General features: G+C 39.7%; 7 protein-coding genes across 10 annotated transcripts in view; 4 read left to right on the plus strand and 3 right to left on the minus strand.

Moving 5' to 3' along the window:
- The window catches only part of Clec1b (C-type lectin domain family 1 member B), an 11,530-nt gene extending 2,561 nt beyond the window's left edge, over positions 1 to 8,969 (plus strand). The window contains exons 3-8 of the mRNA XM_034512329.2: positions 860 to 1,111; positions 3,963 to 4,058; positions 5,344 to 5,469; positions 5,614 to 5,765; positions 7,415 to 7,521; positions 8,825 to 8,969. Of these exons, the coding sequence (XP_034368220.1) occupies positions 1,048 to 1,111; positions 3,963 to 4,058; positions 5,344 to 5,469; positions 5,614 to 5,765; positions 7,415 to 7,521; positions 8,825 to 8,969 (690 nt within the window). The 5' untranslated portion in view covers positions 860 to 1,047. The remainder of the gene's footprint in view (positions 1 to 859; positions 1,112 to 3,962; positions 4,059 to 5,343; positions 5,470 to 5,613; positions 5,766 to 7,414; positions 7,522 to 8,824) is intronic.
- Positions 8,970 to 13,019: 4,050 nt separating this feature from the next.
- Positions 13,020 to 26,720, plus strand: Clec9a (C-type lectin domain containing 9A). Its single transcript, XM_034512443.2, has 6 exons — positions 13,020 to 13,133; positions 14,359 to 14,439; positions 18,942 to 19,088; positions 23,211 to 23,362; positions 25,235 to 25,356; positions 26,423 to 26,720. The coding sequence occupies exons 1-6, from the start codon at positions 13,043 to 13,045 to the stop codon at positions 26,553 to 26,555; spliced, it is 726 nt and encodes a 241-aa protein (XP_034368334.1). The 5' UTR covers positions 13,020 to 13,042; the 3' UTR covers positions 26,556 to 26,720.
- A 3,703-nt stretch (positions 26,721 to 30,423) lies between these two features.
- Clec1a (C-type lectin domain family 1 member A) lies at positions 30,424 to 54,595 on the minus strand. Of its 2 annotated transcripts, none has more exons than XM_034511933.2 (6): positions 54,320 to 54,593; positions 40,604 to 40,702; positions 39,228 to 39,404; positions 36,425 to 36,576; positions 34,157 to 34,275; positions 30,424 to 33,269 (listed from the first exon to the last, which is right to left on the minus strand). In XM_034511933.2, the coding sequence occupies exons 1-6, from the start codon at positions 54,429 to 54,431 to the stop codon at positions 33,119 to 33,121; spliced, it is 810 nt and encodes a 269-aa protein (XP_034367824.1). In that variant the 5' UTR covers positions 54,432 to 54,593; the 3' UTR covers positions 30,424 to 33,118. The 2 variants fall into 2 exon arrangements, with proteins under 2 accessions (XP_034367824.1, XP_034367825.1); XM_034511934.2 differs by having other exon boundaries at positions 33,115 to 33,269; positions 34,157 to 34,223; positions 54,320 to 54,595.
- Positions 54,596 to 58,003: 3,408 nt separating this feature from the next.
- On the minus strand, positions 58,004 to 69,671 carry Clec7a (C-type lectin domain containing 7A). Of its 2 annotated transcripts, XM_034512265.2 has the most exons (6): positions 69,429 to 69,606; positions 67,432 to 67,530; positions 66,294 to 66,428; positions 64,919 to 65,070; positions 62,805 to 62,923; positions 58,004 to 60,669 (listed from the first exon to the last, which is right to left on the minus strand). In XM_034512265.2, exons 1-6 carry the CDS (start codon positions 69,529 to 69,531, stop codon positions 60,543 to 60,545), a joined length of 735 nt encoding a protein of 244 aa, XP_034368156.1. In that variant the 5' UTR covers positions 69,532 to 69,606; the 3' UTR covers positions 58,004 to 60,542. The 2 variants fall into 2 exon arrangements, with proteins under 2 accessions (XP_034368156.1, XP_034368155.1); XM_034512264.2 differs by lacking the exon at positions 66,294 to 66,428 and having other exon boundaries at positions 69,429 to 69,671.
- Positions 69,672 to 80,933: 11,262 nt separating this feature from the next.
- On the minus strand, positions 80,934 to 103,213 carry Olr1 (oxidized low density lipoprotein receptor 1). Of its 2 annotated transcripts, XM_034512353.2 has the most exons (8): positions 103,075 to 103,213; positions 98,287 to 98,388; positions 96,036 to 96,281; positions 92,696 to 92,833; positions 89,309 to 89,446; positions 84,741 to 84,877; positions 83,968 to 84,083; positions 80,934 to 83,694 (listed from the first exon to the last, which is right to left on the minus strand). In XM_034512353.2, exons 1-8 carry the CDS (start codon positions 103,157 to 103,159, stop codon positions 83,550 to 83,552), a joined length of 1,107 nt encoding a protein of 368 aa, XP_034368244.1. In that variant the 5' UTR covers positions 103,160 to 103,213; the 3' UTR covers positions 80,934 to 83,549. The 2 variants fall into 2 exon arrangements, with proteins under 2 accessions (XP_034368244.1, XP_076796767.1); XM_076940652.1 differs by lacking the exon at positions 89,309 to 89,446.
- Positions 103,214 to 110,853: 7,640 nt separating this feature from the next.
- Tmem52b (transmembrane protein 52B) lies at positions 110,854 to 116,781 on the plus strand. Its single transcript, XM_034512539.2, has 5 exons — positions 110,854 to 111,400; positions 112,480 to 112,523; positions 114,174 to 114,212; positions 114,700 to 114,866; positions 115,252 to 116,781. The coding sequence occupies exons 1-5, from the start codon at positions 111,335 to 111,337 to the stop codon at positions 115,494 to 115,496; spliced, it is 561 nt and encodes a 186-aa protein (XP_034368430.1). The 5' UTR covers positions 110,854 to 111,334; the 3' UTR covers positions 115,497 to 116,781.
- A 12,446-nt stretch (positions 116,782 to 129,227) lies between these two features.
- Positions 129,228 to 138,332, plus strand: Gabarapl1 (GABA type A receptor associated protein like 1). The gene is made up of 4 exons (XM_034511826.1): positions 129,228 to 129,609; positions 133,567 to 133,645; positions 134,602 to 134,720; positions 137,095 to 138,332. The coding sequence occupies exons 1-4, from the start codon at positions 129,520 to 129,522 to the stop codon at positions 137,158 to 137,160; spliced, it is 354 nt and encodes a 117-aa protein (XP_034367717.1). The 5' UTR covers positions 129,228 to 129,519; the 3' UTR covers positions 137,161 to 138,332.
- The last annotated feature ends 5,847 nt before the right edge of the window (positions 138,333 to 144,179 follow it).

Raw genomic sequence — 144,179 nt, forward strand, 5'->3', positions numbered from 1 at the left:
AAATGCCACATGCTAGGAGCTTTGAAGGAGGATGCTTCACCAGCCATGGAGATTAAGCAGAATTACCTGCTATAAAATTAAATAAATGCTAAGCTAATGACAAGACAGGCAGCATCCACACCAATATTCCTGCAATAACCACCTTGGCTAGTTCTATATGGCACTCTTGTAGCTGCTGTCAGTGTAAGCCAACATAATTACTTAAAGCCCATTTCTATAAAGCTAAATGATGGAGTACTTAAAAGGGAACCAGCATCCCCCCTCCTGAAAATAGTTCTGTTGCTGGGCAAAACCACACTCACACTTAAAAGCTGTCATTAAAATTTAGGTTTTTGTAGTCCAAGAAATTAATTTTAAAGTACAAATAGTATCTAAGGAAATCATATCACCACGAGTTTTGTACTTATTTGATTTTTTTTCCTTCAGTGTCTAGGACTAAGCAATATGTGGTCTGCCTCATGTGCAGCCTTCAAAACTTTTTTTTAAATAAAATGACTTATATTGGATGCAAGAATTTAAGTGAATTTTAGGTCATAAGAAGGAAAAGTGTATTCTAATATAGGATCACAAGTGTCTAATTTCACACCAGACCTAATCAAATGATATTATATTTGAAGTCACAGAACATGCTGAATACCTACTGGTATTTTTATCCATGATTTTTTTTTATAAGGAATCAGTTCCCTTAAGTGATATGTTTTGAGCTTTCCTAGGGTTAAGATGAAGCGTGAACTTTGTCGTTTGACAGGATACTCCCTCAGGACGGAACATCCCTTCACTTGGAGTTGAAGATAAGAGAGCAGGAAATGAGCCCCAAATCTACTCTTTCACCACAAGTTACTATTATTTTTGTTTTTAGGTTCAAGTCCACGTATCTCTGAACATCCATGAAAGGGCTTCCTGGAAAACAAGACAAAGCAAAACAAACCCCAAGTGTCCTGATGCACATGGCTCCACACTGGCAGCCACTGAAATTGTAAGAGTGGACACTGGGTGAGTTCTGCAGAAGTCACTGAGCTCTGAGCCCATTGAAGTTCAAGGGGAGCCATGCAGGATGAAGATGGGTATATCACCTTAAACATCAAGTCCCGGAAACAAGATCTCAGCTCAGGTAAGAAGGGTCATTAAGCAATTTGAACATTAGTGAAATAGGTGACTCCTACTCTCTGTCTCTCTCCTAGAGACAGGATGCTTAAATTTATTTGTGCTTTCTTGACTGATATTCTTTCTCTGAAGCATGAAAGTGGGGCCTACAGAAGTTGCTGCAGACATATTTAGAATACAGGCAGTAAACACAGAGAAAGGAACATTGTACTAAGGGTATTTGGTGGGACAAAGGGAAGGACAGTTTAAATATTCAAATGTCTAGCAAATGTCTTCATATTTTAAAGGAATACATTTGTTGCATGACTTACTTAGAAAAGATGAGGTTATTTTTTAATGATCTGGAGGGGAGTGTTGTATAATTTGAAGTCTTTCTTTTCTGTTTAAAATGATATAAAATCATTGAGTGTTGCTCAGTATGCAAACATCTCATAAATAAACATTTATGTAACATAAAATTGTTTTTATCCTTTTAAAAACAACATCAAATTTCTGAACACTAGAAGACACAGTTCTCCACGAGTTGCCTATGAAAGTAATTGTGGAGGAGAACAGGGATGGCAAGGGCTATATGCAGGAGGAATGACAAATGGCTTTAGAACTCATGGAATGTGGCCCTTTGTTTAGCACAGCCACAATGGGTATGACTTGGAGAGGACTCCATGTCCTGAGGACTTCATGCTGTTATGGAGTTCTGCTCTGCTTGCTGCCCTCACATCCCTCTTAATCTAAGAACTGTATAAAACCTTTAAGGAGGCTTCCAGCCTCCACTGGGCAGTATCTCTGGCACTCACAATAATAATGCTTGATCTCTATCAGGCATTGCTGTTGGAGCAGATTAACTATTCAGTCACCACGCTAGAAAAGAACTTAGAGATGTAGATTGTCAGCAATGAGCACCACTCTTAGAAGCTAGGTTACGATGTTATTGCTACTGCTTCTGATGTAAGAAACCTTAGGGAACAATTTAAAGTTTGGAAAGGTGCACTCTTATTAGTTAAGCTAGGGACCCTTTAAGGTCAGAGAACAAGAACAATGGCAGCACTGGCTGACGTGACTCTCACTGAAGCTGGATTGGTTTCTTATACCCACTTTTGCCCTCAGCTTCCTGATATGATTTTATTAAGTAGATATGTGTTCTGAGGGTTTAAAGTAGTTATGACTGATTTTTATATAAAAGTTTAGATTTATGATTCTTTTAAGATTCTTATAAGATTGCTTGTAATGATAAATAATAAAATAATTAATCTAATTTTTGTAACCGCAAATTGCTGTCTGCTAGTGAGAGAAACTGGTTGAGAAAACAACCTTGCTTGCTTACACTTTGTTAATCTATAACAAGTTGCTTAGTTACAAATGTACACGGGTTCTTGGGAATTATTTGTTTTCTTTATGTGTACTATGTAATGTTATTTCTTGTAAAGGTATAGGAAAACATACTTTTTTTCATAGTCATTCTCTAGAAGAAAACTAGAATGCAATCATGTTGTAATTTTATACTGCTTGAAAGATTTTGCTGGGATATATAAGCCATGGAAGAAAGAAGAAAGTTGTTGGAACATTGTTCCTTCCATCCATTAACTATGTGTATGTATGTATGTGTGTAAAGTTTGTGTAAGAATATGTTGGAACATTGTTTCTTCTACCCTTCAAGTATATATGTATACATGTATGTGTATGCATGTATTTGTGTAAAGTGTGTAAGAGTGTGTTGGAACTTTGTTCCATCTGTTAAATCTGTATGTATGTATGTATGTATGTATGTATGTATGTTTGTATGTATGTAAAGCTTATGTGCTTTATGTGTATTGGAGCTTGCTTCATCTACCAATTATGTTTATATATTTATGCATCTGTATACATAAATACAGATATACAGTATACAGGCTTGGGGCCTGCTTGCTGGAGCTTTGCTCCAGCCATTCTATTTGTGAATATGTATATGTCTGTCTGTCTGCATGTATGGATGTATTTGTATGTATAAAGTTTTTGAAGTCTATCTTTTGCTTCATCTACCCAGTGTGCATGTATGTGTACATGTGTGATTTTTCTTTCTTTTTGTTTTTTTCTCACTGGCCTCAATGGTTAAAAGAGTTTAGAGTATTTTGCTGTCCATAGGGAGTGCCAACCCCTTTTCTCTGTTCCCTCAGACAGAAGTCTGCTGAGTAATTTCTCTAATCACTGGCTGCCTTAGGTAGAAGTCTCTGTCAGTATCTGAACTGACCCCTATCAACAGCTTTAAGCACTGACATCCATCAGCTGCCTGCCTCAGTTTACCTATCCTATGGAAGCCAAAGCTACTAATTGACACAGGGATGCAAAAACAAAGACAAAACAAAAACCAAACCAAAACAACATCAAAAGCAAAACCAACAACAACAAAACCAAATACATGAGGCCTTGGCAACCAGTTATATTAAGAATGGACAGAGAGTAGGCCATGGAGAATGGAGATGGATGGGTGGTGTAGATTAGGCCATTCTCATTGAGGATGGTCACTAATGCAATGAAGGTAAGATCAGAATAGGTTCTTTCCTTCCACCCTGTATTCTAGGACTCAAACCCAGGTGGTTGGCCTTATGTAGTTAGTACTTTACCTGCTAAGCCATCTTATTAGCCCAAGTTTTGTTGAACTTTGAGACAGGATCTCATATAGCCTCAACTGGCACTGAATGTGCTATGTAGCCAACGCTGACTTTGAACTCTTGATCCTCCTGCTGCTGTGTCCCAAGTGTGGGTAACTTTGCTCTCTCTCCCATACCATAGTGGCTTGCAATACTTTTTTTTTTTTCTCAATCTTGAGAACCACAGGATAGCCTGACAGTCTTCTGTTTGCATTTTTTTCTGTGCTCCTGCAGCTGAACCTACCTCTTCTTGGTGGCGTGTGATGGCTTTAATTCTGCTGATCTCATCCATGGGGCTGGTTGCTGGACTCGTGGCTCTGGGGATCATGTGTAAGTACTGGCTTCTTGCCAGAGTTTTGATCTAAGAAAAGCAATAACCACGAGTTCCTGGCACATTATACTAAAGCTTCCTAACTGTCTTTGTTCCTGTTTGTCACCTACTCCGATTGTCCTGAACACTGCTGTGCATATAACCTCACCAGAGGAAAAGTCAGAAGGGAGAGACTCCCTCCTGGATTCTAATCACTTTTAATTTGTTTCTTTAGTTAACATTACTTTCAGAATGTACCGTTGGCATTTAAGATACTCACTTTTAAGTCTCACTCTGGATCTAAGCTATCTTTCTTCCTCCCTCTCTGCCTTGCTTAATCTGAGGCCTGAGCCATCTAGAACTTTCCTAATTTCAAAAATAAAGCCTGTGTCTTCCTGTGTGAAATCTTGCTTGTTCTAGTCTCTACACATAAAATCTACTTCATCCCATTTTATTGACTGACACACTGGTTATGACTATCTAATAATAATACTTTATAAGGTAATGCCATAATTTGTATTGCTAATTTGTTTGTTTTCCTGTTTTTAATATATTTAGAATCTCTTATTCCTTATATTGTTTGCATGGACATAAAAGCATTTTAAACATCATAAAATATAATGTACATTCTTTTTTCATGTTTTAGTCAAAATATTATTGTTCTTAATTTAAAATGTTTCATAAAGAACTTTCAAATAAGAAACCATGCAGTAAAATTAACCAGACTGAAAAGTCTATGTATGCCCTGAATTTCTATACAGGTGGTTCTCAGCCTTCCTAATGCTGCGACCCTTTAACACAGTTCCTTGTGTTATGGAAACCCCAAACCATAAAATTATGTTCATTGCTACTTCCTAACTGTATTTTTTCTATTGTTATGAGTGATAATGTAAATACCTGATATACAGGCTATCTGATATGCAATCCCCGTGAAAGGGTTGTTTGACCCAACGGGTCAGGACTTACAGGTTAAGAACCGCCGTTTCTATGCAGTTAGAACAGCCATCTGAATATACATTTTTTGGTGGATTAATTCAGTATTATATGTAGAACAGAGTACAAGACCCAGGGCTTCTCATCTCTATAAAGCCCGCTTAGAAACCTGTCCAGGAAATATCCAGTCAATTCACATGCTCTTTTACTCAGCCCTTTATATTTCCTTTTTCAGTGTTCATTGAGTTTTGTGTGTCTGGTGAACTCGTTAGCTACTGTCAGGTTTATAGAAATGAAAGTTCACTAAAGAATTCTGCCATCATCTTTCTGACCTTGAGATCCGGCTGTAATTTATCTCATCTCTTTATCTAGCGGTTGCACAGCCAAAGTACCCACCGGCCGAGAAGGAAAATCTCTCAGCCACTCTACAACAATTGGCCAAGAAATTCTGCCAAGAGTTGATTAGACAATCAGAAATTAAGACAAAGAACATTTTTGGTAAGTCTGGCTTAGAAACCTTATTTCTCCAAGAAATGCACATCTGTTGTGGTGACTGGATGGAGGCCCACCCAAGCAGGAACGCTGCAGGTAGGAAAAGCTTTGGCTAGGTTTTGACAGCCCCATACTCTGTCTCACCTTCAGAGCACAAGTGCAGCCCCTGTGCCACGAAGTGGAGATACCATGGAGACAGTTGCTACGGGTTCTTCAGGCGTAACCTAACATGGGAAGAGAGCAAGCAGTTTTGCACTGAGCAGAATGCAACTCTTGTGAAGACCGCCAGCCAGAGCACCCTGGTAAGGAGAGTCCCATGTCAAGCATTTGGGGACTCTAAGGAGAAAGATCGCAAAGGAAACACTGAATTGCTTTAATTTTTTTTTCGTGTGTTTCTTAATGGTTTTTACTGTGTGCTCCTATGAGAAGCTTTAGGAAGCTTGGTAACAAGAACAGAGCTTAAATATTCAATCCAGTCCTATTACAGAATATGGCTAAAGTGCCACTGGGTCAGACAGGATGAGTCTGCCTGGGATGCTTCCATCACACTTATTCCAGTTTACATGACTCTCTGCCCCTTGCTGTAAGGCTAGGATCGCAGAGAAGTTTAAAAATTAAATTAACTAAATATATTGACTCAGTCAAAATGGGGGAGTGCCCTAGCACACCAACTCCATTATAAAGATATCAACTGGAGACATGAAGCATGCCCTGCCTCTCAACACTCTAGGTTATACCACTTGAAAATCTGTAATTTAATGAAGTAACATCATTTTTAGGAGAGATTAAAGTTAAGACATAATATCTTTTTGAGAAGACATTAAAGTTAAATATCAGTTGGATTTTTCTGTCAAGTCCCACAGAGAGGCATCTTGGGCAATGTACATACACACCTGTGTGGATATGTTTTAAAGAAAAGATTAATGGACTAGTGGAAAGGTGGTGGGTGGCCCACACTTTAGGGACATAAGATTCATACAGTACTCCAATGGAGTGATATTCTGAGTGTCATATATCGATCCACAAGCTCAAACCAACTGTTGTTGCTGTTGCTTTCCAAGAGTGGATTTTTACTGCTATTCCGGGATGCATAAAGGCATAATGAACACATAACTTTCACTTCCTTTTCTAAGAGGTTGATTGTCCATTCATTTAATAGTCAATCTATGTATATCAGAATCACTCCAGGACCTGAATGTATGTACTCTATAAAACTCAAATGCCTAACTTTAAACAAACAAACAAACAAACAAACAAACAAACAGTAAACCATAACTAGGCATGAAAAAGTAAATCAGAGCAAGTTGTTGAGGTACATATTTATGTAATTATAGCTGAGGCTAGGCTCACACATTTGAGGCCAGCCTGGGATACACAGTGAGAATCTATCTAAAAGTTGAAAGCATAGAAAAATGTAAATTGGGAACAGTAGATGCATGCCATTTACTAATTCTGTTGAGAAAGACATCTATAGTTCTTTTTGTCCATCCAACTAAAACAAATTAACATTTTTATGTATAAGATAATCAATACAATCCAAAAACTTAATTTCATAATTCTTGCCATCTGTAGTTGATACATTTCCCCCACTTGAGTCATATTTGGAAGTCTCCCTGGGACTCAAATTTTCAATAGTTAGGGAATATAAACATACATTATAAATAATGTATAAATACATTAATGTATTATAATTACATTATAAATACATAAAAATGCTGGGAAGACTAGCATACTACCTGTTGAATATAATTTCTCATGTGCTCCAATACACTTTTTAATACACTCAAAACAACTCAAATTAGCAAAATCCTAGACACAAAACATAATCCACTATACCAACACAGACACATAATTCTAGTTGTTTGTAAAGGCTTTATCATGGAAACTGTGTTGTGCCATCGCACAGTGCTGTGGAGACACTTATCGGTGTATGGATTTATGCTTGCAACAGAAATACGTCGCAGACAGGATTACTTCCATCCGTTGGATTGGATTATCACGTGAGAACCCTAGGAAAGACTGGATGTGGGAAGATAGCTCAGTTCTTCACAAGAATGTGTAAGTCCCTGGAAGCTCAGCTCGCAGGCATTATTCGAAGCTTTGACTCCCAGGTCTTCCTTGTTGAACACAAGTTGTCTGAAAGTTGAGATGCCTCTACTCTACTGTGGGTTGTAGCTGTGGTGGTGTGTACTCTATTCTAACCAGAGAGTACTAATGGGCAGTGTTACTCTATCCTCCCTCTCCTCTTCTTATGTAAGTAGTGATTCATTTTTATATCTTCCCCATTCATTTCTATTACTAATCCCTCTCTCTCACTTTTTCTCTCCCTCTCTACCTCTCCCTCTCTCTCTCTATGCACATGCCCACGTGTGTGTGTGTGTGTGTGTGTGTGTGTGTGTGTGTGTGTGTGTTATATGTAACTTGATCTGATTCTTTTGTGCTTTGAGAATGAACTTATACCCTTAGGCCTCTTTCAGCACACACAGCTCTGTTCTCATTGTTTTATTTCTGCACAGTTCACACTATTTTCTGCCACTTTCCAGTCTGCTTATCTGTGATCGTCTTACCAACTTCTCCTCCCTGGAATTTGGGTTTTAAAACTAACTAGATCTCAATCATTTGCTAACGAGTTGGCATCTACAGGTGTCTGACAAGTAGATTTAGCATATTTTCCTTGTCTATCACTGTAAACAGTGGTTCGGAGAATAGAGGCAAACTCATGGACAATAACCATGGAATAGTCTAGTGTAACTCTGTTACCTGGTGCTGCTACATCTCAGCTCTGCAGTATTTAGGCGCCTTACATTTCCTTGAGATTTTCCCCGTGTTGTGCAGCTAGCTGCTGACTCTATTAGAACTTCCCATTTCCTCTCTGCTTAGTTTAAACCTACTCTTCTTTCAATACTGGCCCAAGGTGAACTGTTGATACAGATTTGCTTGCCACATCAGATTATGATGTACCTCCTCCTCTAGATACCCAGGTACTTCGCATTGACTTTCTCCTTGACTTAGACTATACTAAATTGTTACTGGGCTTTGAATGTGTCATACTGTATACTCAGAAGCAGAAAGAGTTTCTCAAAGATAAGGATGCTGTTTCTTTACTCCAAGACTCTAGTTTGGGCCTAAGTGAATTAACACTGCAAAATATCTAAGTTAAGAAAGACACCATGGGATAACAGAAATAGTTTGTATTGGAATCTCTACAATAGTTTAAATGCTATGACCCCTTAACTGAAAGGCAACCACGAAGCAATTAATTCTTTATTCTAGTTTGATCAACAAAACATGCATGTCCTTTGGTTCCTTATCTATTTGTATTTCTAAAAATCATGCAATATGCCTTTTTTTAAATTTGTAGGACTGATGTTTCTGGAAATACAAAAGAAAACATGAATTGTGCTTATCTTCATAATGGAAAAATCCATCCAGCTTCCTGTAATGAGAGACATTCTTTAATATGTGAGAGAATTGCTGGCATGACAAGAGTGGACCAACTGCTTTAGTGCAGAAGGATGGACAGGATGTCAGATAAGTGCTTGATCATGCAATAAAAGATTTGTACACAATAATTCTGCATTTATAAAGCTTCTTATTTTGTTTTTTATATCATCCTTATACCACAGGTCTGATCCTTTCTCTGTATATTAAAAAACCAGCATGTGAGTAGATCTTTTCCAGTTCTTTCTATCATCTATTCCTTAATTTTCTTAGCTTGTTGTAATCCATTGAATCTTAAAATATACACACATAAAACTAAAATTAAATTAGGGCCTAAGTGAGTTAACACTGCAAAATATCTAAGTTAAGAAAGACACCATGGGATAACAGAAATAGTTTGTATTGGAATCTCTCCAATAGTTTAAATGCTATGACCTCTTAACTGAAAGACAACCACGAAGCAATTAATTATTTATTTTAATCTATCTATCATCTATCTATCTATCTATCTATCTATCTATCTATCTATCTATATATCTTTGAGAGAGGAGCCCTATATGTCCTAAAACTCACTATGTAGACAAGGTGCTTTGTTCTGTATTCCAAATGTTGGGATTAAAGTCCTGTGCCTGGCTAATGAGACAATTTTCTCTTTTCCTTAATTTCCATCTTATCACACTTAAAATAGGATGGTTTGGGGTTGGAGAATAAACCAAAGTATGTGTATTAATATATTTATGAATATGAAAATACTGAATAGATTGAAATGTAAGACTAAATGTGAAAATATATAAGATATATTTTCTATAATTATATGAAACTACTAAAATGAAATAAAATGGAATAATATTGCCTATCTTATGTATACCTCAGCAAAAATAAACTTCCAACCTTTATGGTATCTATGCAATGACCATACGATTTAAACTTTTTTCATAATTTACATGTTTACAAGAAAACTTATGAGTACTAACGATAGCAGAAATGCCATGGAAACAGTCCCTAACTTCCTTGTTCATCATCTATGGCCAGCACCAAGCAGGTCCCTGACTCATGAGAAACTATGTGCCTTTCATCCTGAGAGAACAGCTCACTCTCTCCAGTTTACTCTGTTCACATTCAACAGTGGTCACCCTCCATTCCGCACAAGAAAACTGCATTGGAGAGACAGCTCATAAGGATGGCAAAACCATAAACTATTTCTTGACAAAGCAGAGTGTCCAGAAGGCAGAAGAAGCAGCAGAATTTTTTTATCTGGTTCTTTTCCTGACAGTTCTATGTTTGGTGTTTGCTGAATAACCCAGAAGTTATTTATAGGGCCCGTAGGAAGGCACCTCTAACAGGATAAGAGACAAAACTCATACTTTCTCCCTGAGCCATCCCCCACCGCTTCCTTTGTTTAACTAGTGAGAAAACAGTGTCATGAATACAGTTTATCTCAGCTGAGGACTTCATGGAAACTAAACATATTCAAGCACTAAGATAGATGGAAGTCAGAAGGCTGAGGAGATAGGGAAATCTGTGGTTTTCACACACTCCCTCTGACCCTGTAGTAAGAAGTCCACTCTTAAGACCTTTCAATAAACATTGATTCAGCACTCACTCCCTCTGTGGTTTAGTCTCTAACATCATTTCCTTGCCTATGCAGTGAGCCAATTACCCTATTCAGAAGAGAATTGTGATGTTCTTTGATTGTAATTATATAAAATATTGGTCAGAGCATCAGTTGTGTGATACTAAAAACGTTAGTTTTATAGCTCTGCACAGGCGTGCAAATCTTCTGCTCTTTGGTTTATTTTGGACTGTCTGTAAGGGAATAGATTTCTGAGCTACAGAAAAACAACAGAATTTATTTGGCTTTTTATTTTAAATAACAAGATATTGGCCTTGCAAGATGTGAAGTCTTGGCTCCCTTCCCCTCCCCAGTTTAAGATGGGGATTCAAGGCTGAACTTCTGGTATGAAACTGTCAATTTACACAAAACAAGTAGGGACTAGTAATTCAGAAACTATCCAAATATCAACCCTGTCTGGACATTAGTGTTTTTCAACTCTTCAGCATATTTATATATTACTACGACACACAGCTTTAGAGGGAACATATTTAATGCCCAGTTAAACATACACAGAAGGTGAGACCAACCTGTACCTACAACAATCAAACTGTACCTACAAAGTCTCTTTTCCCCTTGTACCCATGCCTGAAGCATATAGCGAAATGAAAACAATCCAGATTCTATGATCAGATCTCTCCATTTCAAACACTCAGCATGGAACTAGCTAAAGGGACTTCTCTGTGCCCTGCGTTAGAACGAACTTACCCTCCTGGTTCACAGAACTGTAGTAAGGAAGTAATACCTGTGATCCCTTCAAAATAGTTGCCAAGAATTCAATGAATAATAAACAGTAAATATTTAAGACAAACAAGAGCAGAACGCTACATGTAGCATATGGATCTTTTGTTGGGAGAAACCAATGGCTCCCTTGCAAACATTTCCCAGAGAGTGGATTGTCCTGGGAAAACGCTGGATCTATTCAAGCTTTGGTTTCAGTGCTGTTAAAATGAGAAGAGAGACTGGAAAACAAGTAGCAGCTGTTGAAGTCTGGCTCCTGAAGTTAGTTACAATATTATTTGGTGGTGTGGTTTCTTCCTCTTTCTCCCCCTGGTAGAGTTTAGCCTATGCAGAGGGTTATCCGGAGTTCAGTCACTCTGTTTTCACGACAGGAACACCACAGGAAATGTTAACAGAATGTGCTGGTCGTTTTCTATTTGTCCCCAATGACCCCACCAGTTACTCCTTGTGTCTCAGGAAGCTAAACACAAGTGAATACATTTTCTGGGCAAACTCAGCCTCTGAAACACATGGAGTACGATTAGAAGTATAATTCAGATCCCCTATGTGTCTTGGTTTGATAAAGCTTGATGTTCTGTATCCCAGCCCTTCCCTCTAGTGAGTCAGACTACCAAGTCCTAGTGAACATTCTCCTTACTGCTTTAAGCCATAGAATGACATCAGCCCTGTAGTACACATGTCATCACTGGTCCCCTTCTTCCTTTCCTATTAACCTTTTCCAAAATTGTAGCCCTATTAGTGAGTTCCCTTCCATCACCTCTTGAGTGTGCCATTTGTGATGAAGAATGATTGATCCAGTGAGACTCTAAAAAAATAAAAGAACATGCAGTTTTGCAAGTTGTATTGACTATGTATTACTGAGAAATGACCTTTGGACATAAGGACAAGTGGCCTGGAGATAGATGATGTCTAAGAGATCAAATTTCTCAGTACCAATGGTCACAGGATGTGAGGAAAATGGTCATCCATCCACTAAATAATTGATTCCTCTTCCAAGAACAAAGTTACCTCTGGATGATGCTTCCCTGGGAAAACCCAGTCTTCATGTCCAGTGTGGAAATGCAATGAATAGAGATGGCTGTGATTTCCAGCACTCCCAGATTATGGCTTTCAAGAAGCAAGTGTGGGTTCTTCACCTTCTCTGTTCTTTTTCTGTCATGGCTCTAATATTCCATAAGATGAAAGAAACTCAGGTCCCTTTTGGGAGAAAGCTCTCCACTAACTAGTATCTCTGGGAATAAACTATGAGGGAGATCTAAATGTTGCCAGTGTTGACTGATATTTTGAAGTTTACTTATATTAACAGACAGTATTACCTTAATCAACAGACTGATTGGAAATAAATTTAGGGATGAAATCTCTCCCAAGCTTTCTTGTTTGGAAATCCAAAAGCTATGTACAAGTTGGTTTGCCTAGATTTAATGGCCCTCATCTTTATTCCCTGCATCATCTTTGTGCTTCATATCTTATCTTCAAACTGAAGTTCACATGGTGCCCCTCATCTTCAGCATCTGCTACCATGTAGAAATCAGAGCAACAGTATAATTTGATCGTAGCTATTTTGAGTTCGGCAATTCTCATTTCTTCATTTATGGAGTTATGTTTCAGTTTAAGCTTCAAAAGTTCCACTTTCTGGATGATGATGCACCTCAATCCCCATTGCATTTTAACACTGTGAAAAGGTAGCCAGCTCCATTTCTTGTACCAACCTACTCCTAACCACAACCGAAGTTCTTTGTATCAGGCTCCTATATAGACTGCTTTACCTCTACAAGTACCATCAGCATGCATGAGGAAGAAATATATACTTCTCTTCAGTGGGACATTCCTACCTCAGAGACCTCTCAGAAGTGTCCGTCCCCTAGCAAATGTTCAGGTAATAAATGCAAAATGCTTAGTAGAAAAATATAATTGTTTTATGTTTGTATACTGTGAGAAAGCCAAGTGTTTCTCCTAATCTGAGATAACCTCTTTAGAGTATTCTATTGTGCCTGATATATTCATCAGCATGGAGGAGTAAGTGAAGGGCCCTGGGCTCAGGAAATGTGATATATTCTCTCAATTTGCAAAAAGTAAAAGAAATCATACTATTTAAATTATTTTAGTTTTTATGTAAAACAGTCAGCAAATTATCTGAAAAATAGTAAGAACTGTTGAAAAACTAGGAAAAAAGTCTTCATGCCGATGCAGTTATGTTTTTAGTATTTGACAATCGTTTCTACATTTTATGCTACTTTTTATTTTTACAATCTTACAAAAATATTTTCAAATAGATAAGTTTTGTGTGCTTTTATTGTTATTTCTTTAATTCATCAACTAGGTGTCATACCTAATACCTTACAACAAGTAATTAGACGGGCTTAAAAAGTGTTTTGTTATATTTTTCCTAGTAATTTCATTGATTAGTCTTTAGTCCTGACTTGTTACAAATTAACTAATTAAAGCTAACTTTCCTATATCAGATCTCTAATACAGTATTAGTTTCAGAATATCTTTTGTCGCATAAAGCACCATTTTAAGGTTCCAGGCATGACTCAGAGTCATCTCAAGTAAGACATTATTAGGCCTATCATAATATGTAAGGGCATTTTTTTTATTAGTATGAATAATGTAATAAGCCACATCACTCACTTTTCTTCCTGGAAAAGTTGTAAAATTAGCTGGAAATGTTTGTTCATTTTCTAAATTACTCATTAAAATTAAAAATACTTCAGTGAATCATGTTCAAGAGATGCTGAAAACAGGTAAGAGAGTCTTCATGTTAAGAATTCAAAGTTTTCTGGCTGATATTAGTGAGATTATTGAAAAAGACTAGATAGGTAGACAGACAGACAGATGGAATTTCTTTTTAAAATCATAATAGTGTATATTAGGATCAGAGAGTGCTGTCATTAAGTCTATTGGATTTGGTATTTTCCGAGTCAGATATATCCTATGCTATAAGGTTCATCTGAGAGAATTTAAGCAAAGATTTTCTTAGAGTTTAAAACCTTTGTATTTCTCTAGTAGGAAGGACCAATCCTTCTTCCACTCATCCTGACATCACCTCCACTTTGCAACTGCTTTCTCTAACTCATGTCATTGTCTGATTCCACATTTAGGAACATGGTGTATTGTGACAATGATTTCCTGTGTGATCTGTGTGGGCTTACTAGCAACATCCATTTTCTTGGGCATCAAGTGTAAGTATAAAAGCATATCTTCCGTGTTACCTATTAACATAAATGGGTTATAAATAGTCATTATTATTTTAAGAGTCCACATGTACAAATGGATGAATAAACAAATTAAGAACCATTTGAGTACACATAAATGCTATAAAGGCAGTTAGACTTATATTAAGAGAGAGTTCACATGTTGAGATAGAAGAATCTGGTAAAATTAATCACCTAAAAGAATGCAATTTATTTCTCTAAAACCACTGTATTATTGTAGAGATGTACTTATGTGGTGTTTCCCCATGAAAAGAGAAAGTTAACAATCCATTTATAGAGTATAAATGATTTATGATTTTTGAAAGATAATCTACAAATTATATTCATATATGTATGGACACTCTGTATGTGTGTACACAAGGATTTCAACAAGTACAAGCTAGATGTTAGACAGCACTGCTTGAGTAGTCATTTCCAAAGTGTGTGCAGATTTGTCTCTGCTCCTCATCCTCTTGTGTTTCTGGGGTTTAATGCCATATGCCAATTAAGTATTAATTTGAACATGTTATAGTAGAAAATATTTCCACAGAGATCAGTTTTCTTCATGATCTTTCAGTATATTTTTATTTTTCCAACTCATCATTTAGCTACAGTGTGTAGCATCATAAACCCAGTAATTTTGTTCGGGAGATTTAAAGTATTTGGTTACAATTTCCAAGGATCATTATTCCTAACTTGTTGAAAATTAATTACAATTTGAACACCAATAAAGGTCAAGCATTTGCTTCCTATGTAGAGTAAAACTCCAAGCAGAAGTCTCTCTCTTGTCTATTACCATATGGTGTCCTTCTGTCTATTACCATCTAATGAATTCTATGCCATGTTCTCTGTCTATTACCATCTGATGCACCCATGCCATGTTCTCTGTCTATTACCATCTGATACACCCATGCCATCCAAAGTATTATAAGCAAAGCAGATATGACTTGAAATAGAGCTCATCCAGTAAAGTTCATCAGAATATGAAAAGTATATCTCAGGTTTCTGAAAAGATTATTACATTTCAATCACTATCTGTACCAGGTTATTAATATTATAAGTAAAGAATATTAGCTTTCAACCCCTAACTCTAGGTAGTGTCCGAACCAAAGTAGAAACATCAACGACAAAAACAAAAAAAAAGGAAGAAATTATCTCTCCAAGTATATACAGAGTTCTTAGATCTAAGATTTAACAAGTTATTAATAAAAGTAAAAGCTGATGAGATACACCTACTTCAACATAAAAATGGCTGAACATACAAGACAGGAGAAGGAAGTACTTGCAAACCACATATGCAATGATATACTTGAGCCTAAAGGTGATAAAACTCTTTTAAGAACACAACAACTAACCAAACCATTCAGTTTTCAGATAGAAAAATGACATGACAACACACTTCACCAAAGATTTTAAGAAAGTGTCAAGCAAGGATGAAAACGGAGTATAATATCTTTAGCCGTTAGTAAAAACAAGCTAAAACCATAGTGAGGCACATTACATGCACCAGAGAGCTGAAAATCCAAAGGTCCACGTGTTTGATGCGTCTGTGAAGCTGAATCCCTGGTAGGACTTCAAAGTCATCCCTGGTAGGACTGTACAGTGATACAGTCCCTGGAAGAACAGGGCAGTGATTTCATTAAAACCTGACCTCTTTGTCACCCAATAATTGCACCTTCAAACACTCATCTCAGAAAAATGGAAACTTTCATTCACTAAAACCTGAACACACTTGTGGATAGCACCTCAATTTGTGAGACCTAAACAACAAAACAACAAAGGTATCCTTTGGTGAATGATTGGTTAAACAAATATGGTAATTAAAGTCAAAGAAATATTTTCAATAATAAAAAGGCAATTAGTTAATAATTTATCCATCTATCCAGGTAAATCTTCAGGAGAACATCCTAAGTGGGGAGAAAAGACCTTAAAAATGTATTATCTTATTTCTCTAATATCATCGTAATGACAAAACCACTGAACTAGAGCATGTAAGGGCTTGAGGGGAATGGACCACCTTCATAAAAGGTCAGTCTGCTGCACCTACACAGCGATGGAGAAATGCCATGCTACAGCGTTATCAATGTTGATATCCTAGTTGTGACACTGAACTTTATTTAGTTTTAAAGATGGTTCCATGTGGTGAAAGTCCGCTGAGAGCTGATGAAATCTATTATGTCTTATAGCTACATACAAAACTTCAACTGCTTCAGAATAAAATTCTAGTTAAAACATTAAGACAGGAAGCTTCTGTGGTGGATAGAGCCATTATCTCAATTGTGAAGATGCTTACTACATGAATGCAAGCATGAAGATGTATCTGGTTCTACCACTCAAATCATAGAGTTGTGTGGCAGCTATTTTTGGGTGTATGCTTTAACAACCTGCAACAGCAGTCACCTGGCCTTCCCACATGCAAGAGTTTAATATATCTACCTAGCTAAGAAATAGGTGAAGGTTTGGGTCTTTAGCTTAGTAGTAGAGCTCTTGCCTGGTGATCACAGAGTTCTGGGTTTTGTATCTAGCAATAAAAACCACCACCACCAAAAATCCAGTGAACTAGAAGATATTGTAGAAGAAATGCATATATATTTTTTAAAAGTGTAAAAAAGATGATAGCAAAATATTGACACATGAGTATAAAAGACAGTTATACAAAGAAGAGAGTGTGGGTAGAAGCTACTCGTTAAATGACAACAGAACACTGCATACACATCTGGGAAAACATTGACATAATTCCTCATAGTTACAAATGGCAATGACTCCAATTAAGTCAAAGTGTAAATGTACCACTATAGACGTGAGATTATAGTTTCACATGCAAAACTAAAATTGCCAGGAGTCTTAGCATAATGATACTCAATTATAATTTTTAAATTGATAGTACTGGCTACTACTAAACCCATACTAATATCATTACTAACAACCCCATTGTTTCTTCCATCCTAACTCCTACACCACAACATTTATCCTTTCTATTATGTAGAATATGCAACCTAAAATAAAAATGACGCTGTCCCAAGTGAGACCAGTATTTTCAGCTATCTAAATGTCCAATGAAATGTACACAGTGGCTTACAGCTTTACCAAAGTCAATCTTTGAAGCAGGTGATATGTCAACAAATATCTCTAAGCACAGTGCTGGTTGCTAACATCCCAGTAAAGCCTCGCATTAGAAGGATCCTGGAGGGAGCCAGGAATAGTAGTGACCCAGACCTGCATTCACAGCAAATGGGAGAAGGAAGCAGGAGGATCAGGAGTGTAAGTCATCCTTGGATACATGTTGAGTTTGAGGCCAGCCTGAGATACATGAGATGCTGTCCCAGGTTAATAGGGGGAAAAAGGAGAGGTGGCAGGTATCTGGATGGATAAGGCAGGCACCCTTTCCTGCTTGTTTCCATGATGACTGGGTTTCTGTTGGTTCAGGAGTCGCTGATGTTTGCACAGGATACTGGGTATTAAGAAGCCCCAGAGTCTTGCTTGGAGATTTTTTTGTTTTGCTGATCATAAAGACATAATTTTGCTGAGACTAGGCAACCTGCCTCAGCAGAAGGCATCTCTCAGGGTCTCATTAAAACAAAGGGCAAACCATCCAGCATGCTATCAATAAACAATGCTGACAAGTTAGTTACATTGTGTTCCCCAAATATTCAGACCTGCAGTTACAAGCTACACCATTAACTCGCTTGCATCAGGCCTTGTGTGAACTTCAGATGCACTACTCAGCCTGACTCTGGCACAAGGGAACAAAAGAAAGTACTAGAAAGCCAATGGAGGGTGTGGTGTTTATAAAGGCTGTAATCACACATTTCACAGACAGGAAAATACATTCAACCTGTTTATGTCTGTGAAGAGAATTTCAATCTCAAACAGAAAGAGATCTGTACATGTGGATAACCTTGAAACACTGTGTACAATGACATTATGGACGGTAACTTAGAGATACTGAATGAAATTTAAATGTCCACAAACTTTCAATCTAGCCACTCATATTAAAAAATAGCTTTCAAATGTGTAAAATGAGGTAAGACTACCTCATTTGCTTCCCTGTTATAATGAGTTAATGAGTAAGAACTTTTTTGTGTACTTACAGAAATGAAGGGTAAAATATATGTAAGTAATAAAATCAAATGTTCACTATCATGGAAAGAGGCTCCTACCTACCCTTTGCATAAGAGGCTGAACAGAAGTTTTATATTGATTGATTTTTTAAATTAAAATACCTCTGGAAAATATCTGTTGAAAGAACCTGATAAATTTACCTGCTCTTGGAGAGTGAGGCTGATTGAGTAATGGAAAGGGGTGGCCCACATGGTTTTGTTTTGTTTTTTTCAGTGTGGAATTTGTGGCACTTGATTCTTTGAATAATGTAAATTTTAAATAAAAACCCAAAGCCAGGAAAATTATGCCTTCATTTATGTTTTCTTTTATCTGTGCTGGGGGATTACTTTTATTATATATTTGATGAAGAATGCTCACCTTTCTCACAGTCTCCCAGGTGTCCTCTCTTGTCATGGAGCAGCAGGAAAGACTCATCCAGCAGGACACAGCATTGCTGAACCTCACACAGCAGCAGAGGAACCATACACTGCAGCTGAAAAACTGCCAAGCCTCACTACAAAGATCTCTCAGTTCAGGTAACCGACAGAGGACCAGTTGGTTTGCATTGCTGGTCACATACCCTAGGCTGGCCAGAACTTACCATGGTTGCTTTCTAATGTGTTACTCTCTTGCCTCAGCATCCTGGGATGACAGCCATGAGATATCATTCTCAGCTAAGAATATATGACTTCAGTAGATATCCAGATGTGTGCAGTAGCTGCTCAAAAGAAAATGTTCTGTGTAGTCTGTCCTCTATGGATTATTAAGGTTTAGAGTGGGTACCAAAACAAATCGGGAAGAGAGGCAATAATAACATGAAAAGGGAGAAGAGTTCCTTATCCAGGGACCTTGTAATAAGCCCTTGACTTCAGGGGAGCAGAATTCCAGGGTCATTAACTACTGCTATTCTCCCTTTAGCTGTAAACCTGCAACTTTCTAAAAACATGACCAGAAATCTTATTTACAGGGAAAGGATTTGTACTGAACCCCATGTGCAACCCTAGTGGATCCTGGTTTTACTTTATAAGATTATAATCCCACCTGAGGCATCTCCAGAGCCACCTGATAGTCTCACTTATCAAAATGCAAAGATTTCTTTAAAATGTTATGGGCTGTAATTCTAGAGAGCCAGCAGAATGGCATATAGGGCCAGTGCGAGGACACCTGCTTGTGGCTCCTTGAGGAGCCTGTACCCATACTTGGATATGTCTTATTTTAGGAGCTCAGCCTTGGGAAGCTGACAACCATGCTTTCAGGTGGCTCTTTTCCCAATGCCTCTTACTTCTAGCTCTCATGCTTATTAAAGTCTATTAAAGTATCTTTCACAACCTCCTGCTCTGTTTCAAATTGTCTTGAAATCCTTTCCTGTGACAAGACTAAAAATAAATTAAATAAATAAATAAATAAATAAATAAATCCCAATTTGGTCAGAGTTCAGGTCCCTAACAGATTAGCTGAGTGCTTCATGTCGCTGAGGGTTATTCCCCAGATTCTGCAATCTTCTCTCACAGACACAGATACTTCTAAAGGACCTGTTCCTTCTGATCTATCCACAGATGCTTCCACAGATCCGGGACAGCAAGGAAACAGCCAACTCTCCTAAGACTGGACCAAAATTTCCATAGCCGTTTTCCTAGGTTTCCTAGAGTCATGTCACCCCAAAGTCAGCAGGAATTAGCTAAAGATCATGACGACCCTATTACTGTTCCACCATTACCTCTTTCAAATTTCTTTTATAATTAGACCAAACTGGGAGAATGTTAGCATTTTGTCTAAGCTCTGCCCCACAATTACCCAGCAATAGCCAGGTATGCCTGAAGCACTATAAAAGGGGCTGCTTGCCCATTCAGCTCTCTCTTGCTCTCATGTCTTCCTGCTCCAGCTCTGTCCTTTTGTCCCCTTCCCCCTCTCTCCCCATTTCTTTTCCCTCTCTCTCCATGTGCTCACGCCCGGCCTCTACTCCTCTCCTCTCCCCTCCCCTCCCCTCCCCTTCCCCTCCCCTTCCTTCCCCTCCCCTCTCCCCTCCCCTTCCCTCCTCTCCCCTCCCCTTCCTTCCCCTCCCCTCCCCTTCCCTCCTCCCCTCCCTTCCCTTCTCCCCTCCCCTTCCTTCCCCTCCCCTCTCCCCTCCCCTCCCCTTCCCTCCTCCCCTCCCTTCCCTTCTCCCCTCCCCTCCCTTCCCTTCTCCCCTCCCCTCCCCTTCCCTCCTCCCCCCCTTCCCTTCTCCCCTCCCCTTCCCTCCTTCCCTCCCTTCCCTTCTCCCCTCCCCTTCCCTCCTCCCCTCCCTTCCCTTCTCCCCTCCCCTCTCCCCTCCCTTCCCCTTTTCCCTTCCCTCCCCCTCCCCTCTCCCCTCTCCCCTCCCTTCCTCTCTCCCCTCCTCTCTCCTTTTTTCTTTCTTCCTCTCCTCTTTCTTCCCCCTCCCCTCTGCCTTTCTCTGTCTCTACTACACTCTCAACTCCTGTCCTCATGTGCTGAATAAACTCTCTTATACCTGGTACCTGGTTGGTACCTCAGTGGGGAAGGGTTGCCTCAACATGGGCTCACGGAGGCACCCCTTCCCCGACAGATGTCTGCACATCCATCAAACATATTTATACAACACAACAGCTATAGCACTGAGCTCTCTCTGGCCCTTTGTCGCTGATGAGTGTGACAAAATTTGGTTGCTCTGTAGTTCAGTGTCGTGTATGTCTTCCCGGGAAATGTTGAAACAACTGACATCTCCCATATGTTCAGCTAAGCCAAACTTAAAGCAAGATCAAATGGGATGCATGTGATTCCTAGGCGGGGCTTTGGCTCTTGCTTTCAACTCTTTCTGTAGACAATTAAGCATTGAAAACTGATCTTGAAAATAAGACTATTTATCCTAACACGCACAGCTCACTTTCTTCTAACAATCTTATGATGTTAATTCAGTTTTACCTTTTATGAATAGATTTTAAACATAAATACTCAATGGTGACTTATTCAGAACATTAAATTGTCTCTAGAAGACCCCATTTGAGTTTTAAGCTGTGTGAAAAGAAAAAAAAAGTACCATTTTTTTAAAAATAAGGTTTATTTTTAAAGTACATGTATGCGTGAGAGGGTATCTGTGTGAGCATATGGACACGTGAATGCAAGTGCCACACGAGGCCAAAGACATCAGATCCCCATGTAGCTGGACTTCCAGATAGCTGTAAGCTATCCAATTTAGGCGCTAGGACCAAACTTGGATCGTTTGCAAGAGCATATGTGCGTTTAGTTTCTGAGTCATCACCATAGTCCACATAGTTCATTCTCATTGAACATTTAAGTAAAAACAACAACAAAGAAACGTTTGCAGAGTCGTGGTGTACAGTGTTCTCATACATAACAAGTAATTATAAGCATGAGTCAGGCCCTCCTCTGAGCCATCAGCACTTTGGAGCTCTGTTAATCCATCCTGTTTTCTCACCTTCCAAACACCAGTTCAGCACTAACCCTGCTTTCACAGGGCTCAGCATGCTGACTAGCACTGACTTCAAACACAGGCCGCTGAAAAGTCTTAAAGGACCCAGTATTCATCCTGAAAAAGCACTTATGAAGTGTGTGGAATGGTGCTCTTTAGTAACCACTGTTCTGAGTTTCTCTGTTTTCCTCCTTAAGACTATGCTAGAACCTCTCAGTCAAACCTGTGCTGTTTTGAATATATATTTTTTCCTGTTCCTTAAAAAAGCTACTCAGGCCTGATTCTTAGTTACCACGAAGTACTGAAATGCTGTTTTTCTGTATGCCCAGTTATCATCTGCTTGTTTTCAAGACGTTCTTTTTTGTGCATTAATTGATCTCTCCTTTATACATGAAATAGTCACTTGCTTAAGCCTCAGAATTAAAACTTCAATTCAAGGCTTACTTCTCATCCCATTCCGTGCCTCAGTGGAAGAAGAAAAATATAGAACAATTTTGACACAGAAAGAAACATTTTGGTAAAGCCATCTCCACATTGAATTTAACTGAAACTAATTATTAGAGAGCTATTTTGGGTGGAAATTATATAATCTTGTTGTGCGGATGATAAGATATTTTTCCGTTGGCAAAACGAGCTAATTCAAGCCAAATCAAAAATATAAATCAGGTTTATTGGGAAGCTGCTCTCTGGTGAGTTTACTGGACCCAAGGGCTGAGACCAGGAAAGTCAACCCTGAGAGGGAGAGAGGGGAGAAGGAGAGAAAGAATATGATCAGAGAAAAGGAAGAGGAGAAGGAAGAGGAGGAGGAGGAAGAGGATGAGAAGGAGGAAGAAGAGAAGGAGGAGGAGGAGGAAAAAGAAGAAGAAAAGAGAAGGAGAGAGATAAGAGAGACAGAGAGAGCACTGACAGAGACAGAAAGAAACATACAGAGACAGAGACCCTATAGGGGAAGGGCATCCCAACCTCTGGGCTGGAAAATTCAGGGTTGGGTTCAGGGTATGCTAGGTAGGAAATGAGGAATGCTAGGAGAATCTGAAAGCCAGGTCTGCTTTTGGTGTGTAAAATATAAAACTCAGCACCTTGTCCTGGGTCTGGAATCCAACACTCAGCCTCAGAGAAACTGGATGGATAGGTTCTGCCTCATGAGTACCATGTAGTTATTTTGACGGAGTGAGTTAGAATGCCAATTTTGTGCATTGATGACAATTAGGAAAATGTTTATATTTTGAAGGTAGTAACTGCAGACCTTGTCCACACAACTGGATTCAGAATGGAAAAAGTTGTTACTATGTCTTTGAACACTGGGAAACATGGAACAACAGTAAGAAGAATTGTGTAAAAGAGGGCGATAGTCTCCTTCAAATAGACAGCAAAGAAGAAATGGTAAAGACTGTTACATGAATTTTGAAGATAACATGTTACTCATTAAAATAAAGTACAGATTTTCATACAATAAAATTCCTTCTTTTCCTATATTTTCAGTATAAAAAAAATGTAAAGCGACAAAGTAGAGGTTCACATAATTTTTTCCCATTTAACTGGAGAAGTGAAAATGAGGGTGGTTTTCCAGAAAGTGAGGAGCACGGATTGTTTCTGCCTTAGTAAACCCAGAAGGGAGGAGGAAGTGGTTACTGAGCTGTGACATGCTTCCCATGTACATCCCAACTGTGCATGTTCTTAAATGTATCGCGTTCGATGCTACGGGAAACAAAATAACCTATAATGCACAGGGAGAAATAGAAGTATGAAAACTGAGTCCCAATTGCATGTATTGACACATGCATGTAAATCTAGTACATGGAGGGCTGAGGCAGGGGCATCTTGAATTTGGGGCCTGTGTATCAAGATCCTGTCTCAAAAACAAATGAAAGTTACAAAGATTTAAACCTGAACTAACGTCATGAAATGAATCAGCTTAATAAGAATGAACATTTGAAAAATGAAGGGTTAAGCTTACTAACCTAGCTTACCAGGATCTTGATCAAATAAACAGTACAATGCCTCTTGAAGGCATTTTACCATTAAACAGAATCTCTGAATCGGAATTCATAATTAGCTGTTTCTCACTCTAACAAAAATGGTCAGTAACTGAAGTTAGTTTTATAAGAACAATGGGAAATATTAAGAATATGCAGTAAACCAGGAAGTTTTAAACTACATTACTAGAATTATTTAAAAACTTACTCTTATACAAAAATTGGATGGCAAAATAAAACATGGTTCATCTGACAAAATGTCTTCACAGTGAGCTGTGGCTGGAGTCTCCAGAACTTCACATATTAAAGTGTCATAGAGGGGAGAATGACCCACACAGCCAGTGAATAGGCTAAGTTTTGCTTTTGATGGTGAAGGCCAATATAAAACTTACTTTGCTTTAACATACTCACTGACAGACTCGAAATCCATTAAAACTTTAATTTCAGATGCATATTTTTCCATAGTATTTAATACAGCATACTGACTATACAACAAAAGAATTATGTGTGTGTGTGTGTGTGTGTGTGTGTGTGTGTGTGTGGTATAGATGTATGGGATATGTGTGTGTGTGTGTGGTATGTATGTGTGTGTACATGTGTGGTGTGTACATGTGTGGTGTATGTGGGTGGTGTGGTGTGAGTGGTATGGTGTGTGTTTGTGTGTAGTGTGTGAGTATGTGTGTTGTTTGTGTGTGGTGTAGTGTGTGTGTGCGTGATGTGGGTGTGGATGCTGTGGTGTGTGTGTGTCGTGTGTGTGTACATGTGTGGTGTGTGGGGGGGTGGTATGTGTGTGTACATGTGTGGTGTGTATGTGTGTATGGGTGGTATTGTGTGGGTGATGGTGTGTGTGATGTATATGTGTGTGTACATGTGTGGTGTATATGTGTGTGGTGTATGTGGGTGGTGTGGTGTGAGTGGTATGGTGTGTGTTTGTGTGTAGTGTGTGAGTATGTGTGTTGTTTGTGTGTGGTGTGTATGTTTGTGTGTGCATATGTGGTGTGGATGCTGTGGTGTGTGTGTGTCGTGTGTGTGTACATGTGTGGTGTGTGGGGGGTGGTATGTGTGTGTACATGTGTGGTGTATGTGAGGGTAGTGTGTGATGTGATGTATATGTTGTATGTGTGCATGTGTGGTGTGTGTGTCCACTTTAATATCCCATCTTTCATTTCAATACTCAAGTTCTCATTAATGTCTGACTAGGTAAAATATCAGACATTATATTGTACAGGTATTTACTTTTCTTCATTTACAGTTTGTGTTTTCTTTTTTTTTAATATAGGAGTTTATTAACCACAGTATGTGGAAGCTCAAAAGAGGAGGTCAATACTGGGTGGGAGTGTTTCAAGATGGACTCAGTGGATCCTGGTTCTGGGAAGATGGCTCCTCTCCTCTCTCTAACTTGTAAGTCTATGAAGGAGACATTACAAGGAAAAACTAGGAATGTGAAGAAATTTTAAAAATTTACTTTGTATCTTATATTTCTTCCAGAAGACACAGAAGCATGATACTTTTTTACAGGCTCCTGATTGGAATTATGACTAATATACTTAAGACTTGCTTTTATTGACTCTCTCTTAGTTAGGTTTGTTTTATTGCTGTGATAAAACACTGTGACCAAAAAGCAAGTTGGGGAGGAGTGAGTTTACTTTGCTTACAAGTCCACGTTGCTGTTCATCACCAAAGGAAGTAAGGACAGGAACTCAAGCAGGGTGCAAACCTGCAGCCGGGAGCTGATACAGAGGCTCTAGAGTGGTACTGCTCACTGGTCTGCTCCTCACGACTTTCTTAGGCTGCTTTTTGATAAAGCCCAGGACTACCAGCCAAGGAATGACAACACCCACAGTGAGCTGAGCCGCCTCCTCCCCCCCATCAATTACTGAGAAACAACCTTACAGGCCTGCCTGTATTTTCTTAATTGACATTTCCTCTTCATATATGTCTTCAGTTTTTCTGTCAAGTTAACATAAAACTATCCTGAACAGCTTCTAAATCTTCTTATCAGCCCTCCTACCATATCCTTTATAAAGTTTTTTTTTTTTAAAATCATAATCCAAATGTCTAAATGGGCAATAAAATGAAAGTCCTTTGTATAACTTAATGCTGAGAGAACTTTTCTAGTCAAAAGACTGTGATAACTATCGATCGATTTCTACACCGAGTTTTCTAGATGAGAATAGAGTTTGGTGAACACAATCAAGTGTCTTAGTATTTTGAGAACAAAGTCAAGAGAAGCACATTGGCTTTCATCGACTTTTATGAAAACGTGGCTTGGTTTCCTTTAGAAGCTATTCGTTCAAATTATATCAACATATTCTTAGTAAAACTTAATAGTTGCTTTTTGAAGGAGGATAAAACCACCACAGAAGGGTACCACATTAAAGCAAATTAAGATAAATCCAACAGCATTTCTGGAGAGTTTTCCTCTCAAATCTAACCTCTAACCTGGGAAGCTACCTTACTTTTTCAGGTTGCCAAAAGAGAGACAGCTATCAGCCACCCAGATCTGTGGATACCTCAAAGATCATACTCTCATCTCAGATAACTGCAGTAGCTGGAAATATTTTATCTGTGAGAAGAAGGCATTTGGATCCTGCATCTGAAAGATACAACTCAAAGCTACCTCTGTTACACAAGTGTCTGAAAGAGGCCAAGGAGCAAATGCAGGAGGAGATTGGTGTGAGACCTATGAAGGCAAACTTGCGTTTCATTTACACTTGGCAATATTCTGTAATGCTTTGCAGATTTCAGTTGACCTTGTTCATTGTACCAAGGAGGAAATTGATTTAGAACTACAGAAGGCCTGACTCATTGAGAACAGAGGAGAGAAAATAATTTCCTGTCTGTTTGAAAGTCCAAAGTGACTACCCACACCACACAGAAATCTAGCTGTCCTTGTCGGAGTTTTTACAGTAATCGCTGGTTAGTTCTTTTAGTAAACAATTCTATCTACTATACTTACAACTGACAGAATTTTCTTTAGGCCAGCTTCCAGTAAATATATATATATATATATATATATATATATATATATATATATCATAAGATTACACACTGAGAGGAAAGAGATGGATTTCTAAACTGTAGTGTTACCACCAATCATATATCAGAGGTCCTTTGGCTCTAGATAAAAACTAGCAGAATGGGGACCTTCAGTGTTGGTAATCTTCCCCTAAGGCCCTAGGTCTAGGGGGCTGACCTCACAGCTATAGAGATTTACACTTTCTATCCCTTGGATCTAGACGACTATTGGCCCAGGATCTGAGTGCTCAGGTTGAAGACTTATAGCTTTTCATTTTAATCACAACTGGCTCCAGGTCTTGGCAGCTCTCACAATCCCTGACTTTTAGCAGCAGCAGCAGCAGCAGCAGCAGCAGCAGCCAGCAGCCAGTAGCAGCAGGCAGCTCCCACTGGTATTATAGCTCTTGGATGGCTTTAGGGTGATGGGGCATTAACTCTGCAGTGACTACTATTAGAGTCCTCTGGTCTAGAATGTGGGAATCTCCCATCAGCCCCTCTTTGCTGTTAGTGTTACAGCTCTCAGCATAGGTTTTCTGTGATCCTTGGTCCTAAAGACTTCAATTCCTTGGCACTTCTCCAGATCCCCAAGCTCATGTTTCTCTTCTCTGGTTTGCCACAGCCTTCTGTCTTTCTCAGCCTTGGTTTTCTGCCTTCTCTCTTGTTTCTCTGACTCTGCCATTCCTCAGTGTCTCTCTGTTTCTGCTGCCCATCCTCTCTGCCATGGTCCCTCTCTGGAATTCTTCAGCTGTTCTCTTGTCTCTCGGCTGCCCTCGTGACTGCTATTACCACTAGAGCTGCTTGCTTGCCTCTGCTACCATCTTGTGCTTCTGCATCTTCTCTTTCTCTTAACAGTTCAGACCACTCTTCTAACGATGCAGAGCCAAGGAGGCGAGAAAGGACCATCTAGGAAGTAAGTCTTTTATTGGTCTCAATGTTGCAGCATCAGGAGTGTCAGAGGAGGGGGTGTCCTGGATGACTCTAAAACTGAACCAAACAGCTCGTTTAATAGATAAGAAGGGGGTGTGATAAGGGTGTCTGCACTTTCACAGGAGCCGTCAAGAACTGTGTTTGTACCAATCACAGCACAGACTCTTGTTTACACAGTTACAGTTCTTTCCTAGGGCCATGGTTGAAAGTGCTCCCCCTTCTGGCCTGAGTGAGAACTGCTGAAGGATAGGCTTGGCCTTGTGCAGTTTGCCAAGTTTTCTCTTGCTTAGAGTGCTGCTTTCCAAAGGCTGTTCCAGTTGTACACGCAGAACAGGAGCCTGTCTTCAGCCATGGGGTGGTAGTATTCTTCAGTAGCTAGAGGGGCCTCAGAGTAAAGTGCCCAAACTGCTAGACTGCCATGAGGGCAGTCTGGTCAGATTGTTAGTTAAGAGGCTGTTTGGCTGATAGCTAAAATCATTCATTCACAGACAATAAAAGTGTGTTTACAATAAATACTTAATAAAACTCCAATATATTACAAGTCTAACAGCACTTAACAGTGCTTAGTAAGAATGAATATTTAACAGGGTTTAACTTCTGCCCCAAAGCTGCAGAGTCATTGAATCCCTCTGATCTGTCTCAGAAGGAACCAGGGCCTCTTCTGTCTATGGTATTGGACTGTGCTTTTCAGACTGCAGAGTTCTGCTGAGAAAGGAACTCGCAGGAGTTCATGTAGGTGAAGGAATAGTCTGGACATCAGCATGTCCCATTGTGTAGGAGGGACCTTCTTATCCTATTGCTTAGTCTGCACTGACAAGATGAACAACCCAGCACTTCTAACTCCTGAAGTTAGAAGTGCCACAACTGAAGTGCCACAACTTCCCTGCTATAAAACTGTAATATGATTCACTTCAAAATACTGTTTACGAATGTCACCCAAATGTCACATGCAAACTATAGAAAATGATATCTTAGATAGGAAAGGTAAAAATTTTTTCTACCAGAAGAAAAATTTGCAAACTATTGTTTTCATGTTTCCTATCATGCATCATCTCTAAATCATACTACAAAGCATACTCTTAATAAATATTTGCTAAATTCAATTAGACTGTATTTAATCTTTTATTCTGACGAAAAGAAGCTGAGAAGTACAATATTTCCATCATTCCCTTCACATTAAAAAGGCATAACTTAGATAAATAATAATAATGATGATGATAATAATAATACCTAATTAACCAAAGCAACAGAAATTATTTAAAGGAAACTGAGCTTCCTTTGACTTGAAGGTCATTTCTCAGTGGTGATGGTCCTGTAGCAATGAGACAATCATGTCTTTGTCTTTGTTTATTTACCTTGATGAGGTATTTAAAATGTAGAAGCAGCTCTCTCTCTCTCTCTCTCTCTCTCTCTCTCTCTCTCTCTCTCTCTCTTGATCTCTCTCTGTGTCTCTCTCTCTGGAAAAGAAATTTCTCTAGTTTTCTGCTGATCCTGGGACAGTAAGGAGCCCACAGACTGTAAGAGTTGTAGGCTGCTTGGTTTTCACAGCTGGCAGCTGGTAGCTAAATATACTAATCTGGAAAACAGAGGAACAATGGTGATTTCTAACAGTGAAGCCTGTTTGTCTCTGAACTTCTTCAAAGGCTCGTCATCTGGCTATGTTTAGAGAAAGGATGGGAAGCACGAACAATTCTTTACAAAAAAGTATGAGGAAACTGAAAGCAAACATCCCGAGGCTGATGTTATCATCCTGTATATGTACGGTGCTGTATTTACAAACCAGAGATTTGTGCAGCCTACCATATCCTGGGCAGCCATGCTGCACTTACACAGATGGAGCAGTTGGGAGAATTCTCCCTGGAGGTCGCCAATGATCCAGGATACCTGTTCTGGTGATTAGCCACAAGAGGACCAGTTTAATGCCTTAATCCTACCAATGATGAATTAGGTACTTTTAATCCATCTCAATGAGTGAACTTTTTAAAAAGAGAAAAATAATTCCTTTGTGACTGAAAACAGATAACTGGTACTGCACAATAAATGTTCCAATAAAATACTGATATAATAATATTGATAGAATAATAAGCTTGGTGTTAGACTTTAAAGATCGATTCATACAGTGGATTTTGTCTATCTTAAATCACATGGCATTTTTATTTTGTTTTATATTTTCTTGAATCTTTCAGAAGCTGTACTTGACTCCCAACACTAAGGCTGGCCCCAGGACAACCACTCAACAGTTGTACCATGTTTGTAATCTGTTTGTATTCTCCATGTAAAAGCTGCCCATTACCCTTCTCAAACTTCCTGCTGTCACCAGGCCCCTGACCTGTTTCCTGCTGATAAGTCCTGAGAGTGCTCAATATCCTCAGGAAAAGAAATAGCTCATTGTGTACCCGAGGGAGCTCATTCTATGGGAAAGGCCATGTTCTCTGTTTGACTCTTCCTGCAGTTTCTTCACAATTACCTACACAGCAGAGACTATAAACACGTCTTTGCATCCCCCTCATCCCTGGAAAGCCAGTTCATGTAGTTTCCATCTTTTATTACCAGAAAGCCCTTTCTCAAATTCATTTTATGATCACTTCTTATGTTTTTAAGTGTTTCTGGAGGCAGCGTTGGACCATACTCCCTTTTCTCATCTTCTGAACCGTTTGCCAATGATGCTATCAATATTATGAGGTTTGGATACAGAAATGGGGATTATAGATAATGCTAAAGAATAATCTCAAGGCAAGAAACTATATCAAACAAATACTATTTTTCTCCTTTTCCACCTGAAATGGAATTTTGTTGAGGTCTTGAATTATAAATGAAAATGTTCTTCACCCTTTACATAGCTAGATTCCTCCCGTAAGTGGTAGTTAGAGAGACACACGTCACCCTCCCGGAGCCCAGAATGCCAGGAGTCAAAACTTAAATGAGAGCCATGGCCCTTGTTTGAAGTAAGAACTATCATTATTGGCTTTCTCTTTCTCACTACTGTTTTCTGCTGCAATAGGTTTATATAATACTTGCTTAATGATGAACTTGATCTTTATTTCTTATTTTGAAATATTGTATTAGACAATGTAACCAAACAATAGCAACCATTATCATTTTGTTAATTATAGAAAACATTTGAGAATTCCTTTCTCCCTTTAATGAATACATATGCTGCATCTGTGTTCCACTATATTTAAAGAATCATTAAACCCTTTAGAAGATTTTCTTAATTTCCAACACATTTTTATATTCTGACCTACATCATGAGACTGACTTCACACTTCATTGTAAGTAACATCAGAGGTAAATTATAAATATTCCCACTTTTTAATAAGCTACATGGAGTAGGGTGATTGGCTCAATAAACAAACCAAAACAAGAAAGACCTAAATCTCTCAAGTTCTAAAACCACAAATACACACTTCTGTTTGCTTGACCCAGTAAACCTGCATAGAATTAAATATTGAAGAATTACCCTAGCTAACATGAAGGAAATCAAAAAGAAAACTCAACTAGCCTCACAGTAATGTTTAGATAAATGACAGTCATAAGATTAAGTCTTATGAAAATAAATACAGAATTATTTTTCATAACAAAGTGCTACTTTAATTGCAATTTCACCATGAAATATATGTTTCCCAATTTTGACTATTGAAAATTTAGAGTGTGAAACCTATTGCTGCCACTACCAATGAAACCAGTTGGCATGGCATGGCGCTATTCACAAAGACCCTGTTGTGGCTTTGAATGTCACCACCCAGAGAAACTCATGTCTAGTCAAGAGTCTGGCTGTACAGATGTCACAGCTTCTCTTTCTCCTCCCACTCCTGTTTGGAGATCATGCCTCTCCCACACCTTGGTTAGTCAACGTACCAACCTCGATGTTTTGATTTTGCCTCAGACATTTCACTTTAGGGATATTATAAAGCCATCCTCTTGAAGACAATATGCTTTGAAGACTTTCTTATACTCAAGTAATCTCATAAACAATATCTTTATAGTAGCTCCACCAGTTGTTAATGCACAAGTAGTCAAGGAGTGATTGTTTCTGTATTGTGAAAAGGATTCCCTTGCTGATCTCCTCCAAATCACAAATCCACTCTAGAACCTCAGCCATTTCACATTATTTACACTTATTATTATTATTAAACATTCAGTACCTGCAAGGCATAAACATTGTTCAAACATGACAGAAGAAGAAATCTAACTATTATCTGTGCATATAGAGACTGTTTTTAGTTTTGTTGTTATTTGTTTTTTGTTCATTTGGGGTTTTTTTTGTCATTGATTTTTTTTCTAGGCTTCAGTCTCTTTGGGAGTACAGGAACATTAATTCCAACTTAGATCAGAATCGAGATGATGTCTTTCCTAGGAGACATAATTAGGGGAAAGACACAATTGATGGAGTGGTGGTTGACATAATGAGAACTATATCAGCTGGAAAGCTGGCCACAGACACAGCACATGAAGTCACTTTTGAGAGCCTAGGAAAGGCCAGGTGTGAACTGGACACAAAAAGACTTGGCTCTGTGTAGAGCAGCAGAGGGGTGGAGACTTCTGCTAGTTTCTCCTAGACTGTCTGTTAGGATAAAGGATGCCATGTCTTTTTCTTCTGTTCTCTCTTATCACTTTGCTTTTCACATTTCTTCTTTCATTCTTGCTTTCTTTTTCTCTCTCTTGTTCTTTTGTTCCTTCTTTCTGTCACTTGAAAAGACATGCTCATGTAGCCTAGGATGGCCTCCAACTATGTAGCTGAGGCTGGCCTTGAACTTCTCATGTCTTCCTCCTTTAGTGCTGTGACTCTAAAGGCACCAATATTTGTGTGGACACCAGCACATCCAGTTTGTGGCTTTGTATCAACCCTTCTATTTTCTTATGTTTCTCACTTTTCCAAGAGTAAGGGAGACATGAGACAGAGGCTGATAAGAGACCCTGAGAAGGGAGAATGCTGAAAGTCTTCTGTAAATCAAGGAGGACAACTCTATGGCTTCCTGAGGCTAGTTGATGGTTCATGAACAAGACTCTTTGTGTCTGGAAAATGTGTGCAAGAACTAAAGCCCAGGCCTGGATGATGCTGAGCTGGAACCAGGAGAACCTCTCACATACCAGCCTCAGCAGCTGCCCCTCTGTTTCCCAAAGCTTTGGCTATCTTTCATGTTGGCCTCACTGGACAGTCCTTTTGCAAGTGTTTGAAGCTGATCTGTCGGCCTCTCCATCCAATGCTTCATGTCACCTACTGGAGCTCCTCAGGTACCACTCTTCCTGCCACCCTCTCACAGGCACACCTCCTCAGCTCTTTGCAGTCCTTAGAGTAAGCCTTTCCATTGAAGATGGTCATACAGTCCCTGTTTCTTAGGTTGGTGGGATCTATTATAATTTCAAACCTTAAGAAAAAGAAAGAAAATAATTTAATTTAATTTAATTACAGTTTATTTCTAAAATGGCATATTAGGAGACAACAACAAAAAGTATCATAATCTATGTCCCCAGTGCTTCTTTGCTGAGGAGATGGGGCCAATGAAGTGTATTTTCAGCCCCTCAGTCTCCATCTCATACTTAGAAGTAAGAGACCATTTAAAATAATAAAAAATGTTCTTAAAGCAAACAAGAACTCTGATTTTACTGCCAATGTAAAGTTATCTACATTTTCTAGGGTTTAGTTTACTTAATTAAATATACAGATAGTTAGATTACTATGTCTTGTTCTTTTGTAGACAGAAAATGGAATCTGCCTGAACAGACCTTTAAATGTAATAAACTTTCATAAAGAAATTACGTTTGTTCCTGTCATAGAATTTCATGCACAGTTGATCTGAAAGCTTCTGTAATAAGTAATTTTTAAATGTACACTTAAATGTACAGTTTGGAGAACCAAGAACTCTCTGAGGCCATAGCCTACCCCTGGATATTGACAGATTGGATGATCTTGGATGACGTCTATTACATCTGATTCTCTTAGGTTTCTATTTAATTATTAGTCCAAAAGAGATTTCTCTCTCTCTCTCCTTATTCCTTTACCTTCCAGAAAAAAATGATTTATAGATACACACTGCTGAAATCAGTGAAGAAACCATCTGCTGATTATTTGAGAATCCCTTGTGTTTCTCTCTCCCACCACTTTTTCTAATCCATTTCAGTACAAGCACCTCTGGGCACACCCCTGCAAGCACACTCTCCAGCAACAACACAGATGCTCAATAATTACTGCCAAACTGCACTGCTCATCTGTCTTCATTAAATACCTCTCCCACAGAAGCTTCTAAAGGCTTACAGCTCAAAGGAGTAAGATGTCCCATCTGTCCACAGCCAGGCTTTGCCACTGCCATTGCGGGAGAGCCCTGTCCAATAAGAGTAGAAAAACTCAGAGTAGCTCTGGGGCATGGCAAAATCCTGTGAAAGGCACACAAGAAAAACTTTAGCTTTAAGATGCTTCAACCAGGAGCACAGGAACATGTGGGATCAGCAGAACTTCTAGGAGAATAACATGGAAACCTCATGGGTGACACAGACACATACACACACACACACACACACACACAGAGAGAGAGAGAGAGAGAGAGAGAGAGAGAGAGAGAGAAGCCAGCAGACTCAAGAGGAAAAGATACCTGCCATGAAATATTTTATAAATTTGTCCAGTAAGTGTGGGACACAAAAATATAGCATACTTTGTTTTAGTAAGTGTGGGATTATAAAACAAGCATTTTATTAACCAAAATTTATACCTGACCCATAATTACTATGGTATAAGATTAAATTCAAAATTGATATAAAATATGAGAGGAACTGAATGTAGTGTGTGTGTCATTGATCTCAGAATTCAAGAAGCAGATGCAGGTGGATCTCAGGTGCAGAGTTTTCAGGTAGCCTGTTCTACTTAGCCCATTCCAAGACAGCCAAGAGTACATAGTAAGACGCTGTCTCAAAATACAGATGATGGAAAGAGAGAGAGAGAGAGAGAGAGAGAGAGAGAGACACAGAGAGACAGAGAGACAGAGAGAGAGAGACAGAGAGAGAGAGAGGAATAATAAATAGCCTGAGATATGGCTCAGTTACTAGAGCTTGCCTTACTTGTGTTGAGCTTTGTGTTTAATCACTGTATCCCAAGAGTAATTTAATTTTAATTAATTTCATATTAAGGCTTATTACCATTAGTCTTGATTAATGGATTAAAACAAAACAAAAACAAGTGGGAGAAGGATTTACAAAAAAAAGTAAAATTTTTCCAAACAATGGAAAAACCTGGAAATACAAAAATAGAGACATAAGTCTTATAAATATCAGGAAAATAAACTATGAATAAGAACACAATCATGGAATAAAGACAAAAGAAGAGGATTTAAGATGACATGAATCTCAAACTAGGCAGAAGAGAAAAATGTACATTTCCATAAACATATTTTTATTGTTTTTAATTTTTATTGTGTTTTTTTACCTACACATATAATCATATACTTGTATATGATGACTCTTTTTCTAATATGCAGCTGTAAAAAAGCATTGTATGCTTTCTTTTATATTTGACTGCTAGATTTGAGTCTTTATATATGTGTGTTTAAACTGGGGAATGTAGAAAAGGCAAGAAACTAGTAAGAGGCCATAAGAAGATTTCAAGAGAAAGGAAATAGAACGCAGGTAGTTTGAAGGCAAGAAATGAAACAGGAAGGGAGAGATGGGGTATAGCTGGGAGGGCAGGGTTGAGGGACTATGAGATAGATAACTATCACTAAAGACCTTGGAAAATTCTATGTACGATTCTACTCTTTAATCTTACTAAAATATATACATGCACATATGTATATGTGTTTAAATGGAGTTACCCTATAATGGGGCAGTGCCTCCCAGACACCATAGGTTATCAAACAAAAAGCCAGGTATCAAACAGTTTTTGACTGTAGCTTAGTGGTAGGTTACCTGACTTGCATTCAAGAGAACTTGAGTTCAAGTCCCATCACTGAAAAAAAAAAAAAAATCCCAGTGCCAGGTCTGTATCACCTCCCTTTCAGCTGTTAGTCAATGACTTCCATAGACACATGTGCCAATTTGGAGTTTTATTCTTATATTTGCCAGTCTTCTGGAAGATGAACACACACACCCACAAACACACACACACAAATACACATAAAATTCATATGTATGTATGTATGTATGTGTGCATGCATGCATGCATATATGTATGTATATTTGCAGTTTATTACAATTATTTGACTATTTTTCACTTCAAAGCTTTTTAACATTTATAACAGAAAGGCAGGCAGTAGTATCATTTCTTTTCTGAGATTGTGCCATTATTCCCTTTCCACCCCATCCCAAACAGGTAAATTAGGGCATTTTCAACCTGCCCATTGACTGAAGAGATAATAAGTATTTTGGGGAGAACACAGTTTATATTCACTTCAGGGATCACTTGTAACAGGAGGAGTAAGACTTGGCCTTTGTGGCGAGCAAGTGTGGAAATCTGAGGGTCAGAACCTTGGCTCCTTACAATGTTCTGGCCCTGATTTGGGGGTACTCCTTCACGTACGGAGGCTTGGGAACTTACCAGCTCTTCCTGCGTGCTTATCTTGAGCATGGTGGCATTGTCAGCCAGGCAGAAATATTCACAGCTCTGCCAGCTTTTACTTTCTTTATAGAACTGATAACATTTGTCCCCATGCCATTTCCATTTTTCTGGGCAAGGACTGCATCTATGCCCTTGGAAGAAAAAAAAAATAAACACACTTTTCTTAATTATCTCTGCATGGATTTGATGTTATTATCATTATCCATATTCATATAATTCATATTGATGAATTATCTCTGCATGGATGTTTCTTTTGGAAACAACAGTATTTGATATTCCAAGAAGTAACTTATATCTCTTAGGTATTTGAGTGAGCACCTATACTACCTAATCCACACCGGGAATGACCTATCACTGAAGTAAAACATTCAGTGAAAATTAAAACAGATAGTACTTACATACAGTGTTGGATCCGGTGGTGATGAATGACTGAAACTTCCTTGCCTACGCTATACAGAATGTGAACAGAATATCCCTTTGTGAGGTGGCTCATATGACTATGCTATGATTTGGATATGAAATTCTTCCCATGGGTTCATAAGCATTGGGGACATAATTTTGAGCTGGTGAGCTTTGGGGACATGATTGGATCCAGATGGCTTTGATATCATTGATGGACTGATTCCTTGATTGATTCTGAATATGATGGCTTTAGTGGGAGGTGATGAAAATAGCAGCTAAGGGAGAAGTCAGTCACTGGGGCATGTTCTTAGAGCTGCATCGTACATCGAACTTTTTGCATATACCCTTTCCTCTGCTTCAAGGATGGCATGATAGATGCTGGCCCACAGTGACCTTCACTGCTGTCATGGGGTGATATGTCTGAAGCTGGAAGCTAAATGAGTCTTTTCCCCTTTTCAAGTTGTTTGCCAGGTGTTCTCAGGTGTAGGTCCCTGGTACCCATGATATATAAGTATGTGTGTATTGGGAGATGGTGGGCACTTCCAAGCCAACCAAGTAAGTGCAAAGAGTTGAGAGTGACATGGAATACATAGGGAGTTTTTACATGGATGAGTGGTAGTATCATGAGTATCCTGGTATGGGGTTCTGGACATTGGGCTCTGAAAATCAAACGTGCATCTAAACATGAGAGTGGGGTGTGTGTGTGTGTGTGTGTGTGTGTGTGTGTGTGTGTGTGGCATTTAATTATATCCATGTTTGGATCACTATTTTATTCTGGAGGGAATAGAGATTTGAACACTGTTTACTCTAGACCACATACCGAGCCATAAACCATGCTTTCTATTAACCTTGTTTTATTGGATATTTTATTTATTTTCATTCCCAGTGATATCCCCTTTCCCGGTTTCCTCTCCGGAGACCCCTATTCCCCTCCCCCTGCTTCTATGAGGGTGCTCTCCTAACCACCCACCCAGTGATAGAAGGTGTGTCATGAAAACATACTGATTTCAGATATTTTGCTTCTGACATATAGAGCTAGTGAAACATTGGCCATAGAGTTCCCAAGCTGAACATGGCTGATTCTCGTGAGCTCCTCCTATAAACTCTCTGTCTGTGTAGGAAGCTTCATGTGACAATAGCGACAACATGGTCAATGCAGCAAAAAATGTTCAGCAAGGCAACACTCTAGGGCAGATCAATTAGGTTTATGATGCAGGAAAACTACATCATCTAAAAATATGTGGTGATTTTTTTATTAATTTTTTCAGGTAGATTATGGGCATATAGAATATTAGTTTAATTTGTGACCCAGACTTTCTTTCTTGCATATTGAACTCCTGACAGATTAGATCATTTATTCCTAGTTCCTAATTTTTACATATCACTTTATATTTAAATTGCATAGAGCTTACTTGCATAGTTTTTTTATGTGTCTTTTTTGTTTGTTTGTTTGTTTTTGAGCTACCTAGATGAGAAAACTAGGTTATCTCTTTGATGATTTAGAATCCCACGAAGAAAAAAGTTGTCCACCGGGTTGTCAGAGAAACAAGAAAAGAGAGAATTAGGGTAAGTGAGATCACTAGTCATGTGGAAAACAATGATTTAGAGAAGTGTGCCTTGAGACACTGTTTACTTAGAAAATCACTCACTCATCTGCTAATGGGGAAGTGGTGTGGGGAGGGATGATGATGAAACTGTGGTACTTTTGAGTTTCCAAAAGAAAAACCAGTAAGGACTAAGAACTGAAGGTTGTTTCCTATGCTTGCCTGGTAGAGGGGGCTGACGTGAAGTGAATGTAGTGTGTTATGATGCAACTTTCAAAAGGGGAATAGCGAGATGGAGGTGGGTTGAGGGGACACTGAAGTGAGTTTACAGTTATCACAGTGATAGTTTTGGTTTGCCTGTTATTGTCATTTTCATTACTCTTGGTCCTTTGTAAGATTCATAGTTTTGAGAAGTTTTTAAAAAACCTGTAATTTATTGCAAGCTCTCTAAATTTTGAAATAATCCCTTCATGAGTCCAGAAGTTTGAAAATTGTAGTTATAACCTCCCCAGCACTTTCCCTGTATTGGATTAGCATGTGCCAATGTAATTGAGGCATATCCCTGTGTTTAATTGCTGATATGCTGTTTTGGTTACTCTAAATAGATTACTATGTTTTAAATGCTCACATTTGAAGAATCCCTTCCTGTACCATGACATAGATGCATATAAGTAATTGTAACCCAATGTCTGGTCATGAATATGCAGCTCAAACTGTGTATTGAGATGGTAGGAAAAGGACTCCTAAGAAAAATACATGATTCTAGCTACCCATATGGGAAATTCAAGTTTAGTTGGAGCAATTTCTAGAGGCCAGAGTGACAGGGATGTGCTTACCTCCACTTTTGTTGTAAAGTTCACGACACAGTTTTACAGCTACCTGCTGCAGAGTTTCAGTGAGTTTTCTGTTCTGGGTTTGGAGAGACTGTAGTTGTCGTGACATGTTCCCCAGCTTTTCATCTTTTTCAATGATGCTGTCTTGCTGGGTGTTGGAGAGCTGGTAGAACTGAAAAACTAATTCATGTGACCAAGTCAGATTGGACAGCTCATTATGTCTGTTTCTATTTTCCACACACGGGAGAGACAATAAAGCATATAGTTTATCAGCTTAGTATGGAGAGCTCACATTGCCACATCCAATGGCATAGTTAATTGTGTCCTTCAGGCAAATCTGTATGTCATTCTCTGTTGGAAAATGTGAAGCCATAAGTTAACTTTCTTCCAAAGTTAAGAACCGAATCCCACTCTGTTTTTCTGTCCAACAAATAGTTTATGTACCTAAAACCACTATATACCACAAAGCTACCCATCTATTGAGTATTGAAAAGATGACAGATACTATTGTTTATCCCATTATTAAAATCTTCTGATCTCATTTTTATATATTTGTGGACTTGCAGTTAGGCTCCATGAGGACAAGTCACTGCTTTGATGTCACTCAACTAAAAACATTTCAACACAGGCTTGAACTTCAGTTTGCTAAATCTCAAGAAATGTGTCATAAGTCATGGGAGTTATTTTACATTCCTAAGAAAAAAGGTGCTTACAAGATAGTGCTGTACCAAGATTATGTAAATTTGGGGGTAGAGAGAGCTAACAGGATTTAATTTTAACTTTTAAGTTGAAGTTCATAGATTTAACTTTTCCTTTAGCTGAATCAACTTGCAACCCTGATCTGCTTTGCTGTGTGGTTTTTACCTGGAGTCACCTTTAGCAGTTCAGGAAGGGGCTGTATGATTTTAGCCTAATCAAGCCAATTTACCAGAGTCCATCAAGAAATTTACCTTCACAGCTTTGAAATGTAAAGGTACTACACATGCAATATTCCTTGTTTGATTTTCACACTTTTTAGCCCCCAAAATAACTATTATTTGCCAACCTTTTTAACAGTGGTGATCTAGCACTTCTATGCTCCTTGCGTAGAAGGTGGATGTGTGTACAAACCACATTTCCCTGCACTGTTGGTGCTCTCTAAAGTGCTGATTTACACACTGACATGTAAACAGATACAATACTTCTCTCAAACATGTTTTCTTCTAAATGGAAAATGCTTTCTATGTTTCAATACATCAACCCCTAGTCAATTAAACAATTGCCTTTAGAAAGATGATGAGGTTCCAGAATTAAGGTTTTAAGAAACTCATAGCAAGAGTTTCTTGTCCTGCACAAACTAAGAAACCAGAAACCTTCCCCGGGATAGAGGTCAGACTTACACACAAGGCCCAGGGCAGCCAGGCCGACGAGCAGCACCAAACACAAGGTCAGCAGGGTCAGGGCCACTGGGCGCCAAACTGAAGAGGGTGTCCCATTCTCTGCAGGGAACAAAAAGAAAGTATGGGTGGCCTTTTCTTTCTCTTGGATTAAAGTCAGTTGCCATCAGGTATGGAGATTGGAGGACCTTCTGGATGCAAAATAAAGGCAGTCAGGGCTTTGCCCTCTGTCCTCAGAGTCTTGACCACAAAAGCCATTTAAACCTCAATTTTGTCCATCTAGTTCACTCACAATCCCTGACATTTCTGTCCTCTCCGAAAGACCTACATTATGCTTTATGATGACATTTAAATGGTTGTTTTAGAACCATATGCTTGTCAAGATTGTGACTGTTGAGGCCAACTGTGGTTGTACACACCTTTAGTCCCAGCACTCAGGAGGCAGTGGCAGGAAGTTCTCTTATAGGTTGATGGTCAGACTGGTCTACATAGAAAGTTCCAGGCCAGTCACGGTTGCATTGTGAGACCCTGTCTCACGTAAACACACAAAAAGCCACAAAACACCAACAAAAACACCAACAAAAATGTTGACTGTGAAAAATTGTTACATAAGCCTTATATAAAGCTAGGCATGAAGTGAGTATAATCCCAGCAGAATGGGTAAAGGTATGGATCAGAAGTTCAAGGTCATCTTTAACTGCATTAGAGAGTTAGAGACCAACCAGTGTTGACACAAACAAACAAACAAAGCAAAACCCCAAGAATCTCAAATCTTACCAAACAACAACTTTATACATCATCAGTTCATTTGTTCTTAATTTTGTACAATATGCCCTGCCCCCAGTGCTTCACCTATGTGACTTTAGGAAAACAAATGATATGTTTATCATCAGAAATGATGGTTTTACTGCTTTTTGGAATCTTCTGAATGAAAGTCATAATTTGTAAGAGTGTTACATATTCATTTTCTAGATTTATATCTTCTCCAAACTAAAATATAAAGGAACATGTCTGTCAGGTTTCTCAGAGATGGGTGTAAAAATATCAAGCTTCACACCAGTCAAACAATAAATTAAAACATAGAAAGAAACACAATAGGCAGTATCTTCTTCTTGACTTTGTCCCCATGGTTTGACCTGTCACATTGGAGTAGCAGCTGTGTCACAAGGAGACCTATCTCCTAGTGAGATCATCTATTTGGGTTATGACCAAAGGCAACTGACAGAGTTGAATTCTTCTTGGTGCAGATAATATTGACAGTTTGTGGTAGAACACAAGCAGAGTAGAACCTGTATATTTTATTCTCTCTATATTCCATTTAATTGAGAAAGCAAGTCAGGATCTAAAACAAAAAGAACAAACATATACAAATTCACTTCCAACTCACTGGAAACCCACAAGGGTTTTAGGAAATTAGGCAAGCCATTTTTACTCTCCCCTCTGGTTTCCAAGTCCAACCATTAATCCTATCCCCAGGTCAGTAGCAGACCACCAACTGTACCCTCTCCTTCCTTGGTCCCTACATATTGGCTTTCATGCACTGATAGTGGAAGACTTCAATACCTTACTCTCACCAACAGACAGGTCATCCAGACAAAACTAAATAGAGAAAGGCTGGTACTAAATGATGACATAAGCAAAATGGATCTCACAGATACTCACTGAGGATTTCACCCAAACACAAAAGAATATAGCTTCTTTTCAGTAGCTCATGTAACTTTCTCCAGAATTGACCACATATTAGGGCCCAAAGCAAGTCTCAATAGAGACAAAAAAAATTGAAATAACACTCTGCATCCTATCTGAACACCATGGATTCAATCTAGATATCAACAACAACAGAAACAACAGGAAGCTTACAAACTCATGGAAACTGAACAGCTACTACTGAATAAAAAAGTGTATCAAGACAAATTAAAAACATTTTAGAATTGAATGAAAATATAACATATGCAAACTTATGGAAAATAATGAGTGTGGTTCTAAGAGGCAAGGTGTGTTATAGGTGCCCACATAAAAAATTTGGAAAGATCTTATATCAGTAAGTTAATAACATACTTGAAAGCTCTAGAATAAAAAGAAGGAATAACATCCAAAAGGAGTAGGACAAGAAATTAAACACAGGATGAAATCAATAAAATAGAAATTCTCTTTATAAAGCTGTGGGGTAGTGGGCTGTGAGAGGTAGCTGGGTACCTGGTCAAGTACAGGCCTTGAACCCCAGATACCCTAAAGGGACGGTTGGAGTTTGGCCTTGCTCCTGGACCCTGGTTTCTTTCCCTTAGCTTCAGACATACACAGCCCCCCCCAAAGAAAGCTTTGTGGCCTTCAGTCACATAGCACAGGTAGAGGGTGTGACTACAGGCTGCAGAGCCTCAAGACATCTCCATATTAATGAGATACCTAAAGGCCAGAAGGTGTAGCCAATTAAGCATTCCTTTCTAGACCCTCGTCCTTGCAAAAGGTATTTAACCTCAGGCCCGCCCTGAGAGCAGGGGGGTACAGCTTCATCCACTTTCTACCATGACAATAAACCTTTTAAAACCATGGACGTCCTCTTGTCTTTGTGGCCTGCCATGGAGAACCATAGAGGGGGCCTTCAACTACCAAGCCACAGTCTAATCTCTCGCCAAGGACCTCTCTGCATTCCATCCACAGAGCCCACCAACTCAAGCAAGCTAGCCAAGCCAACCATGATGCAGCCAAGCAAGTCACCTCAACCAAGAGTCTCATCTACCCTGCAGGGCATCGCTGGAGTCTCTCTTCCTTGCCCCTTTTAGCTATGGGTCGATCTGGCCCATATGAATTCCATCTGAGTCTTTCTGCAGTCTCCAGCAGTTCCTGGAAGCCCAAAGGCTGAGACCAGCTGGTCTCTGGCCAGCTGCTTTGGCCCAGAGACCCCCAACCCAAGAGCTTTACCCCCAGAAGACCTCCGACTGAGATCTCCCCATGTCCGGGTAGAGTAAACTTAGTCAAATTCCAGCGTTTCTGCCCCACCCCACCCCGAGCCACCTGGGGTGGCAGATACATGGGAACCACAACTCAGCCCAATAGGACCCATGCCCATGCTTGAGCACCACAGCCCCACATAAAGCCATAGTTACTCTGATATATAAACCACATACAGACACAACAAAGAAAGAGAATTACAGACCAATTACCCTAATGAACATAGCTACAAAAGTTATCAGTAAAATGCTTGCAAACCAAATCCAAGAACACATTAATAAGATCATTCACCATGATCAAGTAGGCTCCATCCCAGAGTTACAGGGATAGTGCAATATACATAAATAGATAAATGCAATCCACCATATGAAATACAAAACCCACATGATCTCATTAGATGTAGAAAGGCCTTTGGTGAAATTCAACACCCTTTTATCATAAAAGTCCTGGAAAGACTATAGAAGGCATAAAAGAAATATACCTCAAACTAATAGAGGCAATTTATAGAAAGTCCAGAGGCAATATCAACCAAAATGGAGATAAAAATCCAAAGCATTTCCACTAAAACAAGAATCAAGACAGTTGTAAACTCTATTTCTATACTAAACAGTACTTAAAGATTTAACTACAGCAATAAGACAACTGAAAGAGATCAACAGAACACAAATAGGAAGGGAAGAAGCCAATGCATCTTTATTTGCAGATATGTTAGTATATGTAAGTGAACCTAAAAATTCCACCAGCTGGGCCGGGCGATGGTGGCACACGCCTATAATCCAAGCACTTGAGAGGCAGAGGCAGGCAGATTTCTGAGTTCGAGGCCAGCCTGGTCTACAGAGTGAGTTCCAGGACAGCCAGAGCTACATAGAGAAACCCTGTCTCAAAAAACCAAAAAAAAAAAAAAAAAAAAAAAAAAAAAAAAAAAAAAAAACAAACAAACAAATCCACCAGCAAACTCCTACAACTGATAAACACGTTTATTAGTGTAGCAGGTTATAAAATTCATACATAAATCTAGAAGCTTTCATATACACAAAAGCAAAACAGACTGAAAAGGAAATCAGGGAAACAGTACCTTTCACAGAAGCCTCAAGAAACATAAAATAAATCATGATAACTCTAACAAGGAAAACAAAAGACTTGGTTAGTAAACATTTTAAGAGATTGAAGAAAAATGAATGAGACATCAGAAGATAGAAAAATCTCCAATGACCAGTAGGATTATTATAGTAAAAATAACAATTTTAGCAAAAGCAGTCTATAGATTCAGTGTAATCCCCAACACGATTCTTCACAGAATTTGAAAGGACAATTTTCAGCTTCGTATGAAAACACAAAAAGCCCAGGAGAGCCCTCAAACTGTAGTACCTAGCTATATGAGTAAAAATAATATGATATCAGCATAAAACAAACACATTTATCAGTGGAACCTAGTCAAAGACACAGACTTAAATTGACACACCCATGAACACCTGATTTTTGATGAAGAAGCCAGAAATACACAATGAAAAAAAAAAAAAAAGACAGCAGTGATAGTCAAATTGGACAGTGGCTTGTAGAAGAATCCAAATAGATCCACACTTATCACTCTGCACAAAAATCAACCTCACTCCAAGTGGATCAAAGACCTCAACATAAAGCAGATACACTCAGTCTGACAGAAGAGAAAGTAGGGAATAATCTTGAGCTCACTGGCACAAGAAAAGACTCCTGAATGAACATCTTTAGCACAATTAGGAAGATGAACAATTAATAACTGGGACCTCATGAAACTGGAAGGAATCTGCATGGCACAGGACACTATCATTTTACTTACTACACACCCAATAGAGGGGTAATATTCAAATATATAAAGAACTCAAATGTGGGGAGCCGATAGAAGGTGGCTATCATCCTTGCAGCCATCTTGAGCCATATACCCTGACAAGAGACTTGATTACATTAGCCTGCAACAGCTGAGCACACTCTGATAACATCTTGCTTTAGATACCCAGGATTCTCCCTTGGGTGTGTGAGACTTAAAGGTGTGTGACTTAAGGGTGTGACTTAGAGATCAGATTTAGAGACAAGACCTGAGGGCATAATTAAAGGCGTGACTTAGAGGTGTGGCTTAGAAGTGAGACATAAAAGGGGAGAGGCAGACAGGAGACTTCAGAACAATTTGGAGTAACAGAATCAGACACTTCAGAGAGTACCACTTGGAGTAGGAATTAGGCATTGAGGAACAAGACACTTGGACTAGAGAACTTGGAAGAAGGATTATTAGGTATTAGGCACTTGGAAGAAGAAACTTGGAACTTGGAGGCACTAGGGACTAGGAACTAGGGACTAGGAACTCAAGACTTGGGATTTAGACTAAGAAGAGAGACTGGAGAATAAACAGGATTGAATCACACTCTGTCTGGTCTCCATTCCTCGAGTCCGTCCTCACTCTCTCTCTTGCTGAACCCTGACCGGTAGACTGGAGCAGCTTGGGGCAGAGCAAGCTCTAACAATTTAGTTCCCAAGGCTTTTGGCAGTGCGGGTTCAAACACAGACAGAACGGTCCGAGACATTTTGGCCACCAAACGTGGGCTAGAGCGGCTCTCAACATTTTTGACACCCAACGTGGGGCAGCTCGGGCCGCAACACTCAAAACCCAGTCTTTGAGAAAACAAATAATTCAATTGAAAAATGGGGTGCAGAGCTAAATGTGCACCAATGGCTGAGAAACACTCAAAGAAATATTCAACATATTTAGCTATTAGGGAAATGCAAATTAAAACTACCTTGAGATTTCTTTGTATACTAGTTGGAATGCCCAAGATTAATAAAATAAATCATAGTTCATGCTGGCAAGGATGTGGGGTAAAGGCAACACTCACCCATTGCTGGTGGGAGGGCAAACATGAACAACCTTTATAAACTCAGTATGGCATTCCTCAGGAAGTTGGGAATAGATCTACCTCAAAATCTAGCTACACTACTCTTTAATATATATATATATATATATATATATATATATATATATATATATATATATATATTATTTCATCTCATCACAGAGACACTTGCTCAACCATGTTCATTGCTGCTTCATCCACAATATTCCAAAATTGAAAACAATCTAGATAACTGTCAATGGGTAAATGGATAAAGAAAATGTGGTACATTTTCACAATGGAATATCAATTGACTTTTAAAAAGGAATAATATTTGCAAATAAATAGATGTAACTAAAAACTTACCCTAATTTGGTAACCCAGATCTAGAAAGAAAAATATAGTATGTATTTAACTGCAGGTAGATGTTAGCTGTTAAGTCTTAGATAAACAAGCTACAATCTATCTAACCACAGAAGTTAAGTATAGACTAAGGGACTGGGTGGGAGAAATGGATTTCCCTAGGAAGAGGAAATAGAAAAAATAGTTATTGATGGACAAGTCTGGGGGATTGGTACAGAAGGATCAAATGGGAATAGAATGAGAAGAGGGATAGGAGAAGATAATACAGGAAGAGACAACTAAAACTGAGGCCGATTGACAGGTCATATGGAAACCTAATACAATAGAAACTTCCTAAAAAAGACATATATGAAATCACCAAATAATGGAGGAGATGGAGCCCCAACTGGACATCTCTTGTCGTCAAACAAAACTTCCACTACTAGGGATGGGTTTCATCTAATAGAGTTATCTGCCCTGTCAGTACTCCAAATAACCCAGGCTATTGCCAACACTATTGGTTGCTTTCCACAAACAGATGGTAAAATCCTATGACTGAAGACAATGCCCATACCACTCATTGAACATAGAGAATCTGGGCTGTTGCCTATTTAAAGACTTCATCATTACTGATTAGTATTGACAGAACTGAAATGTATTCTGCACTCTACCAAAGAAGAAAGATAATAGTCCAGCTACAAACCCTTTGACCTGCAATGATGACTTTCATGCAAGATTCACTAATGCAACAATGGCATGAAGTTGTGGTAGTAACTACCCAATATCTAATTAGAGTTAAGGCCCGCTTTGTGAGATTGACCCCATCCCCAACAATGCTCAGATGGTTCAGAACCTGAGATTAGATTGGCCAGAAATCTACAGGAAAACTAAATACTACTGTTCTGATAAATAACCATAGCAATAAAATGACTCCTAATGATGCTCTGTTATACTCATAGATGTGTGCCTTGCTCCACCATTATCAGAGACATTTTCTCCTGTAACAGATGGGAACAGAGACCCACAGCCAATGTGCAGAGTGAAACCTTAGAATTCTCAGTCATAAATGGGATGCCTCCATCAAATCCCCTGGAGGTCAGGGACTCTTCCAGAAGAGGAACCAGACAGAGTATAAGAGCCAGAGGGGATGGAGACCAACAAGAAAATATGGACTTCTAAACCCAGCTGGATCAATGCAAGCATGATCTCACAGACTGTAGCAGTAGGTCTGCATCAGTTGGAATTCCAGCCCTGAGATAGGAAGTCACTATCCCTAACCTGGAAGTTGCCTTCAACTGACAGCCGCTTGCAAATGAAAAATGAGTTTTCCCCAATGGAATCCCACTGGGGTAACAAACCACTCTTAAGATCATGCCCAACAGTAGATAACCAACACAAAAACAAACTCAGTATCAACTTTGGGGTTCCTTTGTCTCATAATGTTTAGTCAGGGCATTAATTTTATTTATTTTAATTTTACTGTTATTATTATTTAGCTTGCAAGTCCTTTGCACATAGATTACAGCTTTTAGTTCTGTGTTTTTGTGTCTCTTGTGTTACATATGATTCCTGTGCTTTTTGTCTGATTGTCTTTCTTATGTGTGTTTTGTCCTATTCCAATTTGTTTGATTTTAGTTTTTCTTATTTTATTTTATCATTATTATTTAGATTCCTGCTTGTTTCTGATGATAGACAGAGATAATGTAGATTTGGATGGGACAGAAGGGACAAAGGATGTTAGAAGAGCTGGGGGATGGGGAAATTGTTATCAGAAATATTGTATGAGAAAAATCTACTTTTAATAAAATCAAAATAGAAAAAAAACCACTCTCTTCCTGAGAGATTCTCTTTATTATATATTCTAGGCACAATGATGTGAGCTACTGCCACAGTGAAGCAGGAACGTTAGCACGGACATAAGAGATATGATACCTATCCTCCTGAACTTACACGGAGTAAAGAAAATATGCCAAAATTCAGAGAGGAGACATGTGAGTGTGTTTTATATTTTAAAATGCAAGTCACGCTTCTTATCAATCATCTCAATAGACAGCTCACATTCTATTTAGAAAAAATTTCAAAGTGCGTTTCATCAATGATATCAATTTCATTGTGACCCCACCTGATTTAATGACTTCCAGTAGCTTTATTTGAGAGGAAAGTCCCAGAACATACTCTTTGTTAGCCAGACCCTACCCTCTCTTTTCTTGTTTTCTCAAATATGCTCCTGTTGCTCTAATGCTGTCCTCACGGAACCTTTCAGTTATGCCCTTACAGCCCTCCAAGTTAATTCTCCCTTAGTTCTCAGTGTTCTCTGCTTCTGCAACCAAGCTCCCATGATAGAATGGCATTGAACCTTTCCACCTGGATGTTATTTTCCCCTCTGGATGCTTTTCTTCTTGCTGTGAGTCTAAAGTCTTTTAATTCTGCCCTAAATGTTCCAGACCATGCTGAACTATCTCCCTAGGGACCACCTCCACCTTAAAAAGATTTTTTTTTTTCATAAAAATAAGCTGTCTAGGAGGTACTTACTTTTGGCTTGACTTTTTTGTAGTTTTTGAGTTTTAAAAGAGAATCCCTATGCTATCTCCTGGGGCATGTATAAAAGGGGGTGTAGATAGGCCAAAGAATGATATAAACATCTTCAGGAATTCTGAGATATATATAGAAGAGAACACCATCTTCCTGTGTCCTCTAAATATTGCCATGCTATAAAATGTTAGAGTGCCAGAGTCAAGTTTTGAATACAAACCCTTTTGTTGTTGCAGGAAACTTGGCAGATAAAGAGTATTGTCATACTTGATTAGTTATTCTTCATCAGTCAGCAGAGGAAAAGTCTATACTCCCCCAAACCGAGAGTACATCAGAAATAAAACAGACATCATTAAATAAGGGCTATGAAGATAGCCCTGGAAGGTATGGGGTCTTAGAAGCCTGAACAGAAACAGAGTTTAGCTTAAGCAATTTGTGCAAGGCCACGCTGGATACTTGTGGCAGAGCCAGGATGCATTCATCGTGCATAGCCCTGCACTTTGTGCATTTCATTTCTTCCTATGAAGACTTCCCATCTTCAGCTGTATAGGTCCCTGTGACTCTTCATGACAGGTTCTGTTGTGATTCTCAAAGCCAATTTATAGTGATCTAAATCCCAACCCAAGTCACCATCTTATTTCCCTGCTCTAAGCTCTTCTTTGGCTTAATTTGCCTCATGATACATTCTATCTCTGATATTGTGCAGCAGGCTAATTCTTCTTTTCTGATGTCCTCTCCACACTGTCATCCACAGAGTGAAAGAGTCAGCCAGTGCTCAATCTTGCTTTTCCGGCAAATCCTGGCTGAGCCTTGAAGACCTGCAACAATTGACACCTTCTCTTGGGATGTACAAAGCTAACTGTTGATTTAGATTTTTCTGTGCTTGCTAATGCCTCAAAAAAAAATTGTGCCTCCTCAGTGCCCATGATGGTGTTTATTATTTAGTGGGTATGTCTGAAAGATTTATGAGATCATGGGAATGTGACTTGTGCCTTATTGCTGCAATGACAGATGTGTAGAAATAAAACTAAAAAGCAGGGAGAAAAATGCAATAATATCTCACTATTAGGTGTAGGACATAGCAGAAATTGAATTGAGTTTTAAATATGTTTTTCAAATTATTACTAATGACAGTATTTTTTTTTTTTTTGTATCCTTTTGGTAGGATAACGTTTTCACTGCAGCAGGAATCTTGTTCCTTCTGTGACATCATTGCCCAAACCTTGATGTTGTTTGGGTGAGCTGGCCATCCTGGGCTTCTTTTTAATTTACAGTATGGTTACTCTCTCCCATCTTAAAAATAAAGAATTAAATTTAAAAAATGCCCTCACCCAATCTTGTAGCACCTCAGCAACAACACGTCATATTTTCTACAAAGAAGATGAAGAAATGAGATGATAAAAGTCATAAATAGTTTCACTTCATCATCAGCGCTCTTTTGAGACGGTGCTGTAGCTTCACCTGGGGTGCTGGTACACAGCGTTGACCCTGACTCTTGGGAGACTGAGATCGGAAGAATTCTGAGCTGAGGAGCATTCTGAGCTTTGCGAGGAGTTTCAGCCATAAAACATGATGATTATGATGACAAATGAAGTTCTATTTTTCTCGTTATTGTTGAAATAATGAGCTGTGTTTAGTCTCCTCTTAAATGTTCTGCAGTGTGTTATTTTTAACATTCCACTCTTGCCTTGCATTGTGTCTCCCACTATTTTGAGTTTACTCTGCCAGTGTTCCAGATGCTTCTTTCTATTTGAGTCCTACTTCTGTTCTCTCTGCTGCTCCTTTCCAGCAGCCTCTGATTGGATCTTCATGTCCTCCAGGCTGTGGCTGATATCCCCTGCATTGTCTCCTTGTCAGTCAATTTTGTTTTGTACGTTTCTAGTTTTATATATCCTCCCTCAGTGATCTTATTCATTCATGTAAGTTTTAATTTCTATTCATACTATTTAAATGATTTATTCATTTATTTTGTATTCATATATGATTACTACATATGTATCCAGCCCAAAATTCTTACCTTACTATGTCTATATTTAGCCCAAAATTCTAACCTTGAACTCAGATTCTTCAAATACATGTGCCTTTAGACAGCTCCAAATGCATCTCACCTTCCAGACCCTTGGACTCATGCTGAATTTGTCACCCTATGAGTCTTCCTGTGGTTTCTACTGTAGGTCATGACCTTCTACATACCACCTGATAGCAGTACCTACAGCATGTCTGAGTACTCAGTCAATCTTGGACCCATAGCCTATCTCCTCACTAATAACCTGAAGCAATCCTTGAAGCTCCTTCCCCTCAATATCTATCACTCTCTCCTCGTCCTTCTTACTCTTCCTCAGTTGAGGAAGTACCTGAACTAGAGATAAAACCGGACGTTGACTCACCCAGGTCTGTGGATTCTCCTTCAGTCCATCATTATTATAGCCTAGAGATACTTCTGGCACATATCATTTGTCTCCCTGTATCTTTCTCCTCTTCATTAGTCTCATTTAGAACAGATCTAAAACACTTTAGGAAGCCTAAAAGACCCTCCTTAGCTCTCCAGATCTTCTCCTCAAACATAGTTGCCCCTCAGCTCTGTTCCTCAGCCATACTTACTGCAAAGAGTTCTCTAAAAACACAGAGCTCCTTACAATCCCCTAAAAAATCCTAAAATCCCCTAGAAAATCCTAAAATCAACTCAGTGCCATGGGCATTCTCTCCAGATCTTTTGGGGTTTCCTTTATCCTCCTAGACACAGATGGCCAGGCTTTCATATGCTTGTATGTGCTCTGAGATGGTATGTTATTATATGTAAAGCCGAGTTAAGGGAACCTGTTTCCCTCATAGCTCATAGCAGATGGTATGCCATGTTTGACGCTGTATGCCCAGTCTTTGGAATACTTGATCTGAATTTGTAGAAATTGAGTGTACAGTTATTTCTTTTATTTTTGACTTTTTGTCTTCATAACTGTTTTTGTATTTTTATATAAATGCAATTGTTATATGGATAATATTAAAATCTCAAAACCACTTGTCTATTTCTAGCAGTTCAAAAAAATCAGTTTAAAAAAATGCCCACTTATATTTTGTCACAGCATCATATTCAATCTGAAATTGCCCAAAATTCTGATTTTTACTGCTATTTCTACAACATAGTTGTGTAAAAAAAATGTTTTCTTATGAAAAAAAATTTATGACATTCCTCTAAATGTTTGCGTATCACAAGAAGAAACCAAGATATCACACAGGGAGGCTGAGGAAACCTTTTCCAGATGTTAGCCTCTGAGTCACTTCCTTGTAACCTTCCCTCCCAGTGTTTCAATTTCCATTTCGTACAAGGAGGCAGCCAAGAGTTGTACCAAGTGTTTCATCTCGCCCCACCTCTGTCCCCACCCTTCGATCTCAGGGTACTTATTTGTACACTCTGTTCCTGCTTATGCAGATCATTGGCCCTTCTCTAGGCAAAGGCAGAAAAAAAAAAACCAAAAAACAAAAAAAAAAAATTGAACTCTGTCCTCTTGGAACTAAGGTCCTGGGAGCTGATTGTTCATGAGGTTTGCGAGAGGAAGGCCTTTCCAACTGTTTTACCCACTTCCTGTCCCATCTATCCTTCTTCCTGCAGCCACTGACCTCCAGGTGAAGGAAGCTGGAAATCCCCAATATCCTTTAAACAGCTCTCTGGGTAGTTTAGTGGGAAAACAAGAAACCATATCAGTAAGCCTCAGATGGACAATAAAAAAAAAAAAAAAAAAAAAAAAAGGTGTATGGAATGGCTTCATGGAAGAAAAAAGGTTTTGTTACTTCTGTTTACTGTTAGCTGAAGTTAATATGAACAAATGTGCATCTGGCACTTAAAACAATGCCAGGCACCACATGTGCGCTAATGCACACCTCCCATCATTAATGTTTAATAAACAATGGCACTGAATCCCAGGACACTTAGGTCAGGCAGTGGTAAGTGGCCCACTTGGTATCAGAACCTGAACATACAGCACGCTATCTGCTCTAGCGAGTGGGTTCTTCACTCTAGAACCAAGTCAAGTATCTGCTGTAGACAAACCAGAAAAGCCTGTCTCTGTATGCAGATTATGAAAATGAGTAGAACTGAAGAATTCTACCCTATAATAAGACAAATAACAGTCACGAAAATAGTAATATATAAGCTAAATTAAATATCTTCTAAGTATGATTCGATCATTTTAATATTTTTAAATCAACAGTGCACAGGGGGACAGAATATCATGGTGCCTGCTAATAATCCAGCTACTGAGGAAACAGAAATAGGAAGGTTGCAGGTTTGAGGCAAGTGGGCAACTTAGTGAGTTTCTGTCTCCCACTGAATTAAACCAAGTCTACAGCGTAGCTCAGTTTTATGCGTTTGTCTACCAGAGGAGAACCATAGGTTCAATCTCAGCCCCAAATCACAGAATTTCACATGTAAGGGGAAACATTAGGACTTACTTCTGATGTCCTTGATATAACAGAGGGTAAAACCAGTACCTGACTCTGACATGGCTCCTCTAAGATCTTGCAGATTTAAGATGCAGAGATTCTAACAAATACCTGAGTTAATTCGCCTCTTGGAAAATCTCTCCTTACAAGTTAAGAGTTCAAAACGAACCAAAATGAAATGGTCATTTATATTACCCTAAATTTCCAAATCCCATCACAGGTGACAGTCCACAGGGACAACCACAAACTGGCTTGATTTGGCCTTCCTGAGAAAGGAAATGGAAGCAATGTTGCTTTAAGGTGTATACCATCTCTTCTTTCCCTGTAATACCTAATTGGAAAGCTCACATTCCCTCCTTGCAAACTGCTAAGCCAGCGATACAGTGTTAGAGAGTCAGCCCCCTGTGTGTATGCTGGTTCCATTTTGCAAATGTTACATGCATGTAGACAAGTTGTGGAAAGTGCGGTTATCCCTCACTGTAAACCATGGGAAGATTCCCTCCCTTGCCTCTGCCTTGCACATGCCTAGAAGTGCCTCATCTCACGAATTTCTCCAGAGCTCTGATCTGCTTGGATTCGAGGAGACAGAAGTAAGTACCTGAGTGCCTGGGCTCTGCACGTCTGGTGACAGTGGAGGTTCCAGAATACAGGCTTATGGTGGTGTCATCGTCATCGAGCATGTCCCTTGTGCTGCTGTATTTGGCCTGCATCCTGATTCCTGCAGATGCCGGTGAGATGTGCTCAGATGGCTTGAGGCTGCCTGGCTACCCTCAGATGCCTCAGGAAACCAGGCACTGAGAGGCATTCTTAATAGTCTCTCCCTGCAGGCAGCAAGGGAAGCCTCTGACTCCAGTTCCTGCATGGAGAGGCCCGGCCCCTCCCCTCTGAGCCTGTATTCAGAATGCCAAGTTAGTCGGGCTGAGGGGAAATCGCATGTGTTTTCTGGCTGGGCGGTTCGTGAACAGTTATTAAAATATCTGCCTTTTCCAGACCCTGTGTGTATCTGTTTACAAATCTTTCAGAGTTGCAAGGTGGGGATGATGACCCCTCCCAGCAGCACTGAAGGTCCTCTGACTCTAAAACATAATCAGAACTGGATTGCTTTTTCTTTTTTTCTTTTCTTTTTTTACCCACTATGCATCACAATCTGATTACTCACCTGTACCTTTGGGGAAAGAGGGACAACTCTTCCTGTCTCCAAAGGCAAAACATCATTCACTGGGCGTCCCCACAGCGGACCCCCTGAGAGCATCCAATCGATTTGATCTTTTGATTTTACTCAAAAAGAAAGTGAAAGCTATCTAGGTGAATGGTTTCTTTGGAGGTCACAGAGCTGGCCAGGGACTGATTAGCTCTGAAAGTTCACCCCTGTTGTCAACGTCCTATCTTTTCTTGTCACAGTCTCCAGTCTTGGTTTAACATTTTATAAAGCACCAGGCACATTGTGATCATGAGCAAGCCCAAGCTGTATTAGCGGGCCCTACTTACAGCGCTGTCACTAACCACTGCGCAACTTTGGGAAGACAGCTAGCTATGCGTTCATACAGTTGTGAAGACAAGAAGTGAGAAAATTGTCTCAGTCTATGTCCAGCCTTACTCTGGAACCAGTACAGTACAATTCTATTATTTGTCATGTTTGTGTGTGCCTGTGTGTAATGCAACAGCTGAATACCTGAGATCAGATTATTCATGCACAATGAAAAACCATTTCTCGTAATTCTGACTCAGGATCAAGGTGTTGACAAATTCATTGGTGAGGAGAGGGGTGTCTCCTCTAAGGGAGATACTGTACCATCATACAGTGGAAGATGTGCTGTCAGACCAGTAAAAATCTCCTATCTATCTATCTATCTATCTATCTATCTATCTATCTATCTATAATCTATCAATCATCTATCTATCAATCATCTATCTATCATCTGTCTATCTATCATCTATCTATCTATCATCTATCTGTGTGTATACATATCTAGTTTACACAACACACACACACAAACAGACACACATATGTATGAGTGATTGTACTCTCATCACACTACCAAAGTCGTTTTACATGGGTAATGCCTGGCTCAAACAAGCACACTAAATACCAGCTAGTGTACAAATAGAGTTAGAGCAGCCAGAGTCTATAAAAGACTATCAGAAACCACAGATTGTGAATTTGTCATTGTTTCAAGCTGAAAGTTGTTCATCCAATTATTATAATTTTAAGATGAGAAATAATGGAAGCCATTTATTGAATAATGACTTGTTGAAAAGTTGAAGATGAAAATACTTCTCTTTGTATTGGGTTGGGTATTAGAATTCTGTAGAGGGAAGGAGATAGTGAGAAATTTGAAGGTCAAGGTATGTGAAACACAGAGCGTCGTGACAAACTAAGAACATAGAACGTTAAAAATTACAGAGTAGCTGTGGTAGTACGCATTTGTAACCCCAACATTCACAGGGCTGAGCAGGTGGATCTCAAGTTCAAAGTCAGCCTGGACTATGTAGATGTAGTCTGTGAAAAAGGAAGGAAGGATGAAAGAAAGAGAGAAAGAAAGAAAGAAAGATAGAAAGAGGGAACGGAAGGGAGAGAAAGAGGAGGAGGAATAGGAAGAGGAGAAGGAGGAAGAGGAGGAGGAAAAGAAGAAGGAGGAGGAGGAGAGGAAGAAGAAGAAGAAGGAGAAGGAGAAGGAGAAGGAGAAGGAGAAGGAGAAGGAGAAGGAGAAGGAGAAGGAGAAGAGGGAGAAGAGGGAGAAGAAGGAGAAGAGGGAGAAGAAGGAGAAGAGGGAGAAGGAGAAGAGGGAGAAGAGGGAGAAGAGGGAGAAGAGGAAGAAGAAGGAGAAGAAGGAAAAGAAGGAGAAGAGGGAGAAGAGGAAGAAGAAGGAGAAGAGAAAGAAGAAGAAAGAGGAGGAGGAAGAAGAGGAGGAGGAGGGTGGAAAGGAGGGGGAAGTGTGAGGAGTGTGTGAGAGGAGGAAAGAAATTACAAACAGGGTAGGAAAATAGAGGGGATTCTAAGTTTATCAAAAAACAATAAAACAGTAACCAAGTGTTTGCCCTGCTTCCGTTATTCAAGTAGATCATCACTAATTTTTTGACCATATATATTGACATCTGTACTATGTTCCTTAACCATTTATTTCAACAACAGTGATTTTTTTTTAAAGAAAGCTATGATGTAGGGACATGCTTTGGATACAAAGTTCCTGGCTCTTTTAAACCCTATGTCCTGAGAAAATTTGACTACTGTAAATGTTGAAGCAAATATATAAAGGACCAAGAAGCCCAAGGAAGGTGATGAAAGAAAGCTGGTGATTTGAAATAGAGTACCCAGAGGACTCCTCATTCACTTAGGGGTGATACGTATGCAGACTTGGTAAGTAAGACAGAGCACACTTCCAGCAGAAAGACAGGGCATCAATTGAGGGATGGGGTTGCCATCCCACAGTCAAAACTCTGACCCAGAATTGTTCCTGTCTGAGAGAACTGCAGGGACAAAAATGGAGAAGAGCCTGAGGAAAAGGAGGTCCAGTGACAGGTGGATCCAGCTCAAGGGGAGGCCTAAGGTCTGACACTATTATTGAGGCTATGTAGAGATCACAAAAAGGTGCCTGTCATGCTGCTCTTCGAAAGACCCAATAAGCAGCTGAAAAGAGTCAGATGCAGAGATTTACACCCAACCAATGGACAGAAGCTGCTGTGGTTGAATTAGGAAAAAGCTGGAAGAAGCTGAGGAGGAGGGCAACCCTGTAGGAGAACCAGCAGTCTTAATTATCCTGGACCCCTGAGATCTCTCAGACACTGGACAACCAACCAGGCAGCATATATCAGCTGATATGAGGCCTCCCAACACATATACAGCTGAGGACTGCTGGGTCTGGGTTCAGTCAGAGAAGATGCACCTAACCCTCAAAAGACTGGAGACCCCAGGGAGTGGGAAGATCTGGTGAGGTAGGGGGTGGGGGGTGGGGACATCCTCATGGAGATGGGGGTGGGGTAGTAGGGGAGGAGGTATGGGATATGAAATAGTCAGAGGGTGTACCAGGAGGGGGATAAAATGTGGAGTGTGAAAATAAAATAAAAAAAAAAGACAGAAGGCACTGCAGCCATCTCAGACAGGCTCGTTTAAAGACGGAAATCACAAAGACTTTGAGCTGGAAACATGCAGATGGGGCTGGAGAAGTAGAAAGGCCAGTGGTACCTAAAGGAATAAAGGGACTTGAAGTCTTAAAGACAATTATAAGCACTTTTTTGTTATTGTGTTTTGTTTTTACTCTGAAACATGGTAAGAAGTCAATGAGAACTTCTAGTGGAGACTTGACATGACTGTATTTGAATTTAACAGAGCTAAGTCTGAAACACATTGTAGAGGGACAGAGATAAAGATTAGGGACAATTTCCAAAATTAGTGCTGTGCCCAAGTCCACCGAATACAGAAGCCCTTCAGCAGGTGTTTCCTCAAATGTAGCCATCTGCAATTTATCCTTCAGACTTGAGATTAGCAGCTGGTATTCCCTCCCAGTCCCTTAAGTTGTCAGCATGTCAGGCAGTAGAACACCCGGGACCACCCCTCACATCAACCCTCTGGCTCTACTTGCTCCTTAATGTACACACAGGGTGATTTCTCAGCTGCCTGTTCTTGGAAGGAAACCTTGATTCAGCATCTAGATTTATTTATTTTCTTTGATGACGATAGTTTCTTGAACTTATCTGTTCAATTCTGGGAACCAAGAAAGTCAATCAAACCAGAACTAAAATCAAAATATTTCCACCTTAGGCTCAGGAGGTGGCTCAGTAGCTTCTGTGTAAGCATGAAGAGAACCCAATGTGGGATTATCATATTCACTTGGAAGCCATTTACAGTGTCCCACATCTTCCAGGGTTGAATGAGTGGGAGAGACAGGTGGATATGGGACAGCTGGCCAGACATCATAAGGAAACAGTGAATCTAGTTTAGTGGAAGTCCCAGTTTCAACAAAGAAGGTGATGGCAAGTGATAGTGAATGATACTGGATGTTGACCTCTGGTTTCCAGATGTGCCCAGGTAAGGGAGCACACTCACACACACATATGCACATGAGCTCATGCATGTACATATACAACAGTCATGTCTTTTGAAATCCCATCCTGTGCTTTAACTACTTGAGGTAATTAATCATGCTTCTCCTCTATATTTTTTTCAGATGTTGACAATTCAAATTGGAATATTAAAAGATGAGAGAAAACCTCACAAAAATGTATATTTTAATCAGACATTTCAAAATCTTTAAGAACCTAAGTTTATGCTTCAATAAAAAACTATCTAGTATACATATTTCCTATTTAGTATCAAAGTCACCAACCTTTTTGGGGAGAAGGCAAATTAGGTTAGTAATTGTTACATATAGGCAGGTTATTCAGAGGCCAGAGATACTTTAGTAAGCAGTTTTCCAATTGAGAGGACAGTGACATAAAAACAATCATTTTCAAGTGAAAAATTCAGTGGACTCAGCACAACTTTTGCCCACATATCGATCTGAGGAAGCTACAAACAAATCCCCAGTAATTGGGAAATCTACACTAGAAATAATGGGCAATCTTAGAAGTTAAGAAGACAGATCACACTAGGAAACAGAATCATACTCCAGCATACATCTGTAAAGAAATGACTAAAGAATTGGTTGTTAACTGCAAAATAGTACATCATAAAAAGCTGAAGTATGTTCTGTGCTCCAAAACACTAATTCTGACTAGGTGCTATTTTAATATTCACCATCAGATATGATTATATAACTATAATATTTAAGGAGAATGCTTTCTGTTAGGGCAGCACCTTTGTCATACCAGATTTTGCTACCAGAAAAGGTGGACAGACTCTCTGGGTTATCTAGTTGAGGAAGAAGCTTGTGTCACTACTTTTGGGTAATGATCATTTTAGTAGTGATTATGTGGATGAAAATAGAAGCTCTATTTGTAGTGAAGATTTTCTTCTGTCATTTCTTCACTTCTCAATTTAGAAGTGCATTTTGCCTTCTCCTTGGGTCTGATGTATTGCCAGACGCTGAGCAAATCGTGCAAACACAGTGTATACTCCAGAAACAATTTTTGATTAACATATATGCATATGTTTTACTAGTTCATTTAAAGATACTGGTCTGTACATGTGTTTAGTGCTGACTGCTTGGGGTTCAGTAACCTATCAGGAGGTTTGTTCCTGGAGAAAGCTCTTCCCCGTCTTTTATTGCCTGTAGTTCTTCATGTGGGGAATAGGACCTTGTGAAATTCCTACATCCCTATTGGCATACCAGCTGAGGTTGTCATTATGCAGGTGTTGTTTGCTGAAATGTATTGTTATTTCCCAGATATACTCTCCCTGTCCTGTCTACAAGACATTAGCAATAGTCCTCTGGCTCTTACAGTCTTCAGCCCTCCTCCTCTACAGTGTTTTCCTGATGGTGTAGGGGTTTTGTTGTGGTTGTGACATTTGGGTTAAGGTACCTCACGTTTACATATTCTCTGCATTTCTGAGCTGCCTTCACTCCATGTCTAATGGTTTCCTAACTGCAAGATAGCACTGCCTTCTTTATGAAGTTGACAAGTCCAGAAGTCTCAGCTTCTTCAATCCGAGTTCTCAGCTGAGGTTAAAGTCTCTTCAGCATTTTCTTTGATTTTCAATACTAATCTTTCCTGTTCTGTTTTGTTGTTATTGTTGTTGTTGGTGGTGGTGGTGATGGTGGTGGTGGTGGTGGGGGTGGTGGTGGTGGTGGTGGTGGTGGTGGTTGTGATGGTGGTGGGGGTGAGGGTGTGCACATGTGTGTACTCTCACATGAATTTTTTTTTTACTCTCACATGAATTGCCTTTACAGTTCCTTCTCACAGATACTGAATGAGGATGTAATACAGATTTGGTTGTAGACCTCTGACCCATGAATCCATACACAATTGTACAGTGGGATTTCCTGGGGAGCTGTATTTCTGACTTGAAACCTGTTAAAGGAAATACAGTGAGGCAATTAAAACAGAGTCCCGGAGAAGTCTTTCACGGAGCTAGAAAGTTTAAAAGCATTGGTAAAAATAGTTTTGCGACATCTAAATTATTTAAAAAGGAATCTTTAATTTAGATTGTAATAATCTTCAATGGTAATAGGCTTGTATTTATAATTAAGGTAAGAAGATGACTTTTTCCCTAAGAAATGTTAGTATTAAAAGTTGCATGAAATAAAGAGCCACGCCAATTAGTCACACTCAAGAAATATCATTGGATCATAGTGCAAAAGTCACCACCTACCGAACACTACCTTGAATGGCTGCCTCTCCTTGACTCTGTGGTTAGTAGAGTAAGAAGATCTGGGCTTGAAATGACAGGAGTAAGATAAACTGCCTTGACCCAGACCTCAGGGAGAAGTTTTACTAGTAATTTCTGAAAATTTCCCTGACATTCAAGTGGTTTGGGGGCAAATATTAAGTTACTGCCACCCTGGAACACAGGAGTAGTAACATTTTAAAATAATAAGCTCATTTTGTGAATTTACAAAGAATCATCTAATTGCATGGTTACAATGGGAAGACAAATCAAGGTGAAAAAATGCCGCAGAAGAGGAAAAAGTATGTTCTATGGATTGTTAGTGAATGCATTTGGATTGAGTTAGTAGAGGAGAGGTAGCTGAGCGCTGCTGATGCAACACTGGGCGAGGGTGGAGAAATGAGCTTCTCATTGATACCATTATCCTCAGGAAGCAAATGAGATGCTACCCTACACACTTCAGGTTGATACAACAAGCCCTGAACAGTCATGATGCAATGTTGATAAGCAGCTGTCAAACACAATTATGCATTTAAGAAAACAAACCAACTTGAATGATGCACAGGAGAAAAACAGAATGCACACAGAGTTAGCAGGTTCAAACTTTAAAACAACTGTCCTGAGTGGACTCTAGGAGTTAATAGATAGTATTGAGAATAAATACTGTCAGCAAAATGACAAAAACAAAGCAAAACAAAACAGGAAACTGGAAGAATTATGAGAAATAAACAAAAATCAAAACAGAAATCAGTAAAATACAAAGGATAAGTAGGAATGTGAGTAGCATGGGTATGTGTGAAAATTGAGAAATTTATTTCTATGTCATGGATCAAAGAACAACTCACAGTGGAAATAAATCAGAACGCATGTGAACCGGATGACCCCAAAGCAAAAGAAAGACTGGAGATGAGGAGTTAAGCATCCAACATAAGAATTTAGAGAAAGAATTCAATTTGACACAGAGAAGTTAGATGGAAGGCAAGGCAATAATATACAGACATTTATATATGAGAATCAACACTAGACAAAGAAGTGATAAAAGAGAAAAGGAAACATTAGCAAAAATAAAAGATTGCTAAAAAATTTTAATTAAATTTAAATATATTTAATAATATATTTATCAATATGTAATTAATAATAATATAATAATATATTAAATATATTATTAAATATATATTTCAATTATATATATAAAGATTAATGGGGGAAAGATACATGCATGCATTCATATACATTGAAATGGGGATAAAATTTTATAATTACAAATATTAATGAACATATAAATAGAAATTTCAAAGACTTCAGTACATTGAAGTACATTGAGGAAGAAATTGTAGTCTCACAAATATAAGATACAGTTGAAATAATGACATAAGATACGTCATTTTTCATTGACTCTGTGCAAAACACTATGCTAATGCTTTTACCTTTATTTTGTTTATTTTACCTTTCTGAGGGAGAGCCACTCTTTCTATTCTCAGTTTTGGATAAAGAACGCGGCTTTAAAAGAAGTACAGAGATTTGGCTAATGTCTCATGTCCATTGAGTAGGTTAATCGTTACTTCAGACTAAGGTACCGCCTCGAATTCCAAGGCTGCAGTAAACAGCAGCACCTTACCTTACTGGACCAGACGCCACTGGAATCCTTTAGTCAACACCACGTGAGCATCCTCTCCAGCCTCCCTCAGAGCTTTTCTCTTCAGCCCTGTGTCTCTTTCCCCTTTCCCTCTACCACCTCTTCTTTCTCATATGTAACCAGAGAGTCGGGTTTTAACTGTATGGCAGGATTCTACCCCTCCATGTCTCTACAGGAACTTACAAGTTGGGGGTGAATGCTGATCCATCCTCCCAGAACCATGGCCCTTCACTCTGATTGCGGGAAAGGCCTATCCAAAATGAATTAACACGGTGAGAAGATGTTCGGCTTTCAATGAACTCCTGTAGTAAAACAAAAATACAAACATACATCAAGGTGAGCCTGAAACAACACCATAGGCATCCAGAGGTGAATGAATCCTTTTACAGAAGGATGTTCATGTAAGGTGAAAATCTAGAGAGGACTGCCGATCATTGAATATTGTTGAGTGTCTAGAGAGGTGTTTAAGAGTCATTTTCAATTTTCCCATCAGGAACAGATTCATAATATTAATAAAGGATGTGAGCTAAGGAGATGACTCAGTGGGTAAGAATGTTTGCTGCAAACACATGAGGACCTGGATTTGAATTCCCAACATCCATTTCAAAGTGCCAGGTACATCCATGCATGCTTTTAATTCCTATATGGTAGGGGTTGAAGACAGGAAAGTACTGGGGTTGGATGGTTGTAAGCCTAGCTCTCTAGATTCAGTACACACACATACACATACATACGTACATACGTACATATACACCATACATAGAAGCACTCACACAAATTAAAGGGAGAAAACGGGCTTATGCTATCAATATTCTACCTCATTCAACAAACTACTCAGCTCCCAAGCAGTTTCATAGGAAATGGGCCATTAGATTTTGTCAAAGTAGCAAATATTAACTCATAATATCTTTACCAAGGAATGTAATGTTCTGGATGAGACCCAGAGCCTGGCAAGTGTCAGGTCAGTTCTCTTCCACAGATCTACATCCCCAGCCCTGTGCCCCATGTTTTATGATTAAAAGAATCCAGGTTTCAATGAGGACTCTTGAATTGGTCGTAAAAATGGTTGTAACATTTTCATTTAGTCATTTGTTTTGTGACTCTTTGCCAATTACAGGTTGATATCAAAGGCCAGGTGAATTTCTAATATGAACCTCTTCTTTGTTTGTATTCCTGCTTTCATTTACCTTCACAAGAACTGCAGCTATTGGGTATGCAGTTACAGATGGATAAATACAGCGTAGTGAAGATAGAATAGAGAATGCAGATTAGAACTGTATCGTGAGATGCTTTCTGTCATTCTCACCCACCCTTCCTTTAACATGTATTGGAAGTTCTCTTTATTCTATATAATTTCTTATTAATAGGAGTACTTTTAAACTTTCAGCTTATTTGGTATTAATATTTGATGTACAACTTTTAACAACTGTTGTTTCTGTTTTCAACTATATATAGAAGGGTTACTTTTTTATTGTCTGAAAAAAACTATTTTTAATTAAAGAAAAATATTTTTAAAGGATATAAAATTCTTGAATAAACAACTGAAAGAAAACATAAAAACTTAACAATTACAATTATAGAATTTTTACAAAATGTTGAAAATATTTAGACAAATATGAATGTATATGTAATTCTTTTTGCTACTTAGAAGGAGTTTCTGGTCCAGATCTGTCTGGGCTAAGATGGAAACTATATATCAAAATTTAAAAACAAAACAAAACACCACCTCTTTGCCTTCCTCAGTATTTTACAAAGACCAAACAATTCACAGACGCATATTGTCATTGCTGACATCTCTCTTGATATTAAAGTAACAAGTGGGCAGCTTTTCTCCTATACTTCAACTTTGAAAACTGAAGTACAAATAGACAAACATTAAGAGCCCTTACCACAATATTCAAACAACCATAAGTTTGTTTTAAAGTATTCGCTTTAACATTTTCATTTAGTCATTTGTTTTGTGCACGTGTGACATGCCAGAGTGCTCATGCGGAGGTCAGAGGGCAATTTGTGGGAGTCATTTTTTCCCCTTCTATTACATGGGTTCTTGGAACCACATACAGGTCAAGCTTAGTGCCAAGTGCTACTTTGCAAGCCCTGAAATTGCTTATTTTAAAATAAAATGTGACTCATTTTCAAATCAATCAATTAAGAATAAAATCATGCATTATGTACTCTACAAGCCTACTGCATAATTTTGCAGTTGCATAGAATGATGATATTAACATTGTTAGTGTAGGAATCTCTCTTGCCCTGATGACTAGAGACCACAGGTAATTATAGAAGTCTGTGCTTACAAATTCCTTTGAATTGTCTATCTTCAGTAGGTGAGCACCCAGCTGGGAGCAATGTCTCTTGCTTCCATTCCAGGAATTTCCTGAGAAGCTAAATAGATAACAGCTCTTCCCATGCATGATCCAGTTAGGAAGGCAAGGCCCAGAAAAAACTCCTGGAAAGAAAATTAATATTGTGAAATTCACAATATAACAATAATTCTCTTAGTGCATTTTCATGAATACCTAATGATAAACTTTCATTAACATATTTCTTTAACACATCTTTAATTTTTGACACAAATCAGATGATAACTTTACAGAATACATTAAAATCCCTTTGCTCATTAAAAAAAATTTAAAGTAATGGGACTGAAGAGGTGGTTCAATGCTTCAGAGCCGTGATTGCTCTTCCAGGGAACATAGCTTTGATTCCCAGCACCAGTATGACACTTCACAAACATTAATAACTTCAGTTTCAGGGGGTTGATACTCTCTTTTAGCCTCTGAGAGTACCAGGCATGCAAGTGGTACACAGACATACATGCCAGCAAAACACACAAAAAATTTAAAATGTAAAATCAGTTGAGTAATTATAGTATTTTAAATAGATGATCAGACTTATCTAATCCATTTCTTCAAATTTAGGGCTAGATTGCCTTTCTTCATCGATTCTCTCGAAAACAAATACACTCAAAATCAATTGCTACAAGCAGGAGTTCTACTTGACTTAATTTGTCCTATGAAGAGGCATAAATGTAATTATTTATATTTCAAAGGCTCTTTTGAGTTTCGTTAGCTGAAGACAGTGGGGAGGTAAGTCCAGAGATGGAATACTGAAGGGAAATCACTGTCAGTCAGTTGTGATGCAATCAGAAACACAGGCTGGATATAGAAAAAAATGTTATGAAATCAATTAAATGCCACGATTGAATAAGTTTATCCAAAGTTTTCAGTGATTTATGTATTAGGTCCATCTCTTCTGTATATTCTTACTAGCATTTACAATTTTCAGTGTCCCTTCCTCACTTACCCCCCTACCCTATTCCTTTTCCCTTACATCTATCGTATTCTAACATAGCTATAAAAATATCAGTTCTGTAAGGGCACTGAACAGTGCATCCTTTGCGTCAAATTATATCATATCTGGTAGGTCTTGGCACACAGCCAAAGATAAGAGCCGTTACTGATCCTTTTAGTCAGTGAAAGAGTGGTTGATTTTTAATACCACTTCACCAGCTGTCTGGCAGGGTATGTTATGCTAAGGAAATTCTGTTGGGTCTGCTTGCCTTGAATGTGCTGTTATTGGATGTAAACATATTCCCCACCCCAGGCCTCAGCAACAGGAAATGAACTTCTGGAATCCAGGATCCCATTGCTCCTTTAGTTCTGCCCTTGCCTGTAGTTTGGGGTGCCTTGGAGGGAGCCACCTTCTTCTCTAAAGATGATTCTGTGGGTTTGTGGTTCTCTTTATTTCTTGATGGGAAGTTGTCTTTCTCTTCTGGATTTCTCCCTGAATTGAATCTCGACAATGCTTCATATATCATGAACAGCAATAGTGACAGAAAAAGAAAGTCATTCTGCTGTGTTTGAAAACAGAAATGCCAGCACTCATATTTTATGGAAGCACATAGGGGATGCCTAGGATTGATGATAAATAAATGGTACATTGCTGATAAAAAGACAGAGTCAGATGGATCACACATAGATGGTATGTCAAGTATATGGAAAGGACTATGAAGAAAGTAGCAAAAAGAAAGTGACATAGCTCTAACTGCAATTGTAAACAATTTTAAATACTGATAATTTAATGAAATCATATATTTTGCTTTCTTCTATTATTTAAAAATGCTAGCTAGCTCTTGGAGAATTACCCAGCATGTGATACATAGAATGTTTCTGTACTCTGTAAGCATTTGACTAATTATGAGCGATGAAGACTCTTTAAAGATATACAACTTTATTAACACAGGATTCACGGAATATAGAATCCTAAAGAGATCTATTCAGCCTTCACAAAACACTTGCTTAGTAATTTTTCAATGTCTCGGGAAAATATACTTGGCAGAGTCAAGATATTTTTTATTAAAGATCATGTGTAAGATAATTCCCATGTATCATGAAGCTTTCAAAAGAATTACGCACAACTTATTTAATATAACTATCTCCTAGAAAAGATGGTGCTTCTTTTGGCCCTGCAAGTTTCTCTCCACTAGCTTATACTTTAAGTTCTACTTTAAAAACCACCTATTTATATAGAATAGTAGAGCAGTATACTCAGGAATATATGTTTTATTAAGAAGATTTTCTACATTTCTTATAATCCCACCACTAACTAGCTTATAACTATGGAAGAGTTAATCTTCCAGTCTCTCAATTCTCCCATTACTGAAACAGAAATTAACAGCACAGACTCAATGGGATGAATGTACAGATTAAATGAGGTTATGCATGCCAGGACTTGGGAGGGTGCCTGGCATAAATTAATTGCACAATCACTGTCTGCGACTGCATCAACCTCCCTCACTCATACTCACCTAGGGTACCCAGCACTGCCGCAATCACTACTGCCACCAAGCACAGGATTCCTAAAGCTACCACAATGGGCCGCCAAGGAGAAGAGGGAGCCTGGCTTCCTGGAAAGTCAGAGAGATAAAAAAGAAAATGAGGGAAGATTATGGAACTCTTTAACAGTTCAGCTCACTGAAATGGGGACGGTTCTAGAGGGATGAGCAGCCACTAGGCTCTAGCAACTTGAGGATCTAGTACTGTAGCGTGAGTCGCCATTGTCCTCCAGCTTCTGGATGCCTCTTCTTCCATTGCTTCAGCTGCGGTATCATTGCCATACCATCAGTAACTCCTCAGTTGTAGGCTCACAGGCTAGTCTATAGGTCTGGACATTATTCATTCCCTGAAGTCCTACTTGGTCATAGAGCAAACAGCTTTCTGTAGGAGAAACAGCACCAATTACTAAGGATAGCCTTTTCTTGTCATTTATATGGTGCATGATTTAAACAAGTTATTTCCTCTATGTCCTTCTTTTTATTTATTTTATTTTTATTTTCCAGTTTTGAAATTGGATCAGTAGTACCTTCAAATACTGTTGCTGGGAGTGAGCACTTTAGTTTACCTGGCATAAGCATATCAGCGTGGCCCCTTCCCCAATCAATTTTTATATTGTTTTTCAAGCAAATTTCACAAGAAAGAAATTGTGTAAATGGTTATAAGAGGAAAATAATTGCACAATGTGAACATTAAAAAGCGGAAGAAAGCAAACTGATGTTAGAACCCGTGAGTCATCAAACTGATGTTAGAACCCGTGAGTCATCTCTTCCTTTAAGTTAACAGTGAACTGATTTTGTTTTAAGCTTATGACACCAACAGCAGAAACCCAAGTCATAGAGCTGCCCAATAGGTGACCTGGAAAGAGACTGAAACACTCATGCTGTGTTAGTACTTTAATGTCCTTTATTTTCATCTTGTTTCCATTTTAATATCTATCTCCTGGTAATGAGACAGTTTATTCTACATGTGTTTTCCATCACCGATATACTAACATCTCACTTTATAAAATCCAAAAAAGTATATCAGATTTGGGATTTAAAACCCCATGACTCCTGTCTTCTCATTTTTATTTGCCACACAATCCTCCATGGTTTCATCCTCCATTACTTTAGCATCTTATGTTGTATGATTATACAGGTTGTTCGTTTATCTGTTTCCTGGCCCCTTCACAAGTTACTAAAAGACAAGCAAAAAGCGACTCCACTAAAATTCTTTCCTCTCTTTTACTCCTGTCACCAGTGCTACCTCCCACTGAAGAAGTGGCAGTGACTGTAGAGTGAAGTAGTTCTGTTTTCTGCCACAAACCAAAAGCAATTTGTGATTTGTGGAAGTCATTGCATACTTCTCAAGGAAGGAGGTTTAGTGAGCATTCATAGGATATGTGATGACTTCCAGCAGCCTTTAAAATTATATACATCCCATATATATATAAACCAAATATATATACCATATATATATACATATATATATGCCATATATATTCCATATATATACACCACATATATATACCAAATATATGTACCAAATATATATATATGTGTGTGTGTATGTATACCAAATATATATATGTGTATATATATACCAAATATATATGCCATATATATATCAAATATATATATACCAAATATATATACCAAATATATGTACCAAATTTATGTACCAAATATATATACCAAATATATGTGTGTGTATAAATATATATGTATATATGTACACATATATATGTATATGTGTATATATACACACATATATATGTATATATGTATATATATCATACATACATACCAAATGTATATACCAAATATATATATATATGTATAATATATATCATATATATAAATATAAAAAGCTATATATGAAAAAATATTTTTGTAGGAAGTCCTACAAATCAAGAGTCTCTTCAGGTATCTACTTCTGTTATTTCAGTTAATGAGAACGAAGGTACTGTTAGCAGAAAGAAAATGGATACCTTTCTCTGATCTCACAGGCCTTTTGTGGATGTCTCGAGTGCTGAAGTCTAATTGAGTATATCCATCTTCATCCAGATTCTCTATATGAGAATGATATCCCATTTCTTCACTGGGCCCTAGGTATGCAGAACACTTGAATGCTCTTTCCAAGTAAAGTAACTGACAGGATGAGGATCTCTAAACCAAACCCTGAAATAGCCCTTTACTGAGGTTCACGGAGCTCAGCATAAGTAGTCTAGCCAGTGCCCAAAGCAGGAAATGAAAAGCACGTTGGAGCAATTTCCCTTTTTGCCTCTGGATCCTGTTTCTGACGCTGTAAATTCTGAAAAAAATCTAAAACGTTGTATGGCATATGACTGTCGTTTTAGATCAACTCTATGACTGATACATAGATTACAGTCTTAAAAGACATTGGTTACGATCCCCATTGACATGATTAATTGGTATGGCCTGTGTAAACTGTTAAGCAGTTTGAGTATCTTCAGTTCAACATTCGTTTGTTAGAACCCTGCTTGCATGTGCACATTCTTTTATGTGTCCATATCATACATATGTAATAAATACATTATATAAATGGCAACATTTGCAGGGTGATTATCCACAAAGAAACTTATTACCTAACTGAGGAAACAACAGATAAGTATCCAAAGTACATTACTCCAGCAACACAAAGCACATGATTCTCTTTGAGGCTTAGCTTGAACTAGAAATATATAGGAGTAAACATTTATTGGTAATGACACTGTCTTAGTTACTACATAATACACATGCTTCCTCATTCTGTCTCCCCTTCTAAGAATTACAGTTTAGCACGTAGCATTACTGTTTTCAAATGAGGAGAAGAAGATGTGGATTCTCGGAAGACAGAAATTTCAAAACTAGAAAAAGAGACTAGAACAAAGTCTACTAAGTTCTTAAGACTTGGATGTAGCAGCATATTTTCCATGCAAGTTGGGAGGAGCTAAGGTGGGAGGAGTAAGGAGAGGAAGAGGAGAAGAAAGATGACGAGCTAGGAGAGAGAGGGGAACATGGCAGCAGTCGTTGGCATGTCTCTAGCAGTCAAAGGTAGTTGCTATATCTAGGTTGGGTATTGGGTTACACCTATAATTGTGTGGGCATCTTATTATTGAGCATTACCAAATATATACAGCCTTTGGATAATCTAAGCATTAGAGTCTCATTTCTACTGGGCCTGCGTAGATGGCGGGATGGTCTGTGCTCAGCCCAACTTGTGGAGACAGTGTGGAAGATTGGCAGAGCCATCTCCCACGCTAGCATCTTGTGGGTGCCAGGGCCTGTGTTCTTGCCTGCCTGAGCCTGTAGCAGCTAGTGGCAGCAGTGAGAACATGCCACTTCTTGTGACCTCAGGCCTAGCCTAGTAGGGAACATGTCGGCTCTGTAACACAAGACAGATTGGGTGCTGCCACTTTAAATAATTACCTCAACACTTGGAATTGTCTACTTTTGCACTGGCTTCATTCTTCTGGACTCTTATGATGCATACAATATAGCCTGAAACATGAGGCTAAATTCTGGGTCTCTCTCTACTATCTCTCTCTCTCTCTCTCTCTCTCTCTCTCTCTATCTATCTCTCTCTCTCTCTCTCTCTTCCCCCCTCCACAGGTTAACAAAAAATGATCAAATCTGTAAAGCTGGAAAGCAACCATCATTTGATTACTGCTATAGCTCAACAAGGAAGGACATCAAAGAAATGAGGACAGACTTAGTTTAAAGATACCATTGCATTGGAGAAGAAGGTTCAATATGAACTGAAGTCAGAGTCCACAAAACAAAATTTGAAGACTTTCTCAAGGCTGGAGTGTGTTAATATAAAGAAGCTGAAATGGTAAACAAATAGCTGGAGTGAGTGAGTCTTCATCAGGACTTGTCAATTGACCCTTGTTAAACTAAGAAATGCCTCATCTTTATGACTTGAGGCAGTGGTACACCTTGAAGCAATGCATTCACCTCCAACTCCCAGAGACTGTGAGGGAGCACAAGCATGATCCCCTGAATGTTTGTCCTTGATGAGACTGTTCAGGTTAGTGGACTTCTCATGCCAAGGGCAGAGAAAAAATACTATATTGCAAATTCCAAACATCTACTGTAAGAGTGGATTTACCTACCACCTGCTGCCAAGATAGATTTTTGTTTTGTTTTGTTTTGTTTTGTTTTGTTTTGTTTTGTTTTGTTTTTTGAGGCAGGAACTCAAAAACTCATCATGCCATCCTGATCATGAGATTACAAACTCAGTTCTGACTTAAGAAGCTGGTAACACTACCAGCATACGTGTGTAGGTACCTCAGGCTTTTGGATCCATAAAGCCCTTAGTTACTTCGAAGCCATGATGGGCCTGCTATGTATACTGGTGAAGGTAGGAGGGGTTGTTATCTGAAAATGCATATGTACTTCTCAAAGTCTAATATGAATGGAGACAACAGAGCACTCAGCAGAGAGGGAGAGTCTTCATCTAACATAGTCTGCCACACAAGTCTTACTGCCTATTCCTGGATGCGTCATAGAGGGGTCTTGCTTATGTATTCTCAATATCCACTAGCCTTTCAATTCAATAATACAATATTTGCAAAGCAGCATGGTGAGATGTATGTAGGAATTCTACCACCAAATAAGAGATCTGAGAAAATGACACAAAGAGGAACATGACCCTGGCACAGGCCATGAGATCTTCACATGAGGGGTAGAAGGGAGAGATCCTCTTTCAGTGTCTAGAGAAAAAGAACATCCATATTTCACAAGAAGACACAGACAAGAGAATGCAAGCCAATAGTCCCTGCCAAGTTCCCCTCAGCCATCACTAATTAAACTCTGGGTTACCCATGAGGTAGAGTCATGAAAGTTTGAGGGTGTTGTTGACATCATAGCTTCCTGTGGGAGAGAGTAGTGAGCAACAGAGGAGTATGGGGCATGAAAATAATTAAATCTCATCACATAAATATATAAAAGTGTCAAACAACAAAAAAATGAAAAACTGCTTCTAAGAGTTAGGAATCTTATGTATATTTGTCATACCGACATTTCCTAAGAAATTAATCTCTTTACTCAACATGGATTTTTCGAAGAATACAGATTGATTCAACCTATGAACATATTTGTACATTTATATGTCTATAAATATCAGAGGAAAGATACTTTAAAAAACCAATAACAATTCTCATTCTTCAGTTGAAAATTCTCCTTTTTCTTGTTTTTAGGCTAGCATACAAACCAATGGGCTTCCTAGGGACATTTTTATCCCATATGACATTATATTTTATTCTCATTTGTTCTCCTTTCTACTTATCTCTGGTTAGGAACCTGGGCATGCTGTAACTGCAGCACAAGAGACACTGAAGTAAGATGATTGCAATTTCAAGGCCAGCCTGAGCCACATGAGACACTGTCTTAAAGAAATTATCCATTTATTTCCATTATAAAGATAAATGATAATGCTTCAAAAGCAATAACATATATAATCTTCTGTGCTATATTCAATACCATTGTGTGATTCAGTCTATAACCTTGAAGATGAAGAACATAATTCTTTCCAGATATTCTGAGTTCAATGTCCAGCACAGTGTCTGGAGTCAGACAGAGAAACAACCACTCTTCCTGTGGAAGTCATCACACTGAACTATCAGCAAGTGTAATCTCTAGTCCCATATTATAATAAGATTGTCTTTAAGTTGCTCTGGGAAGATAGGAGAAATTAAAAAAAGAATGCTGAATGCTATTTTCAAGTAGGGAACATTTTATTCATTCATTCATTCATTCATTCATTCATTCATTTTTGTTTTTGCTGCTTTTTAAAGTGGAAAAACATATGTAATTTATTTAATTTAAAAATTTGTCTTGCATTTAATTGAAAATCATAACTGATACATTTACTAAGTATGATGTGATGTTTGGGTATCTGTGTGGGGTGTGCTTTTCTTGGGTACTTATTTGTGTGCCTTGGGTGACTTATGATTTGTCCTTCATTCCTCTTCTGGTGGCTCTTTCTTGTTCCATTGCATTCGCTTTTAATACATTGCTAGCCACCCGTTGACCAGTCAGATGTATTGACTTTTACTTTTTGTGCTCTTAATTTCACAATCATACTTAACAGAAAGAGTGTAAACAGGATATAGTGTCCATATCCCTGAGGAAGGTCTCAAGACTGCCCTAGTTGCCAACAACAGCACCTCTGGTGACTTTTGTTCTGTATGTGGGGATTTTAGACAACGTTTGTTTTATTTAGAACAAAGTAACTGAGCTTAACACATTGGCAGCAATTCACCTGGTTCTCTTACAGAGAGGCAGGCATCGGATCACAGTGTAAATAAATCACCAGTGCAACTTCTAAATTCAGGATCCAGAGACACAGCAGGTGGCGGTGTCCTTTCTCCTGTGCCTGCTGAGGAGCGACTGAGAGACTTTAAACGTGTTTCGATTTCTGAGCTGGCTTCTTCCTGTGTACGTCGAAACGAGAGGGAAAACTGCTGAATGACAGTAACTACCCTATGGTGTGCTTGATCTAAGCCAGGCTGGTAGGAATAACTCAAAATGTTTAGAAAAAAAAAAAAAAAAAAAAAAACACAAAGCAAATGGTCAAAGTGATAGCGCCATCTACAGTCTTGTCTTAGGTATTTCAAGGCAAATTCGATGGTATAATTCTGTCTATCAGCGTAGGAGTCAAGTTGCAGAATTTTAGCAGGCGGAACCTGAATCAGGGTGGAAACGCTGCTAAGGGTTGCTCTTCCGTCTTTCACCGCCCTGGTTCTTAGAAATTGTTTACCCCACCCCCACCCCTTCGGGCTTCTGTGGCTTAGTCATAGTCATGTACGTCCAGTCCAGTTTGTTTCTAGTTTTTAAAGTCGACTACCAATTTACAACTTTCCACTTTGAAAAAAACTTGTCTATAGTTATCTTGTTTATTACCAACTCCAAGTGTCTAAATTAACGACTTCCCTGTGTTAAATTAATACAATTATATACATGCGCTGTTTTTAAATTTCTTTTCTTTCTAAATGCAGGCTCTGAGCATCATGGGGAATGGTCTCTGTATCTTCTCTGCTGTCTACACTGTTCCTGCTACAGAAAAATCCTCTTTAGAATTAATTCTTATTAAACAATCACTGAGTGAGTGAATGCATAAATGAACTAAAAAAAAAATGAAAGAACTATAATCCACATCTCTTTGTCAAGGCTAATTAAAATGGGAAAGCAAAAATACTTGATACAATTACTTTGTTATCTAAGTGACTTTAGTATGTTGTCAGTACTTTTGTTTGTTTGTTTGGTGGTGGTTTGTTTTTGTTGTTTGTTTTCTGCAGACATGTTCTCACTGTGTAGCCTTGGCTGGCCTAGAAGTCACGGTGTAGTAGTCAAGGTCAGACTCAAATTCATAAGCTTCCACCTGCCTCTGCACCCCAAACGCTATTTTCATTGTTGTAGTTGAGATGGGATCTTACCCAGTAGCCTGGTATTCTAGTTTTATTTTTGTTGCTGTTAGGAGGACTTGGGGGTGGGTATTAGGCTTATAGTTTCATGCTGCTGGTCATCATTGAGGGGGGGCTAAGGTAGGAACTTGGGCAGCTAGTCACATCACAGCCATAGTCAAAGGCAGAGAGAAACAAATGCATCTTGCTGCCAGCTTGCTTACTTACAAGCTTTCTTACTCAGTCAGGAACCCCTGCCTAGGACTGGTACTGCCCACTGTGGACTGGGGCCTCCTATATCAATTACCAAGACCCTTTGTCAGGCTAATCTGATCTAGCAATTCCTCAGTAAAGAGTTTCTTCCCAAACAGTTTTAGGTTCTGTCAAGTTGACAGTTAAAACTTGCCCGGACACTCAGACTGGCCTGAAAACAGGTAGTCCAGGTTGACCTTGAACTCACAGCATTCTGGTGCTTCATCTTCCTTAATCCAGACATTGCAGGTATGTACTGCCATAGTCTACTCTAGATTTAAATCACAGATTAGGCATTCTGTATCATTTCTAAAACATTATTTATTAGGTGGTCATACACTCAGAAAAATTACTTAACTTTGAAATTGATACCAAGTGACATAGTGCTTTACAAGCGATTTTAGCTTTTTACAAATAGCTTAGCAAAAAAGAGATGATTTGACATTTATGAATATATTGGGCTGGATTTCTGTTGTCAGCGCTACAAGATGTTTTATTGGGCTTAAATTATTCATAGTGCAATTGATTTGCTTATTCTGTAAAAGTTAAATTATAAATGAACTGCTGGGTGTGCTCAATAATAAAGTTAGGCAACTAAGAAAGAACTGAGGCATGGGACCGTTGGCTGAACCATAACACAGACCATTAAGTTTCAGTATGTTGTAACTGAAGACCAGTTTAATAACCGTAAAAGCCCAGATTGCTCCAAGTCCACACACAAGTCAATTGATAACCCAGCCACAACATTCCTTTCAAGTCAAACCCTCATTCCTCTCTCATTTTCCCTCTATTTTCCTGCAGGAAACTGGGGCTCTGTTAGTTTTCTGGTTGACAGCATCATCTCCAGATTAATGCCTTGCCCATCACGGAGGAAGCTGGTGTGGAGGGGTAGGGTTTGGGAGGCTTTGCAAAGTAGGTTCAGGTACAAAGATACACTCCTTTGCAGAGTGGTGACATGGCTCAGCTGCCTAGTCTGATGACCTGAATTCGATCCTAGGGGGGAAGAAGAAGACTAGCTCCCATAAGTTGTCCTCAGACCACCATGTGTGCCACAACACGTGTGCCTACACATAAGTAAAACCACACAAAAAATACATATAGATTCAAAATAATTTACAGTAGCTTTTATATTAAGATATAAATATTAGATACTTTATTTTCATTTGTCTTTGTTGAGACAGAGTCTGATTCTGTAGCCCAGGTTGACCTAAAATTCACTAGGTACCCTAGGCTATCTTGAAACTCAGAGCAATCGTTCTGTCTTGATCTCTTAAGTATAGCTTTAAGATGAATTTTTAAAAAATTTATTCAACTTACTTTATAAGTTGTAAAATTACATTAGTAATAAATTCAGGAATGTGTCTGCTTGGCTTGTGTTACCAGCCAGAGCAACACTGGATGAAGTTCTCTGAGGAAACCCAGTCTTGGAAAAATGTGTATACTAGTATATTGTCTTTTCCTCTTTTGATCCAAATGTCCTGCGGAGCCCTAAGAAATCTCACCATAAACTTCTATGATGAAAAATAAAAGAGACACCACTCATTGTTTATGTGCAAGACAGCACACTCCAGAGCCCAGTGTTTCAACACAAGACTCCTAAATAGCACACATAAAGTTGTGGCCAATTGATATCTTTAGGTTATTCATTTACTATGCATAAAAGTCTTAGAATATGCTAAGAAAGCAAGACTATCTCTGTAGGGTGTTAAAAAGACAACAAATAAATAATTAAATAAATAGCATAAAGAATTGAGATATTTTTTTGAACTCATAAAATTCTAAGCACTAAAAGTACTCCAGAAACGTAATGGATTCTCAGATAGCTATGAGATAGCAAGTGACATTATTCCTGTGTTTCATCTGAAGAAATGAAGGAACCATGATTGGGGGTCAGTAACTTGCCTTTGATAACTCAGAAAGTCAGCAGCTGAATTTGAACTCAGGTAGTCTGACTTCAGAGCCCTTGTATTAAACCAGCATGCTCATTTCACATTGAAGGAAGGCACGTGTAAATAACAGCAAATTTTTACCCACAATCAGCAAACTTTCTCTGGGGAAAAAAATAAATGAATAACAATACCCAAAACAAAACAAACAAACAAACAAACAAAAAAACCCACCCCCAACGCTGAGATAAATGTTTAAAAATTCACAAGCCATTTACAGTTCACTGCATATGTATTTTTAGTTCTACTTAAAAAATGTAAAAGAATATTCTCAGCACATAGAACATAAACAAGCCACAGGAAAGAGCTATATCTAGTTAAGACCTGATTTAAATAATACCAAGAGCAGGAGCATAGCCAAGACTTGGGATCAGTATTCAGTGTATGAGCCAACAGCTGCAACCAGGAGAGGCCAGATCAGGGAATCTGCTTCAGAACAGGCATTGATGCACCAGGCTCTCTGAAAGCTGCAGGGAACAGGAATGAGGATTCATATGCTGTCAGCATGAGTCCAAAAGATAGCTCTGTCATCATCAGCTTTGAAATAGCAACTGCAGCAGACAGCTAAGAAATTCACCCTTCAGTCTTAAACTTCGGTTTATTTATTTATTTTTTGCAGTTTATTTATGTTTTCAGCTGGAGACATCTTTGTTCAGTGTTAATGCCCCAGCTTTAAAAACAACAACAACAACAACAACAACAACAACAAAACTTTCTTTGGACTTTTGCCTACAGCTGGGATGGAGCAGTGGGGATTATATATGCCTTCCATCCAAAACAGAAAGTAGACAGGATGCACAAAGCAATCATTTTCAAAACAGTGGATAACAAGCTGTGGATAACAAGCTGTGAACAAACAATAAAAAAGACAGAAAGGAAAGAAAAGAAGCTCTGTGCTTGTCCAAGCTTAGCATATTTAGAATGTGGCCAAGGCAACCAGAGGGCAGGAGAGGTAAGAGGATGCAGGAGAATTCCCTAAGCTGAGCCAGCTGGAAAGACAAACATACTAGGAATTCATAGGCAAAGACTGAGAGAGGGCCAGTAGTGAATCAGCAAAGTGGAGATAGGGAAAGAAAGGAAAAGGAAAGAAAAGGGAAGGGGAGGGGAGGGGAGGGGAGGGGAGGGGAGGGGAGGGGAGGGGAGGGGAGGGGAGGGGAGGGGAGGGGAGGGGAGGGGAGGGGAGGGGAGGGGAGGGGAGGGGAGGGAAGGGAAGGGAAGGGAAGGGAAGGGAAGGGAAGGGAAGGGAAGGGAAGGGAAGGGAAGGGAAGGGAAGGGGGAGAGAGAAAGGGAGGGAGAAAAACAGGGAGCTTCTAGTCTGGTAGTTTGACAGTAGTAGAAAGTGGAGGTACCACCATGAGAGGAACACCTAGAGACCCAAGGGATGCCATTACCACCTTTCCTCTTGGCTTGAACTCACTCTGCTCCCCCTCCTTGGTGCACACTTGGCATCTCTCTAGGGATTGTGACCAGAGTCTGGATGGGTTTGAATCCAAGCTGAGTTTTGTTTCTAGCACCCTGTTTTTATTGTTTGTTTGTTTTGAATTTTGGTTTGTTTTGTTGTTAGTGGATGTTTTCTTGGTTTTGTTTTGTCATCTCCCCAGGAGAAGAACTAGTTTCAAGGAGGTGGGTGAGAATAGTAAATTATATGTCATGTAAACTGAAGCAGTGAAGGCTGGGAGGTGGCTTTGAGAGTAAACTGGTTGCTATGGAAGCCTGAGGAACTTAAGTCTGGGTCCTTAGCCGATGTCACAAGGCTGTAACCCCAGTGTAAGACTGTGGAAATGGGACAATCCTTGGAGCTTCCTGGCCATGAAGTATAGCCAAAACCAAAGTTCCAGGCTCAGTAGGAGAAACTGTATGTGAAAACCAGTTAGGGAAGTGAGTAAAGATGTCCAGTATCAACCTCAGGTCTCCATCCTTGTGCACCTGCATGGTTGAACACCTATTCCAGACACACATACAATAGCGATGAGAGGACTGAGAACAAAATGCTTAAAGTAAGACAAAGCTGTTCACCTAGGCATCTGTAGTCACGAAAAAAAAAAAAAAAAAAAAAAAAAACTTTTACAAATGGTTGTGAAACAATAGTATCAAACATGAAAGAGCAATAAGAATTCATCCCCAGCAGACTTTCACTAGAGGAAAAGGAAGACTCAGATGGCTTAGCAGATTAGGGGACTTGCCACCAAGCCAGATGATCTGAGTCCCATACCTGGGAGCATATAATGGGAAAACCAGCTCCCTGGAATTGTCCTCTGGCTGGGCATGCTGTGGTACACACATATACTCACCACCATCGTGCACACAGTAAATAATACATGTTTAAAAAAAAGAGAGAAAAGATCTTTAGGAAAAAGGTGCCCCATGATGAAAATGTTTATCTAGAAATAAAAATGGAGAGCACGAAATGTCATCTAGAGCTCAGATCTCCAGCACTCAAGTAAAGGCTAGCATAGGCCTGCTACTAGCTATGGTAGGATACTGAGCAAAGAGTATGCCTGGGTCTTGCTGGCCACCCAGCTTAATCTGTGAACTCCACATTCAGTTAAAGACTCTGTCTCATAAACCAGAGAATGATAGAGGAAGACAAGCCTTTGGCCTCTACAGGCATCTGAATGTGCCAGCATACCCACACAACATGTGTATACTCATACAGACAAATGTTATTGCACACACACACACACACACACACAGTGATATACACACACAGATATACACACCACACACACACAATCACTCACACATGTTGGTGCACTCATGCAGAAAGACACATTAATATAAAAGCGTTTAAGAAGAAACTTCTTAAATTGACAAAAACTCATCTATGAAAAATATACAGTTGATGCCATACTTAAGGTTTAATAATCTTTTACATCAAGTATTTTTATTTGAATATGATTAGATTGCTTGTGCTGAAGATCCAGCAGCTTAGGGAGGAAAAGTTTCAAGAACAATGGAATGAGCTTGCCAAGACCTCACAGTACAAGACTAATATAAAATCCATTGCTTTTCAGTATACTAATAGTAAGTACTTATAAATCAAAACTGTAGGTGATAATTCTATCTATAGTAACTTGTATGAAATATGTAATGACAGTCTGTAATATCAGAGGAAAATATACAACATTGTCCAGCAAGTTCAAAGAATGCACGAGCAATTATGCTTTGTTTCGGAATCAGTGTTATTTTATTTTGAGATAGGATCTTACTATGTAGTCCTTGCTAACCTTGAATTCATAGACATCCAATTGCCTCTGCCTCTTGAGTGCTGGGATTAAAGTTGTGTGCCACCATTCCTGTCTATGAATCAGCATTTTAAAGCTTTTAACTCGCTTAAAACTTATCTATAGATTCAATATGACTAAAACCAAAATTCCAAAAGGGGTTTTATAGAGTTGATGAGCCAGTTCAAAACTGAACACAGTAGCACAAATCAACGGAAACAGCTTTGGATAAGAATACACTTCAAGCATCATCACTGCCTGATTTCAATGTTTATTATAAAACTATAGCATCCAAAAGAGTGCAGTGGTCATGGTAGGAAAATACACAGAGAAGCCAGTGGGGCAGAGCATGTGGAAACTGTAAAGGGCTTTTAAGGGCAACAGCAACCCCATGAGACTGTTGAAACAATTGGATGTCCATATGCAAAACCAGGAGCTTGAAGGCATAACCTGCAAAGCATCTGAAATAGTTGTAGACCACAAGGTAAAACCTGAAGCTTTAATCTTTCAGGACCAAAAGGTGTAAAAAAAAGTTTTATAGTGTTGAATTAGGCAGTGAGTTCTTAGAAATATTGGCTGAAATATAAAAACAGACTTCATCAAAGTTAAAACATGTCTGTTTTTGAATGTTCTATTCAAAAACCAACAGCAAAAACCAACCACAAAAAGATGAGCTGTAACCAAAACAAACAAACAAACAAACCAACAAACAAACACTCTTGTACCATATCAGGTTGTTTTTATTCTCAAGTATGTAAATCCTTCAGATTTAAAATTTAAGAAAAGAATATTCTCAAAAGGTTTGTTCAGTCATTTCATCACAGAGAACGTATAGTAAGTGATAACATGAAAATAAATCCAAGACTATTTGCCATTTAAGGACTTCAAACTAAAAGTGCAATTGTACACAGTTATATATCAAGAAAAATTGCTAAAAGACTCGGGGGTTAAGAGCACTGCCTGACTTTCCAGAGGACTTGGGTTCAATTCGCAGAATCTATAGGATGGCTCAAAAAATGTCTGTGATTCCAGTCCCAGAAGATACAATGCCCTCTTCTGACTTCCTCTGGTACTAGGCATGTACATGATACCAATACATATGTGCAAGCAAAGTAATTTTCAATAGATAAATCTAAAAAATAAGATTTTTATAGGAGAGGATAAACCTATTCTTACTGCAACTTGATATTCCAAGGCTGGTTAACATCCATGAGAGGCCTCCTCTTTTCTGAAGAGAAAGGGAGGAGGAGTGAATGGGGGCAGAGGAGGGAGGTGAGGGAAGACTGCGAGGAGAAGAGGGAAGGAAACTGGGGTTGAGATGTAAAATATACTAGCTTTAAAAAATATAATTTTAAAAATAAAAAATTAAGATTTTTTTCGAAAAGGAATGGTTAAAATGACCAACTATATATTCACGCACTGAATGGCCCAAGCATCACACTCGTAGGTGCTTACCTGAGAAATTAGAATTGTCCATGGACATTCATAACAGCTTTGTTTGTAGGTGACAAAAAGCAACCCAAATGGACTCAGCAAATACACAGATTTAAAAAAAATGACAATACATATCCACAGGGGAATGCTCAACATTTAAAAAGAATGAAGAACTGATACAAACACTGAGGTGGAGATGTATGAATAGCGAAATAATAGCACCAAGTGGAAGAAGCTGGACTGAAAAATAACCCAGACATGTTATGCTATTCCATTCACATAAATTATATAAGTCATATGTGGCAGTGCACTTCTTCAGTCTTAGTACTTGGGAGTCGGGCAGGAGGATGTCTGGAAGGTGGTGTCCAGCCTGGTCTGTGTTGTGAGTTCCAGGTCAGCCAGAACTATATAGTGAGATTCTGTCTTAAAAACAAAATGATAAACTCTATGAAATGTAAACTGAAAGTAAAATGTAAACTGAAAATTGGTGTTTGCTCTAGGGAGGAGACATTAGGAAGGGTCAGAAGCAACGGTTATGTTCACCATCCTGGCTGTGGTGATATGATCTCTCCAGGGAACCATGAAAAATACTTATAAATTTGGATTATTACAAATTCATTACACACAAAACTGCCAATGTCGCACACATACATACACTATATATACATATACATATGCATATACATATACATATCCCGAGAATAATGGATAGCTTTTTTCAAAGTGGATGAATCTAAAAAGGATGTGTGGGGATAGTGGAGGCCCCAATAATAAAAGTTTCTAAATCCATCTGTTTCAATAGAGCAATATTTTTATACCCAGCTCAGAGGATTCTAAGAATTTGTTCTTCAACTGAGTTTTGTCCATTTTGGTCACGTATGTTTCTGAATCATAGCATAGCATGGCAGAGTCAAGGAAAGGCTGTCTACTAAAAGTATGTAATTTAAGAAAAAAAATTCAAGTTTTGTTTTGGAACCATATATTCCAAGGCTTTAGCAAATACTGTTCTAAAGGGCTAAAGTTACAACACTGTTCTTTGGTAGAGCAAAAATGAAGAAATACTGATACAAGAAATGATCTTAGGAGCTGGAGCTCATGGTTAAGAGTACTAGCTGTTCTTCCAGAGGACATGAATTCAGTTCTTCACATCTACATAGCAGCTTACAACCATCTGCAATTCCAGTTCCAGAGAATCTGATGTCTTCTTCTGACCTCCAATAACACCAGGCACTCATGTGGTACACAGAGATACACATAGGCAAACTATCCATAAACATACAGTAAAATAAAATTCAAAAAATATACAGATGTATAAATGGTGCAGTCTGGAGCTGGACCCCAGTCATAAAGATCAAGCCAAGGCTTTTTAGAGATCATGCTTACAGTGTAGGTTTTCCAGTTCTATTTCTGCATGTTATTTCTCAGGCATGCTTTGCCTTTGAGCCCTCTGCCTGCACTTGAGAAGGTTTTCTATATTCTTTCTTTCATGCAGCGACAGAAGGCATATTGAGGTAGAGAAGACTGAGTATAAAGCATCCCCCAGGTCAGGTAGGAGCCATCGTTTAAAATAATAAAGGGAAGAAGGATTGAAGGTTGGTTGGGAGGCTTGTGAGGGCCAAGACCAGTGTATATGAACAAACAATTGAACTCACAACTTTTGATACAAAGATGTCAAACAGCTGGACCCACAGTTTTTGCTTCTGGTCCTTGTCTCTGTTGAGGTGAACGCAGCTAGCAGGTAAGTGACAGCTGTCAAGGTCTTCATGTTTTACACACAGGTAAGAAAGAATAGCTTAACTTTCAGAACAACAGTTAAAGGTCTTCTTATGTTCTCTGAATCTTTAGATTCATTGAATTCGCAATAGATTTGCCTTCTTCTGACATATGCTGAATGCATTTAAAATGCAGTTTTCAGCAAACACAGCTCCCTGTTGAAGGTATGCGCAGCTGCCTGATGACTGCATTTGTAAAGAAATGCCCCTGATCCTAAAGCTGCAGGTGGAAAAAAAAAAAAAAAACAGGACATATATCATCTTTATGTTAGAAATCAACCATGTCTCAAAGCTTGAAAATCAGCAGTAATGTGAAAGAAAATGCTAGCAAGGTATGAAGGGGCAGATGACAAACCCTCTTGTGAATTAGGGTATTTCCCACTCTTCGTTATGCCAAGAAGAGGACAAAGGTGGAATGTGACAAGGACTTCAAAGCAAGTTCAGACAGGAATAGAACACTCAAAATGGCCACCAAGAGGAGAAGTAGACTTACAATTGAAAATTCAAAGGAGAGCCGTTCTCCCATAGCCATGGGTGGTTGGGCTTCTTTCGATGCAATCCCATCCAGAATGGGGAGGTGGAATGGGAAGTTGCTTGTAAGATGAAGGTCTGTGGAAAGACACCACTCTGAATTTTAGATTCATCAAACTAAATAGCAAAAAGATCTTCAACATCCCTTGGTGCTTTAATGAAAATGTTTACAAAGGTCTATGGAGACTTTACATCCTATATGGCCAAGACCAAGTATGCAATCCTGTTGAAAAGCAGTTATTTTCTCTCACAAACAAGTGTTCCTCTTTGTGGTGGTTTGAATGAAAATAGCCCTCATAGTCTCATAGGGAGTGGCATAAGTGGATGTGTGCCCTGTTGGAGGAAGTGTGTCACTTGGGGTGGGCTTTGAGGTTTGAGAAGCTCCAGCCATGTTCAGTGTCACTCTCTTCCTGTTGTCTGCATATCCAGACAAAAAACTCTCAGATCCTCTCCAGCACCGTGTCTGCTGGTATGCTGTCATGCTTTCCACCTGCTGACAAGGGACTACTCTGAACTGTTAGCTAGCCCAAAATAAATGCTTTCCTTTATAAGAGTTGTCATAGTCATGGTATCTATTCACAGAGGAAAACCAAAACCAAAAACCAAAACAACCAAACAAATGAACCAAAAAAATCCAAAAGAACAGAAACCTGACTAAGATACTTCCCCAAACTCCTAAACCTTCATTTTCTTTTACCAATCCTTAATCCATCACCCTTACCCCAAATAACTCACCAGATCATCTGCACTATTGATTTGTAGTAACTGGGCATCCAAAGATAGACAGTTCTCCCTGCTTTTTTCCCAGCTCAAGGGACCATGGAAGAGGTAACAGTTTTCTTTATGCCAGAGCCAGTCTTGTGGACAAGGACCTAGGGAGTGTTAACATAGAATGGATAAGTTCTGAGTAAAAACATTTCTTCAGTACTTCCTTAGAAAGATACTAAGATTCTATAGACACCAGAATGGCCAGTCTTTACTTCCAATATATATGTATGTGTATGTGTTTCTGTACCTGTATCCATAGTTATATCTATATGTACTATGTACATGCAGTGCTCTCAGAGGCTGGAAGATAGTGTCAAATCTACTGGAACTGGATGGTTGACAGTGATCAGCTGCTATGTGGGTGCCTAACCATACACAGTTCTCTTCCAGAGAACTTATTTCCAACTCTTATTTGCCTTTATATATTTTCTTTTTTATTGAAAATAGATAGTTTTCATACATTATAGTTTGATTCCTCACAGTTCTTCTTCCTTCCCTTTATGTGTGTGTGTATGTGTGTGTGTGTGTGTGTGTGTGTGTGTGTTTATTCTTCAACTATATATGCTTTCAATTAAAAAGAGATAAGGCATTCTAATTTTAGTAATATAAGCTGACTTTCCATTTAACATTTCATCTCCCCTCTTTGGTGACATAGATTAGTATACAAGTTTGGAATTTGATTTTTTTTAAAGTTATATTAGAAATGTTGAAAAGGAGAGTTAAAAAATGGTTGTTCACTGGCAATTCTGTTATTACAAAGTCAGACATGCATTTAAAAGCTCCATTTCTTTGAGTAACAGAATTAGTTTTTATTACTTAATCTCTTTTTATCCCTGTGCTGACCAATACAGTCCCCACTGTGGTTTGTGAAAAGACACTTGTGCTTGCATTTAAAGCACACATGTGACTTTGAGATCTAGTCAGAACCATACAGACTATTGAGACCATCATACTGGTTAATGTAAAATTAATATTTCAGATGCTTTGGTTAAGAAACCTATGTCATTACAATTAACTTTATCTGCTTCTTTTTCCTTCCTTACAAACATGTGTGCTAGAAAATTTACCTTTGCACAGTGGCTCACATACTTTTGGACAAGTTTGTTTTAGGGAGAATGTTGTATTGATATAAAATGAGGATTCTTAATTTCAGTGAGATTTCAGGAACTAAGATGTTCCTAGCAGCAAAATTTTATAAGGAATCTAGCAAATCCAATCTAGGAGAAGGCAGTCAGTGAAGGTATCAACATCTGTGTGCTGAGAACTCCCAGAACATCAGCATGGTCATCACCAACCCAGTTGTGATGGTGACACACAAGGATTTGCCCTTTGCTCTATAGTGTGACAAAAGTGTGTGTGTGTGTGGGGGGGGAGTCCTTAAAGAGAGTTACATTATTATTAAATTTTTGTTTTGGAACAAGCCCACCTGATAATTTTATACAATTAAGATTCACCAGAAAGACAATAAGGCCTAATACGGTAACACTCAGGAGACTTAAGTCAAGAGGATTTCCATGAGTTCAAAGCTAATCTGTTCTAGTTGAGTCCCAGGCCAACCTGGACTATGGAGTGGGAATCTATCTAAAACAAACAATAAAAAAGAAACAAAACTACTAAAAGAAAAATATGTATATAAATGATAAAATAGAAAGATTTTTGGAATAATGAACACAGAAAGGAAAGCTCAAAGGGCACATGAGTCTAAAGTAGGATGTGTAATGTTCTTTTTGATTAATCTCGCCCATCGCATCTGCAAGTGTAAACAAATCAGGTTTTTTGGACTAAAGAAATGGTCTACACACTTTGTCTACACTATGCCAAAGTGAGAAAGGCATGCCTCTCTCTATATGTGGCTTTAAAACTGACTACATCATCATGTGTGTGTGTTGTGTGTGTGTGTGTATGTTGTATGTATGTAAAACATTATATAGCATAAAACAATATCTAGCATTACATACAAATTAATGAATGTAAATATTATTTACCAAGTGCACAAGCTGTTGGAAGTACTTTGCTTATCTGAAGATGTTTTAACCATCGTGAAACTCAGAGACAGCCTCCACTAATTATCTTCATTTGATAGATCAAGAAGTCAGGAATTTGCACCTAATGTTGCATGTATATTTAATGTCTGTTGATAAACCTTGGTTGTCAACTTATTGGGATCTGGACTGGACTAAGTGTCAGGCTGCTGGGCATGCCTGTGAAGGATTTTCTTATTCAAATTATCTGAAGTGAGGAGAACTAACCATGGGCATCCCCTTCCTGTGTTAACACAGAGACAAGAAGGGAGGAGAGGTTTTTGCTTTGTGCTAATGAACATTCACTCTGATGTTCCTAGCAGCAAAATTCAGGCAAGTTTTTCAATCCCATGGCGGCATTTTTTTTCCCTGATATTAGAATCAACCTCTTCTGGCTTCCAAAATAGACTGAAGATCAGTAGCTCTTCAAGGATATTACAGAACTTCAGTGCCAGACAATGACAAGTGAGACAACCATGCTCACTAGTTAATCAACTACCGAATTCTCCACCCACCCAGTATGAGATAACCATTGTTGGATTCTCCAGACATATGAAAACCAACCCAGTAAATGCCCTTTAAATATATAGTCATTCCATTGCTTCTGTTTCTCTTCAGAACCTAATACAGTCACTGTAGGACAATTCCTCTCCAATGTCTTTGTGGATGAACTAATTGAGGAAACAGTCCTCTTTGGGCTCTAGACATGCTCTTTCAGGATTTAAGAGCCTACAGGGAACTGGCCATTTCCATCAAGCTATTTTCATAGCTAAAGATTAAGAAGGACCACCAAATTGGACGCTAGATGGAAAAATCTATTCCTTTGAAGACCCTACATTACTCTTTTGTTTCCACATAAATCATATCAGATCTGTTAGTAGGACAGGTGAAACCTTCCTCAAATTTGAGAAACCCAGCCTCATTTTTTCACATGGGATTTCAATATTATAATATTTTTATGAGGCTTTTCTTGAGGCCACATGATCAAGGCATGCGTGCTACTAATTGGTCATATCTAACATTTAAAGGAATGGAAGATCAGACTTATATATCTGCCAAAAAGGGACATGTATACTCCGTGTGTGATGTGTTGTTCATTTCTGGCATCTCTGAGAGAGAGCTTCTCATGATCCTGACACAGATGAATCTCAAACAATTTTCAGGTGATAAATATAAACTGTTTTACTACTACATCTGAAACAAACCACTGGATGGGAGTTTGGCTGCTTGTGTATGAAAACACTCCCATCTCTGATATTTAAGCCTCCTTTCCTTAAAAATTGGTTTGAAGTGTTGGGTCCCTTTAACTTATTGAAAAGTTTTTCCCTAGAGAAAACAAATATATGTTCAACACTAATAGAAGGTCAATTTGTCTAAAACTCAATGTTTATTTTTGCAAATTTGAATTAGTGCATTTATACAGAAAATACATTTATTTATTTATTTATTTATTTAATCTCCTCCTGTAGCCATGCCTAAAACTTGCTATGTAAATCAGGTTGGCCTTTGTCTCCCCCTAGCCCCCGTTAGGATAAAAGACATGTCCTTTCATTATGAGTCTGAAAAGACTTATTAACTGACTAACTTAACATCTAACCCCTCACCATCATTACTGTTAAACTCTATCCTGCTCTTAGTATTTTTGTCTATACAATGAAGGAGTAGCCACCTATATCATTATTATATATGTATTCAAAAATGCACATTTAAACTGTTAGCCACAAAAGCAAGACATTGAAGAAATTGGCTATTGACAGGCACTTAATTGCTAATCCTGAGAATGGAGCCCTCATTTGAGCACTTCCTGGGAATGGACATGGTAGTAAAAGAAACTGTCACATCTAACTCTGTACTTAGAAGCAGAAATCTCATTGATTACACTGCAGAAAAAATCAATATTGCAAAAATGTAGTAACAATCCCTGATGGCACTAAGGTTGTCAGCACAATCTATTCTTTCTCTGCTCCCTAGATTTTTAATCCCTTTATACAGATGAAACTATCTCAGTTCCTACATGATCCCACTTTCCAGACCTCTTATTTTGTTCAGTCTGAAGTATTCACCTAAGTCTCCAGTCAGCTGACCTCCACTGCTTGTACTTAGACAGATATAGTGCCCATTTAAGAAACAGGGTCAGAATGAAGCTAACACAGAAGCTGGGCTTAAATGCTGTAGTGCCTGGAAGACACAAGGAAAGGGAGGTCAGTTACTAAGATACATTTAGAAAGATACAATAACAGATTTGTGGCAAGAGGTGACAATGGGACAGGAAGATGCTTCAGCCCAAACCTCAAAGCTAGAATTTGAAAGAAAGAAGGTAGAAAAAGTTAATTGCCTTGAGAAGGAGATCTTCAACATATCCAATGATTACCAGGCATCCCATGGACTAGGGTGAAAATGGCTCTAATAGAGAGACCATGTAGAGCACTCTGAATGCTTGTCATATGTGTGCTGTGGTGATTTTGCTAAACCTAATTAAGACTGGGCAGAACACCCACCAGTCCACCCCTGTACCTGAAGAGTTCACAGCTCTCTGCAGGGCATCTTGGAGGTTAAGATTCTTCTGCAGAAGCTCCTCCTGCTCTTTGGATTTCTCATTCAGCTTCCAGGTGAGGGTGTCTATCTTTCCCTTCAGTTCTCTCTGGGACTTCTCTACAATGTGAGCAAAGTGGGAAAAAGTCCTTAAGAAGAGTTACATTACAAAATTCAATTTTCATTGTATTAAAAATATACCTGATAATTTTAGAGCAGCAAGCTTCATCAGGAAGACAAATGTAGGCCTAATGTGGTGGCTCTTGTTTGCAATCTCAGCACTCAAGAGACTAAAGAAGGAGGATTTCCATGAGTTTAAGACCAATCTCATCTAAATAATGATTCCCAGGCTAACCTGTGCTACAGAATGAGAATCTATCTAAAACAAACAAACAAACAAACAAAAACAAAATTAAACAAAGCAAAAAATCAAACAAACCTACACAAAATGAAAACATGTACATAAATGATAAGGTAGGAAGATTCTGGAATAATGAAAGCAGAAACTAAAGTAGAAAGGGCACACAGAATCTAAAGCAGAATTTGACCCTTCCTCGTAATTTGCCTAGACCCATTACAGTATATAAATAAAAACAAATCAGGTTTTTGTACCCAAGAATTGGTCTAGAAACCTTGCCTACATTATGCCCAAGTGAGAAAGGCATGCCTGTATGTACTGTATTAAAACCAACTACATTTCTTTGTGTGTGTGCATATGTGTGCATGTAATACATAATATAGCTTGTAGCAATACCTTCTAGTACATATAAAACTTATAGATCACAAATATTATTTGCCAATTGCACAAACTACTGGAAGTACTTTGCATATCTGAACTCATTTAATCACTGTGAAACTTAGAGATAAACTCCCAGTCATCTTCATTTGACAGATCAAGATGCCAGGAATTTGAACCTAATGTTGAGTGTGTATTGAATGTCTTTTGATAAACCTCTGCTGTCAACTTATTTGGGTCTGGAGTGGGCTGAATCAGGCTGCTGGTCATGCCTATAAGACAGTTTCACAATGAGATAATGTGAAGTGGGAAAACCTCCTCTAAATATGGACATCCCCTTCCTGTGTCAATACAAAAACAAAGAAGAAGAAAATTTTGCCTTGTGCTAATGAACCTTCACTCTGAAGGCAAGTTTATCAATCCCATGACTGCATTCCTTTACTGATATTAGAATCAGTTACTTCTGGATTCCAAAACAGACTGAAGATATGTAGCTCTTCAAAGACAGTCCAGATTTTCAGTGCCAGACAATGACAGGTGAGACTCCCAGCCTTAACAACTATTCAACTACCAAATTTTCCACCCACTCAGTGTGAGATATCCCTTGTTGGGTGCTCGAGACATATTATGTAAATCAATCAAATAAAAACCCCTTTAATATATAGTCATCATGTTGCTTCTGTTCCTCTACAGATTCTAATAAATTCACTATAGGACAATTCCTCTGAAATGAGTTTGAGGGTGAACTAATGGAGCAAATATCCCTCTGTAGGATCTAGACATGATAGATTCAGGACATGCTAGACATTCAAGATTTAGGGGCCTACAGGGAACCTGCCATTTTCATAGATAAAGATTAAGAAGGACCACCAGTTCTGATGATGAATATGGAAATTATTCTTCTGACAACCTTGCATCTCCTTAGCTTCTAAGTAAATTTTACCAGATCTGTTAGTAGGACAGATAAAACTTCCTCAAATTTGAGAAAACTACCCTGATTTTTTCAACATGGGATTTCAGTATTATGATATTGTTATTAGACTTTTTATGAAGCCATATGACAGAAGAGTGCATCTGTGGTTTCTACTAATTGGCTATAGCTAGCATTAGAAGGAGTGGAACCTAGCAAAACCTAGAATATCTGACAGAAAGAATCATGTGCGTTCTGTGTCTGATCCACAGTTCATCTCCAGCATCTCTGCAAGAGGATTTTCTATGGTCTTGACACAGATTGACTCCCACACAATCTACAGATAATAAATATAAACTGTTTCACTGCTGCATCTGCAAAACAAACCATTGTTTGGGATTTTGGTTGTCTGTGTATGCAAACACCCCCATCCTTGATATTTAAATTAGAAATTGGATTAAAGTGTTGGGTCCCTTTAACTTATTGAAAAGTTCCTCCCTGGAGAAATTAAATATGTGTTTGACACTGGTCAAAGGTCAATTTGTCTAAAACTTTCTGTTTAGTTTTGTAAATCTACATTACTCTTTTCCTATTAAAAGTCTTCCTTCCTTACTCCCTCACTTCTCCTGACTCCCTCCCTTCCTTTCTTCCTCCCTCCTTCTCTCTTCCCCCATCTTTCTGTTTCTTTTCTCCTTGTAGCCTTGGCTAGAACTGTTGTGTAGACAAGGCTGGCCTTGCACTCAGACAACTGCCTGTTTCTGTCCCTCCTGTTAAGATTAAAGGTGTGTCCGACCAAGCTCAGCAGAAGAAGACTTACAAACTGAGAAACTTTACATCAAACCACTCATCTTCATTATTGATAGATTCTCTCCTACTCTCAATATTTTTGTAATATTTTGAAGGGGTAGCTATCTATATCATTAATGTGTTATCTATATTCAAAGAAACTGCACATTTAAATTGTTAGCCACATAAACAAGACATTGTAGAAATTTGCTTTTGACTGGCACTTAGTGGCTAATCCTGAGAATGGAGGCCTCATTTGAACACTTCTTAGAAAGAGGCATTGTAGAGAAAGACTGTGTCACACCCAACTCTGTACGTAGAGGCACATATTTCATTGATTACAGTGCAGAGAAGATCCATAGTACACTACATTCTCAAATTAGGTTCTGAATTCCTTTGGCAGATGGAACCCTCTCAATTCTTACAAAAACCCATTTTCCAGACCTCTTGCTTTTGTTCAGTCTGAATTATTCACCTAAGTCTCCAGTCAGCTGACCTTCACTGCTTGTACTTAGACAGATGCAGTGCCCATTTAGAAGACAGGGTCAGAATGAAGCTAACACAGGAGCTGGGCTAAAGAGCTGCAATGGCAGGAAGAACCCAAGGAAAGGGAGGCCAGTGACTAAGATGTGTTGGGAAAGATACAATAACATATCTGTGGCAAGAGGTGACAATGGGACAGGAAGATGCTTCAGCCCAAACCTCAAAGTTAGGATTTGAAAGAAAGGAAAAAAAAACTTTATGGCCATGAGAAGGAGAGTTCTAACAATTCTGATGATTGTTATGCTTGCTAAGGGCTGGGGTGGAAATGGCCCTAATGGAGATAATGTGTAGGGCACTCTGAATGCATGTCATATGTGTGCTGTGGTAGTTTTGTTAAACTTAATTAAGACTGGGCAGAACACCCACCATCCTCCTCACTGGCCCTCCCCTGTACCTGAAGAGTTCACAGCTCTCTGCAGGGCTTCTTGGAGGTTCAGATTCTTCTGCAGAAGCTCCTCCTGCTCTTTGGATTTCTCATTCAGCTTCCAGGTGAGGGTGTCTATCTTTCCCTTCAGTTCCCTCTGGGACTCCTCTACAATGTGAGCAAAGTGGAAAAAGTCCTTAAGAAGAGTTACATTAAAAAAATTCGATTTTCATTGTATCACAAATATACCTGATAATTTTAGAGAAGCAAGCTTCATCAGGAACAGAAACATAAGCCTAATATGTTAGCTCTTGCCTGCAATCTCAGCTTTCAAGAGACTAAGGCTGGAGGATTTCCATGAGTTCAAGGTCAATATGGTATAAATAATGATTTCCAGGCCAACCTGAGGTACAGAATGAAAATCTATCTAAAATAAACAACAACAACAAAAAAAACCAAAACTACAGAAAATAAAAACAGGTATCTAAGTGATAAAGTAGGAAGGCTCTGGAAAAATGAAAATAGAAACTAAATGTGAACTTTCCTTCTAATTTGTCTAGCCCCATCATAGTATGTAAATGTAAACATATCAGGTTTTTTGACTGAAGAAATGGTCTAGACACTTTGCCTATATTTTGGCACAGTGAGAAAGGCATGCCTGTATTACTGTATTAAAATCAACTACATTTCTTTGTGTGCGTGTGCTTGTGTGTGTATGTGTATGTGTGGGTATGTGTGTGTGTGTGTGTGTGTGTGTAAAATATTATATAGCATATAAAAGTATCTACTAGTGCATACAAAAGTTAAGGAATACAAATATTATGTACCAATCACACAAACTGTCGGAAGTACTTTGCATACGTGAACTCATTTAATCATTGTGAAACTCGGAGAGAAACTTCACCAGTCTTCTTTATTTGACAGATCAAGAAGTCAGGAATTTAAACCTAATGTTGAGTGTGTATGTGCTGTCTTTTGCTAAACCTTGGTTGTCCACTTATTTGGATCTGGAATGGAATAAATGCCAGGCTGCTGGACATGCCTGTGATGGTTGTAGTGAGATGAACTGAATGTGGGCATCCCCTTCTTGTGTCAACACAGAGACAAGGAGGGAAAAGAGAAGCTTGCTTTGTGCTAATGAACATTCACTCTGCAGGCAAGTTTATCAATCCCATGGCTCCATTCCTTTACTGATATTAGAATCAGCTTCCTCTGGCTTCCAAGTAGACTGATTATCAGTAGCTCTTCAGAAATATTCCAAATCTTTTGTGCCAGAAGACAATGATGTTGCTGAGACAACCAAGCTCACTAGTTGATCAACTGCCAAATAGATCTCCACCCATTCAGTGCATGATAGCCATTGTCAGACACTCCAGACGTATTATGTAAACCAACCCAATAAATGCCCTCTAAATATATAGTCATCTTGTTGCTTCTGTTCCTCTTCAGAACCTAATAGTCATTGAACACTCTTCCTCTCAAATATCTTTGTGGATGAACTAATTGAGGAAGTAGCCTATGGGCTCTAGACTTGCTAGAGGTTCAGGATCTGGTGGCCTAGAACCATTTTCATCAAGCTATTTACAGAAATAACAATTGAAAAGGACCACCAATTCTATTGCTAATTATTAAAATCTACTCTTTTGAAAGCCCTGCATCACCTTAGCTTCCAAGTAAATCATTCCAGATTTGTTAGTAAGATAGATAAAACCTTCCTCAAATTTGAGAAAATTAGTTTCACAGTTCCGCATGAGATTTCAGTATTATGATATGTTTATGAGGCCTTTTTGAAGCCACATGATCAAAGCTTTCATTTGTGATCTCTATTAATTGGCTATATCTAGCATCAGAAGGAATGGAAAACAAGACCTGGTATATCTGCCAGAAAGAGATATGTGAGTTCCATGTCTGCTCTACAGTTTACCTCTGGCCTCTCAGAGAGAGGGTTTTTCATGGTCCTGATGCAGATTGAATCCCACACAATCTGTGGATGATAAATGTAAACTATTTTACTACTTACTACATCTGTGAAACAAACCACTAGTTGGGATTTTGGCTGCTTGTGTATATAAACACTCCCATCTTTGATATTTAAGCCTCCTTCCCTTAAAAATTGATTGAAGTGTTGGGTCCCTTTAGTTTATTGAAAAGTTCCTCCTTTGAGAAATTGAATATATGTTTGATACTAGTTAAAGATCAATTTGTTTAAAGAATTCCCTTTACTTTTGGAAATTGAAATTACCCTACTCATACAGAAAGGATTTATTTATTAATTAATTTATTTATTTATTTTCTCCATGTAGCCCTGACTAGATGTCTCCATGTAGACCACAATGGCCTTGAACTCAGAGATCTGCCTGCTTCTGTCTCCTCAGTTATGATTAAAGGCATGCATCACCATTCTGGGCCTGTCAAGACTTATAAACTTAGTAACTTCACATCAGACAAATCATCATCATCATTATTGGTACCTATACCTCTCAACATTTTTGTCTATACACTGAAGGGATGGCCACCTATATCATTATTATATATGTATTCAAGGAAACTGCACATGTTAACCTGCTAGTCACATAAGCAAGACATTGGAGAAATTGGCTATTGACAGGCACTTAATTGCTAATCCTGAGAATAGAGTTCTCATTTGAACACTTCCTTGGAATGAGCATGGTAGTAGAAGAAACTGTTACATCTAACTCTGTACTTAGAAGCAGAGACCTCATTGATTGCACTGAAGAAAAGATCAATATTGCAGAAATGTAGTAACAATCTCAAATAGAACAAAGGTTGTCAGCACAATCTGTTCTATGTCTGCTCTCTAGATTCCAAATCCCTTTAGGCAGATGAAACCATCTTACTTTCTATATAAACCCACTTTTCAGACCTCTTGTTTTTGTTCACCCTGAAGTATTCACCTAAGTCTTCAGTCAACTGACCTCTACTGCTTGTACTTAGACAGATGTAGTGCCCATTTAGGAGACAGGGTCAGAATGAAGCTAACACAGGAGCTGGGCTAAAGGGCCGCAATGGCAGGAAGAACCCAAGGAAAGGGAGGCCAGTAACTAAGATGTGTTGGGAAAGATACAATAACATATCTGTGGCAAGAGGTGACAATGGGACAGGAAGATGCTTCAGCCCAAATCTCAAAGTTACAATTTGAAAGAAAGAAAGAAAAAAAAAAACTTTATGGCCATGAGAAGGGGAGTTCTAACAATTCTGGTGATTGTTATGCTTGCTATGGGCTGGGGTGGAAATGGCCCTAACAGAGATAATGTGTAGGGCACTCTGAATGCTTGTCATATGTGTGCTGTGATGGTTTCGTTAAACTTAATTAAGACTTGGCCTAACACCAACTGGTCTGCCCCTGTACCTGAAGAGTTCACAGCTCTCTGCAGGGCTTCTTGGAGGTTCAGATTCTTCTGCAGAAGCTCCTCCTGCTCTTTGGATTTCTCGTTCAGCTTCCAGGTGAGGGTGTCTATCTTTTCCTTCAGTTCCCTCTTTGATTCCTGTAAAGCATTTTCTGCCTTCTTCTGGGCTAACATCTGCCCTTCAAGGATATGATCCTGCTGAGTAAGGTTTGCTTGGTATTGCTTTAGGAGGTCAGATGCCTGGAGTACTAAACCATAGAGAATTAAGAATCAGCATAGCCTGTCCAATATATATGCTAGCCCTGGATGCCCATGAAATTAAGACACCAACTCAAATAATCTATCTTGACAACAGATGAGTGTTGACAGAAATGTTTTATGAACTTGACCAATGATGGAGGACTAAATGCACTTCGGTGACTTTTGGGAAATGGCCTGTGTTTATTTGTAATTCATGGGCTTAGATGTTATTCAACTGTATTTTTTCAAAATTGCAATTTTATTATAATTTTTATTAGTGATCATGTAGATATTTCTGAATAAAAAAATGCCATGGTTCTGTGTTTTCTAAAGAGATAATAATATAGCCTAGCTGCAGAGTGGTGAGGGATGAAAATGTAGCTTAATGGCATAGAGGGGAGGGGGTGGAGATGTAGCTATGGTAGAGGGGTGAGGGGTTGTGATGTCTGTCAGTGGTAGAGAACTTAGTCAGCATGTAGAATGCTATATATTTGCACAAGCTATATCTAGCTTGAAAACAATAAGGTTAAGACAATGTATGAACATTCATTCATGAAATCTCACCTCTAGTTGAGGAGCTATTGGCAATTGATGAATCCTGGAAAGGGAGAATCAGTTTTCTTTATGGATGTGACCCCTGTGAGGTTACCTATGCTCCAGCAGAGGGCCCTATACCATATACATACAGGCAGCATTAAGTGGAGTCAATGGGCTTAAAAATAAAAACCAGAGCACATGAAATTCAGAGGAAAAGGGGGTGGGTGGGTGGGTGGGTAGGAATTGAAAAAGAGAAAATGGGGATGTGTTTGATCAAATTGTATTATGTACGTGTTTGAAATTCCCCAAAACATAAAATTGTAAAACAAAAAAATTTAAGTAATGATAAGGTAAGAAATACTATAACAGAATAAATAAAATATTGGCAATCTATAGTAGTCATCTTTTTCCTAGACTCTGACTCATAGAAGATATTGCCATTAGTGATTTATTCAGCTTAATTTCTCTATATCTTCTCCCACTGTCTACACTGCCAGACTTCCTAATTTTATTTAGGAACTTTGACGTTTGCCTTCATTTTTGAGACCTATGAAATATTTGTAAATTTCTGTATGTTGGCAGTGAGAGTAATTTTTTCTTCTTCTTGTTTTTTAGCCACAGAACAGTTTAGGAGGGTGGAGATGAAATGAATGCTGGGTAATCAAATAGATTTAAAGAACTCTTTTCTAGGGTCTCTGCTCTCTTCAAGGGCAAGTGAGGGGCTGCTAACTCTCTGCTTCTTGGCCAAATCTGATCCTGCTGGATGGTGATGGATACCTCAAAGGAAGATTCTTTTGACTGCTGTCATCAGGTGGGATCCCCTGTCCTAAACCATCATTAGGAGAGACCTCAAGTTCCCACATACCCTCCCCCAATTACAAGGAGTTATGTAAGTTAGACATATGTGAATGGTACTTTTGAGTCCTTATATCTTGGACCTGGCTGATGGAACAACTCAGACCTGCAACCTGTTCATACCTGCTGTTGCAGAGAAAATATTATCATTCTTTCTTAGCAAGTCGTCCTTATTCTCACTCATTCTTTTCCCCCCTCAGCATCTCTACTTTCCTACATATTCTAAACTCAAAATACATTTTGCTGTCAATGTTTTACTTATTTTCAGGGGGCCATTATGATTCTTAAAATTTAATCAGATCTATCAAAACAAAAGTAAATGGGATTTCTTTTCCTCTTGGGTTGCTCAGATGGCCCTATATATTAGAAACTTCAAGTTATTACCAAATTATTCTATGATGTAACTAAGCTCCTCCTTGAAATAATGAAGCAAAACAAAAACATTCTACTTTGAATAATCTCCATCCCATTCCCCTCTCTAATGGAGGAGTAAGCACAGTATAGTCGTTAATACTCAAAGATTTAGCCTAAAATGAATGTAAAGCTAGGCTGATCTGAGTTGTTATGTGCTGTGTTCATAACCTTCATTGCCCACCTCCAGTTCCCTATTTCAACACTTACATTGTGTCCATTGTACAATAAGGGTCACTGATAACACCAGGCAAAGGATGGCCAGAGTCATAGCAGCAGGGCACCACCATGGGGAGGAAGGCAAATGCAGACCTGCAGAGAAGGAGAATCAGAAATTGGAAAGGGCATAGCAAGGACATTAAACTAGACTCAAGATCCTGTCAGTGTCCGTGCTTGCTTTGTGATCTGCATCCCTTAGCACCCCACCACCAATCCCACTGGCTCTGCTCCTGTGCTGATGAAACAGTGGATGATTATATGGAACTGAGCTAAAATTACTTATGGTCTCATATAAAAAAAATAACAGCTGGGATTCATGAGGTGTAGACACTAAATACTTCATCCTGAAGCTTGTACTTCATCTATTCTAAGATATAACTAGACTCCTCCATGAAATTAGGAAGCAAAACAAAAATATTCTGCTGAGAATAGACTCTTGTACTTCATCTATTCTATGCACAATGTCCTTCTAAGACCTCTCAACACAGCCTAACAACTTCATCTACTATGCAGAAAGAGTGATGTTTACACGTCAGGAGCCATAATAGGACAAGGTAATAACTCACAGGTGATCTTCCTGAGATGGCCTGCTTCAGATTATTGTATAATCTGCAACAGGTTCGCTCATATGAGGCAAGACCTTAAGAGAATTCATTTTAGGAAAGATTTCTGATATTAATATGCTTTTTTGTTATTATTAAACATATAAAACAATAATTAGGTATTAGCCCACTTCTGTGGAGCAGATCTCTGAAGATCTATGAAGATGTACTGTCTAGTAGTGATTCAATATAGACAAATAGGTGACGTCTTAAGTCTTAATGATGATCCTGTAAGAATTCCTAAAAATTATATCAGTGATTATTAAGTTCTTTTATAGTGGGACTGTGTTAGGCCCTTTTCTGAGAGTCAAACTGCAATGAGAACTCTGCCAGTCTCCCAAGTGTCACCAGTTAATTGCTCTTAGATAGACTTTCTTTTATTCAGTGCACATTCCAAGATTAACACAAGAATTAAAACAATTAACCAAAGGTTATAAAAAGGGAACTAACGATTTATTATAGGAGCTAGGACAGAAGATAAAATATTGACTGGGTATATCTATACAAAATGTCACTAATAACATAATTGTGATTTTAAACCTTTGGTGAACCTGTGGAGCTGAGACAAGTGATGAATGGTTATCCAGATAATTACTCTTCATGGATATGCATGTAAACATTCTCTGTTGTAAACTTCTATTTCAATTTTTGATTTGAGTTTTTGTTTGAACTTGTGATGAAGTTTGTAACATGTGATCATGTATTCTGAACGATATATAAGTACTGAGGACAAAGAGATAAAAAGAAGATAGAGGAAATGAAGGAGAATTTTTTCCCTTAGAAGAATTTTTTTTTTCCTTTCCCCTCTTAGGATCTTTCTGCTTTTCCCCTTAGACAGCTTTCATAGGAAACTGTTTACAGCTATGTAATGAATGCTATAATCACTTTTCCATGTGTCCCTTTTTCTTCTTGTGACTTCCAACTAGCAGGCTGAAAGTTAGAGTCAAGCAGTTCCTTCTAAGATAGAGCAAAGGCCACATTGCTTAATCCTCTGCTGTTAGGCTACAGATGTTAACCGCCTAAGCCAGCAGCTTTCTACTCTTGGAAAGAGCAAGAAAGTTTTTAGGATTTTTTAGAAGTTATCACCAGTGTTTCAGTACCATTAGAGAACTAGAACATCCTGAGACCCTCAGACTTTAAAGCCATCAACAGAGTCATACTCTGTGCCTCTGCCACTACCCTCTCTGGGCCTAAAGGCTCCCAGCATTTACATATACATATACTGTATGTATATGTATACATACAGAGGTTGGGGTTAGTCTTGTTCACCTTGTATTCAGAGGCTGAGTTCTGTTCCCCAATACCAGATTGCAGCCTGGACAGGGGCATTGTATTGACCAATGTAGGGCAAAGAATGCTCCCCAATAATCTCTGACTTGGCAATAAAAGCCTGTGGCCTGTGATTTGGCAGGAGAGAGAGAGAAAGTTTGGACAAGACTAGAGATCAAGTAGGGGTAGTTCAGGTCCGGACCATGAGAAGAAGGAAGAAGGGGAGGGAGGAGAAGGAGGTATCGATTAGATGGGATGGACCAGGAGCACATGGCCAAGAGAAATTTGCTCTGAGGTCAGGCAACTATAGCAGAAGATGACCAAGAGACATTAATTTGGTGAGTCATGGATACTCATGTGGGTTTTAACAACACAGAAGGATTAGTATAGCTCAGAATCATAGCACCTACATCTTATTAATAAATTATGGTGTTTCTGTGTCAGTTTTGGGGTGGAAAACAGGCATAAGTGAGGTAGACTCCTCCAATAGATATTAAGAAGCAAAAGAGTGATAACAACCCTCCCCTCCAAAATAATTTTAGCTTTACACAGGTACTCATAAGTAACATTATATAAACAATTGTCAGACATTAAGCAAAATATTTTTTTGTCAGTGACATGAGATTTCCTCAAGAAATTATGTGCCTAATATCATACCATTCAATGCTTATTGTCTCCTAGAACTGGAGTTGTTGACCAAAGGAAATTGGGAATCAAACCTTGATAAGCACTTGGCTTCTAGTAACAACTGCCTCACACTTATGTTGGGTGTGGCCTATTATCCCCAGAGGAAAAGCCGCCTTACTTATGAAAACAAGTCATGCAGCTCTCAGACATGTGATTGTCCGTTACATGTCTCAGCATTGAATAACCACGGCCATTACAGATCCAAGAGGAAAATACCACACACAATTATTTGCTTTCCTCTCCTTGTAAGCTAAGTAGAAGACTGATGGTATTCTCTCTACATGAAGAAGAAACGGAGAGCATCAGTTTGACTAACTTGATAACACATGTATAATAAACATTTAAAAAGTAGGTCTTTGGGTTTACATTATTCTTGCTCAAGATAATGTTTACTTTGTAATCCAAGTTTCCCTGGAACTCACTAGGTAGCCCAGGCTGGACTTAGACTTGGGGTTCTCTTGCTTCAGCCTTCCCATTGTTGGGATATCAGGCTTGTAATACCACCTTTGGCTTTAAACATAGTTCTTTAATCAAATGCTCATAAGCCAAAATGGTTGGAGTATTATATTATTGAGCTTTCAGTGTGAATGTGGTAAGGTTTCAAGTTAATAAATGGTCAAATATGTTCAGAGTTCTCTTCTATTAGTTTGTGTTAGAATCCACAGATGATACAAAAAAAAAAAAGAAAAAAAGAAAGAAAGAGACAGAAATTCTGACAGGAAGAAATACAACTCATTCTCTGGCTAAAGGATTTCTCTCTCTGCATGTGTGGTGAGCTGGCAGATACTAGAAGACAGTAATATCTCTTACAAGCAGTTGTCTTATCCTGGTACCTGTATTCAGGTATCTCTGTAAAAACCCTTTCCTCCTACCCCAGTATTCATCACACACTGTATGCCCACAACTCTTGAATGAAAGCACCAATTGCATGAGCCACCATGTGAGAGGCAGACACAAACTCATATTACCTAAAAGGCACCTTCATCCCATCTCAGTAGTAGAAAGAGACTATTGGCTTTCTAGTCAGAAAACAACCTTTAGTCAATCGATAAAGATGCGTACACTAACTTCAGTGTATAAGTAAGTAATCTAAAAAGGACTTTTAAAGAAAGATTAATTGTGGTAAAAGTCAAGTAAAATGATATTTATTGCACAAATAATGAGTGAATGGTTAAGCAAATTAACAACTGGCATTATATCCTAAATCTACTGCTAAACACCAGCACCTCTTCACACCAAGCTAGTTCAGTAGCTGCTGAGTCTACTACTAAGTCCCAGCACTGTCTTGACTCTGAGCTAGTTCAGCCACCAGATATTAAATCACACCACACTCACCCTTATCTTACAGACACAGTCTGTCTGTCTTCCTCTTCTTACAATTTGTTCCTTTTTTTTTTTCTGAGTCAGGGTTTCTCTGGGTATCCCTGGTTGTCCTGAAACTCACTCTGTAGAGCAGGCTGACCTACCCCTGCCTTCCAAGTGTTAGGATTAAAGGTGCGCACCATCTGGCCTTTTGCTCTTAATTTTATAAAATAAAATACATTTTATCTGCAGTTGTCTATAGAAATGAGTTATCAGTTCAGCCTAAGTCATTCAATTTACTGTAGTAGTCAAATACAAATTACATTTTTTTTTTTCAAAGCAACAATGGACAAGAAAGTCTAATGTATACTCGGCCATACTGAATATACCAAATTTGCTTTAGATAATTCACAAAGCACTTCAGATTTTTGCAGTACTTCAGCAACACACATAAAAACAATTACTGTGTGCTCTGAACGGATGCATTTTCTGCCATTTTTACAGACTGGATCCTTTATACATGGGAATCTGGTATGACTTTGGCTCTACTCTGTATAATTCAAGGAAACTGAGTGGCTTTCTTACGCCTGATTCTGAGTTAACTTTATATAGAAGGCAGATAATATCAGTACTACAATTTGGAGAAGGTATTAATTTAAAGCCATAGCATGGAGAACAGCTTATACTAAAGGTGTAGTAGCAGCTAGTTATTACCTTGAATCCTACTTGCATTCCTTCTAAATAAATAGTATTAGTCTCTTGTATTTTCTGATATTTGATTGTCTTTACCTTCTAATGTTACCTTCTAATTAATTAATTAATTAATTAATGTACCTTCTAATTCTTCAGTACATTTAATTTATATTTCTGAGCTAAGTCTGACATTCTGTCTCTATAAGCATCTACCCACCCCTGTTACCTTTAGGTTTCTTGCCATATGACTTCTGATCAGGCTGGTCATTCACAGGCTTCATCTTGTCATCAAAAGTCATTTCCAAATTCATGCCAGGAATGGAAAACTAAAACAGTTGAGGACCTCAGCCAACTGCCAGTGTTTGAGCTCCTGATGCAGTTTAAATAGCCGTTCTTATCTAGCAGAGGATGACTCAACCGTCGCAGGAGGAAGGGAAGCTTTGCTTCATATTGGAAAGTTGGCTAACACGAATTCTTAGGTTGTGTCTCTTGTGGGTGGGGAGAATGGTAATTCCAGTCATGCTTCATGACCTTTCACTAAGAAACAGACGGCAGGGGAAAGAGCACTGTCCATGGCAATTATAGGAAAGATACAGTAGACGTATCAGATAAGGGCTTGAAACTCCAAGAAGCACATTCTTCAAGTTAGGTTTGTAGAGAGGAATGTGATTGGACCAGATGTTTTGACTTCAGTGTTCACATTTCTCTGTTTGCTGATTCACCAAGGCAGATTGTCACTATATGGTGTCTTTTTTATAAGCAGTATGTTTTACTTTTAATTGTTTTAATGGGCAATCAGAAATCTAACATAAGTCATGTAAGAATCCCATTCCCAGCCCCGAGCACTGTAGTTAGTAGAAGTTTTTCATACAGAGACTTTAAACAGCAGCATGAGCCTAGTAGAAATAGCTAGGGTAAGTCTTGGGTCTTTCTCTGGATCCATCATCTTGGGAAATACTTATATTGAATTTACATATTTGTCTAGGGTTTGCGGAGAATGTATGTTTGATAATGTTTCAATAGCCAGGTGTAGTAGCATTAGCCTTTAACCTAGTATTTGGCTCAGGTAATGTTTCAATAGGAACTTAGATGTTGTAAAAAATGACACGTTTTGTAGTTGGAACATAAAAGTCAGAGATAATAGTTAAAAGTACTATTAATCGTAATATCCAGGATAGTTAAGTTGACCAGAAAAGAGTATGTTTTACTCTGACCAATGCCTGGGCCTTTTAGACCTATACACCATAAAAAGATATGTCTCTATGAAATTACTTATACTTCTTAATGTATTTGTGTGTGTGTGTGTGTATGTGTGTGTGTGTGTTTGTGTTTGCTTATATGTGTGCAAAACACAGGTGCAAATGGAGGTCAGAGGGCAACCCAGGTATTGGTAGGCCCTGGTCTCTGACTGATCAGACTGATTAAGCAAAAGTCTCTAATGGGCTGATACATGCTCCAGGCTAGCTGATTTGAAAGACTCCAGATTCTCTCCTATCTCTGCCCTCCATCTCACAGTAGGAGTGCTGAGATTACAGACAGGTGTTTAACTGACTCTGGGGTTCCTAACATAGGTCCAGCCACTGTATGTATTTTTATAAAAGTAACCCTCCATCTATTAAACATTTTTTTTTTTTGGAGTTTTGAGTATACAAGACTCTATGATAGCTGAATTTCATTTTAAACCACTGAGAGTAAAAAGTGGTGACAGAAAGGGGATAGATAAAAGAAGAATTGGTAAGGCATCTAGGAAGTTACATAGGAAAACCCACCAATATTGACAGTGTACGTAGGACTCCATATCCCTCCTCCATGGCAAGCCTGGTGTTTTCCCTCTGCTTACAAAGGATACATAGCACAAGCTAAAAACAATTTATTTGCCACTTAAAGTTTTCTTCTCACAGACCACAAAACAATACAGAGGCCAACACAAGGTTATCATAGATTGGCATTTTAAAAATCCAATGCCCACTCTTACCTATTACCTACCAGTGTTTCTTAGCTGGGGAGTGAGTGCCAGAAAATGAAGTCCTGATTAGATATATTCCTCAGTTTCCAAAGTGGCCTTTTAATTTTCTTATGATGATTTCATGAACACTGAAATGACACGACAATGAGAAAGACACTTTATTATTCTCACAGTGACTCAGTTATCTCAGACACCACTAATATAACATACAATGACTGCTGTTTTAACTCTTTTAGATGTACTGCTTGATACAGCATCAATTACATTCACATTGATGTACAGCTGTTGTCACAATTCACTTCCACATTGTTACCATATTTTCTCGTTGAAAACATTCTCACTAACAGTTCCTGTGATAGTTCATTCTACTCCGTGCCTTGTCTGGATCACTTGGTGCCTAGACAGAGTGTTTGGGGATGGAGGTTATGCTATGTGGCTATTTCCTCTGAAGTGAAGCATGTCTTTATGGAAGAAGTAGGGAGGCTCATAACACACACCAGTAACTACATGTGCTGGAAGATCAGTCATAAGATTCATAAGACCTCTTTTGCTATGTCATAAATACAATTGACAGCTGAAATTTCACAGGGATACTCTTCAGACAAGGCTATCTTCAAGATGAGCAGGGAGCTTCAAGGTTCGTTTTCATGACTCTTCTTCACCCATACTGGGTTGAGTGATATGGCCGCCTTAAAGTTACTTGTGTTTCTGTAAGTAGGCCCTCTCGAATGTTCCTGCAACTGAGCCCAATAAACCATTGGTTTATCAACCTAGACTTGGGTGGAATTGATTCTTTTGTCTGTTCTTGGTGCCCTATCTAAGGGGAATAGGTTTTATTCATACTTTATCATGAAAGGTCACATAACAGATAAAAAAGTAATCAAAAAAAGATATATTTTGGGTAAGATTCAAAATCTGAAGGTCAAAAGAACAGAGGAAGCTATCTGCCTCTATGAAATGAGGAATTTTCTAGCAGATGGCCTTTGGATTTCAACTTCGGCACCTGCTTTCTCATCATCCTGGCCTTTAGACTGGAATTGCACCTTCCCTTTACCCTTTAGGATCCTCAGGCTGCTGGGTAGCACACCGATTTAGATGAGACAGCCCTTATAGACATGAGACACCCTCACTTAAATGTGTCTATATCTTCACATTCTATCAATTCTGCTTCTCTAAAGAACTCTACTGACCACTTCCTGTAAACTCTACTGACTACTTCCTGTTCCTTCTTGAAGTCAACCCTGTATTTTCTGTCTCTTGAATTTTGATATTGTACTTTGTGTCTGATTTCTAATTTCTTAACAAAGGTAACCATCGTAGGGAGGGGGGTATTTATTTTGGCTCATGGTTTCAGAGATTTTATCCATCCAAGGTCAGCTATCTATCTCCACTGCTTTCTGATGTCTGGTAGGATAGGCATCAGACTGAAAACATGCTCAACCTGTGGAAGTAGAGAAGAAGGCAATGTCACTCAAGAACCTGTTTCTAAAACTTCTCTTTGGTTCTACAATCTCTTAAGAGTAGGCACAGTCCTGCAACCAGCCCTTCAATGCATGAGGCCTTGGTGGATATTAATCTCTGTTACAACATACCTCATGTAAGTGGAAGCATTCACCGATTTTTTCATGTTTGATTTATTTTACTGAATATTGTCTTCAAGGTTCATCTATATTACTAAACATCCTAGAATCCCTTTTTTTTCTATAGAACACATTTTGTTTATCTGTTTATCTGTTGCTATGAGTTCATGTTTTGTTATTGTTGATGTTTGTTGTTAGGGTTTTTGTTTGTTTTGTTTTGTTTTTTTTCCTTTGAGACACTTTTACACTGTATAATCCTGGCTTGGACCTCACTAGGTAGACAAGACTGGCTCAAACTTACAGAGATCTTCTTGTCTCTTCTTCCCAAGTCCTAGGATTAAAGATGATACCATTCACTACACCTGAACTTTTCTTTTGTGCTTAAACCTCTAGAGACATGTTTCCAGGAAACTGTAAAGACTTGAAGGAATTCAGAATGCTCCATGATCCCTACCACCTGGCGTAATGCCTCAGTGGAATTTCATGCCTTTGAGCCTATGTTCTCGGGGCTGTAACCAAAAATGTAGCAAAGGTCACAGAGCGCATGTGATCATACACAAGGAATTGCTTCAGGCACATGAGGAGTGTGCTGAAGCCTCTCTTCCTGTATCTCCCTCTGTGCTCATCATTAAGATTTAACGAAGAATTCTTTGGCTGCCTGTAGCTCTTGGTCTAGGAGCGAGGTCCTTTGAGACTTCCCATTTCTATGTTAGCATATCTATTGGTGTTGACCTTGTTCAGGTGTAGTTTAGGCACTGTATTTTTGAGGTACCATGAGTGTTGTTAATGCAGAGACAGAAAGAGAGAGAGAGAGAGAGAGAGAGAGAGAGAGAGAATCTTCTCCAGGAATGAGCCCCCTCACCAGTTATCCAACACTTTGCATTGGTCAGTCCTGATAATATATCCATTAAAGAGAACAAGGACATGAATTTGAGAGGGAGCAGGAGTGAGTACATAAGGGTTGGAGGGAGGACAGCAAAAGGGGAAGTTATGTAACTATATTTTAATTAGAATATTTAAAGAAGAATGACTAAACTAATCCTATAGCCAACTAAGAAATACATGGCTCCAGCCACATTTGTAGCAGAGGATGGCCTGTTGGGCATCAATGGGAGGAGAGGCCCTTGGTCCTGTGAAGGCTCCATGCCCCAGTGTAGGGGAATGTGAGGGTGGGGAGTCAGGAGTGGGTGGGTGGATGGGGGAACACCCTCATAGAAGCAGGGGGAGGGAAGATGGGATAGAGGGTTTCTGGGGGTGGGAGAACCAAGAAAGGGGACAACATTTGAAATGTAAATAAAGAAAATATCCAATAAAAAATGGGGGAAAAAAAGAAAAAAAAAGATATACATTTTCCCCAAGAGGGCTTGGAAATGGGTTCTCTGCTATGATAGCTTTCAGACAATAATGTTGCTACACAGACACTTTGATCTTATTCTTGTATAATCCCAAGCAATGGCACAAGCTAAGATTTATATATACTTCTGATCCTACTGTGAATGTTGATAGTGTGTGTGTCCTTAAACTGTTGCTCACACAATTTGTAGTAATGAGCTATATGGCATATAAATCATATGTCCTTTGATGAACTTCTGTCTTGTTTACAATCCATAGTTTAGCACAAAGCTCTGAGTTGGATCAACAACACATCTCAAAGGTGGGAGTGGTAACATGCTTGTAATCCCAGCACTGGGACGATAAGGCAAGATCAGAAGTCAAAGTTACTCTCAGCTATGTAAAACATTTGAGATCAGACATGAAACCCTTTCTCAAGGGGAGGGGAAAAACCCTCCTGTTTAAAGCTCTTAATAATTTTCCATGTCTTTGTGGTTAGAATTTAATATTTATGCTATGATCTTGGATCCTAAAACAGAGATGCTTCTTAGTGAAACACCCCAGGGTTTTCGAATGAAACTGACTTCTTCCACCTTCTCCCTTCTTGACCATTGGTGATGGCCCAACCCACTGCTCAGACATGTACAGCTTGATGTTAGTATCTCAGAGTACCAATATTCCTGGTTCTATTCACTGAGGCATAGAAAGGAAAGGGATGGGAGGGTGTAGGGGTCGGGGCACCTGACAACCAAGGTCAAAGGAGAATAATCAAAGGAACCACAAATTAGCAATTCTTTTGCTACACATGTTAGAGTGGCTGTATAACAACTCCCTGAAGCACGGGTGAGGAGGGCAGTGTATGTGTACTTCCCACTGGCTGCAGTCCTAGTCCTTCACAACATGAGTCTAAGCTAATGATTGACGAGCTAAATGGAGTGGGGTTATGTAGGCTGGTAATGAGAATGTTCTCAACGTCCCCAGCTCTGCGCCCCTCTGTCTTTATGCCATGTGGACCTTTTCTTCTATGAATGATCTTCCCTCTATCATCATTTTCTACTTAAAAGCTGTCATGGGAGCTCTCAGAGGTCATTGACATAGAATCAACAAAGGAAGTTTTTCCTACTTGTGGGATAAACTAGAAATGGTAGCAGTAATTCTGAAAAAGAAAACAACACGGGGGTCATTAACTGAAGCCTGTGTTGTTCAGGCCTGCTGGGAAGCTGGGGGCAAGAAAGACGATTGCAATCATGTGGCCAGAAACTGCCGTGGGGGTAAGCCAAAGTAATTGTGAAACCTGTTCATGCAGGTGAAGGCTGGTGCGGGTGGGAAAAGCAATGGCCTGGTTAGGCATGGGAACTGTTCAAGGAAAAAAAAAAAAAAAAGACTATTAGAAAGCTATATCGCCATCTAGAAAGGGCTGGTAGAAAGACTGATGGAATAGGCATAGTGGACATTAATGATCCTGCATATTGGAAGGAACCATCACACAATAGAGTTAAATCAAAAGTATCTTAACTAACATCAAATACTTGCTATCAGGACTGTAGTATACATCATAAAGATTCTTTTTTTGTTGTTGTTTTTGTTGTTGTTGCTTTTGTCTATCTGTATGAGTATTTTGCCTTTGTGTGTGGATGTTTACTACCCACCTGTCTGATGCCCTAGGAGGACAGAAGAAGGCATGAAATCCCTCTGGGATTGGAGTTACAGTTCATAAGTCACTCTGTGGGTACTGAGAACCAGAGTGCTTCTCATATCAAATCGAACTGAGTTGGCAGAGAGATGGAACACCTTCTCTAAGATCCCATAGCAAACAAGGGGTCAAACAAGTGACTGGATCAAGCCCCTGAGCTCTTAACCCATGCTACTTAACTGTCTTTCCCACAAGAAAGGAAAAGGCGGGAGTTCATGAGGTTTTCCATTCCATGGTATTTGAATAAAAATATTTCACGCAAGATACCTCCTTGCTTCCAATTTCCTTTCTCTGTGAAACAGCAGCTGATGGTAGCTCAGTGGTCAGTTATCATGCTCCTCTATAGATGTATGTACAGTAAGGCCCAGGCCTAGTGAAAGGCTGTAACTAAAGTCCTGCTCTCTAGTCTACAGAATGCCTTCTGCCTTTGGAAAATGTGTTTCACCCAAGAGCCTATGTTATAAAAAGAAATGGATAGACCTGGAGAGAGCAACACTGTACCAAAGAATCCTCTCACTGCTTGCTCTCCTTAGCTGAGAAGAGGAAATTGTTTGCATTCATCATTCCCACATCATATTACCATGGTATGATCACATGGTGTGTGGGGCCTTGAGTGTGATGGAGGCCATCCCACAAACTTCCCTCATCAGGACCTACCCTGCGGCCTCTCCTCATCACTTAGAAAGCAGCCAAAATGTAATTCTGTTCAGTCTTGTGAAGCTGACATGTCACAAAACTAATACTGAATGTTCTTACTTAGTACTTTGGGTTGGGTAAAAAATTCCTCCTTAAATGGCAGTCATTTATACGACATTCACCAGCTCCGGACAATATTTTCCTTTATAACTATTTTATATCCTTTCTGTCTGGTATGCTTATTTTTAAATATGACTTTTAAGCTTTGTTCTATTGTTGGTAATATGAGTTTGTTGTTGTTTTTTTGTTTGTTTGTTTTTTTAGACTCAGCTCTTGCTGTTTCCTAGGGTAGTCTCGCTTTCCTGAACTAGACCCAAATGATCCTCCTGTCTCAGCTTCCTCAGTAGATGGAACCACAATTGTATGCACTGTGACTGGTTCTCAAGTGGCAACATCACAATATTGCTTTGAGAGGGGTGAGGGCAGAGAGAGAGAGAGAGAGAGAGAGAGAGAGAGAGAGAGAGAGAGAGAGAGATCGGTTATCTTGGAAACCAGTTTTTAAAACTATGCCTGAGAGGCTGAGACCACTGTTAGCACCTGGTACTTCTAGTTTTGAAACCCATTCCCCACTCTAAAGATGAGATGGCTTTCGAGCTCATTTAGAATCCCTTAGTCCTGCTGAGTGGCTGCAATAAATAACCCAGAACCAGCAGGGTTGATTATCAACACCATGAAGGGAGAGTTTCAAGGAGCAAGAAGGGGGATGCCAATCACATGGAGAGGGGGTGGAGGGAGGTTGGCAGAATGACTTTCAGATTTCAGCGGTCATCCAGGAGCCACGAGTGTATAGCCAGTTTCCTGAGGAACCCAAGAACACCTCTGGTCACTCACAATCTGCCTTTGACCTATTTCAGGTGCAAGTCTGGCATGACAGACTGGGGGGAAAATTAAATTCAGAGGACAAATGTGTTCTTCTTGAATGCCGTTTGATTAGGGGCAGAGGAAGAAAGATTAAATACACAGGAAAGTTTGTTAGCAGAAAGGAAGTGGAGAGGAAGCAAATGTGGAGACTATGTGACGAGAAATAAGGAGAAGGAAACTCAAAGGGAAGAGGAGACAGAAATTCTAAAATATAAAGCCGAAGGGAATAAGGAGAGGGAGATTGATTTACTGCTGAGAAAAAAAATTCTCTTTAGGAATTCTGCACCACCAAGTTCCACATGGCACAGAGCATGGAAAAGATACAGCAGATGCAGCCGGCGTGACACTTCTGGACCAGATGTTCAGCCTGATGACAGTCTGGGCCCAGGTGCTGATGGCCTCTGGCCTGGTTTATTTCATCCAGGTGAGTTCAGTTGTGAAAAAAGAGAGGAGAAACTTTCCTTTGCTTATTGCTTTAGCTTTAGCTTTAGCTATGCTGTCTCTAGGAGGAAATGGATGGAGGAAAAACAGATGTGGAATCTAGAAAGGAGTGAAAAAAGAGTACCATGGTTTTCTCTCTCTCTCTCTCTCTCTCTCTCTCTCTCTCTCTCTCTCCCTCTCCCTCTTTCTGCGTGTGTGTGTGTGTGTGTGTGTGTGTGTGTGTGTGTAAGACTGAATGATGGTCATGGAAAGAGGGGCAGAAATTAGGACAGTCAGAGATAACAGTCAACTTTAACAAGGGTGGTAAAATGAGTCCCCAGTACCAATGGACTCTTTAATAATATTTTAAACAGTTTATTTTACTCCTCTGTGAAAGAAAAGCTTATGACTCACCCATTAGCTGAGAAAAGGGTCAGTTTAGTGAGGAATTCTGGACAAATACCAGCGCCAAGTTCACATAGCTAGGAAGTCTAGCTGAGCAAGACATTCCTGTGCTGGTAGCAGGATGTCTGCTTTGCTTCCCACAAAAGCTAACCAATATATACAAGTACATTTTTCTTATATGTTCTCTTGGTTTCTGCATTTCCTTTTCTTCTTTATCCTGCTTTTTTGGGAAACCCCTCCCCGCCATTGCTCTTCTTCTGTAGCGAGTTATTGATGTGTTGAAGGCTGAAAAAGGGTAGCATCGGGGCTAGAATTCAATTGTCAACAGAGCAGGGACAAGGAAGACAACCACATTGTCCCCCCCGGGGGATGAGTCAGAAGACTTCTAGGGTGACAAACTGACACAAAGCGCTATTCATCATTCCCTAAGGAATGGTGCTCAGCCATGGCTCAAGCCACATAGAAGATCCCTGCTATTCCGGGAACTTCTACCTCACAAGAAGTAGTCCTCAGTCAAAGGAATGATAGATGTCACGGGCCAGTACAGACCAACCTTATGGTCCTGTCCTCATCTTTACAAGTAGGTCTGACAGGGTGCAGCCATAATGGGTAGTTGATCGGCCACTGAGAACTGTAGATGTGACCATTTCCATGTCTGAGAATATTTCCTTCCCACAGCTTCCTGGGGCCAGATGCGAGGAGAACTGTGTCAACACTGAACAGTAAGTATTTGAGACTACAAGCTAGGAGGGGAGACAGACAAAGTGCCAACACCCAAACAGAGGCTAAAATGTCAGCAGATAGCCCTGACTTCCTGTTTTACTTAAATGGCCACCACCTACCATCATAGACATGTGTGTCATTCCAAGTGCTCAGAATAACCCTGCCGAGAGTGCTTTTTTTTTCTTTTGCAAGCCAGTCTTCTCATCAACACAGCACAATTAGCACAATTAGTTTAAAACATGTAGTCAGAGAGACCTGCAAAAGGCTCCCTTAGCTGTGGTTTCCAATGACTCATAGGGCAGACTGGGTTCAACAGCCAGTCAGTCATTGGCTTATCTGTTTGAGTGACTCTCACAGCTACATGTCCACTTCAAATCCAAAAATAATTTTTGGTTTCAAGTAAAGACAGACAATAACAATCCTGTTCATGATGAAGGGAAACACAGATTCTGCCATAGAACCATTTCCCTGACACCAGCTCTATCAGATGTGAGGGGAATTAAGTAATTAGGGTCATCTTGATTATGTGGTATGTGGATATCTGATACTGGCTGGGTGGGTGAACTGAGGATTCAGATGTCTGTCGCCATTTGGAATCTCAGGTAAAAGTGAAAACATTTGAACAAATGACAAATGTGAGAAGCAAGATGACACATTGTTTCAGGGAAAATACCAACTGCATTTTCTATGGAAGAGTGACCAAAGATGAAATGCAAAAATGAGTCTCAATATATACTTAATAGAAAGCATTTGTTTTATTATTTTAATGAAAATAAAGGTACATCTTTAAAGAAACACACATTCCTCTGTCTACCCCTGACTTGCGGTTTTAGTCTCTCCCACGAAGTTCTCCTTGTGAAGCCAGCCTCTCTCTTTTCTCCCTTCCTTTTGTTCTCAGTGGATGTACCCATCAGTTCTGAGTTTAGATGTGAAAGTGTAGGCCCTTTTTAGGGGGAGGATGTTGCAAGAACTTGTGAAATATAAATTACAAATATGACTTCTTTCAATGCCTTCAACTGAAACTTTCCTGGTGTGTACATTTTATTGACCTCACACGAATATGAGCTGGATGTTCGTGTCTGCTTTCCAAGCCACTCCTTAGACATTTGTCTGCCCAATTCTTAGGAGTCTTCATCTCAAAAGCTCATAATAGTTATCGGGCCATATTTTCTTTTTCTATTTTATCAACTTGGAAATCATTGGGAGTCATCATGTAGTTTTTCAAACAACTTTTGCTGTAGCTGTTTCTCTTCTCCTCCTCTCTACGCCCAGCTTCCCATCCCCTTAATCCTTCTCACGGCCATTTTTCTTAATGAAATTTCTAGTGACTATGATAATGCTTTGCACAGCAATGTCACCTGCGTTATAGAACTCTATTCAGCTTGTTACATTGGACTTTTTCAAAAGGAATTCTTAGCTGGGCATAGCAGTACATGCCTTTAATTGTAGCACTAGGGAGGCAGAGGCAAGTGAAACTCTGTGAGTTCAAGGTTAGCCTGGTATAGATAGGAAAGTTCCAGACCCGCAAGGTTACAAAGTGAGACCTTTCTCAAAAAAAAAAAAATATGTCCTGGTATTAAATATAGCAACACGGTTATTGCAGCCTGCACTATTTCTTTAATATAATAAACTTCAATCTTTGTCCACAGTTGCCTGACTACTGACTGGGTGCATCTTTGGTATATATGGTAAGTTTAAAATATATAACATCCTCAAAGAGACTTCATCTTTTCAGGTGTATTTTTTTAAAAAATGTTTTTTATATGCTGGTTCTTAGTGTGAATAAGAAACATAGCCTTATTTCACAGTAACGTTTCCTTAGTTCACCTCTTGCCTATGTGACAATATGCCATGGTTTCCTATTTCAATACATTCTCTTCAGCCAACATCAAAGATTTTAGTGCCTCTCCCACAGCATGTGCTTAAGAAACACTTCTGCACAGTGAAGTAAGAAGCAGCCCCTTCAACCGATCTTCAGTGTTGTTTGCTCTCCTGACTGGCATAGTCTTGCTGAAAAATCAGTAACTGATATATGCAAAATAAAACCCTCAGGATTGAAGCCTTATTAGTGTTCTCTAAAAGAACAACAATCGCGATCAGAAATTAAAGTATAGCTATGCTGGAGCTGGGAAACCAGTTGACCACAGCTTGGACTTGGCGGGTGGGCTCTTGCAGGTTGCTTGTGGTGGTTGGCGCACTGCTTCTCCTGTGTGGCCTGACTTCAGTATGCTTTCGCTGTTGCCTGAGCCGTCCGGAAAATGGGGAAGATGGAGCCCCTCCGCCTTATGAAGTGACCGTCATTGCTTTTGACCACGACAGCACTCTCCAGAACACCATTACATGTGAGTGTACTCAGAACACCAAGATAGGGGGTCAGGTTTAAAGATGTACTAAAAAGTTTGGAGGTGCATGTAGAGCGACCTGCCAACTAGCATCGAGTGTTTGGAAACTCGTTGTTGTTTTCATTTCCAGAAGCCGATAAATGTGGTCACCTGGGCTATCACTGATGCCTGTATTCTCAAGTTTTTGGCTGATGACAAATTGATGAACAAAGTAAAATATTGGAAACAAAGTTCTTTGAAGGATTTGTGTAACGTTTGTCAAAGGTCGCGAGTTTGAACATGGGTGAAAGAGGGAGACATTAGATGTAATGTAAACCTCTCTCGTGTTTGAGGACGTCACCTTTGGATGTCATCATCTCTACACTAACTCTGTCTTCCTTCACAGCTCTGCAGTCCGTGTTTGGCCCTGCAGCTCGGAGAATCCTGGCAATGGCTCATGCACACAGCTCCCTGAGCCAGCTGCCCTCCTCCATGGACACACTCCCAGCCTACGAGGAAGCTCTTGGCATGAGCCGCTTCACAGTGGCAAGGTGTGGACAGAAAGCTCCTGATTTACCCTCCGTCCCAGAGGAAAAGCAGCTGCCTCCCACAGAAAAGGAGTCTCCTGGGACAGAACCCCCATCACATTGATGGGGATGCCTGTTATCCCAAGCATCCTTAGGTCTGAGAAGATTCCCTGATACATGAAATGTTTTCTTTTGTACCACACAGAAACGTTCCAGATGCTATCTAGCCATTTTTCTGTGAACAAGATGGGTTCTCACTCTTCACAACAATATGCTTTTTCTGATACACAAATTTCTAATTGAGTTGTAACTCCTTCTTCAAAGTTCAAAGTTTGCAACTCACTTTTAGCTATATTGATTGCTTCCAAAGCACGGAACGTGCCTTAAATTTCTTCAACTATGGCATACATATAAAGTTCCTTTAACCCTATGATCCTGAAAATTACTCTTCCTTCTGCTTGACTGTGGTACTCTTGAAGGGAAACACACTTTGTGCACAGCCATTGACATCAGTGCACCAAATCCATGCATCTTTCTTTCTAGGGTACAACCACCATTTTGCTGAACCATGATGGCAATCTTGTACACTTTATAATCCCCACCTGGACTTGCAGATTGCACAGCTAGGGATGCTGCTGATATGAGTGGAGAGACTATAACATAGTATGTGCCACATGTCAAAAACTTTCTATCATTTAGCTCTTACCCACAAGAGTGCAAAAGTGGTCCTAGCAACTTTTCAGTGCTTTGTCCTGCACACACACACACACACACACACACACACACACACACCACACACACATACCCACACTCTTTTAGTCTCTGAAAGAAAGCATTGCTCTGCTTCTTTCCTTCTTGTTCTCAGGATGTAAAGCCTTCACCATGTAAAGTCTAGAGTGACTCATCCGGGTTCTTGAGGTGGGTCTTGCTGCCCTCTAGTGGAACAATAATTGAAAGTGCACTGACTCCATTGAAGTCATGTGTACCTTTCCATTTTCCAGTGCTACCCTAAGCGTGGATCTTCTGATAGTACCATCAAAAGTGAGTGCCAAGGTATCCTGTTCATGTACTACTGTCATTCCAAACTACTTTCATTACGATCAAAGAAGTGAGATGTACTCTGGAAAAAAACTACTTAGAGAAGTTAGTCAAATACTGGAATAATGGTTTTCTCATATGTAAATTGGACATCATTGTGCACTTCCAAGAACACAAATACCCAGGCAGGATTCGTAAGATATTCTGTGCATCACATGTTATTCTCTCTGTTGTCATCTGCTCTTCAGTGGCCTGTGGCGCCTTCACTGAGAATCATGTTCTGGTTTGTCCTTTTTCGTGTCTGCTATGTTACTGTAAAGCCATAGCTAAAGTGTCTTTATTTTATCAATAAAAATATCTTGACTGAGATAAACAGCTAAAAAAAATCTAAGGAGTTCTCTGAACACACTTTGCAGAGGGGTAATTGAGAAAACTGTTTCGTAGGTGCCTAACTGGGGTGCCCTGGGGAGATGATTGGGTGGGGGAGGGAACTGATTAGTGCTGCACCTCATTAAATACATTCTTGCAATGTTTACTGAAGCCCTGGAGGGAAAAGCACTGTAAGTGAGTGTAACCAGCTAGTGATTGGAACTCCCAGACCAGAGCGCCTGGGGAAGCTGATAAGTATGATTTGTTTTACCACCACCAAGAAAGCCATCCCGTCATTCTTCAGTCCACAAAATAATCTTCACCTTTTCCCCTTCAATTATTCATCTTTTCTTTGGAGATGGTACTTTGATGTATAGACTTGGGTAGTCTCCCAGTTTCTATGAAGCCAAGGCTTGCCTTGATCTGGCAATTTCCTGTCTAATTCTGCCTCATTTTTATTATTAAATTATTTTATTTATTTGCTTTCCAAATGTTGCCCCCCTCCCAGAGTTCTTTACCCCATCCTCCCTCTCCTTTGGCTCTGAGAGGGTGCTACCTCTCCCACCTATCTTTACCTCATCTTCCCCCAGTATCCCTCTTCCCCGGGGTATCAAGTCTCTAGAGGATTAGACTCATCCTTTTCCACTGAAGCCAGACAAGGAGGTCCTATGCTACATATGTGCCTGGGCATCCATGCCCATGTATGCTCTTTGGTTGGTGGCTTAGTCTCTGGGAGCTCTGAGCAGTCCAGGTTAGTTGATGCTGTTGTTCTTCTTATGAGGTTGTCATCCCCTTCAGCTCCTTCAGTCCTTCCCCTAACTCTTCCGTCCAATGGTTGGCTGTAAGTATCTGCATCTGTCTCAGTCAGCTGTTGGTAGAGCCTTTTGGAGAACAACCATGCTAGGCTCCTGTCTGCAAGCACAACATGGCATCAGTAATATTGTTGGGATTTGGTTTCTGCCCATGGGATGGATCCCAATTTTGGCCACTCACTGAATGGCCTTTCCATTAGTCTCTGCTCCATTTTTGTCCATTTTGTCCATTTTGCATTTCTTTTAGACAGAAACAATTTGAGGTCAGAAATTTCGAAGGTAGATGGGTGGCCCTATCTCTCCACTTTGAGCTTTGTCTATCTTTTGGAAGTGATCTCTTCAGGTTCTATCTCCCCATTATTGGGCATTTTGGCTAAGGTCATCCACACTGAGTCCTGAGAGCTTCTCACATCTCAGGTCTCTGGGACTTTCTAGAGGTTCCCCTCACCCCCTGGCCCCTTGCAGCTGCATATTTCCATTCATTCTTCTGGCCCTCTTGGTTTCTCTCCTGCCTCCCACATACCCGTTCCTGCCCCACTTCCTCTTCCTCTCCCCTCTCCCATCCAGGTCCCTTCCTTCTTCTACATCCAGTGATTATTTTGTTCCGTTTTCTAAGTGGGATTGAAGCATCCTCACTTGGGTCTTCCTTCTTGTTAAACTTCATATGGTCAGATCTTTGAGTTGTATCATGGGGATTCTGTACTTTGCTGGAAACAACTCAGATGACACTCAACTGAAGAATGGATACAGAAAATGTTTAGGCTATGGAATACTATTCAGGTATTAAAAATAAGGACATCACTAATTTTGTAGGCAAATGAATGAAATTAGAAAATATTCTGAGTGAGGTAACCCAGACCCAAAAAGACATGCATCCACTGATAAGTGGATACTAATTCTGCCTCTTAAGAGCAAGGATTAAGAGCTGGGATAATAGAAATATGACACTATGTTCCATCCGATATCATTGGCTTTTCATTGTTCAAGATGATACTGACTTGAAAAAGTTAGGTGGTGGATGGATATTAAAAATCCTGTAACTTCTTTCTCTGCTCAACCTAAGACATGTTAGAAACATCAGTCATGTTCATTACTGTTTTCAAGTTTTTACTCTCTTCTTAAACGGCTTCATACCTATCATTAAAATCTCGAGTCTTGGTTCAGTGAAATAACGTGATTTCATCCCAATGCCTATGCTTTGGATAATGCTTTGGAGAGAAAAATCTCACATCTTCACTCATCTAAAGTAGGCTCACAGTCTTCAGTCTCTCCTGGGACATCTAGCACTAAGTCCGCATTTACTATGCTAACTGCTGTATTCATTTTGGAACATATTCAAATCACTGTCTTTCTTCTTAACCCATACTCCACTGTCAATCTACTAAGTCTAGGTAGGCTCTTGCCCTGGTTAGGAGAAGGAATGAAAGCCATGTGAAACTTTCTATCCCACCACCCCAAACATCTATACATCGGTTCCTGTTACCTTTTCTGTTTATTACCACTGAAACCATTGTACTTTCTCCTCCCTAGTAACACTACTACTAGTAGTTAATGGTGCTTTATGGAACATAATTTCAGCAGGATTTCTTAAAGCAGGAAGTATCATTTAAGGAATACCATGCCAAGAATAGCAAAGAGCCAGCCAGAGAGGAAGTTATAAGATGGACAGTTTGGGGCTGGTGAGATGGCTCAGCTGTTAAGAGCACTGACTATAGTTCTGGAGATCATGAGTTCAAATCCCAGCAACCACATGGTGGCTTACAACCATCTGTAATGAAACCTGATACCCTCATATGGGGTATATGAAGACAATTATAGTGTACTTACATATAATAAATAAAAACCTTTGGGCCCAAGAGAGCAGTGCTGGATCGAAAGGGAGAAGGGAAGGGGGAAAAAAGATGGACAGTTTGATTTTTATCTTTCACTTTTTTTTTTAAAAAATTTTGAGGAATGGTCTCACCAAGTTGACCAGGTTAACCTTAAATTTACTCTATAGGTCAGGCAGGCCTTAAACATACAACCTTCTAGCTTCATCTTCTCAAATAGCTGGGAATACAAATCTGCAGTACTATGCCTCACTTACTCTATAGTATTTTGCATCTTTAAGGAAGTTGGTAATTCATATTTTTCTTCAGGTCTTTGGTGATTACTAAGGGTGGCCTTAGACTCACACAGATCCACCTGCTTCTGCCTTCTGTGTGCTGGAATTGAAGGTGTCCCCCATGATGCCCAGTCATGCCTTTAGATTCAGCTTTGCCAGGAGCCTGACCAAGCACTGGTTCTCTCTGGATAGGAGTCATAGGGAATCATTGGTGGGGGGGTGGGGGTGGGGGTGGGGACAAAATTTAGTTTTGTGAAAGTAAAGGCTGCTTGCTATAATAACACTTAGTTTTCTTGGCTAAATTACTCTGAGGCCATAAGCTGCAGGTTTATGGTAGTTAACACTCAATTGTTAAAAGCAGGGGGATTAAGTAAAGGATTTATCCCTTCTTTGGTCAGGCTGCCAGGAGCTCTCACAGACTAGGCTGGTTAACTCTTTGTGAACTAGAAAAAAAGAAAAAAGAAGCCACTCATACAGAAAACACCACACCAGATGAAGCAGAAAATGGCTACATCGCCTTTCTTTATTGCTTTCAGCCTTTTATATCTTTAATAAAAAAAAGTCCTCTGTGTAAGAAAGAATTACCACATCGATAAAATGTTACATAAAGGTGAGTCACAGAAAAACGTTGATATTAAGTTTAAAGCAGTGTTTCATTCTGTAAGCTCATTATAAGTTCAAAGCAACAGTTTCTCATGGCCTTGTTTTATCATAGGCACACCTGTGGCTTCATCCTTGGACCTGAATGCTTTTCCTTGAACACAATTTTGTTCTAAGCCTATAGTTCTTTTTGATGTAATTTTGAAAGATCATTGTATTTCTTACTAATGCAGCCTTTACTTACTATTATGAGGCATAACATATTCGAGTCTTGATTTTAACTTTATTACATCTTTCTAACAAAACAACTAAAGCTATCTTTTAAAATTTTCTTCCTAAGATCAAATCAGGAATTCTATATCATTAATTCACCTAAACAGCATTAATTCATGAAAGTTCATCTGCATATTGATCTGCAGAAAAATTTGCCCAATAGGGTAGGCTAATGCCCAGGAATTATATTAATTTAATAATGACAGGAAAGGCATATCAATACAAGAAGCGATCCTGGGATAAAGGATTTCATCTCGGAGCCTTGGTTCCCAGAGCTCATCCATCCTAGATCATGTAAAAATGGCAGACCACCTCAGGAATGTCATTTGCTAGCCTTAGGATCTCCTAGATGGTTTCCAACACAGCAAAAATGAGGTGATTATTCCCAGTCCTCAATATCTTTCTTCCCAGATAGAAAAATATCTAGCTATCTTTGCTTCTTCATAACTTCTTCTATGTAGGGTATTTACATCACTATGAAAGGAAAGCAGGAGGCATATAATTAGAGAAGAAAAGGGATACATTGTTAGGCTTAGTGTTAAGTGATTAATTTAGACATTGAAGTTGAAGACAATGAGAAATTGGTTAACATCTTATTGGAAGTGAATGCCGTGGTGTGATCAATGTTTTAAAAAGAAGTTGTAATGGACATTTGAATCCTTGGGTGACATTCAATGAAAAAGACTTTTTACTCTATGGAGCAGCATAAAATCTTGGATAAAAATGATGAGAAGATAAAGATTATGGGGTGTGTGAGATGGTGGTAATTATCTCTCTTTTAAAACAACATACTTAGCAGTGCCCAAGTTGAAATTAGTCAGGAAACAAAGAGGTTAGCTGATTGTTCTCTGTGTCTCCCCTCTAATTTGAATCAATGGAAATTCAACAGCTATTCTTTCTCAGCCCACACAAACACATCACAGATTTATGCCACATCCTCTAGTGCTTTCTCTGGAATGTCTCTGGGTGACTACAATTCATTTCTTCACTTCACATTGGTCAAAACTGTAAGTCCTGCAAACACTCAGAGCTGAGTCTAGTGTGATGCTTGTATATGAGTGTCCCTATCTATACCATAGGACAAAGTGACCTGGACAATCCCAGGCTTCTCACATTACTGGAGTCATCAGGAGATGAGAACCTAGGCCCTGAAGGCTATAACAGCCTAAGTTTTATATCTGCCCTTCATAAGCCAATTAAACAAGCATGCAATAGTGAAAGGCAAGGGAGGGAGGTTTGTTCAGTGTGAACACATTGGGAAGAGGGACAAGAAGGTTCCCCTTCTTACACCTAAAGTTCACCTTTCATGTTCTAACATGAGTTTAGGTTTAAATAGAGAGCCAGAAGTATGTGTGGCTAAGCAGTAGGAATCCACCCATCATCAATGGACTCCTGTCTTTTCTATGTGGAAGTCTGACATGTTTTCAGACCTGGAGACCAGTTCCTCCTTTGGCTGGCACTAGGCTTCCTTAGCCTTTTCTTCTCCTATCATGAGCTAGAGAAATGTCCAATGTCTTTGGGTACGTCATGTCAATAGCTTTATTCAACAGGGGAGCACACAGTATCTGTTTAGAATAGCTCAGTTACTGTGAGGAGGTTTACACTTATGGGTACGGGAGTCCTGACCTGAAACAGACATAAACCCATTCACAAGAAGACAGCACAGACTGCTTTGTGGGGAGCTGAGAGGAGGGAGGTGAATTCGGCTGTGGTGGGCAGCTCTCTGTGGAGGGTAAGCCAGTAGACACACAAATGCTCTGTTATGGTCTGCCTCTGGTTCAGGTCTAAGCTAGGAACTGTACCACAGGTTCTTGCTAAGTTAATTATATACATGAAACTCTACCGTTCTTAGTAGAGGGTCAACTTGGTAGATACAACAGCTGTAGATCAGAGTTTAGAAAGAAAGCAAACCATGCATTGTTCAGAAGCGTCTGGAGATCATGAGTTTTGCTTTCCCACTCCTTGGTTAAAATACATCAGCTAGAAGGTAATAAAATGGCCAGAATGGAAAACCTGCCCTTGACCAAGCAGAGTAGGAAAATAACTTCATTGATTTATGGGTTGTTCCGGAAGCATCAAGTGTTAACTGTGGAAAATATTTGACTTGCCCCGTATGAGTAATGTTGGCCATCATTCCTTCCACTGGCACACACACCTTGAACAACCCAGAATTTCACCATTTGCCACCTCAGGATTATTCACAATTTTCGTGTTTGAAAAGGGTACCAGGATGAGAAATAATAAAAATTTAAATGTCAAATGGACAAATTGAAGGATATTTTCTGTGACAGATAAAAACACAAAAATCAATAACAATAGTAAATAAATAAGAAAATAGTATAAATTTTGAGTGTGACATAGGTGGAATGAATCCCGGAAGAGAAGTTAGAATTGGTTTTATAAAGATAATAAATGTGACCAATAAGCACTTTGGACTTTGCTCTTCATTGGACAACAGCAAATATTTGAAGAAGGAGAAAGGATAACAATACCTTTTGGATGTGTTCCTTATGAAAAGATGAGTAACAGAAAGGAGCTACAGAAGTGGTATTGCCACTGGGCTGCTGGACCACTCCAAAGCACCACTGCTTTAGTTTATATGATGAAAGCTCAAAGTTTGAGAGAGCATTTGCATAGGCTCTTCTCTGCGTTTCAGCTTCTGGGTGTTCACCTGTAAATGCTCACACTGTCCTTATTTCTGCTTATGTATGGCTCTGGTGCTCCAAGAATCTTGACTGCTCAGGAATTCCACTTTACATATAAAAACTGTCTCTACCCAGCAGCCTGGAGTGGAGGTTGGTGATGTAGGTTTTGGTGAGGGTAGGGCCATATGGGGTGAGAGAATGTGGGGTCGAGGGGTTGGGGGTGAAGAGCTGTTCCTTATTCTTGACTACTGGTCTTCTCCTCTGTGGTATTAATCATGATGACTGTGTAAATGTTAAGCTGAGCTCTTCTCTCCTTCAGGCAGAAAACACGAAAATAAATATGTGTCCAATTGAAAAAAGACAAATTTTATGAAGAGACAAATAATTCTGGTTGGATAAATATAGTGAGGAGCAGAAAAAAAAAGATTATAATGGTTAAAAATTTACAACCAGACTTTCAGGGTTAAAACTGGCTCTGTCTTAGAATCTCTGTCCCAGTCTTGGGAGAGCTGCTTGATCATTCTGGGTTCCAGTTTCTTCATTGGTGATTAAACAGCGACACTATGTGTATGCCTGCGTTTCATTACCGCAGGAACATAGCGCAGATCCAACCTAAAGCACTGCACGAATATTAACACATCCATAATACTACTCATTTGCATTATTGTGGAGATGCCTTCTTCCCTTCCTTACTCTAAGTTCTGTCTCTTTTATCCTTGTCTTTTCCTTTCTTGGCTGGCTTCTGTACCCTGGGACTGTTTCCTGAAAATGTGTGTGTGAGAAGGAAACACTTGGATGACCTCCATGCCACCAGTGTCCTGACCGACCTCCACACCTAAAGACTAGCTTGGCTTGATATGAAACTCTAGGAAGATTATTTCCTTTAGATTTTAAAGGCACAGTTGGATTTAAGAAGAACTCTATCATTTTCTCTGCTCATTCTGTGACTCCTCATATACGTCAGACCTTTGGTGAGGATCCCCTGCCTCCCTTACCCACTCTGTCTTACTGCTAAACTTTAGAGGCTGTTCCCCTACCTTTCCTCTAACACTTCTGGATTTTTCCCTTCATATACATTTATGTTTGGCAGATATTTTTTTCCCTCTGTATTTTCTCTGGTTGTAACCAATGATCTTCATTTTCTAGAGGTGGTATTTTCTGGTTTTTTGAGGTTGTGTTTATTTCTTGAGGTTACTAATAGTACCCTTTATTTTTTATTTATTCTGGATATTTTTAATCTCCCTGAATGCCCTTTAAAAAAATCCTCTGAGTTGTTTTTTGTTCATTGTGTAACAGTTGATAGTTTGTTAGTTTTGGCATAGGGGAAGGTGGGATTCAATAGAAGCCTGAGACAGGCTACTTGGGAACAGGGAGCAAAGCTTATCAGAAGCAAGTTAGTACCACAGACAGGCAACAGAAGAGTAGGCGGGTCCGTGAGAAGAGAAATCAGAGCCCACGGGCAAACATGGGAACTGGTGCACAAGGCTTTCAGAGAATCAGGGAGGTTTCACAGGATAAGCCCTTGGCTAAGTCCTCTGATTCCCAGATAAGTAGTAAGGAAGGGGTTGTAGAACAGAAAGTTAAGATGCTGGCACCAACGTGGCAGTGTCTGTTAGAGACGGACTCATGGACAGTATCTCAGTAGAATACCTGACATTTTCTGTACAAGGGGGAAGGCTGCTGCCTCAGCCACCATCACTGTGTTTCTGTTTTACAATACTCTGGTACATTTCAACAAACGAATACCTAAAGATAAAGCCAATCACTAGATGGCAATTCCCCAATGGTTGAAAAGAACCCCAAACTACTCAGAAGAATCCAAAGACAGACAGGAAACCAAAGCCCAAAGTTCACTGATTAAGAGGACACTTACCAAGGGTCAGATTTTCTTGAAAATCCTAAACAGGGTCAGAAGCCAATTCTCAGCTTCACCAAGTGGGAGTAAAAGCAGTCTATGTTAAAGTGGGAAGAGGAAAATGTCCCTGGAGGAAGCTACTTCAGCAACTACAGGGAATGTCCATCCCTCTTCTTTACATGGTGCCAGCTGTGAGTGGCCCTTTGTTCCTCCATGGATGCCATTTTGTTATCAAACTTGGGATCACAATTTTTGTCCCAAGTCAGGTCTGGCAGCCCATCCTCAGCAGCCAATTAAAAGAGCCAAGTCAATAGCAGAAAGCAAAGGAGATTTATTCAAAGTGGCCTCTTTGGGAAAGAGAAACTAATAGCTCCAGCAAACCCCTCAAGTTGGGTCTTCAGAGTCCCGAAGTAAGATCAAAGTTTAAATAGAGGTCATAGGTATGTACATCTCCTAAATCTCCGTCGATGTGTGGTCCTCCACACCACCATCTTTATGTTGGTTTCAGTTTCATGGAAAGGTCATGAAACAAGTTGTTGGAACTGTTGGAAATCTGACCATCTTACAAATTCTAGTCAGTGGCTTTTCTTTCTCCCAGCATGAGATTCCTGGAGGAAATTTCCATTTGGAGGGGGATAATTGTTTCAATAATCTTATATATGAATAGACTAATGTCTCTTTAAAATAGCTTCATTTCTGCCAGGCTGTTTCCAATCTATTCTCATTGCTGAGGTGGTCTGTGATTGCTCTGGGGCAATTAAAGTGAGGAGTGCTGCCCTTTTGGGTATCCGAGCCATTGGAGAGTAATGGTTCCACTAGTCTGAGAATCAGTCTGATTTAACCGGGACTTTTTCTATGGCTAGAGAATGGCTAGAGATCATGTTGGCCTATGAAGGACAGCTTCTTCAGTAGGGGTGCTACTTGAAATTAAGATCCCCAACACCATCAAGACTCTCTTAAAATCTCTCTCTATCCATGTCTACATTATCATTTTGGGTGGTGTCTGTCTCCCTTACCTGGTGTCTACCTGAGACTAAAACAACATTGGTATTTGCTCTGGTCCTTCCAAATCTATTTGCTGATTAACTCCCTATCTGCTGCTGTCATTCACCAAGATTGTGGTTTTGAGAGGTGAGTCTTTGGGAAATGATCAAGTTCTGAGAGCAAAGCCTTGTTAATAAGGATCGGTGCCCTTATGAAAAAGAGGCTGCACAGAGAGTTGCATCCTGTCCTTGGGCCCCATCTCTGAACTTTCAGGGTGCTCTCCAGCATCCCAAGACAGCAATATCAGCTGTGAACAAGGCACTTATGAGCGTGATAGGATATGGCATCTAAACCTTGGAGCAAAATGTGAAACCCATCTATAAAAGAGCAGAGAATTAAACTATGGTCACTGTTTAATAATTCAACTTCTTTTCTAAAGGAATTAGACTTTCTTCCAAAGACTACAAGAGGCTGGCAGCTGGACAGAAGTGAAAGGATATGACACTGTGACACTGTGAGAACTCACATTAATACACTTATTTTGGCACTTGTGTCCTTCTTTGCCCCACCCACAGTGATGAAAACAAGACTGACCACCACTAGCAGTCGGCATGGATAAAAATGGTGGCTTTAAAGCTCATTCACAAGTCTTTAAAATCTCCCCTGTGCTGAGGTACTGTCCTGAATCTAACTAAGCAGAACTGTGTGTAAAACAATGAAACTGAAGCTGCCACCTCATGCTGCTGGACTTGTGAGCTGCAGAGAGCTCAACTCACTGTGCCCAGGAAGGAAACTTAAGGGTCAAGAAAGGTTCCTGGCACAGGAATCAACCAGTCTCAGTCAGGTGATCTTTGGTATTTGTTTTGTAGGTAACCATTTACTTAAAAATTAACCAAATAAAACAAAACAAAACAAAACAAAAAAACCCTCCTTTTTAAAAATTCAAGCTGAACAAGTAAGTTTTCTGATGTTTGGTTGTAAATTATGTCTAGTTAAAACTAGGTCAATACTCTAATTCTGGCTTTTATTCACTGACTTATATATACTAATAGAAATTAGAAATAGAAGAAAAGTTAACTTTATAGTCTGTTTCAAATTCTAATGACTGGGGGACAATGAGGAACTGTGTTTTAAGAGGCATATAACTCTGGGTATAAACTCTAGAAAGAATTACCTAACTGGGGAGGTACTGGTAACTTTAAGATGCAGTGGGTGGTTGACATGACGCTAGAGGTGAAGTACAGTTTACTTCCCGATAGGAAAAAAAAAAAAACAAAAACAAAAACAAAAAAAACCCCACTTGAAGCAGTGAGCCACTCTGAAATCTTCTCCATTACTGATATCCATTAAAAATCCAAAGAGAGCTAACCTTAAAAATCAGAACAGTACAAGAAACATCTGAAGTAGCTATATGAGAAAATGTGGTCTTTTAATACTGCCCTTTGTCTGGTTGAAGAAAGCAACTTAAAAGTACTTTTATCTGATTGAATGCTAGTTTATAAATGCACCTGTGTACAACATTTTAAAGAGCCTTCTGAGAATCAATAGTAAAATTGCGAAAATAGACACATTTTGTATTTTTATGAGATTTTTCTTATTTGTGTGAGTGTTGTACCTGTAGGCATGTATGTGCACCAGGAGTATGCAGTACTCAGTGGAGGTCAGAAGAGGGTATTAGGGCCCCTGGAACTAGAGTTACAGATACTCCTGAGCTGTCACGTGAGTGTTGGAAATCAAACCCTGGTCCTCTGGAAGGGCAGCCAGTGTTCTTAACCACTGAATCATCTCTCCTGCTCCCAATACACTTTGGATTCTAAAGTAAACTACTAACATTTTAAAAATCCTAAGAGTCGATTAACCAACATTTCATCTTTTATTTTTCGTGTACTGTGTACATTGCCAGTGGACTGAAGAACTACTCTTCAAGTAGTTGAAACTGTATACATCTATCTGAAGGTTACTCAGAAAACATCACAATTGCCATTTCAATCCCCAGATCTGTCTCAACTGCCTGTAAAATTCTCTTCTGAAAGACTCAATTGTATTTGGGTCAAAGGTAAAATGAGTATCTGGGTATTAAAGTATTTTCAATTTGAAAATAGAACCTGAAAATAATTAAGATAAACCTAACAATATTAAACATCAATTCACTTGTCTTTATATGTCAGAAAGATTACTAGGGGAAAACCAAGAAGTGGGCTACACATTTCATGTTCTTGTTTTGCCAGTTAAATTTAGTTCATTTTATTTTGCAAAGTTTTTAAGGCTAAATCATATATATATATATATATATATATTTACTGTCAGTAGGATCAGAAGGCAGACCCACCATCCAAAGGGTCTAAGATGGAAACCCAGTATGCCAGAGGGGCCTGGGCTGACTCTCTATACCACTGAGGGTCTTCTACCAGCATGCCAGTCAGAGCTTTTGGTACCATAAGGCCTTTTCATCAGGACAACTACTTTGTAGGTGATACCCACCCCCAAGGAAAGTATTGTTGGGAAAACATAGACACCTAAACGATTTGACCTCTGTATTTTCAAGAACTCAGCAATCACACTTCTGGGCGAATCTTATAAAATAAATGGAATCGTCTCTCCTTGAACGTGTGTGAAGCCCGGTGTTCCTGGTTGGCATCGCTTCTTCTAACCTTGATGATTCCATGTTTTTACCCTTACACTTCTTCAAATCCATGAGTCACGCTCTGTTTATGTTGTCTCAGAACCAATTCCAGCACAGATCCAAACCTAAGGACGCCAGTCAGGAGGAGGAGCTGGGCAGAGAAGGCAGGCCAGCTGTGGGTGCCAGACAAAGGTCAAAATGCAAGCACAGGACGTTTCAACCAGGGCTACAAATCTCGTGACGCCTGGCGCTATACCAACACCAGACTCCTGATTCCATAGCTCTGGAAACAGCTGGATTTTCTTCCTCTGTGTTTGTTTTGGGCATCAAGCAAGAAACTTGAAGGGGAGTGAAGGAGACATTTGTTAGCACATTCTTTGGATTAACAAATTACTTTTAAGATCAATTCTCAAAAATAAAAACCTGACTACATGATTTTTGCGTTTCGATGGAGTTGTTTAGGAAAAGCTTAAGCGAAAAGAAGACACACTAATAAACAAAGCCTCTGTCCACCCTGATCCAGCAGGTCCTTCGCGCCGGGGGGGCGGGGCGGGGGTGGAGCGTCGTGATGTCACAGCACCGCCCTGGTGTTTTTGTGTTCCCAGCTCTTGGGAAAAGCCACCCTATTTCTTTACCTGGTGGTCCTTTACCTTCAGGCCGCGGGATCTCCAGGTCCTTCTCTGGACGTTTGGCCACGTAGTGCGGCGACAGGCGCGTGGGAGCTGACGCGGGTGGAGCGATTGTGATAAGGCTGACATTGACTGGGGGTGGCCAGACAGGAGACGCAGTCACCAGCGCGCGCAGCAGGCCCCGTCCGGGGAGCCCCTACATCCTGAGGTCCATCATGAAGTTCCAGTACAAGGAGGACCACCCCTTCGAGTATCGGAAAAAGGAAGGTGAAAAGATTAGGAAGAAATACCCGGACCGGGTGCCGGTGAGTGGGGGCGGGGAGGGAGAGGGCGAGCTTAGGGAGTTTGGGAGCTGGTTGCCCTGGAGCTGCCAAGTAGCCTGGCGATGGCGGGTGGCCCTGGCGCAGCAGGGTCATCGGAATCACGTATTCTTGACCGGCTTTGACAAGCTTGTATCCCCAGGGCCTGTGCCCACTTTTGGCATCTCGAAAGCACAAGCTGCGCGTGGTGGGTGAGTCAGCAGGATTCAGCACCCGTGGAGGTTGGGATGTGCGTGTGGCGCGGCCTGTGTGTACCGGGCCAACTGGTTGGGGACCCCAGATAGGATTTATTTATAGAAAACGCTGCCCAACCCTGAAACAGCAGATGAGATGAGCCTTGTGCCCATCCATGTCTGCCCAATTGGTTCTCCATGAATCGGAGTTTCGTCCCCATTTCCTTGAGTGTAGGAGGGAAAACTCGAGAAACCCCTAGATTCTGCCCTGCGTTTTCTTAGAATTGGAGTGGGGTGTGGAGGGGGCTTCACCAGGCGGGCCCTCAAACAAGGTCATCCTCTGCGTCACAGTCGGCCTGCCTCCTCCTCATTATTGTCTCCTGGGCCATGTGAGAAAAAAGAAGGTCCTTGCCCTGCACTGTGATGGGTAGCTCCTTGGATCTCAAGAGCCAGGACTGAGAACCGTTTCCTCCCAGAATTATACCCTGATTTAAGCAGCTACAACCTAATTTATGCAGTGGGGAGAAACATACTAAGAGAGTCTTCAGCATCCGGGTGTTTTTCACTTTACCCCCTCCCCCGCCCACTTGCCTTTTTTTTTTTTTCCTCCTCTTTTGAAGGCTGCGCAGCAGAATTGCAAGCAAAGGATGACATCGCTTTTAAATATGGTGGATAGAAGAGCAGAGACTTTTAAAAATGTTTCTCTTTATCCGTACAGGCAGTGTTGTTAGACTAGCGTTCATCTAACTCTGAAGGGTAAAAGAGCTGTGCTAACCTGATAATATATTTTTTTTGATGCATAAGTACTAGGGGGAGGGGTTTCTTCCTTATTCTTTATCTCAGCCAGGGCTACCAGAAGAAATAGAGGCCCAGCAAGAGAAAGCCCTCAGCTCCATTTTCTGCCCTCAGCCTCGTTTTCTATAAGGAAGAAGAGAGTTAACTATTCCACCATCCTCTAGAAATTACACATGCCTGGATCTGCCAGGACGGCTGAACCCGTGGTGCCATCTTACTACACAGTCCTTCACATGTCATTTCCTTGAACTCAGGACCATGGAGGATTGCTTTCGAAATTTCTCTCAATTTGTCAACCCCACTTAGTGTTTTAAAATTCCCCATGGACCACACAGCTGGCAGCACTCTGAATGCCTTGTCTGCCTACTCATCATCTCTCATCACAGAATTAAAATCCCTGTGCTCCAGACATGCTCTGAAGTCACCTTTGGGTGAAGTCACCATCCGCAGGTTTGACATTGCTGGCTGACAGAAGAGAATTCCAGCCTTGGCTGTCATGCTTTAAGAGCTTCCAGAGCCCTTGGCCTTCGGGGTTTTGTTTTTTTGTTCATGTTTTCCAGTTTGTAGTACAGATAGATGAACCAGAATTAAGTGTATAGTCTTTAAGGTTGAGCCCTAGAAGTAGGTTAACGCTTGCTGCCATCTGGAGTTTAGATGGTAGTCAGTGCCAGCCAGGAAACTTAAGTGAATGTCTGCCCATTCTTCAGAACATTAACAGAAACCTGAGCTGTGACCTGTAACTGTTTTCAAATTCAGTTAAAACCCTCCGTACTTCTTCAAGACGGAGCCCCCTCTCATTCAGTTGGTTACCGCACTCACCCAGAATATTGCAGTTTCTCTGTATTCTCCTGTTTATGACTTGATGCTGAATGTTTTACTTCAGTGATAATTTGTAAGCCAAGAAACCTTCACTCAGATCTCATGGATCCTCTGGCTTTCTCCCCCAAGATGGTACCTTTCAGTCTGAGAGGTTCTCAACCTCTCATCTGGTTGTGACATAGAACTCTGATAAATGGGTAGATTTGGGTGGGGGGGGGGGTGAGGGCAACACTGGAGTTGGATTACCTTTTGCCTGGTGTCTTCTCCATCACTGGATCCTAACAGGAGTTCTCCTGCCTTGGTCAGAGGGCCGAACCTTACTATGTTCAGGTATTTACAGGAAAGCCACTAAGTTTCTAAGGCAATCTGACTCACAACTTAAACTTGGCCTCAGAAGAGTTGTGCGTGGGCCTTGGGAGAAGGAATCATGGGGCCTTGAAATAACAGTGTGTTGGAAACCTGTAACAGCAGGAACTGCTGGACACACTATTTTTAAACTTTTGTAAACAGCCCTATGGTGTATGAGCCACTGCTACAGATGCAGAAAACAATTTCCCTCTCCTTTTGGTAGGAGTTCCAGGCCTCCGGGTTCCTGTGGTGAATACCAGGGCTCCCTGTTTCCTGTGCTCTGTTGTTTGTGACCTGCCTTCTTTCCTTCCTCCTTTTTAGTCTATCTCCTTTTCAAGTTTTTTCTATTTAATTTGAAGCTTTGGATTCACATCTGTCTACTCAAGCATTTTCTTGGGCTTATTTACATTGCATTTGGGGTGGGTAGGGGCAGGGATGAAGCAGCTCAGAGAGGTGAGAAACACACTGATGGTCACACAGCTTCTAGTGTCTGTTTCTGCTTTTTTCCTTTATAGTATTTCCCGTTTCTTATATCTAAGATGAGCTTTTCAAAACAAAGAATCTAATGTTAATATTCTTGTAAGATTTTTTTCTGTTCTATGAGCAAATATATAAACATCATCTAAGATTTTATGTGTCTTTTTTTGTTACAAAATAGCTAATTTTTAAAAAACGTTATGAAAATGTGTAATGTTGACATTGAAAATCCCTTAAAATCCTAACACAGCTAATAATGCTGAATAAATTATTGCGTTACTCTCAGAAAGTGTCACTCATCATAAAAATTCATGATAGTTTTCACTCAGCAATGAACATGTTTTTGCAATAATTGAAATCTGAGCCGTGTGTGTGTGTGTGTGTGTGTGTGTGTGTGTGCGCATGTGTGAGTCATCACTGTAGCAGTGTCTGAGACAGTCAAATTCTATAGGGCAAGAAGACTACTGGCTTCGGAAGCCTTTGTCCACGATCTTAAGTTGGCCCCATTCTTTGGGCTGGTGGTGAGTCAGACTATCATGGTAGAAGAGGGAGATCAGCCTTCTGGGCTCAATGACCTAAAACTCCCATGATGCCCCACCCCTCAAAGTTTCCACCACTTGTTCATAGCACCAGGCAGGAGCACTTTTTTTTTTTTTTTTTTTTTTTTTTTTTTTTTTTTTTTTTTTTTTTTTTTAACATAGTGGCCTTTGGAAAGCAGTAAAGTTCTAAACTATAATTTTGTATCTGTGACAAATGGCAGATTCCCCTGTGTGTGTGTGTGTGTGTGTGCACATGTGAGGGAGCATGTGTGTGTTTAGTGTGCATGTGTGTGGAGACCAGATATGGATGTCTTGTACAGTTCTTGCTTACTCTTCACATTACTCCATGTGAACCCAGAGCTTACCACTTGAGTTTCTCCAGCCAGACATCTTGACCCAGGGATCTCCAGTTAATGCCTTCCCAGCATGGGGACTGCACACCCACTGGGCGGTCACACAGATTTTAGGGATCAGAACTCAGCCTTCACACTTCCACAGAGAGTGCTTTTATGACTGCTTCATCTCCTGGGCCCATAAATAATATTTCAGAGGAAAAATAAAACAAATAGGTCATCAGACACATCTTTAGAAACACAAAATATCTTTTCGATTCTCTAATAAAATATCATAGGGTAAATATCATTTACAGTCCTTTATAATTTGTAGTTTACTTAAGCTCAAGGAAATGGGGACTGAAAAGTGACATTGAGCCTGGACAGTGTGGGCAAATTTCAGGTGTGGGGGAAAAAGACAATGCTAGGGTTTTCATTCCTACCTTGCTGTTCTTCTAGGTCATCGTGGAGAAGGCTCCTAAAGCCAGGGTCCCTGATTTGGATAAGAGGAAGTACCTTGTGCCCTCCGACCTCACTGGTAACGGTCTTTCTCTCTTCTGACCCTTCATTCCAGGCAAAGCATTCTTGATCTTTAAGTCTAAGCTGGTGACTATGCATGGGTTGTCACCGTGTGTGGGTTGTGGCCTTGCATGGTTTTCTTCAGGGAGCTGACCAGTACAGATAGGCACACTCTGTCCTCCTGTTTCCAGTTCTGTTTGGTATTTCCCAATGCCATACCCATGTGCCTTAGTCATGGAGACACAGGAAAACAGTACTCTGAGAGTAAAGAACAATAGTTTGTAATTTAGACCACTTTAAAAATCAGCCATGTCATCCTGAGGTCGATCGATTTGTCCCAGTGCCAGCCGTGTCTTGGGAGGATCACATTTCAGAGATTTATATCTAAATACTTTATCTTCAAACGTGTTTGGAGGATGAAAACTGCAAACCCTAGCCTACCTTTTGTTTTGAATTATATGAATTTAGACTTTACCTTGTTCTTAAAGAAGTACCAGGTGCTTTCAACATGCCCTGGAAAGATTCTTTTAGATACACTGTTCATGAATTTGTCTGTCAGCCTCACAGAAGCTTCATTGTTTGCAGGGAGAAGTTGTATGGGGTCATTGCCCCAACACTGGCCCCCATGGTACTGGGAGCCAAAGTCCAGTGGATCTCTTCCTAGTGTTAGCTCTCAGGGTACGAATGGGGCTGGAAACAAACCAGGGGTCCATTTAGATGGGAATGCTTGGATCTCTGTCCTATTCCCCCACAATAGTCATTAGGCTGGGTGGGTTTGCTAATGTTGTGTCTGAAGATGGATGAGGAGGAAGGGAAGGGAGGCAGTCCCACAGTGATGGGTCAGGTGCCAAGGTTCTCTGACAGCATCTGGGTCTGAAAAGCTTGTACTTACACAATAGACTTTTGCTTTGTTTTCTGAGATTTCTTCTACTAATCCCTTTTCATTTCTTGCCTTGCTCTGTTTCCTTCCTGTAGTTGGCCAGTTCTACTTCTTAATCCGGAAGAGGATCCACCTGAGACCTGAGGACGCCTTATTCTTCTTTGTCAACAACACTATCCCTCCCACCAGTGCTACCATGGGCCAGCTGTATGAGGTAATGGCCTTGGTCACAATACCCAGTAGCCTGGTGTCCCCTAGCTCTGGTTCCAGGGTTTGTTAAACACCTGGGAAGTAGGGCAGGAGGTGTTATTTATGGGGATCCTCTTACACACAGAAGCCTGAAGCTGGGAGATTAGATACCTCTTGTCCTTTAGGGACTGAGCACCTACTCAATTTAATCTTTTGAAATCTCTCTTTAGTCTTGCCTGACTGTAGTACTTTATCGCCAGCTCCAGTGGTTCTTGATAGCAAAGCATCCCTGTGCCCACCGTCCTGGTCCTTTTTCTGGAAGCATACTTTGTTAGTGAACTGTGCACTCCAGTCCCTGCCTGTCAGCCAAACACATCTAGCAAAAGATGGAGCAAAGAAACACCAGCAACTCTTGACTCCTTTTCTGTCTGAACCTGGAGCCCTGTCTTCATGGTTAGCTCCCACATAAACTGTCAAGATTATTCGGCTTTTGACAGCCACATCTAGAAGCTCTTTTTTTAGAATAAACCGAAGACCACTAAGAGTCCCTGTTATTTGAGTACAGGGGATGAGTTAAAATGTAAAGTTAAGGTAGAATCTGAATTGAGAACAACTGTAGTAAGGACTTCATATGCAAAAAAATGTGATCGAAGATTGTGACTGTACTATTCCTTGAACGATGTCACACAAGATACTGCCTTCCCATTGTGCTCCAATAGTCAGAAGCACATCTAGTAACCCCTGGTCTAGCCTAGCCCTTATTCTACAACATATATTCCCTTTGAGTATGTATGTCAGTAGGTGTTTTGTGGTATCCGCTCTCCTTGCTAGAGTGAGGAGTTCTTTTTTTTTTTTTTTTTTTTTTATGTGTGTGTATGCATGCAAGTGTAATAGATGTGGGTAAACATCAGAGGACAATTTCAAGGTGTTTCCTCAAGAACATTGTGTGCCTCACTTAAGACAAGGTCTTTCATTGGCTTAGAGCACCAATAGGTTGAGTCACAGGGAATTCTTCTGACACCCCCTCCCCCCCAGTGCAGTTACAAGCACACAACATCACATGTGCCATTTTTATCTGGGTTCTGGGAATTGAACTCAGGTCCTCTGGGCTTGCAAGGCAAGCCTTTACTGATTGACCCATTCCCCCCCCCCTCGTATCCCCCAGCCTAAGAATAATATTTTTTTCAAGGTAAAAATTATTTCCCAATATTTTGTTTGTGAAAGGTTTGGACGCATGCCAAAAACTTGAGAGAATTTTACTGATAGTACTGGGTGACTTACCAGGGCTTGACAGCTCACACGGTGTGCTCTACTAGCGTTTTGACATTTAATTCTTTTATTCATCTGTGTTCATCTTTGAAGATCTTTTTTGTTCTGTTTCACTTTGGGTCTCTGAGATGGGGTCTAGACAGTAAGTTCAGGCTGGCTTGGAATTTGTCAGGTAGCCCAGGCTGGCTTCAGACTTTAATGTTCTTACCTCAGCCTCCCATGTGCTGGGGTTACAGGTGTACATCATTGCACCCAGACAGTTTTGTGTATGTGTGTCTTTTATTAGCATATATTCATTACATAAATTGGCAGTAAGTTTGTTTACAGAAGCATGGACGGCTTTCCAGTGCCTATACTACTATAGAAGATGACCCCTTGTCCTCCTCAGCCATCAATTATGTATAGATCCTCAGAAAGGGGCGGGGCCTCAGGAACCTGTTCCTAGTCATGATGGATTGTTGTCGATAAGCCCGATTTTGGGGAGAACCAGTGCAAATCGACCAAAGCGGCTTGTGAGTTCAGGATGTCTAACACCCATTTTATGCCCAGAAGCCAGCATTCCACACCTGTCCTCACCCTTCCTCTGAGTCTTTACATTGATTCTTCTTCCTTGAGCATTGGATGGGGCAATTTAGATGAACTGTGTGTGGCCAGGCACACGTAATATGTAATCCTGTATTGTTCATACTTTGACCAATTATTAAGCTCTGTAGCCACTGCTGACCACTGTGAACAGAAATGTCTGTGACTAAAGCTGGCTGTAGAACAACTGATTTTTAAGAGTAAGGCTTACTCAGGTTATTTTTCTGCTGTTTGCGGGATGCATTCTTTATGGAAACTTGTGTTTGTGAAGTCCGAGCTCAGTGTGTAGTTGATGCCCTCTTCTTAGTCTTTGTTCCTTTTGTTATTTGTTTTTCTTTTTCCTAGTGCTAAAACTTCAACTCAGGGCCTCACATATTTGAAGGCAAATGCCCTACCACCGGGGTGCACCCCAAGTCCTGTTGCATATTTTAACTGGGAATAATGCTGACTTCCACGCCTTCTTTACAAGATTGTTCAAGACTCAGAATCATAGAGATTAGAAACATGAGTGTTTATATTTTTCTGAGTTGTCTTCTCTCCTCTTTTAGGACAACCACGAGGAAGACTATTTTCTGTATGTGGCCTACAGTGATGAAAGTGTTTATGGGAAATGAGGCAGAAGCCCAGCAGATGGGAGCACCTGGACTTGGGGGTAGGGGAGGGGTGCGCGTGGGACTTGGGGAACCAGAGGGAGGGCTCCCAACCATGGAGGAGACGCAAGGTGAAGACATCGGGAAACATCACACCGCACACGCTGTCGTCTTTTTTTCACAAGCTCAATTGTTACTTTTCTCTGCTTCCTCAGCCCAGGAAGAACTTGTGTTGATTGGCTGTGAGAGCGGGGTGGGGACGACATGATTCACAGCCTTGCTGTGAGCTTTCTCTTGTGCAGTTTCATCAGAGGTTTGGGAGGAGGGCAGGTGGCCGCTAGAGAAGAATACAGTTCAGCAGCGACTCCTGTCTCTTTGGGCAGAGGTTTGATTTTTTTGTCATTTTGTACAAGCCACATAGGCAAAGGGGGAAAGAATGCTGTAGGGGACCATACCTAGGGACCAAAAGATACCCACTGTCACTGAAGCATTGCGACCCCTGACCTCTGTTTCCAATCCCTTCCTCTCCTAGTCCTTTTCTTCCACGCAGGTGTCAGCACCGCCCCAGTCGTGGCAGTAGACATTCGCTCAGACGTTTAAATGGAGTCCTCTTGGAAAATAGGGCTGTGCGAGAACGTGGTTATTGCCAGCCCAAATTTGGGTGGCATTAAACTGGAATTCAGGGTTGAAGATGTCCTGCTCCTCTTCCCATAAGTACCGTGGACTTTCAGGAGCCTCAGGATCAGTCCTCTAGCATTTCCTTCACCTTTCTCATGTACAGGGACAGCATGTCTGTGTGTGGAGGGTCCGGGTTACAAGGTGAGCTAGGTTGCACACCTGTCACTCACTCATCTTCCCCCTGCTGCAGTCTCTTCGGTCTCACACGTACTGGAATGCTAAGCGATGGATGGCCAGCTGTCTCCCTCCGTGGCATCTGCTGTTCAGAGAAGATGGAACGAGGGGCACCAGAGTTTCATGGGGGGCTTTACTCATTCATTTCATTTAGGGACTCTGTGGGGGGGGGAGGGGCAGGAATTGCATTCTCACATGACATTTCAATTCATCTCTACAAATGGAGAGCATCCTCCCTGTTGGGAGCAAACTGTATGTCTGCTTTGTCAGCTTCAGGTTCTGGTACTTTGAAGTCAATGCTGTCAGGCCAGGGAAATAAAATAATTGCTTATCTTAAAAATCTACCTGGATTTAGAATTTGGTGGGTTTTTTTTTTGTTTGTTTGTTTGTTTGTTTGTTTGATTTGCTTTTAAGTGAAGGTGATGTGGACACCTGAATTTTTAAAGAAGTTGAAGTGGGTGTGGGGTTGTCAGTGCTTACATGGGTCGGATGTATACATGCTCATTTCACTGTTGCCTGTGGGTGGATGATGTTACAGTGTATTGTTCCTTGTGTGTTTCAGTGTGCATGTTTTTGTGCCCGGTGTGTAAGTGCCCAGTTGTTGCTTTATCTGTTTCTCAAAGCTAAAGTCTACCAGCCTCACTGGTGGGGGTGGTGGGCTGGGGGGAACTGAGGGGGAGGTGTCTAAGTCTTGTCCTAAGTTTGACTGGCAGCCGTATATGGGTTCATCATGAGCAGGTGCCTCAGAAGATTCTGCTGAGCCTTCAAGTCTGCTGTTTAGGTAGGACTTTGCTGTGAACCCTAAACACAACTTATTCTCACTATTATGCTTCATGAGATGCCAATATCTTCTAAAACATGAGATAGTACATGTCTTCTAGCTGTGTATGGGTCTTTGATTAAGTCAGGAAGGCTATGTGGCTAGGCTGGGGAGTTGGAAATCATAGAGAACAAACAGCCAGGACATGAGTGAGCCCTCGGTCCCATTTCTAACTCTCTGGTCTCTTGGCAACTTCAACACCTTCCTCTTTATTTATTTTTAAAATATTTTTATTGGATATTTTATTTACATTTCACGTTATCCCCTTTCCCCATTCCTCCCCCCATCCAGAAACCCCCATCCCATCTCCCCTCCTACTGCTTCTATGAGGATGTGCCCCCACCCACCTACCCATCCACCCACTCCCACATCCCCGCCCTCAAATTTCCCCACACTGGGTCATCCAACCTTCACAGGACCAAGGGCTTCCCCTCCCACCTATGCCCAACAAGGCCATCTTCCCCTACATATACAGCTGGAGCCATGGGTCCCTCCCTATGTGCTCCCAGGCTGGTGGTTTAGACCCTAGGAGCTCTGGCTGGTATCATTGCTCTCCCCATGGGGTCCACAAATCCCTTCAGTTCCTTCAGTCTTCTTTCTAACTTCTCCATTGGGAACCCCATGATCAGTCCAACATCTGCCTCTGTATGTGTCAAGCTCTGGCAGACTTCTAAGGAGACAACTATTGAGTCACTCAGAAAAGTATTAGGAAGTCAGAAAATCTATGACAGAATTCTACCAACAGTCAAACTGCCCACTGAAGTGATGGAGAAAATCCAGTTGGGATTGAGAGGAAAGAGGGAAAGACAGCCTGAAAACAGCCCTGAAAACAACAAAAGCTGGGCTTTGTTTGTTTGTTTGTTTGTTTTGTTTTTGGTAATAGAAATGCTTGAAAAGTGTCCTGTCAGTACAGTGAAAATGAATGCCTGTGGTTACCGAAATGGGAGTGTGTTATTACCTGACAGAGCCAAGCGGAGGCTGGTACTTGGAATGTTGAGATGAAAACTATATTGTGAAACTATTACCCACCATGTGGGAATAAGACTGAATGTTCTCAAAGACACACAAAGCAGAGCCTGCGTCCTCTGGGGCTCATCTGAAACGCTGCAGGCCTTGCTGAACTGGACCTTTGAATTCAGGGACTATCTCCCAGAAGGCCCTGGGTTATTCTAGTCCCACTTTCTGTTGGATTTTTTTCAGATGAGAAAAAAAAATTTATTATTGGATAGGATGTAAATATTTTACATCTACCATTTTACAGATGCATAATTTTAATTAGCTATGTTTAGCCACAGTGTCCCTCTTAGAACTTGGTGCTGGTTCTTGATCACAGTGCCTCAGCACCTCATAGTTGCCCGAGTCTTGGAAAGTGACTTAAGACCTTCAGGCCTTTGTGAACAGAGGTTTCCTGTGAACAGAAAGCAGCATGAGAAATGTCCTGGTAACCGTGGCTCTGTGTTCCATGTCACACTACTTGGCTAACTCCAGATCTGCTCTCAGGATGGAGTTTAAATAGTATATCAGACAAATTCATTCTCTCCTTTAGAGACCATGGCACTTCAGCCTCAGAGGCAAATTTAATTTTGTATTTACTGGAAAGGTCTTTTTTTTTTTTTTTTTTTTTTTTTTTTTTTTTTTTTTTTTTTTTTGGTTTTTCGAGACAGGGTTTCTCTGTATAGCCCTGGCTGTCCTGGAACTCACTCTGTAGACCAGGCTGGCCTCGAACTCAGAAATCCGCCTGCCTCTGCCTCCCAAGTGCTGGGATTAAAGGCGCGCGCCACCACTTTTACTGGAGAGGTCTTGAATATGCAAGGATAAGTTTGGAGCTTTGCCAAGGGCAATCTTTTCTTATTCTTTCTCTCACTGCTGCCAGGTTCCCTAATGAACAAAACAGATGGTCAGTTTCCTGAGTAGAGTAGAAAGCTCTATCAACAGACGTACAACGATAGCACATCTGGGCTGTGTGTCCATGTCTGGCCCTCAGCCCTGTGTGAGTGGGGGCTAAACAGAACTTCATTTCTGAATACCATGCTGTAGTCTATTTTTCTTCTAATGCTAAACTGCTTGCTTCCCTCAAAGCATACAGAAACTATTTAAAGGCTATACTATATTGCATATTCAGAGGCTATGATTACAAAGTAACAAAACACTACCTTAAGTAATGTGAGCAATGTTTAGCCTAAGGAGCATGCTGCCTGGCATACTAACAACAGCCACTAGGTGACTCTCCAGAGTCATGCACTGTTTCCTGAGCACTGCACTTATCCCCAGGACATGACCCTCTGGGGATACTAGCATTAAGATCATAATTCTATATATAATAGCTATGAGATAATTTTAAAGCTGTGTGGCAGGAGAGTGTGGATATACATGCCTGGGGAAACAATATCTAATCAGCTTTAACGATGGAAACATCCAAGCATTCTGAACAATAGCTTGGTTGATAATTCCTTCCATCTAGCTTTCACTTAGTAATTTTTTTCTCAATGCTGAGTATCAACTGATAGCCTCACATGTGGGAGGTAAGCATCCTCTCACTTGGCTGTATCCTCAGCCCTCTACGTAAACAGTTACTTACCTATCTCTGTATTTTTACTTGGCAGATTTAAAAAAGTATCAAGTGTTCACTATTATTTTTTTAGATGTGTGGAGCCACTCCACATTTTCTGGAGCTAGCTGGTAGTGCCTTTCACTGGTTCTAAGGTGAGCTGTTTCCTCAGTGCACCCTGAGTAATTTATTTTCTTCCTGTTGCCCTCCTGTCTCCACCCCCTCTTTGCCTCTATGTTATTTCAGTACATGGTCTATGTTTGATTTCAGCCTATAGCTTGTTCTCTTGGGAACAGCTGGAAAATGATTTTTTCTCAGCTAGCAGAATAATCGAGCCAACTAGCTAACTAATGAAAGATGTTACAAATATCAGAGCCTTGACTCCCAAACCAGTAGACTTGTAATGTGTACTTGATTGCCTCATTGTATTATAAACTCTACTTCTAACACTTCTTACAGTTCTGAAAACTTTGGTTCTTTGGAAACACACAAGACCAGAGCAATTACCGTGAGTGGTGAGTGAGTGAAGTAGCAGGATGTGGTCACCCTGAGAAGGGACCGTATGATGCATTTTACCATACCGTTGGTAGGCACGCAGTTTCCCCTGTGATTGATGACCTATGGCATTGTGCATGTTCAGCATCATGGGCCTTATATACTGCAGTCCAGTTTGTGACTGCAGCTTATTTAAGATCCGGTAAGACTGAAGGTTACTTAGCTCTATGGCCTGTGGGATGGTTCAGTGAGTACATGCACTTTCTGCCAAACATGGCCTTCTGAGTTCCATCTCCAGGTTCTACATTGTGGAAGGAGAGAACTGACACCTGTAAGTTGTCTTCTGACCTCAGGATCACAAATGATTGCTCGTACATGCAACACATACACACACACACACACACACACACACACACACACACACACACACTGTAATAGAGTTACTTAGCTCCTAAAATTCTCATGGATTGAAACATATTCTTTTTTTAATCCTTCTTGGGATACATTAATTGTACCAGATTTCTCTGTAACACTTTCACACTTGAAAACTATATACTTTGATCTTCTTTACTGCCTTGGTTGCTCTTTCTTATCACTGTGTCCTCTTCCTTTTCCTTACATTCTTGTAGCTCCTTTCACTCTCATATCTCTCCCCCGACTCTAGCATCCATATTAAACACATTCTTACAAACAGAAACAAAGTTTACCTAAAATATGTCAGGAATCTTTTCCCAAGTTATTATATATATATATATATATATATATATATATATATATAATAATCAGTGCTAATGGAAATGCATATATATATAATCAGTGCTAATGGAAATGCAGGATGTGGCAAGATCAGGGTGACTGGGGTGGAGTTTGTTGAAGAGGAAACCTGGAAACATCTGATGTGAAGCTCAGCAGTGCACACCCTTTCTTAGACTCCTGTTTGCAGTTCATTGTCTGCATTGGCAGCAGCAATTTATCAAAGGGAAATCATTTTTGACAGCAGTGTGTGAAAGTTAGCTCTGAATGCACCTAACTGGTAGCATTTCACCCCCACTATGACAGAATATCAAAATTTTTAGGCTTATTTTAATGTTTTCATAATATTCTGATAATATAAGATAATTCAGACAAATACACTGTATGCTTATCAACAAGTACCATCAATTTCCATCCATCAGTGTTCAGAGGAACATTCAGGCTCCAGAACTGCTTGCCTGGCAAAGCTTTCTCCCATCTGTGTTCAGGTTAACGCTCTGGAAAAGCCAATTACAAAATGGCACAGGATATGTCTTTTCGCCTTTTCAAAATAGATTTATTTTATTACTTATGTACACATGTGTTTGGGTATCCATGGAGACCAGGTGACATCAGATCCTCTGGATCTGGAGTTGCAGGTGGTTGTGAGTTGTATGACCTAGATGCTGAGAACTGAGCTCCATGAGAGGAGTGCGTGCTCTGAACCTGTGAGCCATCTTTCCAGCCTCTTTTTTTCCTTCTTGAAATCCTTAACTAGCAAGTCTTTTGGGGTCTCACATTTATAATTACTCCTGTATAAGCAAGAAATGGACTGTAGAGGATTGGTGGGGGTGTGCAGTTAGGAAGAGAAAACAAACCCTTGGGTCAACTAGATTTCCAACTCCCTTTGCAGTGCCATGCAGAGGTTTGGCTTTTGTAGGAGTGTATATAGAAATTGTGCTAGCTAATAATACGCTTATCTTTGACAAAAGCCACGGGGTAAATAATATACTGACTATGGTAATAGGGGAATGGCCAATATTTTCTAAGGACTTGTGTTGAATCCACAGGGTTGAGTTTAAGCCCAAGTCTCCCTGCATAGTGTATGATGGATCCTAACAATGATCAAGGCATATTTAGAAGTTTCAATTAGTCTCTGTGAGTTTTAAAGAGGGGAATTGCTGACACTACTAAATGTTTCAATTTCCTTTTGTGATGTCCCTTTCTCCTGAGATGGTTGTGTTTACTGTCACTGACACCTCAGGTTATTTTGTGTCAACAGCCAGCCCTCTTCTACTGTCTCATGTATAGAATGTCTGTCTTTGTCCCACCTGCCTAATGAGTCCTTACAGAAGGACCTCTGCATAAGGATTTTTGACATCCTCAAATGACATAGTCATTACAGTATTTTACTCTACCTTAGTATAAAAGCCCAGGTTTGGATTAGGGACTGCCTCCTCTGACCCAGGCTGCTCCTGCCTCCACTCCTCATCAACTGGGCGTGGTCCTCATCCAAGTGATCAAGGACAGGTCAACTTTCTCTTAATGGTCTCTACAGCTTTTTTTTTTTTTTTTTTTTTAAATTAATGCTACTGT

This window comes from Arvicanthis niloticus, chromosome 9, assembly GCF_011762505.2.
Source record: "Arvicanthis niloticus isolate mArvNil1 chromosome 9, mArvNil1.pat.X, whole genome shotgun sequence".
In the NCBI taxonomy this organism is placed as follows: domain Eukaryota; kingdom Metazoa; phylum Chordata; class Mammalia; order Rodentia; family Muridae; genus Arvicanthis; species Arvicanthis niloticus.

Coding starts and splice junctions, on each gene's coding strand:
- Gabarapl1 (XM_034511826.1), top strand. CDS start 129,520: ATGAAGTTCCAGTACAAGGAGGACCACCCCTTCGAGTATCGGAAAAAG. Junction 133,646..134,601: donor TGTGCCCTCCGACCTCACTG/GTAACGGTCTTT, acceptor TCCTTCCTGTAG/TTGGCCAGTTCTACTTCTTA. Junction 134,721..137,094: donor CCATGGGCCAGCTGTATGAG/GTAATGGCCTTG, acceptor CTCCTCTTTTAG/GACAACCACGAGGAAGACTA.
- Clec9a (XM_034512443.2), top strand. CDS start 13,043: ATGCATGAGGAAGAAATATATACTTCTCTTCAGTGGGACATTCCTACC. Junction 14,440..18,941: donor CATTTTCTTGGGCATCAAGT/GTAAGTATAAAA, acceptor CCTTTCTCACAG/TCTCCCAGGTGTCCTCTCTT. Junction 25,357..26,422: donor TCCTCTCCTCTCTCTAACTT/GTAAGTCTATGA, acceptor TTACTTTTTCAG/GTTGCCAAAAGAGAGACAGC.
- Clec1a (XM_034511933.2), bottom strand. CDS start 54,431: ATGCAGGCCAAATACAGCAGCACAAGGGACATGCTCGATGACGATGAC. Junction 39,405..40,603: donor GGCTGCCCTGGGCCTTGTGT/GTAAGTCTGACC, acceptor CACATGAATTAG/TTTTTCAGTTCTACCAGCTC. Junction 34,276..36,424: donor TAAGCACGCAGGAAGAGCTG/GTAAGTTCCCAA, acceptor TGCCTTTCACAG/GATTTTGCCATGCCCCAGAG.
- Tmem52b (XM_034512539.2), top strand. CDS start 111,335: ATGTTCAGCCTGATGACAGTCTGGGCCCAGGTGCTGATGGCCTCTGGC. Junction 111,401..112,479: donor GCCTGGTTTATTTCATCCAG/GTGAGTTCAGTT, acceptor TCCTTCCCACAG/CTTCCTGGGGCCAGATGCGA. Junction 114,213..114,699: donor GTGCATCTTTGGTATATATG/GTAAGTTTAAAA, acceptor GGGCTCTTGCAG/GTTGCTTGTGGTGGTTGGCG.
- Clec7a (XM_034512265.2), bottom strand. CDS start 69,531: ATGGGATATCATTCTCATATAGAGAATCTGGATGAAGATGGATATACT. Junction 62,924..64,918: donor TAGACAATTCAAAGGAATTT/GTAAGCACAGAC, acceptor GTTTTACTACAG/GAGTTCATTGAAAGCCGAAC. Junction 60,670..62,804: donor TCAGCATTCACCCCCAACTT/GTAAGTTCCTGT, acceptor TTCCTTTAACAG/GTTTCAAGTCAGAAATACAG.
- Olr1 (XM_034512353.2), bottom strand. CDS start 103,159: ATGAATTTGGAAATGACTTTTGATGACAAGATGAAGCCTGTGAATGAC. Junction 84,878..89,308: donor GAGAGCTGTGAACTCTTCAG/GTACAGGGGTGG, acceptor AACACTCCCTAG/GTCCTTGTCCACAAGACTGG. Junction 84,084..84,740: donor TCAATAGTGCAGATGATCTG/GTGAGTTATTTG, acceptor GTCTTTCCACAG/ACCTTCATCTTACAAGCAAC.